This window comes from Ischnura elegans, chromosome 8, assembly GCF_921293095.1.
Source record: "Ischnura elegans chromosome 8, ioIscEleg1.1, whole genome shotgun sequence".
NCBI lineage: Eukaryota > Metazoa > Arthropoda > Insecta > Odonata > Coenagrionidae > Ischnura > Ischnura elegans.
In genome coordinates this window covers 89,345,066-89,456,158 of record NC_060253.1, presented here as the reverse complement: position 1 = coordinate 89,456,158, position 111,093 = coordinate 89,345,066, and the positions used below count along the sequence as shown (strand labels likewise).

At 36.7% G+C, this 111,093-nt stretch overlaps 3 protein-coding genes across 3 annotated transcripts; all 3 read left to right on the top strand.

The window, feature by feature from the left end:
• The first annotated feature begins 32,371 nt into the window (after nucleotides 1–32,371).
• LOC124164452 lies at nucleotides 32,372–75,411 on the top strand. Its single transcript, XM_046541777.1, has 3 exons — nucleotides 32,372–35,160; nucleotides 74,494–74,601; nucleotides 75,402–75,411. The coding sequence occupies exons 1-3, from the start codon at nucleotides 32,372–32,374 to the stop codon at nucleotides 75,409–75,411; spliced, it is 2,907 nt and encodes a 968-aa protein (XP_046397733.1).
• On the top strand, nucleotides 74,524–76,929 carry LOC124163670 (eclosion hormone-like). Its single transcript, XM_046540730.1, has 3 exons — nucleotides 74,524–74,601; nucleotides 75,402–75,499; nucleotides 76,385–76,929. Exons 2-3 carry the CDS (start codon nucleotides 75,461–75,463, stop codon nucleotides 76,613–76,615), a joined length of 270 nt encoding a protein of 89 aa, XP_046396686.1. The 5' UTR covers nucleotides 74,524–74,601; nucleotides 75,402–75,460; the 3' UTR covers nucleotides 76,616–76,929.
• Nucleotides 76,930–96,683: 19,754 nt separating this feature from the next.
• LOC124163665 (eclosion hormone-like) lies at nucleotides 96,684–110,218 on the top strand. The gene is made up of 3 exons (XM_046540726.1): nucleotides 96,684–96,733; nucleotides 99,871–99,961; nucleotides 109,687–110,218. Exons 2-3 carry the CDS (start codon nucleotides 99,920–99,922, stop codon nucleotides 109,930–109,932), a joined length of 288 nt encoding a protein of 95 aa, XP_046396682.1. The 5' UTR covers nucleotides 96,684–96,733; nucleotides 99,871–99,919; the 3' UTR covers nucleotides 109,933–110,218.
• The last annotated feature ends 875 nt before the right edge of the window (nucleotides 110,219–111,093 follow it).

Genomic DNA, 111,093 nt, shown 5'->3' with positions numbered 1-111,093 from the left:
TAGTTATACTAGAGTTGAAATACATTTTGTGGAAAATTGGACCAGTTATTCTATACCTATGAAATTTTCCTTACGTTTTTCCTCGAGTTTCCTTCTTCAAGTGGATACTTTCCTGCGTGCATTATTGTACAGGAAAAAAATTAACGCATAGCACATTGGCGTCTGCATGCGGACTGCTCAGGAACAACTTGAATAAGTTTCGTGAATCTGAACATATTTCAAATTTTTTTCTACTCTATGTTCTCATACAATCGGGAATATCCAAACTTCAATCTCCTCTTACCAGACAAGTTCATCACATACGCAGTAGTAAGACAAGACGTAAAAGACCTACTACGACTTCTTCCTCAACTTTTTCGAAATATACTTTCGCCTATCTCACCTAAAATCAGTAGGTGATACAGAAAAAAACTAAAGGTATCTTGTGCTAACTTTACTTTTATCGTAATAAAAATTAAACAAGCTACGTTCAAAGTTTAAGAAAGTTTTATATAAACCCACTATACACGTATAAAATACAATACCATCTTACGATATAAAAAGTTACAAATGTGGTTCTGCAATATTCGGCAATGCGGGCGGCCCCGCAAGGGGGGGGGGGCGCCCCCATCTGCATCCGCCACTGCCTAAAATGAAGTTTACATTCGTCGGGATAACTGTGAACACAAACGACATTTTGTACAGGAAAACTGCTTTGGAACACAAAAGTTTCGGTGGTTTAGTGGGTATAGTAAGTATCATGCTACGGAACAGAGGTTCTACGTATCAAATCGTAGTGACGATGATTGGATGCTACACTCACAATGAGGATATTTTTCTGGTCTGTGAAACTTTGCCAAACCTAGTATGAGGTCCAGAGAATGTCGCATGGCTATTGAATTCTTAAGAACCTCTTCATTTGTAAATTTAGCTCCCAACAGATCAGAAAAATGTCCGAATTGTATGTCCAGCACCCAATCATCCCTTACAGCTCATCCACACATCCTGTTCCCTCCGTTAAACATCTGTGTACGAAGTAAGCCATTTCTATTCCTATCCCACTATAGAACAATTATTCATCTGAATCTTTCACCATCCCTTTGCCCTACGATTTCTTTTGTTGACCAAGTGGCACCTGTTTCATTATCTTAAGTCAGCCCTCATCTCTATCTTTATAGACTCTTTCCTTATGTTCTGGTATCCGTGTTAGTTTCACCCTGCGCTTGGGCGTGATCGTCTGTCGTAGTCTTCCCTCCGGGGCACGCCAGATGACCGTAGATATAAAAAAATGAACCGATGCTGCTCTCACTGGTAAGGATATCTGATAGGACAATTAAAACATATGGTGGGCAGAAAGCATTTTCCCTTTTCGACCGATGTCCAGATCGAGTTGGAATAGAAAAAATAGAACCATTCCAAGTGACCATTAGCCCCAGGCGGTCACCTCAGTTCCGTCAGAGGATAAGGTGCAACCTGTATCGTTATTAGACATGCGATACCCGTAACTCTTTCGTGAGCCCTTTCTACATTCGTCCCTCCTCCTCCTATGCGTTTCCGTTGCTCAGCTATCTCTTGTGCTGCTCCACCTCGGGACAGGCATGTGAGTAATGGACTTGTATCGCAGTGCCTCCGGGTACCACTGGTGGAGTGCGTCAGGCGTTATCTCGAAAGTCCGCAGTCCCTTCCTGAGACAACGGTGGTACTCAAGGCTGAGATAACACTATTGCCGTGGTTACTCTTTTTCTATCACAGGCATTTGGCTCAGTATTTTCTCATTTGTAAAATTTAATTTGAGATTCAGGTAAATTTTGACCCATTATAACCAGTGACGTCATGGCAAAATTAGCAGTGCCGGAACGCACTTTCCTTAACTTTTTATAAGTGAAATATTATTCTGTGTTTTTTTATTACAAGTTATTTTATTAAATAAATTTTTGTTTTGGTTATTAATGTATTCATTAAAAATTTCGAGGCAGCAAAATTGATGATAGTGTTATTTGACTATTATGTCTTTTGTTGAACATTGCCGGAACGACGTTCCGGCACCATGACACCCCTGATTATAACCCAACGTCAACCCCTGATTATAACCCAAGCAACACTATCATCAATGTTGCTCCTAAGTAACATAAAAAATGTACATATTTTCGGCTATATTCAGGAAAGAATAAAACTACGTGTGATTTCGAGCTGCAAAGTTAAATTGCGAAATGTGTAGCTGCCATAATAATTACGATGGAGTCGAAAATTTTCATATTTTTCAAATGAGAAGTCTTGAAATTTAATTTAACCTAGAAGCAGCTCAGATTAAGAAAGGGCTAACAAAGGTATACCGTTTTGCTATATATATATCCCATGAACATTTCAAGATGATAACTCTAAATTAGATCGAATGAAATGTAACGCACTTTATTATTCCACATAAATTTAATACTATATGAGCAAGGTTTCGACGCGCGACAAGTCGTCATATTAAGACGTTACCAGATGATGACTTGCCACATCGAAACTTAAGTCGTGCAGTTTTAAATTTATGTGGTATTGTAACGTTTTTTTACATTTTATTATGTTAAGTCGATTCCATGAAGTCACTCCAGTCACAACGAATTATATGAAATTACGCTATTCAATTGTTTTTTCAACACAATTTGTTTAAAACTGCATGCGTTTTGTTGTATTTTGCAACTCTCTTTTCCTTTTTACCAAAGTCTGCTCTTGCTTCATCGATTACCGAAAATTCCACTTAGAAGGCTATTTAATAATAATAATAATATTTATTCCACTTATTCAATTAATTGTGAATTTCAAATAATAATTATGAATTTTAAAATGCATACATGCAATAAATAAATTAGTTATGCAGAATATAGGTACCTCTTAGGTACACCTGAATAGTGGTTACCATCATTTCTTAAAGCAATGGCAGGTGCTGATTTATAAACATTTAAAAAAAGCATCTTAGGAGACAATTAATTTTGATAATGAAATATGTATGTGCTGTACAGGATCGGAATGGAGAAAAGAAAATTCTAGAATAACATGAATAGCGAGTTGATTGTCGCTTGAATTCATCAAGCGGGTTTGGGAGGGGGGTGGGAACATATTTTTGCCACGTGTGTTCGAGCATTGGGTCCACAAGTTGCTAAAAAAAGCGAAAAAATACTATTGAGAGTAATATTGTCACAATGCAACGTAACTAAACGAGGTAGCGTAAACGAACATAGGTGCTCAACAGGTGTGAAACTACGATATGTTGACAGCGTTGTCGAGTTGGTGGTCAGCAATTATATATAAATTATTTTTCCAAATTAGGTTGAAATTAACAGAGCAAAAGGTCTCACTAGTTAAGTTCATTTTATTAATCACAAATGATATAGCTATAAAGCTTTACTGTATTTCCAAAGAAAGTATTTAAATTCTTCCGATACCCAAGAGTCAATATAACAACCATTCTTCATATCACAGGATTATTCCATTTTTAGTAAAATTCATGCATTGTACAGCTATTTTGATTGATTTAGCATTACTTTTAATTTTTATGGATGACAAATTTAGCGAATGTAACTCGTTTTTATCGAGTTTATCTAACTAATGAAAGCAGTATTTCGAAGCGCCGGTTCCTCCTTAATGGAGTAAAATATGAAATTAATGTCGGATGAACTTGTGAAGTATAGCCGATTTTTCGTATTTTAGCCCTTAACCTAGGATTGTAGCTCCTCCCTTTCTGATTATGAGAGTTTCAACCCAACAAACTTAAACAAATTAAAACAGCATTTTGTTTTTAAATAAATGGACTGAATACAGTTTCTTCTCCTGACCTTCCTTATTATTACAACAATGTAGTGTTTATGATCTTGGAGTATAGGTCATGATTTAAATTAAATACACAATTGGCCAACGTTTCTGAGATTTATTCTCCTTCCTCAGGGCTCTTAATTATAATGAATGTTTACAAAGAAAATAAAGAAAATAAATTAATTAAGTGGTTACAAAAATTTTGAATATTTTGAGGAACATGATATTCAATGGACATGGACTAGATTTTTTGGTCGATTTTTTGGTGTGGTTGCCATAGCGACAAATTGATATTTAGTATTTTTTATTACTGTTTGAATGCTCTCAATTGTGTATTAACGTCCCTATAATAGCTGCGATTTGATTCACTGATTGTGTGATTGATACAAATTAGTAGCCAAACTGGTGATGGGTGTGGCTAAATGGAATATTGGACGAAAAAGTAAAAAAAAATTCATCGGGAGGAAAAATCTGAAATCTTAAAAAAGTCGATTACTTTTCGAGATATATCGACTTGAATTAACATGGGAGCCTTATGGGACTAAAACTTTTTCGCTTTTTTAATGTATTTTTAAATATGTGAGGAACATGAGATTCCCTTGGTATAAACTAGATTTTTTGGTTGATTTTTTGGTGTGGTTGTCAATGCGACGAATTAATATTTAGTATTTTTTATGATTTTTTGAAAGTGCCCCATGCTTTTCTTATGGCACTAAGTTAGGATTTTTTTTGACCAACTTGCAATCATCACAGGACAAATTCCTTGAAACGCAAGATACTAGATTTTTTGGTTGATTTTTTGGCTATCTCGAAATTTTCATATGTCGAAACAATTCCGAGGAATAAACGATTTCGACTTTCCATTGTAGAGGTGGTCGAATTTTCAATCTTGGATTTCGGCGTTGAGACATGTGCCATATGAAAATTTGGAATCTTTAAGAAAAACCGTTAGAGGGTTCTCCGAACCCTCACGTTTGAGCTTACTTTCGCCGTAACCCTCTTGGTTAATTCATAATTAAATTCCGAAAAATGTCCTGCAAGCGAAAAATCATTGTCGCCATTTTTTTGTGGAGCATGCAATCTTGAATATCTTAGCAACCGTTTAAGCTAGAGGAATGAAATTTTCAGAGTAATAATATTATTAAAATGGTCAACTTTTGCAATGATGACCATTCCGCTCGATCGATTTATGTGCGAGTTATATCGATACGAATCTCCTTGGATACGCTTTAATCGCTAATAACTTTTTTATTAATCAAGTTTTGAACATGAATGTCTTACAAAATACGACTGAAAATGTCATTCATCCGACAAAAGTTAAATCAGGCGAATCGATTGATTAGACTCGAAGTAATGATCGATACAAGGTTGTATTCGATTGAGCCATTTTTTGGGCTTATTTACATAGTTACGGAGATAAAAATTTTAACAATATGTAAGGAAAAAAATGAATTATGCGCACACATAAATTATTTAGATGAATTATGTTTCCTAATGAAGGTACATCGATTTGAATTTATATCTTTTTGTATTAGGCCCCCGTAAGAAATACACGCATCCCGTCCAATTACGTCACCAATATAAGAACATAGGCTAAATTTTGAAAGCGGGGATATTAGAGAAGGCAGGGATAAGGGAGTGACCATAGAAGGGATATCAATAGGATTGCGGATTTTACAGTACAGATGTCAGCAGTGTCTAAAGTACGATTCGATTAGTATAGCAAATACAAATTGGCATAACTTGATAAGTGTGTACGTTGGACCAATGAAACTTGGTAAACAGGTACATCTTGGTATTCCTCATGATACTCTATGGTAGTATGTTTTGTATTCAGTCTCACGTTCGATATATATCGAATCTACTTTTTCTTAAAATATATCGAATTGCTATAACATGTAGGATTTAACATTCAAGGACATAGTTTACTAGGGATTAAATAGTAGATACCCATAGACTGGATTTAAAACCAATAGCATTGCGGATTTTACAGTACAGATGTCAGTATGATCGAAAAATCGATTCGATTATTATAGCAAATACGTAAATGGGCATAACTTCCATAGATTTACCGTTGGATCAATGAAATTTGGTGATTGGGTACATATTGGTATTCCTCACGACGCCCAGTGAAAATTTTTTTGTTTTGTACGTAGTCTCACATTCGATATATATCGAATCTACTTTTTCTTCAAATGTATCGAATTGCTATAACATGTAGGATTTCACATCCAAGGACATAATTTACTAGGGATTAAATAGTAGATACCCATTGACTGGATTTTAAACCAATAGCTTTGCGGATTTTACAGTACAGATGTCAGTATGATCGAAAAATCGATTCGATTATTATAGCAAATACGTAAATGAGCATAACTTCCATAGATTTCCCGTTGGATCAATGAAATTTGGTGATTGGGTACATATTGGTATTCCTCACGATGCCCAATGAAAATTTATTTTGTACGTAGTCTCACATTCGATATATATCGAATCTACTTTTTCTTAAAATGTATCGAATTGCTATAACATGTAGGTTTTTACGTCCAAGGACATAGTTTACTAGGGATTAAATAGTTGATACCCATTGACTGGATTTTAAACCAATAGCCTTGCGGATTTTACAGTACAGATGTCAGTATGATCGAAAAATCGATTCGATTATTATAGCAAATACGTAAATGGGCATAACTTCCATAGATTTACCGTTGGATCAATGAAATTCGGTGATTGGGTACATATTGGTATTCCTTACGATGCCCAATGAAAATCTGTTTTGTGCGTAGTCTCACATTCGATATATATCGTATCACTTTTTCTTCAAATGTATCGAATTGCTATAACATGTAGGATTTTACATCCAAGGACATAGTTTACTAGGGATTAAATAGTAGATACCCATTGACTGGATTTTAAACCAATAGCCTTGCGGATTTTACAGTACAGATGTCAGTATGATCGAAAAATCGATTCGATTATTATAGCAAATACGTAAATGGGCATTACTTCAATAGATTTACCGTTGGATCAATGAAATTTGGTGATTGGGTACATATTGGTATTCCTCACGATGCCCAATGAAAATTTGTTTTGTACGTAGTCTCACATTCGATATATATCGAATCTACTTTTTCTTAAAATGTATCGAATTGCTATAACATGTAGGATTTTACATCCAAGGACATAGTTTACTAGGGATTAAATAGTTGATACCCATTGACTGGATTTTAAACCAATAGCCTTGCGGATTTTACAGTACAGATGTCAGTATGATCGAAAAATCGATTCGATTATTATAGCAAATACGTAAATGGGCATAACTTCAATATATTTACCGTTGGATCAATGAAATTTGGTGAATGGGTACATATTGGTATTCCTCACAATGCCCAATGAAAATTTGTTCTGTACGTAGTCTCACATTCGATATATATCGAATATACTTTTTCTTAAAATATATCGAATTGCTATAACATGTAGGATTTTACATCCAAGGACATAGTTAACTAAGGATTAAATAGTAGATACCCATAGACTGTATTTTAAACCTTTAGGATTGCGGACTTTACCGTACAGATGTAAGTATGATCGAAAAATCGATTCGATTATTATAGCAAATACGTAAATGGGCATAACTTCAATATATTTACCGTTGGATCAATGAAATTTGGTGAATGGGTACATATTGGTATTTCTCACAATGCCCAATGAAAATTTGTTCTGTACGTAGTCTCACATTCGATATATATCGAATCTACTTTTTCTTAAAGTATATCGAATTGCTATAACATGTAGGATTTTACATCCACAGGCATAGTTGACCAGGTATTAATTAGTAGACACCCATAGACTGAAAATTAAACCAATGGGATTGCAGGCTTTACCGTACAGATGTCAGTATGATCGAAAAATCGATTCGATTATTATAGCATATACACAAATTGGTATAACTTCAATATATTTACCGTTGGACCAATGAAATTTGGCGAATGTGCACATCTTGGTAATCCTCACACTGCCCAACAGAAATATGCTTTGTATGTTGTCTAACGTGCGATATATATATAATATGCTTTTTCTTCAAATATATCGAACCGCTTTAACATATAGGATTTTACATCCAAGGGCATAGTTGGCCAGGTATTGTATAGTAGATACACATACTGAAAATTAAACCAATAGCATTGCGGATTTTACAGTACAGATGGCAGTGTAATCGCAAGATCGATTCGATTATTCTATCAAATACGCTAATTTGCAAAACTTGATTAGTTTATACGTTGGACCAATGAAATTTGGCAAATGGGTACATCTTGGTATTCCTCACAATGCCCCAATGAAACATTTTTTGTGTATAGTCTCACGTTCGGTATTAATCGAATCTACTTTTTCTTAAAATATATCGTATTGCTATAACATATAGGATTTTACATCCAAGGACATAGTTGACCAATATAATTATGTGGAAGATAGCCATAGACTGTAAGTTAAATCAATAGCATTGCGGATTCAACAATACAAATGCCAGTATAATCGAAGAATGGATTCGATTATTATAACAAATACATAACATTGGCAGAAGTTGAATAGTGTATCCGTTGGACCAATTAAATTTGGTGCTTGGTACATCTTGGTATTCCTCACAATTCCCAAAGGTAATATGTTTTGCATGTAGTCTCACGATTGATGCATATCGAATATGCTTTTTCTTAAAATATATCGATTCGTTATAACATAGGATTTTGCGTGCACGTACATAATCGACCAGGAATTTAAGTGTTGATGATCAAAGATTGGAAGGCAAATCAATCGGATTGCGTATTTTCAATGCACGTGTCAGTATACTTGATAATTCGATACGATTATGATAGCAAATATGCCAAATCTTTTTTGCAAAATGGAATATCTTGAGAATAACTATTTTTTAAGACCAAAGAAATTAGAGGAATCGTTACAATTCAGTATTTTACAAACTGCATTATGGACATTCGTTTTGCAAGTGGAATATCATTATATATTTATCTAAAGAATCTGCGTTGTATTTTCAAGAGTGGCTTATCACAATGCTTATGGACTTTAACAGTTGAAAAATAACCACATAATCAACACTCTCTTGAAATTTTTAAAACCTTATTCCGATTATGTATCAATGGTTAACTTAATGGATCAAAGAATCAATTATCCGTCAAATAAAATCATATTGAAAATAACAAATATTTCTAACAGTGAAAAATTTAGTTCCTTACCCTTTCAAAAAACGGCGGGGAAATTTTTTAATATTAAACCACTTATGGGCACATGACTCGGAAACATGTGACACAACTATGTTTCCACCCCCCTAATTACCCGCTTGATGAATTCAAGCGCCCAATCGACTCGTTGGATATATTAAAGCTGCAAATTCATTGATGACTTATTGATTGACACAAATTCACAGCCCAAACTACCGGGCCGATCGAGATGAAATTTTCGGTGGTAAAACTAAAAAAAAATTCATCGGGAGGAAAAATCTCAAAATTCTGAAAAGTGCGATACATTTCGATATATATCGAGTTGAATTAACATGGTAGCCTTATGGGACTAAAACTCTTTCCTTAATATCGTCGCGAATAAAAGTCCAAGAGACATCTTCTCCCATTGACTTAAACTAGATTTTTTGGTCGATTTTTTGATAATTTGCTTTTTCGTGTATCTCTTTCGATCACTGTCGAAATAATTTTTAAAAATCGACAATGCTTTTCTTATGGACCAACTGTGGAATTTTTTTTGACCCACTTGCAAAAGTTGTTGGTCGTTCGCCGCCTAATACGTTGTTTCTAATTTTTAGCCTGATTTTTTGGCTATCTCGGAATTTTTGTATGTCGAATAGATTCCGAGTTATTAGCATTATCGAAATAACATTGTCGAGATAGGACGATCGATGAATATCGATTTGAGAGCTGGCGCTTCAAAATTAGGCTATTCAGCTCAAAAAAGCATGCCTACAAACGTACCTTCGGTACGTCCAGGTTTTCATTTTTATTTAGATTTCCTAATATTTAACGAGTTATTTCATTCCGAATTTTTCCCAAATTATTTTCTTGAGCCCGCGGCAATCGCCGCCATTCCTCCGCGCCAAGCGGGCGGTGGTCGGTCTCCGGAAGAAATACACGCATTTCCCTATCCCATTCATGTATTTAGGCGGGTGAAATTTGCGGAGGGCTGACAGGACTATACCCAGTAAAGCCTCACGGCATAACTTTTTAAAGTATTGATTTTTTCATTACGAAACCAGTATCGCATAGGCGACACTCATTTGTTATGTATACGGATTTTGCATTGACATGGGCCCATGCTTTAGAAGGTGACTTTGCTGCTATGGTGAAACGGAAATGCGCATAACTTCCAAAGTTTTTAACCTAAGCCTATGAAATTTGGCGAAACGGTACATCATTGTATTGTGCATTTGACCATATAAAATGTAGTCCAGTACTGGTCATAACTTTCGATATATATCGAAACTACTTTTTCTTGGATTTTATCGAATGGTAATAACTTATTGGAATACTCATCTCCGGGGATAGTTGTGCCGGCATAACATGTGAACCGACCAACCAATGGAAAAAAAACAAATGACATGCGTATTTCCAAGAACCTATGTCAGTATAATCGAATTATTCGATTCGATTATTTTAACTAAAATGAATATTGAGATAACTTGACAAGTTTTTGTGGTAGATGAATGAAATTTGGTAAATTGGTACATATTGGTATTCCTCATAATGCATGGGGGAAATATGTTTTGCATGTAGTCCCATATTCGATATATATCGAATCTGCGTTTTCTTAAAATATATCGAATTGCTATAACACATACGATTCGGCATCCACGGGCATATGTGCGATGGTAACACATAGTGGATAACAATAGAATGAGTTTCGAATCAATATCTATGAGCATTTTGCCGTACAGATGTCAGTGTAATCGAATGTTCGATTCGATTATAATAAGAAATAGGAATATGGACATAACTTGAGTGATATTTCACGTAGATGAATGAAATTTGGTAAATGGGTACATATTGGTATTTGGCATAATGCACAGGGGATATACGTTTTGTATGTCGTCTCACATTCGATATATATCGAATCTGCGTTTTCTTAAAATATATCGAATTGCAATACTACGTAAAAATTAAGCATCCAAGGGCAAAGTTGTGATGGTAATAGATTGTGGATGACCAAAGAATGAAATTCGAAACCATAGCTATGAGCATTTTGCCGTACAGATGTCAGTGCAATCGAACGTTCGATTCGATTATAATAAGAAATAGGAATATTGACATAACTTGGGAAGTATTTGAGGTAGATGAATGAAATTTGGTAAATGGGTAGATATTGGAATTTGGCATCATGCACAGGGGATATACGTTTTGCATTTTGTCTCGCATTCGATATATATCGAATCTGCGTTTTCTTAAAATATATCGAATTGCTATAACACATACGATTTGGCATCCACGGGCATATGCGCGATGGTAATAGATAATGGATGACCATAGATTGAATTTCGAATCAATAGCTTTGAGCATTTTGCCGCACATATGTCAGTGTAATCGAACGTTCGATTCGATTATAATAAGAAATAGGAATATTGACATAACTTGAGAAGTGTTTGAGGTAGATGAATGAAATTTGGTAAATGGGTACATATTGGTATTTGGCATAATGAACAGGGGATATACGTTTTGTATGTCGTCTCACAATCGATATATATCGAACCTGCGTTTTCTTCAAATGTATCGAATTGCTATACTACGTAAAAATTAAGCATCCACAGGCATAGTTGTGATTGAAATAGATAGTGGATCACCATAGAATGAAATTCGAAGAAATAAATATGAGAATTTTACCATACAGATGTCATTATAATCGAAGTTCGATTCGATTATTATATGAAATACGAATATTGACATAACTTGAGAATTATTTGAGATACTTGAATGAAATTTGGTGAATGGGTACATATTGGTATTCCTCATAACGCACCGGGGAAATACGTTTTAAATGTCGTCTCACATTCGATATATATCGAATCCGCTTTTCATTAAAATATATCGAATTGCTATATCACATAGTATTTAGCATCCACGGGCATAGTTGTGATGGTAATAGATATTTGATGACAATAGAACGCAACTTTAATCAATAGCAATGAGTATTTCACTGTACCGATGTCATTATAATCGTAAGTTCGATTCGATTAATATCGCAAATACGAATATTGATATAACTTGATAAGCATTTCAGGTAGATCAAAGAAATTTGGTAAATGGGTACATATTGGTATTTCTCATTATGCCAAGGGGAAATACGTTTTGTATGTAGCCTCACATTCGATATATATCGAATCTTCGTTTCCTTAAAATGTATCGATTTGCTATACCACGTAGGTTTTGGCATCCACGGGCATAGTTGAGAAGGTGAGAGATAGTGGATGACCATAGAATGAATATTAATCAATATCTCTGAGCATTTTACTTTTAGTATGTAAGTATATTCGAAATACCGATTCGATTATTTTAACAAATACGAATATTGACATAACTTGAAAAGTATTTGAGGTAGATGAATGAAATTTGGTAAATGAGTAAATATTGGTGTTCTTCAAAATGCATATAGGACATATGTTTTGTATTTAGTCTCTCATTCGATATATATCGAAAATGCGATTACTTAAGGTGTATCACTTTGCTTTACAACATAATATTTTGTATCCACGGGCATATTCGAGAAGGTTTATAGATAATGGATGAATAGAATGAATTTGAATGGATATTTTGACGAAAGTATGAATAGATTTGTGTATTTTTCACTGCAGATGTCACTTTATTCATAAGTTCGATTCGATTATTGTAGCAAATATGCAAATTGACATATCTTTATAACTATTTCAGTTAGAGGTATGAAATTTCGTGTGTGAGTACATATTAGTATTCCACTTGCTGTCAAATAGAAATTAATGAAGACTATGGGCTAAGTTCCAAGTAATATCAAATATGAGTTTTCATAAAATTAATCGACTGGCTTTACCTTTGACATGGTGAATTTCTCCAACTTTTCAACAACTTATGGACCCAAGACACAACTACTTATGACACAACGATACACACTATACCCTTCACTAACACGCTTGAAGAATTCAAGCGATAAAATACTCGTTAACGTCCCTATAATAGCTGCGATTTGATTCACTGATTGTGTGATTGATACAAATTAGTAGCCAAACTGGTGATATGTGTGGGTATATGGAATATTGGACGTAAAAGTAAAAAAAAATTCATCGGGAGGAAAAATCTGAAATCTTTAAAAAGTCGATTTGTTCTCGAGATATATCGACTTGAATTAACATGGGAGCCTTAAGGGACTAAAATTGTTTAGGTTTTTTTCGGTATTTATAAATGCGTCAGGAACATGAGATTCCCTGGACAAAAACTAGATTTTTCGGTTGATTTTTCAATGTGGTTGTCATTTCGATAAAATGATATTTAGTATTTTTTATGATTTTTTGAAAGTGCCCCATGCTTTTCTTATGGCACTACGTTAGGATTTTTTTTGACCAACTTGCAATCATCGCAGGACAAATTCCTTGAAACGCAAGATACTAGATTTTTTGGTTGATTTTTTGGCTATCTCGGAATTTTCATATGTCGAAACAATTCCGAGGAATAAACGATTTCGACTTTCCATTGTAGAGGTGGTCGAATTTTCAATCTTGGATTTCGGCGTTGAGACATGTGCCATGTGAAAATTTGGAATCTCCAAGAAAAACCGTTAGAGGGTTCTCCGAACCCTCACGTTTGAGCTTACTTTCGCCGTATCCCTCTTGGTTAATTAATAATTAAATTCCGAAAAATGTCCTGCAAGCGAAAAATCATTGTCGCCATTTTTTTGTGGAACATACAACCTTGAATATCTTAGCAACCATTTCAGCTACATGAATGAAATTTTTAGGGTAATACTTTTATCAAAATGGTCAACTTTTGCAATGATGACCATTTCGCTCGATCGATTCATGTGCGAGTTATATCGATACCAATCTCCTTGGTTACGCTAAAATCGCTAATAACTTTTTTCTAAATCAAGGCATGAATGTGAAAGTCATATATAATACTACTGTTATTATCTTTTCTTCGACAAAAGTTAAATCAAGCGAATCGAGCGATTACAGTCGAAGTTATGATCGATAAAAGGTTGCATTCGATTGAGCCATTTTTTGGGCTTATTTACATAGTTACGGAAATAAAAATTTTAACAATATGTAGGGAAAAAAATGAATTATGCGCACACTAAATTATTTAGATGAATTACGTTTCCTAATGAAGATACATCGATTTGAATTTATATCTTTTTGTATTAGGCCCCCGTAAGAAATACACGCATCCCGTCTGTCTACGTCACCAATATAAGAACATAGGCTAAATTTTGAAAGCGGGGATATTAGAGAAGGCAGGGATAAGGGAGTGACCATAGAAGGGATATCAATAGGATTGCGAACTTTACAGTACAGATGTCAGCAGTGTCTAATGTACGATTCGATTAGTATAGCAAATACGCAAATTGGCATAACTTTATAAGTATATACGTTGGACCAATGAAACATGGTAAACAGGTACATCTTGGTATTCCTCACGATACTCTATGGTAGTATGTTTTGTATTCAGTCTCACGTTCGATATATATCGAATCTACTTTTTCTTAAAATATGTCGAATTGCTATAACATATAGGATTTTACATCTAGGGACATAGTTGACCAGGAATTTTAAAGAAGTTACCCATACACTGGATGTTAAACCAATAGCATTGCGGATTTTACAGTACAGATGTCAGTATGATCGAAAAATCGATTCAATTAATATAGCAAATACACAAATTGGTATAACTTGAAAAGTATACCCGGTGGACCAATGAAATTTGGCAAATATGCACATCTTGGTATTCTTCACAATGCCCTACAGAAATATGTTTTGTATGTTGTCTAACGTGCGATATATATCGAATATGCTTTTTCTTCAAAAATATCGAACTGCTATAACAAATAGGATATTACATCCAAGGGCATGGTTGACCAGGTTTTATATAGTAGATACCCATTGACAGAAAGTTAAACCAATAGCATTGCGGATTTTACAGTACAGATGTCAGTAGGATCGAAAAATCGATTCGATTATTATAGCAAATACGTAAATTGGCATAACTTCAATACTATTACCGCTGGACCAATGAAATTTCGTGAATGGGTGCATTTTGCTATTCCTCACAATGCCCAATGGAAATATGTTTTGTATGTAGTCACACGTTCGATATATATCGAATATACTTTTTCTTAAAAGATATCGAATTGCTATAACATATAGGATTTTACATCTAGGGACATAGTTGACCAGGAATTTAAAAAAAGTTACCCATACACTGGATTTTAAACCAATAGCATTGCGGATTTTACGGTACAGATGTCAGTATGATCGAAAAATCGATTCAATTATTATAGCAAATACACAAATTAATATAACTTGAAAAGTATAAACGTTGGACAAATGAAATTTGGCGATTGGTCACATCTTGGTATTCCTTACGATGCCCAACAGAAATATGTTTTGTATGCAGTCTAACGTGCGATATATATCGAATATGCTTTTTCTTCAAATATATCGAACTGCTATAACAAATAGGATTTTGCATCCAAGGGCATAGTTGACCAGGTATTATATAGTAGATACCCATAGACTTTAAGTTAAACCAATAGCATTTCGGATTTTACAGTACAGATGTCAGTATGATCGAAAAATTGATTCGATTATTGTAGCAAATACGTAAATTGGCATAACTTCAATACTATGTCCGCTGGACCAATGAAATTTCGTGAATGGGTATATCCTGGTATTCCTCACAATGCCTAATGGAAATATTTTTTGTATATAGTCTCACGTTCGATATATATCGAATCTACTTTTTCTTAAAAGATATCGAATTGCTATAACATATAGGATTTTACATCCAAGGATATAGTTGACCAGGAATCATATAGAAAATACCCGTAGACTGGAAGTTAAACCAATAGTATTGCGGATTTTAAAGTACAGATGTCAGTATAATCGAAAGATCGATACGATAATTATAGCAAATACGCAAATTGGCATAACTTGATTGCTATATAAATGGACCAAAGAAATTTTGGGAATGGGTATATCATGGAATTTCTCACAATGCCCAATAGATATATGTTTTGTATATGGTCTCACATGCGATATATATCGAATCTTCATTTTCCAAATTATATCGATTTGCCTTAACATTTAGGATTTTACATCCACAGGCATTGTTGACGAGGAATTATAGAGTAGATGACTATTAACTGGAATTATAATATACAGCGTTGCGGATTTTACAGTGCAGATGGCATTTTAATCGAAAGATCGAATCGATTATTGTAGCAAATATGCAAATTGGCATAATTTGAATAGTATATGCGTTGGACCAATGAAATTTGGTGAATGGGTACACATTGGTATTCCTCACAATGCCCAATGGGAACATTGTTTGTATGTATTGCTTCATTCGATATATATCGAATCTGCTTTTTCTTAAAATATATGGAATTGTTATAACACATCGGAATTTACATCAATGGGCAAACTTGACAAGGAATTATATGTTAAATGGCCATGGACCGGAATTAAAATCAAAAGCATTGCGAATTTTACATTACAGATGCAGTATAATCGAATGATCGAATCGATTATTATAGAAAATACGCAAATTGGTATAACCTGATTCGTATATCCTTTGGACCAATGAAATTTGGTGAATGTGTACATCCTGGTATTCTTCACAAAGCCCAACGGAAATATGTTTTGCATGCAGTGTCTCATTAGATATATATCGATTCAGCGTTTTCTTAAAATATATCGAATGGCTATAACATGCAGGATTTTACATCCTCGGGCGTATTTGAACATGAAATATAGGGTAGATGACCAGAAGGGAAGATAAATCAATAGGATTGCGAGATTTTCATTTCACGTTTCAGTATACTTGATGATTCGATATGATTATGGTAGCAAATATGCAAATTTTCGTATCTGTCGAACTATTCATGCTAAACAAAAGAAATTTTATGAATGTTTATTAAAGCATTGTTCATGCTGCACCAATTAAATATATTTGCTTTCCAAGCACCCATTCGACACATATCGAATCTACGTTTTTGTAAAATATATCGAACTGCTATTACTTACCGAATATAACATCAACGGGGACAGTTGAACATTCTTCCGTTCTTTCTCCAATTCAAGTTTCATAACCGTATTAATATATTTATTGTAATCAATGCGTTTTGTTGTTATAAATCTTCCTTAGATATAAAAAAATGACAGCATTGAGAGACATACATCGTCAGAGAAATCCGTATATTACTTCATTATTCGAGATATATTTATTCGGATAATCATTTCATTAGTCTCCGTTCGTTTCTTTTTTAATAATGATGTATTTAATTTCATTAAGTCTTCTGTATTCAAACGTTAAAAATCAAAAATGGAGGTGATACAATATTAGGGTAAGAACTAAAATAAGAAAAATCGGCTACATTTCTTAAGTTCATCTATCGTACACTATATATTTTTCTACGTTGCGTATATCATTCATATCAAAACGGTTTCCCGAAGCATTGATCACCGTGGCTACTAAGAAGGTCTTAAGTATTGTTGACAGTGAATGAACGTATTGCCCGCATATTTCACTCATTTAAACGATATTTGGGGTGTTTCTTTTGCTTTTTGAACCACTTATGGGCACATGACTCGGAAACATGTGACACAACTATGTTCCCACCCCCCTAATTACCCGCTTGATGAATTCAAGCGCCCAATCGACTCGTTGGATATATTAAAGCTGCATTCGGATTGATGACTTATTGATTGATACAAATTCACAGCCCAAACTACCGGGTCGATCGAGTTGAAATTTTCGGTGGTAAAATTAAAAAAAAATTCATCGAGAGGAAAAATCTCAAAATTCCGAAAAGTGCGATACTTTTCGATATATATCGACTTGAATTAACATGGCAGCCTTATGGGACTAAAACTATTTCCTTAATTACGCCATAACTAGGCGTCTCAGGGTAATCGTCTCCCCTTGACGTAAACAAGATTTTTTGGTCGATTTTTTGATACCTTAGATTTTCGTATATCTCTTTCGATCATTGTCGAAATAATTTTAAAAAATCGACAATGCTTTTCTTATGGACCAACTTTGGAATTTTTTTTTACCCACTTGCAAAAATAGTACGTCGTTCGCCGCCTAATACGTTGATTCTTATTTTTTACCTGATTATTTGGCTTTATCGGAACTAACGTATGTCGAATAGATTCCGAGTTATTAGCATTATCGAAATAACATTGTCGAGATAGGACGATCGATAAATATCGATTTGAGAGCTGGCGCTTCAAAATTAGGCTATTCAGCTCAAAAAAGCATGCCTACAAACGTACCTTCGGTACGTCCAGGTTTTCATTTTTATTTAGATTTCGTAATATTTAACGAGTAATTTCATTCCGAATTTTTCCCAAATTATTTTCTTGAGCCCGCGGCAATCGCCGCCATTTCTCTCCGCCAAACGGGCGGTGGTCGGTGCCCGTAAGATATACACGCATTTCCCTATCTCATACGTGCATTTACAAGGGTGAAATTTGAAGACGGCTAACATAGGACTATTCCCAGTAAAGCCTCACCTCCTAACATTTTAAGTATTGATTTTTTCATTACGTAAACGGTATCGCATATGCAACAGTCATTTGTTATGTATACGGATTTCCCATTGACATTGGCCATAGGCTTAGAAGGTGACTTCTACTGCAATGGTGAAACGGAAATGAGCATACCTTCTAAAGTATTTCTTCTAGGCCTATGAAATTTGCCCAGTAGGTACATCATTGTATTCCTAATATGCATATATAAAAATTTATCCACTAATGGCCATTACTTTCGATATATATCGAAACTACGTTTTCTTTAATTCTATCGAATGTTAATAACTTATTGGAATACTCATCTACGAAGGAAATTAGTGCCAGCATTACATGTAAAAACGACCAACCAATTGAAAAAAAACAGATGACATGGATATTTCAGAGTACTGGTGTCAGTAATATCGAATTTTCGATTCGATTATTATAACTAAAATGAATATTGAGATAACTTTTTAAGTATTTGCGATAGATGAATGAAATTTGGTAAATTGGTACATATTGGTATTGCTCATAATTCAATGAGGAAAATTGTTTTGTATGTAGTCCCTTATTCGATATATATCGAATCTGCGTTTTCTTAAAATATATCGAATTCCTATAACACATACGATTCGGCATCCACGGGCATATGTGCGATGGTAATAGATAGTGGATGACCATAGAATGATTTTCGAATCAATAGCTATGAGCATTTTGCCGTACAGATTTCAGTGTTATCGAACGTTCGATTCGATTATAATAAGAAATAGGAATATTGACATAACTTGGGATGTATTTGAGGTAGATGAATGAAATTTGGTAAATGGGTAGATATTGGAATTAGGCATCATGCACAGGGGATATACGTTTTGCATTTTGTCTCGCATTCGATATATATCGAATCTACGTTTTCTTAAAATATATCGAATTGCTATAACACATACGATTTGGCATCCACGGGCATATGCGCGATGGTCATAGATAATGGATGACCATAGATTGAATTTCGAATCAATAGCTTTGAGCATTTTGCCGCACATATGTCAGTGTAATCGAACGTTCGATTCGATTATAATAAGAAATAGGAATATTGACATAACTTGAGAAGTGTTTGAGGTAGATGAATGAAATTTGGTAAATGGGTATATATGGTATATTTGGTATGGGTATATTTGGTATGGGTATATAAATGGAAACAAATTGGTATTTGGCATAATGAACAGGGGATATACGTTTTGTATGTCGTCTCACAATCGATATATATCGAACCTGCGTTTTCTTCAAATGTATCGAATTGCTATACTACGTAAAAATTAAGCATCAACGGGCATAGTTGTGATTGAAATAGATTGTGGATCACCATAGAATGAAATTCGAAGAAATGATATGAGAATTTTACCATACAGATGTCATTATAATCGAAGTTCGATTCGATTATTATATGAAATACGAATATAGACATAACTTGAGAATTTTTTGAGATACATGAATGAAATTTGGTGAATGGGTACATATTGGTATTCCTCATAACGCACAGGGGAAAAACGTTTCGTATGTCCTCTCAAATTCGATATATATCGAATCCGCTTTTCATTAAAATATATCGATTGCTATATCACATAGTATTTAGCATCCACGGGCAAAGTTTTGATGGTAATAGATATTTGATGACCATAGAACGCAACTTTAATCAATAGCAATGAGTATTTCACTGTACCGATGTCAGTATAATCGTAAGTTCGATTCGATTAATATCGCAAATACAAATATTGATATAACTTGATAAGTATTTCAGGTAGATCAAAGAACTTTGGTAAATGGGTACATATTGGTATTTCTTATTATGCCAAGGGGAAATACGTTTTGTATGTAGCCTCACATTCGATATATATCGAATCTTCGTTTCCTTAAAATGTATCGATTTGCTATACCACGTAGGTTTTGGCATCCACGGGCATAGTTGAGAAGGTGAGAGATAGTGGATGACCATAGAATGAATATTAATCAATATTTCTGAGCATTTTACTTTTAGTATGCAAGTATATTCGAAATATCGATTCGATAATTATAAAAAATACGAATATTGACATAACTTGAAAAGTATTTGAGGTAGATGAATGAAATTTGGTAAATGAGTAATTATTGGTATTCTTCAAAATGCACATAGGACAAATGTTTTGTATTTAGTCTCTCATTCGATATATATCGAAAATGCGATTACTTAAGGTGCATCACATTGCTTTACAACATAATATTTTGTATCCACGGGCATATTTGAGAATGTTTATAGATAATGGATGAATAGAATGAATTTGTATGGATATTTTGATGAAAGTATGAATAGATTTGTATATTTTTCAATACAGATGTCACTTTATTCATAAGTTCGATTCGATTATTGTAGCAAATATGCAATTTGACATATCTTAATAACTATTTCAGTTAGAGGTATGAAATTTCGTGTGTGAGTACATATTAGTATTCCACTTGCTGTCAAATAGAAATTAATAAAGACAATGGGCTAAGTTCCGAATAATATCAAATGAGAGTGTTCTTAAAATTAATCGAACGGCTTTACCTTTGACATGGTGAATTTTTCGAACTTTTCAACAACTTATGGACCCAAGACCAAAACTCTTATGACACCACCATATCTCCTTACCCACCACGACACGCTTGAAGAATTCAAGCATTATATACTCGTTGGATATATTAAAGCTGCATTCGGATTGATGACTTATTGATTGATACAAATTCACAGCCCAAACTACCGGGCCGATCGAGTTGAAATTTTCGGTGGTGAAATTAAAAAAAATTTCATCGGGAGGAAAAATCTCAAAATTCCGAAAAGTGCGATATTTTTCGATATATATCGAGTTGAATTAACATGGCAGCCTTATGGGACTAAAACTTTTTCCGTAATATCGTCGTAAATAAGTGTCTCTGGGCAATTTTCTCCCTTGGGCGTAAACTAGATTTTTAGGTTGATTTTTTGGATCCTCGATCATTCGCACAAATCTATCGATCGTTAAGGAATGAATTTTTAAAAATCGACAATGCTTTTCTTATGGGCAAACTTTGGAATTTTTTTTGACCCACTTGCAAAAGTAGTTGGACGTTCGCCGCCTAATACATTTTTTCTAATTTTTAGCCTGATTTTTCGGCTATCTCAAAAATTTCAAACGTCGATTACATTCCGAGTTATTAGCATTATCGAAATAACATGGTCGAGATAGGACAATCGAAAAATTTCGATTTGAGAGCTGGCGAACGAAAATTAAGCTATCTAGCTCGCGAAGTTGTTGGCACAAGCCTAACTATTCGTTAGACTTTGGGTTTTCTTTTTTAATTAGGTTTCGTAATAGTAAATGATTTTTTTCATTTTGAAATTTTCCCAAATTATTTTTTTTAGCCCGCGGCAATCGCCGCCATTCCTCCCCGCCAAACGGGCGGTGGTCGATGCCCGTAAGATATACACGCATTTCCCTATCTCATTCATGTATTTAGGCGGGTGAAATTTGCGGAGGGCTATCATAGGACTATACCCAGTAAAGCCTCACGGCATAAATTTTTAAAGTATTGATTTTTTCATTACGTACCAGTATCGCATAGGCGACACTCATTTGTTATGTATACGAATTTTGCATTGACATGGGCCCTTGCTTTAGTAGGTGACTTTGATGCTATGGTGAAACGGAAATGCGAATAACTTCCAAAGTAATTCACCTAAGCCTATGAAATTTGGCGAAACGGTACATCATTGTATTGTGCATTTGACCATATAAAATGTAGTCCAGTACTGGCCATTACTTTCGATATATATCGAAACTACGTTTTCTTGGATTTTATCGAAAGCTAATAACTTATTGGAATACTCATCTCCGGGGATAGTTGTGCCGGCATAACATGTGAACCGACCAACCAATGGAAAAAAAAATAAATGACATGCGTATTTCCGAGAACCTATGTCAGTATAATCGAATTATTCGATTCGATTATTTTAACTAAAATGAATATTGAGATAACTTGACAAGTATTTGTGGTAGATGAATGAAATTTGGTAAATTGGTACATATTGGTATTCCTCATAATGCAATGGGGAAATATGTTTTGCATGTAGTCCCATTTTCGATATATATCGAATCTGCGTTTTCTTTAAATATATCGAATTGCTATAACACATACGATTCGGCACTCAGGGGTATATGTGCGATGGTAGTAGATAGTGGATGACCATAGAATGAATATCGAATCAATAGCTATGAGCATTTTGCCGTACATATGTCAGAATAATCGAACGTTCGATTCGATTATGGTAAGAAATAGGAATATTGATATAACTTGAGAAGTATTTCAGGTAGATGAATGAAATTTGGTAAATAGGCACAGATTGGTATTTGGCATAATACACAGGGGATATACGTTTTGTATGTCGACTCACATTCGATATATATCGAATCTGCGTTTTCTTCAAATGTATCGAATTGCTATACTACGTAAAATTAAGCATCCACGGGCATAGTTGTGATAGTAATAGATAGTGGATGACCATAGAATGAAATTCGATTCAATAGCTATGAGATTTTTACCATATAGATGTCAGTATAATCGAAGTTCAATTCGATTATAATACGAAATACGAGTTTTGACATAACTTGAGAAGTATTTCAGGTAGATGAATGAAATTTGGTAAATAGGTACATATTGGTATTTGACATAATGCACAGGGGACAAACGTTTTGTATGTCGTTTCATATTCGATATATATCGAATTCGCGTTTTCTTCAAATGTATCGAATTGCTATACCATGAAACATTAAGCATCCACGGGCATAGTTGCTATGGTATTAGAAAGTGAATGACCATAGAATGAATTTTGAATCCATAGCTACGAGATTTTTGCCGTACAGATGTCAGTGTAATCGAAAGTTCGATTCGATTATTTTATGAAATACGAATATTATTATAACTTGAGAGGTATTTGATGTAGATGAAAGAAATTTGGTTAATGGGTACATATTGGTAGTCCACATAACGAGCAGCGGAAATACGTTTGTTATGTCGTCTCACATTCGATATATATCGAATCTGCGTTTTCTTCAAAGGTATCGAATTGAATTACCACGTAAACATTAAGCATCCACGGGCATAGTTTTTATGGTAATAGATAGTGGATGACCATAGAATAAAATTCGATACAATAGCTATGAGATTTTTACCATGCAGATGTCAGTATAATCGAAAGTTCGATTCGATTATTATCTGAAATACGAATATTGACATAACTTGAGAAGTATTTGAAGTAGATGAATGGAATTTGATAAATGGGTACATATTGGTATTCCACATAACGGGAAGGGGAAATATGTTTTGTATGTTATCTCAAATTCGATATATATCGAATCCTCTTTTCCTTTAAATATATCGAAAACCTATATCACATAGAATTTAGAATCCACGAGCAAAGTTGTGATGATAATAGATATTTGATGATCATAGAAGGAAACTCTTATCAATAGCGATGAGTATTCCACTGTTTAGATGTCAGTATAATCGTAAGTTTGATTCGATTTTACGGGTAATACGTATATTAATATAACTTGATAAGTATTTCAGGTAGATCAAAGAAATTTGGTAAATGGGTACATATTGGTGTTCCTCTTAATGCACATATGAAAAATGTTTTGTATGTAATCTCTCATTCGACATATATCGAATCTGCGCTTCCTTAAAATGTATCGAATTGCTATAACACGTAGAATTTAGCAGCCACGAGCATAGTTTAGAAGGTTATAGATAGTGGATGGATAGAATGAATAGAAATGAGTAACATACTGAAAATATGAAATCATTTGCCTATTTTTTATACACAGATGTAACTTTACTCATAAGTTCGATTGCATTACTGTAGCTAATAATCAAATTGACATATCTTCAAAACTATTTCAGTTAGAACAATGATATTTGTAGTGTGGGTACGTGTTGGTATACCACTTACTTCCCAATAGAAAACAATGAAGGTAATGGGCTAACTGTCGATATATATTGATTATGCGTTTTCATAATTTATGTCGAATTACTTCAACTTGACATGGTGGAATTTTCGAACATTTTAACAACTTATGGACCCCGGACTAAGCTTCTTGTGACACAACACTATCTCCACACCTTTCACTAACACGCTTGAAGAAATCAAGCGCCAAGGGACTAAAACTATTTCCTTAATTATGACATAACTAGGCGTCTCGGAGTAATCAATTCATACTGACGTAAACTAGATTTTTTGGTCAATTTTTTGATACCTTAAATTTTTGCGTATTTTTCTCGATCAATGTCGAAATAATTTTTAAAAATCGACAATGCTTTTCTTATGGACCAACTTTGGAATTTTTTTTGACCCACATGCAAAAGTAGTTGGACGTTCGCCGCCTAATACATTGTTTTTAATTTTTAGCCTGATTTTTTGGCTATCTCGGAATTTTCGTATGTCGAATATATTCCGAGTTATTAGCATTATCGAAATAACATGGTCAAGATAGGACAATCGAAAAATTTCGATTTGAGAGCTGGCGAACGAAAATTAGGCTATCTAGCTCGCAAAGTTGTTGGCATAAGCCTACCTACTCGGTAGACTTTGGGTTTTCTTTTTTAATTCGGTTTCGTAATAGTAAATGAATTTTTTCATTTTGAAATTTATCCAAATTATTTTTTTTAGCCCCCGGCAATCGCCGCCATTCCTCCCCGCCAAACAAGCGGTGGTCGGTCCCCGGAAGAAATGCACGTATTTCCCTATCCCATTCATGTATTTAGGCGGGTGAAATTTGCGGAGGGCTAACATAGGACTATTCCCAGTAAAGCCTCACCGCCTAACTTTTTAAGTATTGATTTTTTTATTACGTAATAGGTATCGCATATGCAACAGTCATTTGTTTTCTATACGGATTTCCCATTGGCATTGGCCATAGGCTTAGAAGGTGAATTTACCGCAATGCTGTAACGGAAATGAGCATAACTTCCAAAGTATCACACTTAGGCCTATGAATTTTGGCGAATAGGTACATCATTGTATTTTTAATATGACCCTTTAATATTTAGTCCATTAAAGTCCATCAATTTCGATAAATATCGAAACTATGTTTTCTTGAATTTTATCGATTGCCGCTAACTTATTGGAATACTCTTCTCCGGGGATAGTTGTGCCTGCATAACATGTGAAACGACCAACCAATGGGAAAAAAGCAAATGACATGCGTATTTCATAGCACCGATGTCAGTATAATCGAAAGTTCGCTTGGATTATTTTACCGAATATGTAATTTGGCATATCTTTATAAGTATTTCCGTTGGAGCAATGAAATTTTGTGAATGGGTTAATGTTGATATTCCTTATAATTCCCTATACAAATATGTTTTGCACGTAGTCCCATATTCGATATATATCGAATCTGCCTTTTCTTAAAATATATTGGTGACTTATTCATTGATACAAATTCACAGCCCTAACTACCGGGCCGATCGAGATGAAATTTTCTGTGGTGAAATTAAAAAAAAAATTCATCGCGTGGAAAAATCTCAAAATTCGAAAAAGTGCGATACTTTTCGATATATATCGACTTGAATTAACATGGCAGCTTTACGGGACTAAAACTTTTTCCTTAATTACGCCGTAATTAGGCATCTTAGGGTTATCATCTCCCACTGACGTAAACTAGATTTTTTGAATGATTTTTTGGTGTCTCAACCATTCTACGATCTCTCTCGATGTTTGTCGAAATTATTTTTTTATCGATAGTGCTTTTCTTATGGGCCAACTTTGAAATTTTTTTGACCCGCTTTTTACGGTAGTAGGACGATCTCCGCGTAATATGTTGTCTCCAATTTTTAGTCTGATTTTTCGACTACCTCGGAATTTTCGTGTGTCGATTACATTCCGAGTTATTAGCATTATCGAAATAACATGGTAAAGATAGGACAATGGATAAATATCGAGCGCCATCCGCTTCCGCAAATGTGGAGGTAAATCAACAAACAACGGAAAAACAGATATAGTCATCGTGTATGCAATAATTCCAACTGAAGTTGGACTGTTTTCTGTTAATTTGTAGTCATCAACATAAGCGTTTATGATTTTTTCGCTGCTGTTAAAAAACTTTACCTGTTGGCGTTATTATCGTAGCTTCATGCTACCGGTGGCACGCATTTCCTTTTATTAGGTACGTTTTCATTATGAATGTGTATCAATTTACAGCGATGTTAATACAAAATTGCATTAGCTTACTTAGCTCGGATTGATTTCCTGAGAATCCATTTCATACTTCCGTTTGCACTCATAACGTATTAGCCTCTCCTTCTATTATGATAGGTACGGAGCGTTTTACTTACCATTTCCGGCAAATTAAAACCAATCGTATATATATTGTTTCCCAAGGTAAATATTCCATTACATAGTGGATAAAATGCCATGTTCTTTACATGATCTCTGCTAATATTATTGTATATAATCACGTACAATGACTGGTGAATATGTTACAATAAGAAGTGCTAATGACAATCGCTTAACTCTTAAACGGATTTCATGAAGAAAAGAAAATATATAGGTTGGTGTTGCATTCGATACAAATATTGATACCATGTATTAAAGACTTATTTTGTGGTTCGCACACGGGCCGGCTGCATTCCGTCGAAATAATTTTCTCACACTGTTGCCAACGACCAACGCATGGTGGCGATATTGTTTTAAGATCTCCTCAACTCGGGGTTCGGTATTTGAGTTTGCATTGCCCGCAGGTGGTCCGTCCAAAGACGGGAGAATATGGAGGGGGAGAGTGTTCCTCTCTCCGGCGGGCGGTGGAGTGGGGGAGAAATGGATGTGGCTTATTGGGCAGCGGGCATTGAGAGGGGGGAGAAGCGGGAGGAGGGAGGGAGAGTCGATGGTAGGAGTGGGGAGAAGGGACCTGGCTTTCCGGCGCTGACACGCGTTGACGCGATGGGAGGGGAAATAGCGGGATTGATATTGAGAAGGAGGGTGAGAAGAGGACAGCTGCATTAGCAGGGACGGACCAGAATTCGTTGCGCGCGTGGGGGCCAGGCATTTGAAAGCCGTGGAAACGGTCGTGTGAACCCTTTTACGCTTACCTGTTGAGACACGTGTTCTCATTATAACAGCCTGGATTCCCATAGTTGATGGACGTGATTAACGTTTTCTGTCAGCTTTTTTCCTGTGAGAGTTATAATACCTTGTGGTTGTTCTACAAATACGTGCTATCATCTTCAAGACTATTATCTTATTTCGCCCTTTGAGAAGTTGTGGTTTTATTTAATAATTAGTGTCTTTTGCAAACGGGATTAATTTTGCTGCGCGTGGTCCCGCTACGAAATTCAACATGGCATCACAACAACCTGGGCCAAGCGGTAAGTCGAGCTTTCTTTCTATAATTTTTCGATGTTATAATTTATTTGCCGATGCTATAAATATTTCTATTGTTGATTGTTTGTCAAATATATAAATATTTGCAAGCGCTACGAGGGAATTTTAGTGCCGCGCACAGGCGATATATTATTCCGTGCGGTTTTGACCAACGAAGATGAATGTTTAGAGAGAAATTTAATGAACATATTTTAAGCCTAAGTTTTCGTGACGAGTTAGCGACTGCTTAAGATTTAAACTTCGTTGTGACGGTAAATTAAAGTGTTACATCAAGGGGATGCGTCGTGTGACTTATGTTATTCGTGTATTTATATTAATTACTCACAAATCCGTGTTCATTGGAATTCCGTCATCATTTTTTGGTTCGTTTTGTGTGGCGTTTCATGTAAAAGTCCGTTACGTCTTCGTTTGTTTAACGGCACACATATTGTGTTTTCAGTCTTTATAAGTATACTTCATGCCAAGAATGTTTTGCATGATTTGTTTGCATTTACAGACACCCATACAAAATGCATGAATCAATGAATACGAAGTGTTACTAAGATAATTAACAATGGAAATGTTATCGTGGAGTGGAATTTTTTTATTATGAACGCATTGCGAATTTTGGTGTTAGTTATTTAGACTTCAAATCAGTGGCGGATACAGATGGGGGGCGAAGGGGGCGCGCGCCCCCCCTTTGCGGGGCCACCCGTATTGCCAAACATAGCAGAACCATAATTTTAACTTTTTTATATCATAAGATGGCATTGTCTTGAATGTGTGTTAAATCACTTTAGTTAAAATTTCTGAAGCTCTGCATGTGACTTGATTATTTTTTATTGCGATAGAAGTAAATGTAACTCAAGATGTCTTTTGCGCCCCCCCCTTGAATTTTCTCTGTATCCGCCACTGCTTCAAATACGAAGCTCTTTCTTCAAATCAGTTGCTACTTCCTCAAATCAGGTAACACTGCAGAACGTCCGCTGCCCCGTCGTAGCCAGGGGGTGTGGGGGTGCGCCCCCCTTCCCCGCCTCCCCCGGAAATATGAAAGTACAATCATTTTCCTTCATAAGAGAAAACAAAACATTGTCAAATCATGAATTTAAAAAAATATTTATGCAACAAATTAAGTATTTTCGAATATAAAAAGTGTTAAAATTAGTTTAAAGCCATTACATTGTACCCTGTTTTTAAAAAAATTTCCCCCGTGGATTTGGACCCCCCCCCACAACGAAATTCTTGGCTACGCCATTGACTCCGGCCGGGGTTGCCAGCCCACCGTCAGGCCCGACGAACGAAGGGTTGTCGTGAAAATAATTGATTGAATTATTCTGTCAAAGTTGACAATTGAAACTTATTTCTCACTATTGTTCAATTCGCACCGAGACACTGCGATTGATAGATACTCCAGACGACGGTATTGCCGACTCCTTACGTGTTTATACTGAAGATAGCGCAAAGCTATAACCATTGTTCACGCGTAATATTCTGATTTTGAGGCAATACTAATATTTGAGCATTTTTAACCATGAAAAATTGATCATGAATGACTATCTGAGTCGGTTTCATTAACTTATGCTACCTTTTTTAATGTATGTTACTAAGCTTTACGTCAGGTCTTGGAACCGAAGCGCCATGTTTTAAATAATTTCAATTTAATAAATCAATCTTAAAAATCGCATATATTATATTTAGACTTCAAATACCAAGCTCTTTCTTCAAATCAGTTGCTATTTCCTCAAATCAGGTAACACTGCGGGACGTCCGCTGCCCCTTCGTATCCAGGGGGTGCGGGGGTGCGCCCCCCTTCCCCGCCTCCCCCGGAAATATGAAAGTACAATCATTTTCCTTCATAAGAGAAAACAAAACATTGTAAAATCATGTATTTAAAAAATATTTATTTAAAATATTAAGTATTTTCGAATACAAAAAGTGTAAAAATTAGTTTAAAGCCATTACATTGTACACTGTTTTAAAAAAAATTCCCCCCGTGGATTTGGACTCCCCCCAACGAAATTCTTGGCTACGCCATTGACTCCGGCCGGGGTTGCCAGCCCGCCGTCAGGCCCGACGAACGAAGGGTTGTCGTGAGAATAATTGATTTAATTATTCTGTCAAAGTTGACAATTGAAACTTATTTCTCACTATTGTTCAATTCGCACCGAGACACTGCGATTGATAGGTACTCCAGACGACGGTATTGCCGACTCCTCACGTGTTTATATTGAAGGTAGCGCAAAGCTATAACCATTGTTCACGCGTAATATTCTCTTTATGAGGCAATAATTATATTTGAGCATTTTTAACCATGAAAAATTGATAATGAATGACTATCTGAGTCGGTTTCATTAACTTATGCTATCTTTTTTAATATATGTTACTACGCTTTACGTCAGGTCACGGAACCGAAGCGCCATGTTTTAATTAATTTCAATGTAATAAATCAAGCTTAAATATCGCATATATTATATTTAGACTTCAAATTCTAAGCTCTTTCTTCAAATCAGTTCCTACTTCCTCAAATCAGGTAACACTGCGGGACGTCCGCTTCCCCGTCGTAGCCAGGGGGTGCGGGGGTGCGCCCCCCATCCCCGCCTCCCCCGGAAATATGAAAGTACAATCATTTTCCTTCATAAGAGAAAACAAAACATTGTAAAATCATGAATTTAAAAAAATATTTATGAAACAAATTAAGTATTTTCGAATATAAAAAGTGTTAAAATTACTTTAAAGCCATTACATTGTACCCTGTTTTAAAAAAATTTCACCCGTGGATTTGGACCCCCCCCACAACGAAATTCTTGGCTACGCCATTGACTCCGGCCGGGGTTGCCAGCCCGCCGTCAGGCCCGACGAACGAAGGGTTGTCGTGAGAATAATTGATTTAATTATTCTGTCAAAGTTGACAGTTGAAACTTATTTCTCTCTATTATTCAATTCGCACCGAGACACTGCGATTGACAGATACTCCAGACGACGGTATTGCCGACTCCCTTCATTTTTATACTGATGGTAGCGCAAAGCTATAACCTTTGTTCACGCGTTATATTCTGTTTTTGAGGCAATGATAATATTTGACCATTTTTAACCATGAAAAATTGATAATGAATGATTATCTGAGTCGGTGTATTAACTTATGCTATCTTTTTTAATGTGTGATACTACGCTTTACGTCAAGTCACGGAACCGAAGCGCCATGTTTTAATTAATTTCAATGTAATAAATCAATCTTAAAAATCGCATTTATTATATTTAGACATCAAATACCAAGCTCTTTTTTCACATCAGTTGCTATTTCCTCAAATCAGGTATCAGACCAGTACATACTACCCGGTACTATGATTCCACTTCGTCGGATTCTGATGGCTCTTCCGTCGCTGATTTTGAGCCCTTGACGTCAGGTAATTTTTCTCATTCAATATTGTTAGTAGTTATATTTAATGTCTTTTCATTTGACATAATATTATTTTATGCCCGAAAAATATTATTTTTCAACACATGATCATTTTCATGCTCAGTTTTTACAATATTTATTTCCCAGAAATATGCCTATTTCTCTTTTCCATTTATTATGTTACGTACTTAATCCCTAAATAAAGTATGCATAGAATAATATATTTTTAATTTCGTTTTAAGGTGTCCCTCCAAAAAAGCGTGGTAGGCCGTGCAAACGGAAGAGAGGTAGGCCGAAAACTTCCAGTCTCACTCGCTCACAACAAAGCAATGTAGCATCTAAGAAGTATGCCTCTAATAACCCCGTTCCACATCGAGAGGCTGTTAAGCGACATAGGGCACAGCATCCAGAAATCCAAAGGGCAGCGTCACAGCGATATCAGGCGGCCAATCCGGAGGTTCATAGACAGGCCGAGCAGCGTTACGTAGAGGCAAACCCTGATGCTCGCACTGAGGCCTCTCAGCGATATAATGTAGCTAACCCTGAAATACACCGGGAGGCCAACAACCGTTTTTACAGGAATGTGAACACCCGTGTCCGCAACTTAATACGAGGGTATGCCGGTCCAGCGTTGTCACACGTATTGTGCCTAGGAAATCTTCCTGGCGAAGCTCTAGAGCATATACCATCCCTCGGACTGCAAGTTGAGTCCTTAAGGTCAGAAATGATTTTCCGTTGTCCGTCCTGTAGGGCCGCACTCTTCCTTGAGGAATCTAAAAGGGCTAAATGGTGCTGTGGGGGCGGGGATTACGTAGTGAATGCTTTACCACAACTTGAGGCTCCTTTTTATTCCGATAATTATTTTCTTAAAAACGCGCGGGCTTTCAACAACTTTTTTGCTTTTTCCGCTTTGGGGGTTAGTGGTAAATTTCAAAATCCCGACGCAGGTGTTGCCTTTGTAAAGATTCAGGGTAGGATTTACCACCGCGTATTCGATTTGAGCTGGAAAGGGGAGAAAAATAATATGGCGTTATACGTAGAGGACCCGCAGGAGCGACTCAGGTTGGCGAGGGAAATAGAATTGAGGCAGGACGTGGTCAATGACGTCATGGAATACCTAGGTCAGGTCAACCGCCTAATTGCAGACCTGCGGAATCTAAATAATCATGTCTCCGAGTCGGCGCACTTGGTTTTTAAACAGACCTCAAGGAGGACCGATGGACCGATAATTGGAGATGCACCCGCGACGAATGAGATAGCTGGCATCTTGAGCACAAATTTCGAGTATCATCCGCATCAGGTCGTTGTATGGAAAAAAGGAGAGGCGAAACCCCATCAGGTACATTATTTGAGTGAGACGTACGAGGCGTTGCAGTATCCTCTTATATTCCCACATGCGTCATCCGGATGGTCACCCGACCTGCGCGATCGTACGGGTAATAAAATAACTCAGGTTAAATATTATAGGAAACTTCTCCTCTCAGAGCCAAGATTCACGTTTTTGCGTCGGCTTTCTCAGGAGTATTTCGTAGACATGTGGTGCCGCGCAGAAGAGGCGCGTCTGCAATACGTTAAGCATAATCAGCGTAACATTTTGAGAATCGCCTCGAGACAGGAGCTGGACGAGTCAATTGCCGCTGAGGGAGACATTGTGCCAGGGAAGGTGTACCTGCCGTCGACGTTCACCAACAGTCCGCGCTACATGCAGATACGTTATCTTGATGCAATGGCGCTGGTTTCGAGGAAAGGGAAACCCAGTTTTTTTCTTACCGTTACCTGTAATCCGTCCTGGGTCGAAATTAAAAATAGCCTAAACCCGGGTGAGAATGCCGTGGATCGGCCAGATTTATGCGTGAGAGTGTTTCAGGAGAAGCTTCGTAAACTTCTCAATGGCATTAGGAACGGCGTTATTTTCGGGGAGCTAATTTACATTCTTTACGTGATAGAGTTTCAGAAGCGTGGCCTTCCCCACGCACACATCGCTTTTCGAGTCGCCGGAGGAGGCCCCACGCAATCAGATGAGATAGATTCTTTTGTTAGGGCCACCATTCCACCGAGAGAGGAGGCGAATGGCCGACTTCACACGTTGGTCCTTCAGAACATGGTACACGGACCATGCGGCATTAATAACCCGAATGCACCGTGCATGGACAGGGAAACCGGGAAATGCTCGAAGCGGTACCCACGGTCGGCAAACGAAGTCACTCACGCCGACCGGAGAGGGTTCATTCTTTACCGTAGACCTTGCGATAGGACCGTCGAGATGGGAAGGAACCGGGTCGTCACGGATGAGTGGATCGTTCCTTACAATCCTGCCGTTCTCCTCCTAATGGAATGCCACTGTAACCTCGAAGTGGCCACGAGTCAAAGAGTAGTCAAGTATTTGTTTAAATATATTAACAAGGGACCGGACCGCGCGAGAGTAGCGATCGTAGAGGACCAGACGATGGACGAAGTTGAAAACTACGCCAACCTCCGATACATCAGTGCCTGCGAGGCCTTATGGCGTATATTAGAATATGACGTCAGTTGCCGGGAACCGACCGTGTTAAATTTACCAATCCATCTCCCTCAGCAGGATAACGTTATATTCCGCCCAGGACAGGAGAGGGAGGCGCTTCAGAGGAGCAAATCCAAGTTGACGTTGTATTTGAATAGGCCGGAAGATCCAGAATTCACGCCGTTGACGTTAATAGATTTTTACGAACAGTACGTAGTGGATACGACCGCTAAGCCAGGGAGCATTCCTTTCGACGATGGTAATCATTTTATTCATAAGCGACAGCGTGGGAGCAACGTAGCTCGACTTAGGTGGCTCTCCCCCACGCTGGGGGAATTGTTTTTTCTGAGAATGCTCCTGGCGCGATTCCCGTGTAGGAGTTACGAGGAGTTGCGCACCGTAGACGCCGTTACCTACGGATCTTTTCAAGAAGCGGCAATGGCAAGAGGGTTGCTCGACGAACTAGACGAATACGGACACGCGCTAGAAGAGGCTGCGACTTTTAAGACGGGAAGAGCCCTGCGACAACTCTTCTTCGCCGTAATTATGTTTGGTGCTCCCGCAGCCGTTCTTTGGGAAAGATTCAAGGGCCCCCTGAGCGAGGACTACACGGGACGTTTAGACGAAAGAGCGGCCTATCATCACGCCCTATGCGATATAGATCACATGCTTCGTCCTCACGGAAGATGTTTGAGGGACATGGGTCTTCCTGAGGTCGAAGACGTAACTACGGAAGTCGGTCGAGAAGAGGTACGATGGAATCCCGAGGACGCCGCCAGGGCAGTTGAGGAGTGGCGTCCCAAGCTGACCGAGGAACAGCTTAGCGTTGTCGACGCCGTAATCACCGCCGTTAGGAATGGTCAGATGAGGGATAGAGTATTTTTTATTGACGGGCCAAGCGGGACGGGGAAAACCGTGGTTTTAAATCACCTGACGGCTAGGATGCGTGCAGAGGGCGCCATCGTGTTATGTACAGCCTCAACGGGAATAGCTGCTTTGAATCACCAAGGGGGTATCACCGCGCATTCAATGTTTCAATTACCGCTAGACACGGACGACCCGAATGCACCGTGCGGCATTACCGGAGGGAGCCAGAGGGCCGATCTCATACGTAGGGCTTCGCTAATCATTTGGGATGAGGCGCCCATGTCACACAAAAACACAATAAACATTCTCGACCGATCATTGAGGGATATTTGTCAGGTGGAAGCGGCGTTCGGGGGGAAAGTTGTAGTGCTAGCCGGCGATTTCAGACAAATACCGCCTATTATTCCTGATGGGTCAAAGGCCGACATAATCGACGCTTCCCTTAAGTCATCCGTATTATGGCCTATGATTATTAAGAAAAAACTCCGTTCCATTCTTCGCTCTCGAGACGATCGTGCGTACTCGAAGTTCGTTCTTGCTGTCGGGGAAGATAGAGTCCCAACCGTAGCCATGGGGGAATATCTAACTATTCCTCTCGGTAGTATTTCATTCACAACATCATTGCAGGAGCTTATAGATTTCGTGTATCCCGCTGATGTTTTAAGTAATCCAGCCCTATGCTGTAACCGCGCCATTCTGTCGGGGACTAATCATAACATCTCGGAAATAAATAGATTCGTATTGGACATGATACCGGGAGAAATTGTTCGCCTGTGCAGCGCCGATAGCACACCACCGTGCGCGGGGGCGGTGGATAACACATTAATACATACCGACGTTCTCAACGCTATAAGTCACTCGGGTGTCCCTGATCACATTTTAGAGTTGAAGGTTGGCTGCGTGGCCATATTGATTAGAAACATCAGCTTCGAAGATCGTTTAGTTAACGGGACGAAAGTTATCGTAGAAAAAATATCCCGGCGATTCATTGAAGCTAGAATTCCGAATGCGACAGACACTGTAATGATCCCTAGAATACCTTTTAAATTTGCCGTTTCAAATTCAGGGATAGAAATGATCCGTAAACAATTTCCTTTAAAAGTGGCGTACGGAGTCACTATAAATAAGTCTCAAGGCCAGACCCTGGAAAAAGTAGGCGTCGATTTGAGGAGTGATGTATTTTCTCACGGTCAGTTGTACGTTGCTCTAGGCCGCGTTAGATCAGTGAACGACGTGAAAGTCTTAGTAACCGAAAACAGAGTAAGTAATGACAGGGCCCACACAATTAATATCGTTATGAAAGAACTATTAGATACATGAACACGATCGTTACGTTTGTCCGGGAAAAACATGTAATTTTTGAAAAAGTTCACTCAAATAGAAACAAAACAGCGACGCTAACATTTTATGGTCACGGTGACTATTTCCTCGCGTAATTCACGGTTTAAAAATGCTTTTAACAGAAATAATATAGAATTCAAGTAATCGGGAACCGGTGTCCAATGAAGGCGTCGCAGTAAATGAATGCCAATGAAAATTTATTCATTCCTGGCAAAGACCAAAGTAGCATTGTTTTCTCCCATGGGAAATAGTATATAGCCTTGGGAAGGTCTCGAAGAGCAGAAGACAGAAGTAAAAATTTTTGTTATTGAAGAAAGAACATTGAAAGAGTGCCCTCATTTTGCCCGCATCATCCTCGAAGATTTAGTACGAGAAAAAGAAGACCATCCACCTGCGTATTCACTATCCGAATCCATAAACATGCGCTTCGCTGAGTTGTGTAGGATTGCTACGAGAAGTACGAGAATGCCTTCCATGTCTACGCTTTGAGGTGCTTAGGGTGACCTTATCCTCGCTCGAAAGAGTTGGTCACCAAGAAGATTGTAGAGTAGGGACATGTGAAGGCCGAGTACTGGCCATAGGGATAGGGTTTGTGGTGACCCTACTTGCCTTCCATATTAATCGTTCTATATTTTACGGAGACCCATTAGGACGCTGTGAACGGCTGGTCTCCGGCGTAGGGGGGAGAAGGCACCACGGGTGTTTCCACCGCAGAGAGAGAGAGGTATCCAAGAAGATTGAAGACTAGGGAAATGGGGGGGATTAGTTTCGTAATTCGTAGGTAGAAACAGTAGTCGTTTTAATTTTAAAAAATACAAAAACCCAAAAAAATGAAAAAACTAAAATACAAAAATAGTATATTAATATTTTAGTATTGCATGTTGTTTGATCAAAATGAACTTTGTTTTTCCATCACATTATTTCATTATTTCCGTATAACTTCGAAAACTTCGAAGTTCCGCATGACTGGAGGTCATTTTTTTTAACACACTATGAAGAAATAGTGATTAATGCATGTTATGGAAAACAGAAACCAAAATCAAAATTATATTCAAACCGGTATTATGGAAAATTAATAATTGTAGAGTAGAAAATATATTAGTACACCATATGATGTATGTCGACTCTCTAATAAGAAGCACCTAGCATGATATATTATTGCATGGGCTCCAAGAGGAGATTCTTTGGAGTACGGTGTTATTAATTTTATTTACATTATATCAACTTACTTATCCCCGGTACGACTTAAGTAATATGATTTTGACATTAACTGAAATGCGTGGAAGTTCCGCATTGCTGGTGGGGAATGCATATTTATTCAGAGCAAGAATGATTATTATTTTATGCATGTAATAAAAAAGGAAAAAAATTAAAATTTCTTGCACAGGACTGTGGAGTTGTGTTATCATGTGGATGAGTAAAGAATTCTGCTGCAATATTTGATTGTATCTATCTTATCATGAATGTTAATCAGCAAAGTATTTTTAGGGTAATTGGGCCTGTCTCGAAGGCCTCTTAATTATGGTGGCAGTAGGGCGTCAATGATTGGGGATCCTGTCAGTTGGTGAAACAGAAGGGGTCCGCAATCATTGGCGCGATGGACCGGCCATCGGTATTCATATTCATTTGTTTGAATGCTGGAAACGGGTTCCTAACGAGCTGTTTGTGGTACCTCACGGGTCAGCATGGAAAACCACAGTTAACCGAAAGAATTTCTAATGAAGAAGCAGGATCAATCTAAACAATTTTAAATTTATTGGTACTACCGGTTTCGCTGGTACCAATATATTTAAAATTGTGAAAATTGCTCCTTCTCCTTCATTGTGTTCCGTTTCCACTCCATTTTGCCTAATACTTAAGATTATATTCGAAAGATATTCTGTCTAAAAAAACCGAACTCGATCGTAGTACATAGAATCTGGAAGCTATATAATGTATTCAGGTCTTACTATTTTTGCCATTTCTCACATGAGATAGTTCTACTTGAAACACATCCTTAAATATATTCGTGTCCGAACTCCCATAAACAATGAATTACTACGAAATGGAGCCTTTCAACATTTTCAGCGTGTCATGCGATACACATTCACCTTTTTCTACCCGTTTCGGTGACTTTTTATGAGAATACTTGAATGGCTTATGGACTCAATACTAGATCTCATATGACACTACCATGTCCAAATACCCTTTACACACCTGCTTGATATATTCAAGCATTATCGACTCGTTAACGTCCCTATAATAGCTGCAAACTAATTCACTGATTGTGTGATTGATACAAATTAGTAGCCCAAACTGTGATATGTGTGGGTATATGGAATATTGGACGTAAAAATAAAAAAAAATTCATCGGGAGGAAAAATCTGAAAAGTTGAAAAAGTCGATTAGTTTTCGAGATATATCGACTTGAATTAACATGAGAGCCTTATGGGACTAAAACTTTTTCGCTTTTTTAATGTATTTTTAAATATGTGAGGAACATGAGATTCCCTTGAAGTAAACTAGATTTTTTGGTTGATTTTTTGGTGTGGTTGTCAATGCGATGAATTAATATTTAGTATTTTTTATGATTTTTTGAAAGTGCCCCATGCTTTTCTTATGGCACTACGTTAGGATTTTTTTTGACCAACTTGCAATCATCACAGGACAAATTCCTTGAAACGCAAGATACTAGATTTTTTGGTTGATTTTTTGGCTATCTCGAAATTTTCATATATCGAAACAATTCCGAGGAATAAACGATTTCGACTTTCCATTGTAGAGGTGGTCGAATTTTCAATCTTGGATTTCGGCGTTGAGACATGTGCCATATGAAAATTTGGAATCTTTAAGAAAAACCGTTAGAGGGTTCTCCGAACCCTCACGTTTGAGCTTACTTTCGCCGTAACCCTCTTGGTTAATTCATAATTAAATTCCGAAAAATGTCCTGCAAGCGAAAAATCATTGTCGCCATTTTTTTGTGGAGCATGCAATCTTGAATATCTTAGCAACCGTTTAAGCTAGAGGAATGAAATTTTCAGAGTAATAATATTATTAAAATAGTCAACTTTTGCAATGATGACCATTCCGCTCGATCGATTCATGTGCGAGTTATATCGATACGAATCTCCTTGGATACGCTTTAATCGCTAATAACTTTTTTATTAATCAAGTGTTGAACATGAATGTCTTACAAAATACGACTGAAAATGTCATTCATCCGACAAAAGTTAAATCAGGCGAATCAATTGATTAGACTCGAAGTTATGATCGATACAAGGTTGTATTCGATTGAGCCATTTTTTGGGCTTATTTACATAGTTACGGAGATAAAAATTTTAACAATATGTAAGGAAAAAAATGAATTATGCGCACACATAAATTATTTAGATGAATTATGTTTCCTAATGAAGATACATCGATTTGAATTTATATCTTTTTGTATTAGGCCCCCGTAAGAAATACACGCATCCCGTCCAATTACGTCACCAATATAAGAACATAGGCTAAATTTTGAAAGCGGGGATATTAGAGAAGGCAGGGATAAGGGAGTGACCATAGAAGGGATATCAATAGGATTGCGGATTTTACAGTACAGATGTCAGCAGTGTCTAAAGTACGATTCGATTAGTATAGCAAATACGCAAATTGGCATAACTTGATAAGTGTGTACGTTGGACCAATGAAACTTGGTAAACAGGTACATCTTGGTATTCCTCATGATACTCTATGGTAGTATGTTTTGTATTCAGTCTCACGTTCGATATATATCGAATCTACTTTTTCTTAAAATATATCGAATTGCTATAACATGTAGGATTTAACATTCAAGGACATAGTTTACTAGGGATTGAATAGTAGATACCCATAGACTGGATTTAAAACCAATAGCATTGCGGATTTTACAGTACAGATGTCAGTATGATCGAAAAATCGATACGATTATTATAGCAAATACGTAAATGGGCATAACATCCATAGATTTACCGTTGGATCAATGAAATTTGGTGATTGGGTACATATTGGTATTCCTCACGATGCCCAATGAAAATTTGTTTTGTACGTAGTCTCACATTCGATATATATCGAATCTACTTTTTCTTAAAATGTATCGAATTGCTATAACATGTAGGATTTTACATCCAAGGACATAATTTACTAGGGATTAAATAGTAGATACCCATTGACTGGATTTTAAACCAATAGCTTTGCGGATTTTACAGTACAGATGTCAGTATGATCGAAAAATCGATTCGATTATTATAGCAAATACGTAAATGAGCATAACTTCCATAGATTTACCGTTGGATCAATGAAATTTGGTGATTGGGTACATATTGGTATTCCTTACGATGCCCAATGAAAATTTATTTTGTAAGTAGTCTCACATTCGATATATATCGAATCTACTTTATCTTAAAATATATCGAATTGCTATAACATGTAGGATTTTACATCCAAGGACATAGTTGACTAAGGATTAAATAGTAGATACCCATTGACTGGATTTAAAACCAATAGCCTTGCGGATTTTACAGTACAGATGTAAGTATGATCGAAAAATCGATTCGATTATTTTAAAGCAAATACGTAAATGGGCATAACTTCAATAGATTTACCGTTGGATCAATGAAATTTGGTGAATGGGTACATATTGGTATTCCTCACAATGCCCAATGAAAATTTGTTCTGTACGTAGTCTCACATTCGATATATATCGAATCTCCTTTTTCTTAAAGTATATCGAATTGCTATAACATGTAGGATTTTACATCCACAGGCATAGTTGACCAGGTATTAAATAGTAGATACCCATAGACTGAAAATTAAACCAATGGGATTCCGGAATTAACCGTACAGATGTCAGTATGATCGAAAAATCGATTCGATTATTATAGCATATACACAAATTGGTATAACTTGAAAAGTATATCCGTTGGACCAATGAAATTTGGCGAATGTGCACATCTTGGTAATCATCACACTGCCCAACAGAAATATGCTTTGTATGTTGTCTAACGTGCGATATATATCGAAAATGCTTTTTCTTCTAATATATCGAACCGCTATAACATATAGGATTTTACTTCCAAGGGCATAGTTGGCCAGGTATTGTATAGTAGACACACAGACTGAAAATTAAACCAATAGCCATGCGGATTTTACAGTACAGATGGCAGTGTAATCGCAAGATCGATTCGATTATTCTATCAAATACGCAAATTTGCAAAACTTGATTAGTTTATACGTTGGTCCAATGAAATTTGGCAAATGGGTACATCTTGGTATTCCTCACAATGCCCAAATGAAACATATTTTGTGTATAGTCTCACGTTCGGTATTAATCGAATCTACTTTTTCTTAAAATATATCGTATTGCTATAACATATAGGATTTTACATCCAAGGACATAGTTGACCAATATAATTATGTGGAAGATAGCCATAGACTGTAAGTTAAATCAATAGCATTGCGGATTCAACGATACAAATGCCAGTATAATCGAAGAATGGATTCGATTATTATAACAAATACATAACATTGGCACAAGTTGAATAGTATATCCGTTGGACCAATTAAATTTGGTGCTTGGTACATCTTGGTATTCCTCACAATTCCCAAAGGTAATATGTTTTGCATGTAGTCTCACGATTGATGCATATCGAATATGCTTTTTCTTAAAATATATCGAATCGTTATAACATAGGATTTTGCATGCACGTACATAGTCGACCAGGAATTTTAGTGTTGATGATCAAAGATTGGAATAAATCAATCGGATTGCGTATTTTCAATGCACGTGTCAGTATACTTAATAATTCGATACGATTATGATATAAAATATGCCAAATCTTTTTTTCAAAATGGAATATCTTGAGAATAACTATTTTTTAAGACCAAAGAAATTAGAGGAATCGTTACAATTCAGTATTTTACAAACTGCATTATGGATATTCGTTTTGCAAGTGGAATATCTTTATATATTTATCTAAAGAATCTGCGTTGTATTTTCAAGAGTGGCTTATCACAATGCTTATGAACTTTAACAGTGGAAAAATAACCACATAATCAACACTCTCTTGAAATTTTTAAAACCTTATTCCCATTATGTGTCAATGGTTAACTTAATGGATCAAAGAACCAATTATCCGTCAAATAAAATCACATTGAAAATAACAATTATTTCTAACAGTGAAAAATTTAGTTCCTTACCCTTTCAAAAAACGGCGGGGAAATTTTTGAATATTAAACCACTTATGGGCACATGACTCGAAAATATGTGACACAACTATGTTTCCACCCCCCCTAATTACCCGCTTGATGAATTCAAGCGCCCAATCGACTCGTTATATATTTAAAGCTGGAAATTCATTAAAATTGCGTGATTGACCATAATTAGCAGCCCAAACTACCGGGCCGATCGAGCTGAGTTTTATTGTGGTAAAACTAAAAAAATATTCATCGGGAGAAAAAATCTGAAAATGCCAAAAAGTGCGATACTTTTCGAGATATATCGATCTACTTTAACATGGGCTCTTATGGAAAAAAAATAAATTCGCGATATGACCCACTTTAAATCGCCGCACGCGGACGAGATCCAAATGGGAAACATTAGTTTTTTGGCCGATTTTTTTGGCATGGGTTAGAAGCTTCCAAGTCGAGCCGATTTCGAGATATCGATTTACACGCGACCTTATGTGATTTCGATTTGAGAGCTGGCGAACGAAACTTAAGCTATGTAGCTCGCGAAGTTGTTGGCACAAGCCTAACTATTCGTTAGACTTTGGGTTTTCTTTTTTAATTAGGTATCGTAATAGTTAATGACTTATTTCATTTTGAAATTTTCCCAAATTATTTTTTTGGCTTCCCGGCGATCGCCGCCATTCCTCCCCGCCAAACGGCAAGTGGTCGGACTCGGTAAGAAAAACTCGCATCGCCTTATAGGAGGGAGCATGGCAGTAGACATTGGGAACTTGCATTGGGTATGTATACGGAGATTCTTAACCAAAGACCACGGTCCATTTTTCGAAATGCGTTTTTCTATTGTTTCCAAATTAATATCTGCTATCTCATGAATATGGATATGCATATGAATACAGGATGGGTAGGACCATTGGCTCTTAGGGTCCCCTATGCCGCCATTGAAAATAGCAAATGAACATAACTCTGTTGGTGTTTAGGATAGACAAATGAAAGTTGGCAAAACGGTACATCTTGGTATTCTCCATACAGCAATGTTTAAATGACTACTGTTGGTGAGTTAACTTTCGATATATATCGAATCTACGTTTTCTTGAATATTATCGAAGGCTAATAACTTTTTGGATTATCCATCGCTTGAGATGGTTGTGCCAGCATAACATGAAGAATGACATACTAATGGAATATAACCCAATAGAAATGCGTATTTCAGAGTACCGGTGTCAGTTTAATCGAATGTTCGATTCGATTATTTTACCAAATACGTAAATTGGAATAACTTGGTAAGTATGTTTGTTAGGCCAACGAAATTTGGTAAACTGATGCATCTTGGTATTACTCACAACCTGTTGTGTAAATATGTTTGCTATGTAGTCACACAATCGATATATATCGAATCTGCGTTTTCTTAAAATATATCGAATTGCTATAATACATAGGATTTAACATCTACGGGCAAAGTTGAGAAGGAATATTATTGTGTATGACCATAGAAGGTAATTTGAATAAGTACCTTTGCGCATTTTACTCAACAGGTGTCAGTATAATCGAGAGTTCGATTCGATTATTATAGGAAATACGAATATTTGTATAACTTAATAAGTAATACTGTTAGACCAATGAAATTTAGTGAATTGATACATCTTGGTATTACACATAATGCATTGTGTAAATATGTTTACTATGTAGTCTTATATTCGATATATATCGAATCTGCGTTTTCTTAAAATATATCGAATTGCTATAATACATAGGATTTAACATCTACGGGCAAAGTTGAGGAGGAATATTATAGCGTAAGACCACAGAAGGTTAATTAAATCAGTAGCATTGCGCATTTTACTGTACAGGTGTCAGTATAATCGAAAATTCGATTCGATTATTATAGCAAATACGAATATTGGTATAACTTAATAAGTATTACAGTTATACCAATGAAATTTAGTGAATTGATACATATTGGTATTACACATAATGCATTGTGTAAATATGTTTACTATGTTGTCTCATATTCGATATATATCGAATCTGCGTTTTCTTAAAATATATCGAATTGCTATAATACGAGGGATGTAACATCCACGGGCAAAGTTTAGGGAGAATATTACAGTGTAAGACCACAGAAGGTTATTTGAATCAGTAGCCTAGCGCATTTTACTGTACAGGTGTCGGTATTATCGAAATTTCGATTCGATTATTATACCAAATAAGTAAATTGGCAATTCTTGACATGTATTTATCGTAAACCAACCAAATTTGGTAAATAAGTACATTTTAGTATTCCTCATGATGTACTTTGAGAATAGGTACTGTATGTAGTCTAAAATTTGATATATATCGAATCTGCTTTTTCTTAAAATACATCGAATTGCTAAATCACATAGGATTTAACACCCACGGGGAGAGTTGAGTAGGAAATATGTAGTCGATGAGCAAAGAATTGAATTTTTAACACTAGCAATGCACATTTCACTTTACAGGTGTAAGTTTAATCGAAAGTTCGATTCGATTATTATACCAAATAAGTATATTGGCATAACTTGATAAGTATTTTTGTTACAGCAACGAAATTTGGTAAATGAGTACATCTTGGTATTCCTCATGATGTACAGTGAGAATACGTACGGTATGTAGTCTCACATTCGATATATATCGAATCTGCGTTTTCTAAATATATATCGAATTGATATACCACATAGGATTTAACATCCACGGGGAAAGTTGAGTAGGAAATATGTAGTGGATGACTAGAGAATCAAATTTGAATGAATATAATTGCGCATTTCACTTTACAGGTGTCAATTTAATCGAAAGTTCGGTTCGATTATTATACCAAATAAGTAAATTGGCATAACTTGATAAGTATTTTCGTTACACCAACGAAATTCGGTAAATGAGTACATCTTGGTAATCCTCTTGACGTACATTGAGAATAGTTACTGTATGTAGTTTCACATTCGATATATATCGAATCTGCGTTTTCTTAAAATATATCGAATTGCTATAACACATAGGATTTAATACCTACGGGCAAAGTTGAGGCTGGATTTTGTTGTGGATGACAATAGAATTAATTCTGAATGATTTCAATTGCGAATTTTATCTTACAAGCGTCCGCATAATCGAAATTCCGATTCGATTATTATAAGAAATACGAATATTGACATAACTTGATAAGCATTTTAGGTATATGAATTAAATTTGGTTAATGGGTATATGTTGGTAGTCCCCATAACGCACGGGGGAAATATGCTTCTTATGAAGTCTCACATTCGATATATATCGTTTATGCGTTTCCGTAAAATATATCGAATTGCAATACCACATAGAATTTAGCAACAACCGGCATAGTTGATACGGTAATAGATAGTGTACGACCATAAAATGAAATTCTAATCAATAGTTATAAGCATTTTACTGTACAGCTGTCAGAATAATCGAATGTTCGATTCGACTATTATAACAAATACGAATGTTGACATAACTTGATACGTATTTGAGGTAGATGAATGAAATTTGGTAAATAAGTACACATTGTCATTTCTCATAATGCACAGGGAAAATATGTTTTGTATGTTGTTTCACATTCGATATATATCGAATCTGCGTTTCCTTAAAATATATCGAATTGCTATAGCACATAGAATTTAAAATCCATGGGCATACCTGATAAGGTAATAGATAGTGGATGACCATAGAATGAAACTCTAATCAATAGCTATGAGCATTTTACTGTAAAGATGTCAGTATAATCGAAAGTTCAATTCGATTATTGTAACAAATACGAATATTGACATAACTTGATATATGTGTTTGAGGTAGGTGAATGAAATTTGGTAAATGGGTACATATTGGTATTCCTCATAATGCACGCGGTAAATATGTTGTCTATGAAGTCTCACATACGATAAATATCGAAACTGCGTTTCCTTAAAATATATCGAATTGCTATACCACATCATCACCATCGAAGGGCATAGTTGATAAAGTAATAGATATTGGATCAATAGAATGAACAGAAATGGATAACATTATAAAAACATGAATAGAATTGCGTATTTTTCAATACAGATGTCACTTTATTCATTTGATTCCATTATTGTAGCAATATTCAAATATATATATATTTTCATAACTATATCAGTTAGACCAATAAAATTTGGTATGTGAATACATATTAGTATTCCACGTACTGTTCAATAGAAATCAATGCAGAGGATGGGCTATCTTTCGATAAATATCGAATCTGCGCTATCATAAAATATATCGAATTGCTTTGACATTACGTGGTGGAATTTTAGAACTTTTCAAAAACGTATGGACAAGAGACTCGAAACCACGTGACACAATTATGTTTTCTCTACCCTCTCCAACCCGCTTGAAGAATTCAAGCACCCATCCACTCGTTTAATTTAAATCATGACCTATACTCCAAGATCATAAACACTATATACACTACATTGTTGTAAATGGACTGAGAGCAATTAATACCAATACCCAGCCGCTCAAGTTAATTTCGAAGACATAATCCAAAATAGCGAGGATCGATTATGTGCTATCACCTTTCAAGTGAAAGAATACGACGCCCACGTTTTGTCCCCAAAAATCCAGCATTCGCATATTCCTTGAGGTATATTTATAAAAATTCGACAATTCATACACATCTTCATCTATACATAACTATAAGGCAAGAGATGGCTACATGAACGCGGAATAACGTGAAAGATAGCTATCACCTGGTCTGAAATTAATTCTCACAAACAGCCATAAAATTAGCTATTCTAAAACCTGTCCTTTTTTCTGAGGCGAGAGATGGCAAAAGGAACGCGAAATATCGAGACGCATAAATATCACCAGACACGTAAGTTATTTTCATTGACATTAAAAATAAAGTTATCTATTCTAAAACATGTGTTTAATTGTGCCGGTATAGATGGCACAACGAACGCAAATCAGCGTTGGACGGTTTTCACAACCAGACGCGCAAGATATTTTCATAATCATTATCTATTCATAGCATATTGTCTTTGCCAGGAATATTTAATTTTTGGCTTTGGCTTTCATTTATTGTGACGCCTTACGCGACATTCATAAACATCGATTCCCGATTACTGAAGTCCCATACGATTCCCGTGTAAAACATTGTTAAATAATCAATTACGTGACAATGGTAATATTAACCAATCTTAAACAAAGATGAATAATTTTATCTAAGGAACACGTGTATGAATAATAAATTTCAGCAATGAAAACACAAAAGGATTAACAAAATTGAAATTATCAAGATTATACAACAATTTCTCAAAATTATCACTCTTGGGATATAAGCCATTTTTTTACTTATCCAAAAACAATGCCATAGACTTTTGACTCAATATTTCAACTAGGAAGGAACAGAATAATTTCAGTGAGCAAAAAATTGTATGTTTGTAAAATCTTCAATTTTGGGCTCAGCTATATTTTATCAAGAACTTCTGAACGCACTGACATGACGTTTCATACAATGAAGGAATTGACTCTTAAAATGCATACCCCTGAGAAGAACTTTATAATAATTAATGCATTATCGCTAAAAATTGTTTCTTAAGTAATTGTCGATATTTTTTATATTCAAGGCTAACAGAAAATGTAAAAACACTGTCGGAACAGCATTCATTTATGCACATTGCACAGTTGACAAGCCTTGTCTTGTAGTAGATGACGGCTCTGTGGGCCGAAACGCGTCGTACGCACGAAATAACTGTGTAAAAGTGCAGCTACCTTTTCTTTTAATGTGTACAACTTCCATTACACCACGCCTGCATCATTGAACTTGTTATTGATACCTTCCACGATATCAAGCCCAAATCCGTCCTTCGAATCCGCATCCGTCGATTTTCATTCATCAGATCTTACGCCTGGAGTATGCTTCTATATGACAGAGAGAAGAGGACGACAGTAGCGTTAGAGAAATCCAGGATGGAAGTATTGGAAATGTGTCACAGCAGAGGAGTTATGAAAATTATATGAATCGACCGAGTGAGCAATAATAAAGTCTGGGAAGTGAAGCCCAATGAAAAGTAGAAGAGGGAACAACTTAGTCGTCCAGACGCTGAGGCATAACCAGATGAAATCAATCCCCTGGGGACAAAAGATGGCAATGGTGGATGATGGATGGAAAAGTAACCTTCGGGGTCCGGGAAATTTTTTGAAAAATGACATGCCTGAAAATACATTTTACGTCATTTTGGCACTAAAAATTTAGCTTAAGCGGATGCAGTTGTTATATGTCAAAACTAGACGATAGTTTTAACTGTTTTTTATTTCTTTGAGGCTTTGGGGGGATGTCCTCTCACCCCCCGAATAGTTAAGCCACTGCCTCCCCGGATGAACACGTGTTATCCAACTGCTAAAATGGCGTGGAGGACTAATTAATTTTGCAGTGAGGTTGCATACATAAAGAAATAATATTTCCACGCGTGTGTCGCTGCAGGGAGGCGAGAACCGGCCAACTTCATTGAAATTTATCTCGAAAAAAAACGAAGAGGTACAAATCAGTGCATGATTCTCCTCTTTACAAAATATACTAGACTGAATACTCCAATTTAACTCCGCGTGAAAATATCTTTGGAGCCACAAGCGACGATAGTTAAATTTATCACCGCTAAATTTAGCGAAAAATGTCAAATAAATCTCTAATTATTAAAATAAAGAGCAATTGTAAGTATAATTATAGCTGAATAAAATGAATATGATTAGTTTTAAATATAGTAATAATTAATAAATTTAATTTAAATAATTAAAATTGACTGGAACCTGATGATATCCTTCGTTTGAAGAACAAACTTAGAAACACTTCTTGAAAATCAAACGTTTAAGATTTCATTATTTTTTGTTCTAATTTGACGGTTGCATCAATTTAATAGCATTTCTGTAAAAAGAAATAAACTTCAATTTTGGAACACTTGGATATTCTCAAATTTGGATCATTCATTCCCGGCTTTAAATAAAAAAGTTGAAAATTGAGTGTTTGGCCAGTTTTTTTTTAACTTCAGCCGTAGCCTACGTTACATACATCTAAGCGTCTGGGGGGGCACGTAACCCCAGGCCCCCCTAAATCCGCTTATGGAGGTGGCCTTCGTTATCCTAACAAAAAGTTTGTAAAATGTTCTATTCGGGCAATACTGTATCTGCTTCGCCAGATACTTGCAGAGCAATTACTGACATTCATTTTACATAAGACTTGGGAAGGAATTTGCTTGTAAGCAGTGGAAAAATTCGGTATTACTTCGTGTAATATTACAAAAGTTTTCGAGGCCACTTCTGTACAACTTTGCTAAAAAAAGAAACGGACGCTCTAAAAGGTCTAACGTTAAGGAAAATACCTGAAATTTTGAAGACATTTTTCCGATAAAAATACCAAAAATAAGTGGCAAAATTAAATAAACATGTTGACATTCAGCATAATCACGAAAAGAGAATTAATTTTGAAATAAATAGTTTCTATTTCAAACGTTCGCCATTCATTCCTATACGAATTTTGTTCTCAAAACAGCGCACCTATCGGCGACAATTGGAGCTAACTCCAGACATGCTCGTTCTGCTCGTGAACAGCTCACGTTGTACGGCCTTATGAATAACGTAGGCTACGCTTAAGCCAACTGTGATCTGCGACACCTGCCCCCAGGCCAGAAGTGCCCTCGGAGAGCCCTTGAGGCTACCCAAATTATGTAGTAACCATTCAACAGACGCACTAATTCGAGTCGTCAGCCATCGTCAGTCGCTCGGAAGAGTAACCTGCCATTTTTCACGGGGGAGACTCCAATTTTGGTAGTCCAAAGGGTAATGCTAGACGGACTCAGTGGCCCTATAACTAAATAAAAAAAGGGTCTGTGCTGAGGGGTTTTAAACTTCTCACCCCACTTCCACCGTCCTAATCGCCCCGGGACATCTTCCCCAAGGGGTGGATAATGACCCATTTCTCTCACGGCGTCTGCCCTGGGGCTGTTGTTCCCAGATGAGGATAACTTTGCATCTCTTCACGTCCTTGAAACTTCCGGCTACCCCAGGTACAGGGAAAATAGAAGCCCGGCGAGTATTTTAGGGGGATCAAGAAGTCATCCTCTCGAAGATCAAAGGGTCTGGGATCTAATTTTCCGGAGCAACTGAGAGCTAATCAAGAGCTTGCATAGGTCATTGTTATAAGACGATTTCACTAGCTTTCCACTGCCGACTCTGATCACGCACTCTTTCTACCCGAAGGATCCTTTGTTATTCATGCATCAGTGTAATTACTTGATTTATTATTAATATTCAATCCTTAGTTGCGGAGCGAAATAAGTCTCCTAAGACTCAAAAATTATGGTTGCTATTATCGACAATGTAATACTTCACTAGAGTTATCATCACATAAATTTAATTTAAGATGGATATCAATATTATCAGTTATTCTGTCATAAATAAGGGGATATGTTTGTTTGCTCCGCAATACCTTCATCACTGAGGACGTTACTGTGTCCCCAAAGTATAAGAAAACTTGCTTCACTGCCATTGCGTTGGTGATAGGCTACTTCATTGGCTAGCATCTTAAGTATTCATTTCTTGAGGACTACATCGTATGGAACAGCGGGTCTTTTTCATAATAACGCATTATCCCTCAATGGATTTGTGATTAGCAAGTACAGTGCCCTGTAAGAATGTCTCTGTTCATTTGAGAAGCACGGTGATCGATATTTATTAATACAGTGTACCTGGTTGCAGCTTCCTCCTTTTATTTTTCCTATTTATGTATGTACCGAATCAGTAGTTGAAAATCACATGATCCCTTGATGTATTCGAAAAGAATCGCAACAATGTTCCCGCAGCATTTTGTACCAACTCCACTTGTGTTCTCTGTATTTTTTACAGCCTCCGTATCATCCGCAAAAACATACTATCTTAAAACATGTCCTATACTATCGAATTAAGCTACTGGCGTGTAAATTTTATGCAGGAAGGAGGGATCAATTCCTTTCTCTGGACCGCCTTCCTTGGCATATAAGCAGTGCGCAGCTTCACGACATGTTCCATGGGCCCTCACTCGATTATTGGGGGGGAACAAAGGCTTCCCCTGGATTTGAATCCAGAGCTGCTTTGCATCCCGTCATTCTTCTCACTACTCAACGAGACTACCAATCAAAGATAGTTAGGAAAATAAAAAATCCAAATCCTTTAATTGATCTCTTGCTTACTAATGAAGTCATCAGCGGAAATAATATCTAAATGAAGTTGACTTCCGTCACATAATGCAGTCTTTTCCATCAACCATAGTTGTTAAATAGAATTTCCATTCCCTCGCATCTCAGGAAAAGAAGTTCTCACCAAATTCGATTTCTAAAGATATCAACAAATATTCTAATAGATAGCGGGATGTGTGACTTACTTGCAAGACTAATTCATGAGAGAGCTATTGGTTATACGACCAATTTCCATTTTTCGCTAAAATATATTTCGCAATCCATCATTGGAGCCTATGAAGTTTAATTAATTCTGGTGAAGCGATCGACTTTAATTCACCTCATTAAGCTCACTAGGATACACCCAAAATGAAACTGATAAGCTGAAACTTTTCTTTAAAAATGTGCACGCAAAATGATTCCGAAGTAATGTGTGCCGCACAAATCAAAAGTAAATCCTATACAATTCTATGACTAAATTATAACGGTACAGGTGATATTAAGGTGGTTGGTCCAAGATACAAAGTTTGTCATTTTCATGAAATTTATAAATATGATTCACTAATTATACCTTTTCTCTTGTGAAAATTCCCGGTTATATGCACCAATGATGAAGTCTACACGGTAAAATATCATATGACCTGATAGGATGATGAACAATGATCGGGATGGAAGTAAATGATATTAACATATCGAATTTCAACCTCGACGTACCAGCACCCACGAGAACGACTACGAATAAAGTAATATTTTATACAATGCTTTGAAAAAACGGTTTATTACAAGTGTTTCTTTCCTACCTGATGGCTGCTGGATACCTCCGCGAAAGCGTGCGGCCAGCATCTGGCCTTCCGAATTGACATACGACGGCAGATGTTACCCACTGTAAGCTCTTCATTTCGATAGCGATTCGGTGAAAACCCTCGACAATGACCAGTGGAGGGCAGTAAAATGTATCTCCAAACCAATATTTTTCCACGGTTTTCACGGATAACAATCAAGTGACAACGGCGGCAAGGGTAGGAGCCATAATTCTCGCATGCAGGTGTTGAGGCGTGACCCCATTCCGAAAAGTACAGGATATATAAGGAAGCTCCAAATCAACATCCGAAACTGAGGCAGCAAAGTTCTTCCAGTTGTAGTAAACCTGGGATATAACAGATGATAATAATAATAATCTTAAGCGACAAAAAATATTTTAAACCTTATTTAAGAAGCTAATTTGAGTATTTTCTATTTTATAAAGTTTTTATAAACTCACTTTGTTGTTTGTCATCTTATCCCGGTCAAATATTGCAACCTAATTTTAACCCACTTTCCAATTACCTATTTTCAGGACAACTCAGAACCAGATGATAATGCCATATTCTAACACTTTTACTGTGATTTAAACTGAATCTCGATTGTAATTCAGAATTTAATATTGTGTATTGAGGTTTGTCCAAAAAATGGCCACCAAAATCCGATGGCGGCGCAGCGATCATTTATACTTGCGAGGTTTATTTATACGAACGAAAATGAAATAGTCATAACAACAAATTTGTTTACATTGAAAGTTCATCGAAAAATTGATTGAAGAAAAATCTACTCGTTCACGATAAAAACGTTGTTTTTTATAAAAACTTATTTTTATTTCGTGTTATTCTTCATTATCGCCAATGTTTCAGCTTTTGTAGTCCATCAATATCAATATCGCGATGAATTATAAATGGCGTTCTGTGAAATAATGTGAATTGAAACTAAGGTCTTTCTGTGATGATGTATACATGTCTTTCAGCAGTTAGGAGATTTTTTTCATCAACAAAACGTTTATTTCTATTTTATGACGAGAAATATTTTTATTAAGGCGATAGAAATAAAAGGAAACAAAAAGGTAATTGAAAGCTGGGTAACATTGCCAATCACCGTCGGGTTTGAAATCCATTACAAAAAGATGGGAGAAATTTGCAGCATCCAGGCTGCCTAAGGCTATTTTTTCGTTCATTTCAGAGGCAATTTGTAATTGAGATACAGCTCATGTGAGATAAACATGTAGCACTTAATCACTCCAAATTAATCAAGAAAATTAGCATTTCATTGGCTCTGACGAGCACTAAATATTTTACACAGAAATGCGAACGAAAAAATCATGACCACATTATTAGAAATATGAGAATAATAATAAACAAAACGGTTACAAAAGGGGCATTGATGCAAGGGCGTACCCAGGATCAAAACTGGGGGGCAAGCCGTGGGATTTATGAGATTATATCCTTGAAAAAATATTTTTATTTTAGTTACATATCATATACTAATACATATAATTTTTCGTGGGTTTAAAGAAAACTTGTTGAATACTTTCGTTTCAATTCAGTACTGATTTTGATTATAGACTTTTGCGATTTTTGCTTCTAGGATGGTGGGGCAGCTGCCCCCCCCCCCCCCCCCCCTTGGCCCCTCGCTTGGTACACCCATGCATTGATGTATGAATCGCGAACTGCAGAAAGGCATAATGTCCAAGTTGGACGATTTTTCTTTTTTCTTCTTTAAATTGTTGCTACACGGAAAAAAGGATTTGATTAAAACTATCAAACTGGTTTATTTTATCGAAGTTATGATTAATTTTACGAAGGTGCTTGCTTGTTTGGTAAAAATTATCAAACTCTACATTTTTATGCAAATTTGGTTTGATAGAATTACTAAGAGTTTCGTAATCTATCGAACGGACTGTCGTACATCTTTTGTTTATGCCAATACAGATTTGCAGTTGAAAGATTCTTAAACAGGCCTTACATAAAAGATACGTTCGTAGAAATGATTTTGTTTTCATTATTTCTGATGGAGATAGCGTTTTAATTTGTTTACGTTCATTTTTCTGTTTACTTCTGCTTTAAATTGCAATGTTATCTGTAAGCTGATACATCAAAGACAAGGATTGAATAGCGTATCATCATGGATATTAAAGCTATGTAAGCATTAAAACTTTAATGGTATTCCTGAGGTATAATCATTCGCGATCATGTTGAATAACATGTGATAAAAGTCGTCATACTAGACCCAATCCATGCTAAGGATATCACCCAGCACGTTAAAGTCATCTCTACATCGATTTAAAAAGCCTGAAAATAAAGTTTTCTTGCGCATCTGCACTAATTATTGATAAGGATTACCTCCGTAATGCAATTGTGTGCTTCAAGTTTTCCTATTAAGCTCACAAAGGGAAACTGTAGTCACTCCTTATTCACATTTCAAAACAAATTTTGATTATTTACAATAATAGTATATTACGACGTTTGTGTAACCTTTTGTTGTGGCAACCGAGTTAGCCTAGGCATTCGAGTACTTTTCTACTACGCGGGGGCCGTACGATCAATGTTTCATGCAGGCGAATTTATTCTCCATTTTTTCTATTTCTTCTGCAGAAACTTACATCATACTCTTACTTTTATGATTTTTAATCAGAACAATGTTTTTCTGGGTGGAAAATCTTTCATATGTGCACGCTACGTCGGTTTTATTATCCTTTTAATTCTGGTAGTTTTTATCGAACTGCTGTGGCCAGTTCGGTAACAAATACCAAACCAGTTTTATAGAAGTCATCAAACTGGTTTGGTAATTGTTACTGATTTTTTCAATGTGCCATATGAACCGAAAAGTTTGATAAATTTTATCAGAGTTCGATAGTTCTAACTAAACTTTTTTTCCGTGTAAGTGCAAGACTCAACGTTTCCTACTAAAAGGAAACATGTAATGGAAACATATGGTCGGTGTTATTAGAATGACATTTTTCCTTTTAGTAAGGAATGTTTAGTCTTGCGCCTAACGACAAATTTAATAAAAAAAGATAAATCGTCCAACTTGGACATGATCCCTTTCTGCAGTTAGCGATTCATATTGATATTAGGCATAAAACGTAGCAGTGAAGTCGGTCAAAACTAGAATATTTGTTTAGTTTTTACCAATTTAATGACTCACCTTCTTAACAATATTAAAAACGATTTAATGGTCAAAACACATTAAAAATATTAAAATCATTTCATTCAAGCTAAACCCAACTCGAGTTGAGTCACAGTTGAGTCGTTAACAAACACGTCATTACTATGTATGTAAAGAAATCTCCGATCAATAGTTGACTATCGGTAATGGCCGTGTTCCTGTCGACGAATCGAGCGGATTGATTTCATTTCCTCCAAACTTTGCAATTTCGTATCATCGGAAGATGAGCTGAACAACAAAAAGTACCCGAATATGGTTGATAACCACAAAAATCACAAAGTGAGCGAGCAATTTTGACGGCTAAGAACGAGGATCTGGATGATTTAAACATCGTAATTCGGAATCAAATCGTTAGCACTCTGTATTCACTCAAATCTATTGACTGCGTAACAAACGAGGTCCAAGTCACCAACTATCCATCTGAATTTTTTAAACCTCTTGGATGTGCCTGGCTTACGGTAGTCATGATACTTCGAAATCTAAACCAACCAAAACTCTGCAATGGAACGCCTTTGGTGGTAAATAAAACTTATAATCAATGTGATTCACGCGATTATACTCAAAGGGAAGTTCAAAGATGAGGAAGTTCTCATTCCGAGGATTTCCATGATCTTAACCAAATGCCCTTTGAGTTCGAACGAATTCAATTTCGAATCAAAGTTGCATTAGAGACAAGGCGGGTGCCTGAGGTCTGAAACTAGAAAAACCATGTTTTTCTCAATAACAATTACATGTGGTATGAAGACTTACACACAATTCAGACTTCACTCAAGATAATATCTCCGAATGTCTAGAGTAGACCGGGGCACGTTTACGCAGTTCACTTTTCCGAATTTTTCTCATGGCAATTCATGTAAAATATGGTGACGTTCTGTAATTTTTCCAGCATCCATTTGAAAATGCTTTGTCATTATTGGTAATAGTGGTACTTGTAGGTTCAAATGATCTGCTCTTACGGTATCGCAAAGCTGAAAAAAATTACGCCATCCTCACTGTACGATCTCGCCTCCTTAACGACGATTTCATGACTTCCTCCCGACTTTCTCACGGCGAAGCGGGAGGGAGAGAGGAATGGGCTGGAACCAACAGAACGTCCGACATGCCTAGCGAGCGGCGAGGCATTTTTTTTATTATTCGGCTACGAGGGTGACCATCCCGTAACGGACTCATTTGATACCCCATTCATGGCGGCCACCGCCGCGGGGAAACGCAAAAGCTTTCGGTTCTTTTGTGACGAGCCATCTCCATTGTGTGCGCGGGCCTTACGTCGTCTTTTTTGGTTCCCCGCAACGAAAATAGATGGCGTACAAACTTATAGCAGGGCCACCACCGAGAGAATGCGAGACGAAGTTTTAAGTGGTGGTGAAGGGAGGCAGGAAGGTGTAGCGGTTGGTGTAGAGAAAGGGATGAGTCCCAACGGTCCAGATGGAGAAGGACACAAAGGCCCGTCTGATGATGTGAATGATGGATAAGAGTAAGATGAGGGACGGAGGAGAGGGGTAAGAAAAAAGCAGAGGAGATGGATAAGCGTGTATACCCAGTTTAAATTTTAATGTTGTTATTGTTACTTCGGCAAATTTTTGAAAATAAAAAACTTGCGCAAAATGTTGATTATCAGTCAAATAAATATTAAACATAATCACAATTGTAAATCTTTATGTCATTTTATTCTACAATAAAAATTAAGGTCATAAAAATATTAAAAAATATTATATCATAAAAAAAATTATAAATCTTACTTGCAGTTATTGCTTAGTTAAATAAGACAAACTTCGTTAAAATTACATGCTGTTTACAGTATGACGCAAAACAATCCTTATTTTTTCATATATTTATTTATATAGAGGGTCAAAAACAAGAAAAACTGCATTTTTGCAACTTTTATCAGCGTGTTCTATGGGGATTTTTTGATTGCCAGTTGGAGGATTCTGGACAATAAAGCCGCGTACCGTGTGGCATCGAGAGACATAATTAATTTAGACAAATGGAAGGCAGCTGTTCAATAATATGACAAGCCTTTTCGGCACGAAGTCTGTAGCTCGTGGCTTTTATTTGAATATGGGGTTTGTTTAAAACCGATGCCTTTTTTCTTTACCACCCGTATTCAACATAGCTCATAAATGCTTCTAAAATATTCTGTCTTTTAATTCCAAAGCTTTTTATTTCGGGAGTTCCAAATTTTTTCGTACCAGTATGATTAGTTTTAAAAATTATAGACCCTAATAAAGTTCATCTACGTTGATACTACAGAACAACTACGTATTATAGAGCTACGTCGTAGATATAAGGCAATTTTTTAAGATTAGAAGACTCATGCAAAAGTTGCATCGTTCGATGTGTATTTGATTTTACACAAATGACATAAATTTCATAAAATTATGCAACGTAAAATTATGCCACAATATTTCATTGAAAACAGTAAAAATGTATACAAATTGATATTCATTGTGTTATTAATATTATGATGCTTCAGATACAATAAGTCAATATCCAAAATCAGTCTTCATCACTATCTTCATTATTTTAAACCTAAATTTCTTTCCTTTCAAATATACAAGTAAACTTTTCGTCCAAGTTGAGAATTTTTGGCAAATATATCTTATATATGTGAGATAATAAACTATAGCGGCAACATGAGAGGACCATCCACACGTTCGCATTGCATTTTGACATTCACAAAAGTGGCAATTCATGAGGAGTATAATCAATCCATTGGGAATATTTTTTTATTAGATATATAGCGATATTGGACTCGGATTTTGTTCTAATGAGGCTTATATATCAAGCTTTAGAATATGAAGATGAGTTAAATCGTTTCATTTCTCATTATATCACAGAGAAAGCTTGGCTACTGAGGTTGAATTGGGGAGATGGGCTAGGGCTTTAATTTTAGACGAAGTTATAAGTTTTTCTGAAAGACAGAAACAGCCTCATAATATATTTCAAGGGCAAATGTTTAATGATGTCTTTAAAGTGAGAAAGTCAGCCATAAGCTACAAGTGGAATGATAAATAATATAAAAATATAAAAATTATATTTTTATAAAAACCACGTTTTGTTGAAAAGAAGAAAGTTGCTGCCCACGACCCCTTAAATGATTATTTAAGGAGTCGTGGGCAGCTAATATAATATTTATCTGGCTGTAAAATTAGAAATATTTTTTTAGAATTTCTATTATTTTAAATCAACCCGAGAAACAAAGAGCTAATGCAACATTTTCATCATGAGCCATCAACATCGGAATGGATATTCCGTAAAAAAAACATCATGCGCTGTAATTGCTATGTTAAAATTAATAATATCATATTGGCCTTGAAGCGCTGATCTGATAAAATATTATCATTAAACTGTTCACTTCGCCAGCCTACCTTGTCCTGATCTCCTGAAATTGACGTCTTAACACACTGTATTATTATGCTTCTCCTCATTTTCTCTTCACATTATTTCATTTCACTGTATTTTTACAATTCAGCTATTTTACCCATTTATTTCTGGACTCATTTAATTCCCATTATTTTAGATCGAAAAGAGATCTCAAGAAGTAATTCAACAGTTTCATCATGAGCCGTCAAGAGTTTCATAATGGATTGTAATTAAACTGTACATCTAGTCGACCTATCTTGTCTAATGTCTTGATATTGATGTCTTAACACACTGTACTTTTATGCAGTTCATCGCTTTCTCGATTCTTTAAAATCTTTTCATCTCTAAATTCAATTTGTTAACTTCTTCCTTCGATTAGAAATAGTTTTGTAGCAAACGTTTGTTTATTCATTTGTTGAAGGGAATGAGACGGCAGAAGTTATGTACGATGTCGAAAATTTAACGTAGCAATGTACAAACTTCAGATTAAGTCATAAAAGGAATAGTATATCGCAGTTTTTCTTATACTTGAAGATGAACAACATAAAAAATATACAGGTACTTTAAGCTTTACAAACAGATACTTTATTGCACCTAATGTGATTACAGCGCCTCCATTGTATTTTAGTAGCCATTTTTAGAAATCCACATTTAATTTTCATTCCTAAATATCATCGGGGTACTCTTCCAATCGTGATAAAAATGAAATAGACTTGCATTATCATCCAGTTCTGAGTTAGTTAAAAAAAATCAACTTGGTCATGGCCATGTTCAAATTAGATTGAGTTGAATTATTCTCTACACACAGCGAGATACTTGGATCCTTCGGCTAAGTATTTCGTATACCACTACAACTGAGTAAATTTCAGCCACGTGTACAAATAAAGAGTGCTCATGCTTCTAGTTGCTTCAAAACTTTCGCACATATATATGCATGTGAATGTCAAAAAGAGTTAGTGCTTATCAAAATTGAGTAAACGGCTGCGGAACAGATACCCTAGAAATTCTGCTTGTTTTTCCTCTTTTATTGAAAATAACTTCTTCACTGAGAAACGCCATTATTTCATCTGTTGATGCTTGGATTAAAATATGCAGATCTCTATGTATAAAAACGAAGATGGGTAGAGTAGAACGGACGCATTGATGTCAACTTCTGCTAATACCAAGAAATACGGATTAAAAAGTAATTTATGGCAAAGATGTGTCAAGGTGATATTGCAAGACATTGCTCAATAACAGCAAGAAACGCGTTGATTTATGGTAGTAAGCATGCAGTCAGATTTCGAGCGGACAGAAAATGATGACAAATGAGGTCTTGCCTCCGCACTGACGGACCTACTGGAAAAAGGCCCTTGAGCCTATAATGCTCAGACAAAAAATACGATACATTCAATACGAAAATAATTTATGAAAAGATTATTTAGAGTAATTTTATAATACCGTGCTCATACCCTCCATGCGATGCACGTAACTGAATGCAATTACAAAACTAAGGTATCCCAAACCGAAGTAATAATAATATAGAGTACATATTTTAACAAGAAAACACGAACACCGTGTAGCAATTCACCTTGACGACGGGATAAAACAATGAGAGTAAAATAATGATAAAAAACAATTAAATAAAGAGGTAGGTAGTCATGCAATGAAATTAATGGCGTTCGGTCGCACGCGTCGTCACTTACGATTTTTCGTCCTGAATACAAATCAACTGTGTTTATAATTTGCGTTAAAGTAGTTGGAGCGGCATTGGCTAAAGTCAAATGATGTACTCGAGCTACCTACTATTTACTCAAAAGAGTAGCCAAAAAAAATTTAAACAAAAGAAACGACTTGGCCCCCCAACCCCCATAAACGCCTCCCGTAATTAATGGATGCCCCCTCATCCAGTCAATAGAATCTATGCAAAGGTTGCCCTAGTGCATCACCTACCTTCACCAAGTGTTATACTGCTCTCTTTCCTTCTTCTCTACAGATAGCACCAGCCGAAAATCAAGGTATATGAAGAGCGGCACCAATAACGGAATTGTGCAGTGAAAGGGAGCGAGTTGGTTGAAACGTTAACCTTTACTACACAAATGAAATAAGCAAAAATTATGGACACAATTAGAGGTACTCACTCACGATCACTCATGAAAACTACTACACAGATTTCGCCTAAATTACGGAAATGTATTTAATTTCCCGGCTTTTACATACGTCTTATATACATACATATCTTTTGTTTATAAATAATATATTTATCTAGGATTTACAACTAAGAGTGAATATTTTGTCAAGTTCTGTCGTCAAGAGTTAATTTTGTAAAGGTTCGAAGCAGTGTTGGAACTAGTGGAGTTGACAACTGTAAATGCCTTTTAAAATCACTTTTGGCATTTCCATTGTACTCAGGTGCAAAATTGCACTCATATTTCACTCCCAAATATGTTTTCTTTTGGCGTAAATATGGGGGGGATGAGGGGATAAACCCCCTACCCTCCAAAGCCTCAGACAAATAAAAAAATAATTTAAAACTATTGTCTAGTTTTGACTTGTAATAACTGAATCTGCATAAAGTTAAATTTTAAGCGCCAAAATGATGTAAATGTATTTCCAAGCATGTGGTTTTTAAAAAATTTCCCGGAACCCCTGTTGCCTATCATGCCACCCCAGGCCATCCCATCCCCCCCAAAGCATATGCCTAGTTACGCCACAGTGTGGAATAATGGCACGTGTCTCGCTCTCGTGAGAGATTATCCAGAACAATAATATCTATAATTTGTGTTTATGATGTCAATATACCAATAATTCGTGTTAATTAGATTTGTGTATTAGAGGTAAACATTTCAACACACTCACTTTCACTGCGCAACCCATTATTGGCGCCGCTCTTCAAATACCTTGATTGAGCTGGTGCTACCTGTAGATAAGAAGGAGAGAGAGCAGGATCAGATTCGATGATGGCAGGTGATGTAATTGCCATTGACTGAATAACGAGTGACGAATAAATACATTTGGATCCATCACGCCAAAAGTAACCATTGCGCTAAAAATCCAGCCATACAAAAATTTAGTCGGAAAAGCCAGGGGACTTAAGTCAGGGGAAACGCTCTCTGCAAGGCGTCATTTCAAGATAGAGCAACCGAGAAATTTGCATTCGACTGAGATTCTTCTCTTATACTAATCACTGAGCACCAACCTTCGCGTGTGTTAAAATGAATAGGTGAGGGTTGATAAGGTGAGGACGACAAGGGGATTTCAATGGAGCTGTTTTGGGTGCAAATTCAGGTCATTTATTGCAAAAATTCGGCTCACACTCCAACAGCGGATCGCTTGCTGTGCCCCGCTACGCTACCCACTGGCAATGTGACCGACAACGACATCTCTCCGTGAACGGCCAAACGCGCGCGGCAAACGTAGAATCGAGCGAAAGAGAGCGAGGGGAAACGATTTCATCCATCCCCACCATATATCCCCCGCCCTCCCTCGCCTAAGGCGGCCAAAACCCTTTGAAGAACCGCCTCGGACCCCGCTCCCCTCAGCAAACTCCCTCAAGCGGCTGCTACAGCGCTAGTGTCATCTGGCGGGAGGCGGTTCCCGCTCTTTTACCTAAAGTCTAATGGGGTATTTATGTCTCGGCAGAATGTCCCCGTCCACTGGGTCAACTGCGAGAGCATACATATAAATGGGACGGATCGGTTGACTGCAAATAGGGTGTGTATGCACTTATCTCCGTGAAGGTTAATAGAACGGGAAGGGATTCTCCAAGCTTGAAAGTTCAGGGTTTTTTTTCAGGGGCAAGATATGGAGCCAAAAACTTTTTTATTCAAAACACTGAGATAGCCAGGAGGATCAGAGAGTACACGAGGCAACAATGAGTGACGCGTACACGAATTAGCAGCAGCAAAAAGGGCACCCTTAATATACTTCTTATAGAGGGAAGAACCCTGACTCGTTTCTACCCAACATTCGTCTTTGTTTTCCTAGGGGGAGGTTACAGATGACTTTGCTGGTGGATACAAGTTCCGACAATCATCACCCACTTACAATTAGTCATATCTGTTCTAGGTCTCTATGGGAATAGAACCAAATAGTCCAGCAAATGAAGCATTTTGGCTTGCAATTTTTTCAAACTGAATCGATTTTCTTGAAAGTTTCACAATAAGTAGGGAATATACCAACGATCAAAATCTATATCATGCCATAAGGCGATTTTACCCTGTGTTAATTATGTTTTTTGACCATAGGAATCGATAGAAAATTAAATTTTAAGAATAAAATGATCTGTCCTTTTCTCGCGTCAAATTAATATTTTTCGAGTTATTTGCGATTGAAAGTAACGGTTTTTTTTAAGAAAGCATCAACGATTTTAATAGATTATTGGCAAATAACTTGAAAGGTATTCATTTTACCCGGAAATTGTCAACTACAAAACTGTAGCTTGTAAAAAATTAAATAAAAATCTTATTTTATATTTCCTATATGACCAATTCGGACAAGGCTACAACTTGTTGATGGTTATCTTTTGTTTGTCAAACGCTAAATTTGAAAGATTCAACACCAAATAGCGGGAAAACTGTATTTTTTGAGGTAAACTTATGTAATCTGTTTAAAAGTATTTTTTTAAACTTTGTTATAATGAGAAAAAAATTATAATGAAATTTGAGCGAGTTATGATTAAATTAAGATCAGTCCCTACTTTTTTCTACGAAAAAATTAACGAAAACAACTAACTTCATTACACAACTAAATAACTTCATTTTAGTATTGTTAATAGATCCTAGAAGTTTGGTTAATTTACAATAATCAATTTAGAAAAAAATTGGAGGTAAAAGTGAAAAGCCATATTCTACAATTTCGTCAAAAATGCTCTTTTTTCATAATAACTCCAAAATAACTGGAGATATGAAAAAAATGCAAGAGTTATGAATTGTAGCTTCTTTACTTTCAAATATTTTGGTTTGTTAAAAGTTTCTGTACAATCACTATTTGGCGAGATATTGATGTTTAAAACCTCTATTTTCAAGGAAGCACCACATTATTTAAACCCTTTAAACCCCTCCCCTTTCAAAATTAAGGATTTGAAAGAAATTTAATTCACATAACCTCGTAGTCCTTAAAAAAATCCCTACAAAATACTATTTAAGTAAACTTTCTATAATGAAAAATAAAGGAGCTACTTATGTTTGAAATACCAATCAAATTGATATTCGAAAAATTCTAAAACCAAAATTCAGAGCATAACATTCCTCATAACCAGTATATACTGTGTGCTTCACGTTCGAAGCTAACGATACAATCAAATTTACTACAAAATAAACACACATACCCATAAGATGTAAGTATACATACACATATGTGAGTATACATATATGTGTATATACATATATGTGTGCTCTCGCTCGCATGTGACCTGTGTGCATGCATGTGGTGGGAAGACTGGAAGCCATACAGTCTTCGTTTGATAGTGTTTCATGTAATTTCTACATAAATATACATTTATTTGTTTACGTTCCCATGACGAAGTTTTAAATTTGACGAAGTTAAAAATTTTTTGAAGGGGGTATGATTAGTATAACCACAAATTTTATGCAAATCGATTCAGCTTGAAATTTCTTTTTTTACATTAACCCCCAATAAGGGTTGATTATTAAGGGTTGAAATACTCTAAAATTATTTTTTAAACATATAATCTAATTATAGAACTAATTTAAACTAAATTTTATCCGTAGTTAGCTTTAAAATATAATTTTATAAGTTTTATCATTTAGGGGTAGTTTTTACCCCTAAAAAATAAAAAGCGCCCTTCGGCATAATATGGATTTTGAGGTTGGGGGTATGATTAGTCTAACCCCAAATTTTTATGCAAATCGATTAAGTTTGAAAATATTGTAAGGTTTTGTTTGCACTTTTATGAGCTTCAGTTCCTGGACTAAAAAGCAATGTCAACGGAGGGAGAAAAAAATGCACAAACCACTATATTATGGAGATCGTTTTCATTTTGCATTCGATTTACGCGGCGTATCTCCGGTTGAAGATAAAAATGTTTTTCTTTTAATCCCTTGATTGATGCGCTTATCAGTAGAGCGCGGAAAAAATATCTTAAGAATTTTTTTCAGTGGGACTTCTGTTCCTTTAAATATGATTCTTCTCCAATATCATCCAATGAAAATGTTTTTAATTTCTTTTGTAAGACTTTTCGGGACCTTTCCCTAATAAAAAAGACTTTTCAGGGACATGTTATTCAATCGTCATGGCTAAGTTAATTTTAGATGTGAAGGTTACATCTATTCAACACACAACTTACTTGCTGTGCCAATATCTCCCTGTTAAAATTGCCATAGGCGTGATCGTTGGCAACATCCCAAAGAAATGACGAAGAAAAATAACAAAGGAAAAATTTGAATGGACTCCACATAACTCCACCCCGGCTTACGAGCGGCTTTGCCGGTTTCCCATGTCTCCGGTGGATGCCAGGCCACAAAGTCATTTCGGAATATTACAGTTGTCCTGTAATACGTTCTCCAAGCGCTCGTAACCAACTTAATTTTCACGCTTTCTCGCTGAATATTGAAGGCAGTTATTTTTTACTCTGAACATTCGCTGTGTGTTCAAATCACACAGGTCGGATTTTGTAATTATCCAACTAGCCTGGCAGGTAAGGAAATATTTAGGAGTACTTTTCAAGAAAACTGACCCGAACTTCTACAATTACCTGAATTTACGCCTAAAACATCATGAGTGAAATCTCTCTTAGGACTTGTCAGGCCTCCGTCAGTCTGTAGAGGGTCCATCTATAAATGAGGCCCTTAAGAAAGTGTTTGAAAATTTTATGAGCCTCTTTTCATAAAAAAAGTTTTTACTGAAACAATAATTGCGTTTACCTCAGCGTTAGGTTCTATCTTCAACGATATAAGATGCAAAAAACTCTTTAACGTCTTAGAAATTGCCCACAAATTTATCTCATTTTTTAGGGACAAAATTTCTGAATTCAAGTCCCCTGACTTTTTAGGAACAAAATCTTATATCCCCAGACTCTTTCACTTTCTCCTTTGGACCATAATATAGGTAAAATTTTATAAGGGTAAAAGTCAGTATCATACATAATATTAATCAAGAATAACACAATGAGTCAATCTCTTGACCTCAATTTTTAACGTTCATAAGTATCTTGGAGTGTATGTCTCTAAGGATTAAATGCAAATTTTTTGTCAACGTTTCGGCATATTTTCATACCTTCATCAGGGTTTATTTGCTGTGAATATGATTTATTTCAACAAAAATATTATATCATCATCATCATCAGTGGTTAACAATCCTAAGATTGGTTTGACGCAGCCACTGGCGGATACAGAGAAAATTCAAGGGGGGGGGGCGCAAAAGACATCTTGAGTTACCTTTACTTTTATCGCAATAAAAAATAATCAAGTCACATGCAGAGCTTCAGAAATTTTAACTAAAGTGATTTAACACGCATTCAAGACAATGCCATCTTATGATATAAAAAAGTTAAAATTATGGTTCTGCTATGTTTGGCAATACGGGTGGCCCCGCAAAGGGGGGGCGCGCGCCCCCTGCGCCCCCCATCTGTATCCGCCACTGGACGCAGCTCTCCAATTAATTCCTCCATCAGCCAATCTTTTCACACCAACTTATTTCTTCTCTTTCACATCTTTCTTTACCTGTTCCATACATTTTGCTCGAGTTCTTCCGTGGCCTTTGCCTTTCACAACCCTGCCTTTTGTGGTATGAAGACGGCTGCCCGGCACAAAAGAAATAGGTATTCCTAATATCAACAGGACATGGTATACTTGTTTTATAGCCCCATTTATGGCATCAAAGCATTCCATCATAAGATCAAAAGGCCACGGACAAAGCCACTCGTCACATAATCGGGGAGAAACAATTTCTCCAATTACCCAAAAAATCCTGCCGCTAATTTAAAAATTTTAGTGAATTTTTCTCAGCACAAGGTAATGAATGTACTTTATCAGAAAGCTAATGGCCTCTTGCAGAGCCCCACGAAAGCGATAACGATAGGAGAAAATGATACTTTTGGAGTGGGTTGCGTAACTAGAAACGCTTACATATCGATTGAACTTCAAAGGGGTAGGAAGTTTAGAAATCGCAACAATGATTTTTTCTTCTAAGTTACTAAACTGATTTCCCATTATTAACGGGAGTCCATCGGATGTCCCAAGAAAGATAAAATTTTCGGTGTCTTTGAATGTTTTGGCCAGAGAATGGGTGTTATTCACAAATAAGGATTTGTAGCACATCCGTCTTCTCTTCATACAACATGAGATGCAAATATTTATCAACTTAGTCATGCCTCATGGGCTTCCTTTACAGAAAAAGGGAGATTTGCAGAAATTAGTTGTTAGTGCCACCAAAAAATTGAATTTTCAGCCATTGACAATAGACAACGTGTAAGTACTACCTATATTTGAGCAGTATAACATGCAAAACAAATGGTAAATAAAAACCCCATTTGACAAAAATATTTACCAAAAGCCATGATTACGAAGAAAAATCAGCATTTATAGCGTAACACATTAAATATTTTGTACAATTGCTATATCGGACAAAAATGTTCCATCCGCTGTTACAAGTGAATCTATTATTTTATTTCAAGAACAATCACCTAAATCATCACGTTTTTGATCCGTAATGAGAGTTGATGATAATTAATTATGAGACACTATGTCCCATCATTACAGCTTATTTCTTTGGTTTGAACGGATACATTTTAAAATCAGGCTAGAGTAAATAAGCTAAAACTGATTTTTTAAATTCTGTTTTGGGCCTTTTATCATAAGGAATAAAAATGTAATGCGTTTTAGAAACTTACAATGAGGTGAAGTTACTAAAAATGTACATAAATTTTTGTTTTAAAAATTTCATTGGGAAGTTAGCAATGAGGAAACCCTTAAAATGTTGTTACAAGCCTCGAAAATCTCAATATTTCAAAGTCATACGTAAGACATTGGCAATTAAATGTAAGCCCGCAAATTTTAGCGTAACCTCTCACCTACGGACATTGACAGTGGATACGAAACCCTAGGGCGGGCTCGCTGGTTACTCTTCTAAGGGCAGGGTCTGGAAGCATTAGCTTATCACCTCTGCACCTCAGAAGGGGAAGGACTGGAGGGAAAAAAGGAAGGAGGCGCCTCCGCGGTGGGAGTCCGACGACGCCTCCTGGGACGGTATAGGAAAGGAAGGGAGGGGAAGAGGAATCCCGCACCGTCACAGAGGCGGGCGGGTCCCACCATTAGCGAAACCAGGCAACAGCCATTGCTATTCTAACAATTTTGGAGGATTATCCTATGAGGGAGAATAATCCAACGATCAAATCGCTAGAATACGGACATTGACAGTCCTAGAAAATATGTCTTTGATCGGCATCCGTAAGTTTGAGGTGACCCTTAGATAACTTCATTTTCACGGTTAATTTTAACACGCCAATATTATACTGCTATAATTTAAGGCAGATAAAAGAGATCCTTTTTCCAATACTTAAAATTAGTTGGCCACATTATGGGGCATTATGGTCTGATGAAAACAATCGTAGAAGGACAGGGAAGAAGGGCAGGGGACGGCCCCTAATTAGTTAATGAAGATGTAAAAGGGAAGAAATACGTTATTATGAAAATGCTAGCGTATAGGAGAGAGGAATTGAGAGCTGCGTCTAACCAATCTTAGGATTGTTGGCTTATGATGATGATGATCACTTCTGAATAATTCAACATAAATTTGAATAAAAAAAATATCTTAATGCATTTACTCACTGATTGGCTGCATATGGATCCTCATTACCCTATTCCTCGAGGGCAGCGATTCACTTACGCGCTTCTTAACTAGGCCTTCTTCGTAGATGTGTCCCGCTACCCTGAGGTGCACTTTCGTCTGGGATTGGCATTTCCAAGAATGAATTTCAAGGATAAGTTTTCGCTCATCGCCCTGCATGTACATGGAATTGCATACTGTCATAGGTGTCCGTGAACTGAGGATTCACTCTATTTCATTGAAAATGGCACGGCAAATTACTTGTTTTTTCGCCTTTCCCCAATAAAGAATTCTTCCTAATAGGGTGGTTTCCTATTATTTTTTTATTGCCTAAATCGAAAGATTATTACTCCTGGAGTACGTATTTCACGCATTTTTTTATATGACGATATCTATTTTTCGCGATTAAATGAAAAGTGAAAATTTTCAAGCGCGCGAAAACGCGACGGGTAAGTATGAATGCCGGGAAAAACTCCGCGTGACGTCGTTCTGTTTCCCGCTGCCGCAAGTGAGGTGACCTTGGGGCGAGGTTCTGAGCGCTGATACGACGCAGGATGCTATCAGGTAGCCGAGTACCATGCTAGCTGGTAGCGCTTGGCTTAAATAAGGATTATTAATACCTTATCAAACGAAGAAAACTTTCCGACCTTAGCCAGTTTTAATAGGTGATTATTAAGACATGTTTCCCTGAGCTCTGTGCCTCACGCATGCATTGGTAACCTCAGACGATGTAAAACTCCTATCCTCTCGTGTAGAAACTAGGTCCCTGTGACGTCACGTGGAGTGGCATCGCATAGGTGCGAATCTGGACTTTTTCAAATGAGGATAAAATTGACCCTTGACATTCGTCTAAACCGGTATTTCTAAAACCAAATAATTTGTATATTATGAATACACTAATGGTGGGTAACGAATCGCAATCAATACCTTTCGTTTTCTTTGATGAAGTAAACTACCCTATTGCAAAATGTAAGCATCTTTGCTATACACATCATCGGTAATTCCAAAAAAGGGGATGTTAAGTGCGAAGAGACTGTTCGCTGCAAAAGCTTTCTTTAAAATATTCCTTCATCAACTGTTTCATCTACTAACTACCTTAAATATTTCATCATATTCAATTTTCCCCTCTGCTTTTCTAGCTACAGCCATCTGCTATTAAACGAACTTGTGAGACGTTGCCTCTCAGGATTTGTCATTAAATTGTTTACGACGAATGAAATGCACTGCTTACGGGATAGGTAACGGACATGCAACACCAGGCACAGAAGGAAATGGTCTACGTCCGATATCGGAATTTCAAGAAACTAGGAATTCTTACTTTTACAGTCAGCGTTCCATGGATTACCATTAAGAATAAAAACTTTGTTTGCAATTTTTATGTAACAAAAACCTCTTTTGGTGTAAGTTGTAGAAATTTATCGACATACCTTCTACTTTCTCCGTCGTTGTAACTAAGATGCATACAAATTTTTAAATTATATAAACTACTAATTTGGCAATATGTGAAAGATAAACATCATGTTAACGTACAGTTATTATGGTGAGTATTTACAACAGAAAAGTCTGTTTCATTGATAAAAAAGGATACCCCTAGAGAGAGTGTTAAAAATAACGGACAATTACTATAAGGTTATCAAGTGGCGAATCACAAAATAAATACTATTTTTTAATCTAGTAGAAGTAGTAGTAGCTTGTCAAATATTTTTAATAAAGTTATGCATGTTGAAAAAAGAAATGTAACTTTACAGGCCACTAGTTCCATACAAACGTACTTAAGTCTGTCGATTATTTGCAATGATGATTCCGTGATAACCAATACAATATGTGATAACCAATACAATATATAGTTATATATATATATATAGTTATAGTTAATATATAGTTTATACTGCGATTTATAGAAGCAAAACTTTGCATTAGAGGTTACCTCTTTCAGAAGTTATCCTTTTTAGATATTTCACCAAAATTAGAATTTAAAAAATAGTGAATTACGGGTTTTTCTTTCACCCAGTTCAACCACAAATACCGAAGTCTCAAGGCTCTTTTTTACATAAATTAAATTTGAGTCACCAACTCTACCATGAAAATATTTTAAGACTTTTGAGAGAGTTTTGCAAGACATTTTTTTAAATTCGATTTCTAAGGCGACTTTTTTGGCAAAATTGAGTTTTATACACCACACTAGTTCCATGCACTACTTATCACTGCATCATTGTTTTCCATGGCTAAAATTTCAAATTTGCTGCAAAGCTTTCCTATTCCCGGTCAAACCCGTCCTCTTTCCTTTCATTTCACATGTCACACACACCTGAACGATGCATTTAAAATGTTCATACAGCACTTGCTTCCATTTATCCGGTCGCTCTGTACATCTCTATTCAACTTGCCGGCCTCGGTGGCGCCGGGGTAACGTTCTCGCCTGCCAATCAAGAGGTCGCGGGTTCGAGTCCCGCCTGGGTAGGTTTCCCCGGTCCAGGGCATGGTCGTTTGTGTACGTTTACTTGTTACATTTGTTGAACACCCCGGTGAAAAATGGCCATTAAGAGCTGTATCCGGTGGTTTGAGAATTTAAAAAAAAATAAAAATAAAATAAACTAAGACCGATGCAAAAATGAACACTGCTCATTGAACAGCCACATTTGGTGCGCTTCCTTCAGTGTTCTATTGACATTTACTCCATTAAAATTCCTTTGTCAACACGTCATTACACTGTTAACTGTATCATTGACTATTTAAGTATCAAACTTTACCACTGCGGTCTTCTTCTATTGTTAAGACTTCAATTATACACCTCATGCACGTATCCATAAACAAATCTTAATAAGAACAAAATGATCATACTACATTGTTGTTTGTTAAAGTCCCCCGCTGTAAAGGAATTAATTGCGATTTTTTCGGGGTGGAGAAGATAAATAAGCAAATTTCAGTAAATTTTAATTCTCAATAAAGGCTAAACAGGTAGATAGGTATGTATTTGAAATTAGTAAGAGAGGACCCCTTGCCAAAAATTCTCTTATAAGCCACAGTTACCCGTTGAAATCCAATTTTTAGTAAGAAAAATAGCTTTACAGTCGTCAAAAGTAGTGGTTTACCAAAGGTCTAGATATAAGAGAATTCTCCCACCACCTACGTTATGCCTACACTACATAGCAAACGTATTTCCTTGCTGGTAATTATCATTATAGAAAATATCCTGCCTCCTGCAACTCATACATAGTATTCTAATCTTTATCCTCTTACGCGTAAGCATCAACTGAAAAGGACTCGAAGTGGGCACATGGAAATTCATGAATCTTATATACATTTTTATAAATCAGTCAGTCAGTCAGGACCTCTTGCTTCATATATGAGTTACAAAAATGAAGGTATATTTCTTAATGACGCATAACACAATCGAGCACTGAAAAGAATACGATTCACGTGACTGTTGGGGCCGGTTTAATATTTTCAGGTAAGCATTGGCTTTCGTGCCAAATGTCGCAAACACAGCGACAGTTAATTGACGGTAGATTTATTTTTTATTATTTCAAAAATATCGGCGATTTAAACTAATCAGGATAATTCGGCCACTACGATTTTCAAACTCTGCAAAATTCTAAATACATCTTATGAAACCGGCCGAAAACGTATTTCTATATAGGATAACTATCATACTTACATTTTGTTTACATTTTCAGGATCCTAGAAAAATAAGATGAATTTTATACGTGGACATTAACTGCAAACCATCAACGGGAGCAGGTACGATAAAGAAATATCCCATGCATGATCAATTTCATGTGATCAATTACCAAATTTTCGTTCATATTACTAAAAGTTCACCTCTTAGGAGGAGTTTCCATTTATCAATGTGCATACATTACGGCCAGGATGCGTATGTTAATAATCTCAAAAGACTCAGTCCTGTAATAATAAAAAAGGGGGAATACTAACAACATAATATTTGATATTTTCAGGTACTTCAAAAAAGTCACGAACAAAATGAAAAATTTTTGCTAGGTTTTTAAAGGATTGATCTGAATTCGGAAACCAAGAAAGTTAATTCGGATCCAAATAATAGGCATACCAAATTATGCAAAGAGGAGGGGATAGTTTCAAACATTGAAATAGACTACATATAGCATCTGTTAATGGGTATTATGGAACAAAAATTCTAATATCTCTTCATTGCATTCATTCAATTACTCGTAGTCAGCGCCTGAGAAAGATTTTAACACCATGTAACTATTCCAAACAAATATTTCCGTCTCTCAGTGGGCTGAAGAAGTATAAATGCACAACATCTGGCTCCTGATAAGGGGGATTCGCAGCGATTGAACTGAATACCACAAATTTCAAAGTACTTAAATTGTTTTTTGCCAGAGGTGGAAATATCCCGAGTGGATGTGACAAATATAAATATAATTTAAGGACTGAGTCATGTATAGTAGCAAACAGACCCAAGTTAACTTTATATAAACGATGTTTTCTTTATATGGGGCCAAAGATATATAATTTACTGCCCGCTAGAATTAAAAAAAATAAAACCTCAAATGTAATGCTAAGACTTGCTAAAGACTGGCTCTTCTCTCAAGAAATAGTTGAAAATTTATTTTGATGTTATTTATCGAAAACACTCATGTATAATTACTGCATTTTATGTTTATTAGCATACATTTTGTATTTGATGGTGGCTCAATTCTGGTCCTAAGACCTTGGAGACCACCTAAAGCTTCTTCTCTTGTTTTTTTTTGTATAAAGATGTAACAACAAAATGTAAGAGTAATAAATTATTATTATTTCATAATTATCTGAAATATCTGTGCACCAGTTCTCAAAGGTAGCACCTAAGCTGATGTAAAATATAATTCTTTCTCCTTGAAACTGAAATAAAAATAAAAATGGAATTTTTCTCACACTAATTTATTCACACAGACAAAGATACGAGTTCATAATTTCAGTAATAAAAATTTCATGATTTCCTAGGCCTGGTAAAAAGCAGTGGTCCGCTTAGTTATAATTTATGGGGATAAGTACAATTTACAGATTTTTTCCTCCTTATTACCATGAAATGTACTGCAAGAACTCAGAGCAAATTGTTTCACCTTTACATCGGCCGAAGAGAAACACATAAACACAGAAAGTTTAGATTGGTGCAAATATATTTCATTATACTCTTATATTTTCAACTCGAGGAATAAATACCTAAGCAAGATCTCAAGACAGCTAATGAAGTAATTCGACCACAATTTTTAGGTAAGTAAAAGAAATTTTAGAGCCTGTTAGATGTGGTCAATAAAAACTATGATAGGATTCGATATCAACTGCCAAACGGATTGACTTTTTATAAAATATGATTTCTTAATGTGTGGCAGCCAAGTTGAAATTTTAGACCTGAAATAGCATGTTGGATCCCGACATTAGGAAAAGGGTTAATCAGAAAAACAGCAAATAGGAAACAAAATAGATCCTCTGGTACCATATCATAGAACGGTACCGCGGAAAAATCTAATATCCAACGAAGAGGAGTACATAAAACATAATTGTGGATAGGTGCTACTGAACTGAATCCAAAACAAAATGCCATAGAGGAAATATTATGAAATAGCAGAAGGAAAATATATTTGAAGATATACAGTAGTGAATACAATATGGTCTGCCTGTAATGCTACCTTCATTTTTTCCCATTTTCGATGATAATAAGCTGGTAAATATATTCCGTAAATTATCATACTACGTAAAATACCTACGCCATTAAAAAAGGTCTAAATTACATTACTTACCTTAAGTGGAAGTGTGTCTAATTCAGATGGCTATGGATAAAAGGCCGCCGGATATCGGAAATGGATCAGATTGGACGACAGACTCCCCGCTGTATCGTAGGAAAAGCTTCCGTCACTAGGGTAATTAGATCTGCGGAGTCCATTTGAGTGCCGAAACAACACTGACAAACTAACCTAATTCACTATCTTCCATTTCCAGTGATGGACCAGGGGCAAAATCACTGGGATACGGTGATGTATATATACTGGGTCCAGTAGAATGTCCAATCACTCAGGTCCACAGCCCAGCAGAAGAAAGATCCTTTAGGTGAGTGAAGCATCTGCTCCTGTATTTCTCTTCTCGTATTGGTAATTCTCCTATCGCCAATCGCAAGGTTTTCTCTTTTCCTTGTTTCATATCTGACCAGGGTCTAGAGCTTTTAAAGTCAAATCGGCTTCATATTCTTGAGAGAAGCAGCGAAAAATCTCAGACAAAAGTTGTACTGCATTCCTATCATTCAATTCCGAGGTTCGTAAGTTTAAAATTGCTTTCCATTGAGCATTTGTAGTTGTACAGGGTATTAAGAATGTTCTTCATGAAGTCAGGCGATAGGTGATCTTTAATAACCACATAAAATCTATATAAAAAACGAGATAAGCAAAGTATAATAAATAGTAGACCCCAATAAAAACCATTTATAAATCATATGCCCTCATAGGCGATACCAATACGCTCCTACTTGAGGCTTACATTGAATTGTTACTCACTTTATAATTAAAGATATTAGGAGATGATATTTTACCGTCGTTAACACCGCTATGTGGTAAGTAAAATAGCTGTTAGAACTAATTCTCGCTCCATTCGACGAAGGAGTAAAAAATAGTAGTCATTACTCCTCATCTTCACAAAAATTACTTACAAATTTTGGGTGATCATTCCGTTAGCTTCCATTAAGAGCACAATCATATCTGAGAGTCCTATAAAATGCCAATTGTTGGCCTGAAATCCAAATTACCTTTACAATTCAATTGCCATTCCAATGCGAGCGGTACTAAGCTGCAATCCATCATCAGCGGACTGCTTGAAATTTTATCTTTGTAGTAATAACGTTTCTATTCATTCCGCAGGCCCTCCTAAAGAACAGTCAGATCTGCATCCTACCAATACCATCACTATCACCGCTAAAATGCATTCCCAGGCTCTTTTCTCATCAAAAATGATCAAGGTAAGTCATCATCAACCTAGAGTTGGGTTCAAATCTATTCAGATCCGCATGACTCATCTAAAAAAGATAAAATTTATCTACAAATGTTATTTCTAGCTTATTTGCAACATAATATTGTTTCCATTGCATTTTTAGTCAAAACCAAGTGTCTCTAGAGTAACAAGGCCATAAAAACCGTGATTTTTAAAATGAAAGTGAGAAATTTATATTCGTCAAATATTTCTCTGACTATCGTTGATGAAAGAGAAACCATTTGGTGTAATAGTAATTTAATGGATTAAGTATTTCGTACTATACTGATAGATGATAATGAATGAGCCAAGTTACTCGGGAAACTATTTAATTTTAATTTTCCCGTATACTAACCTACCCTTGCCAATCCACCTTCAATGGCAAATTGGGCATAGTCAATAACAGGGCCGGAACTAGGAGTCTTGTCAGTGGGGCAAAGACCAGTTTGCTGCCGACCCTTGCTGATTAACCCTTGCTCCCTCCCTAGCCCTCCCGCACCCCTAAAATCGAATATATCCGTTTGCAATTTTCTTTAGATGCGGTAGTTGAAATTACACACCGTATGTTTTCTATTTAAGAAGTTTTATTAATATCATCGTTTAGTAATTTATAAATTAATAATTAATGCTATAAAAATGAATTAGAAAATCATGTATAACTTAATAATTATTGTTGAATAATTTAATTGGACATATTAAATAACTTTTTTTCAAATGAACCTATCATATTTTGCCGCCCCCTGAAATCTGCCTCCGGGGCTTGTGCCGCCCTGCCCCTGAGCCTTGTCTCGGGTTTTCTTAACACCCCACCAACAAACTGGCGATTGACGCTCTGACAGTTCCTAATTACGAGTTCTTCTTTGTTCCAAAACAGCTGTTCTTTGTCCTGGCCACCGTGCTCCTCCTCGCCGGCTCGCAGCACGAAGCTGAGGCTTCGGACGTCCTGGCCGTCTGCGTGAGGAACTGCGCCCAATGCAAGAAGATGTACGGCGAGTACTTCGAGGGAAAGCTGTGCGCCGAGGCCTGCCTCAAGTTCAAGGGCGAGCTGGTTCCCGAGTGCACCGACATGGCCTCCATTGCTCCCTTCCTCAACAACCTTGTCTAGGTTTCCCGCCAATTCCAAGGAAGGCTTTTCCCGCCTTTTTCAATTCCAAGGAGCAAGCAAGCAAAGGCTTTTCTGCGGTGATAGAGCGAGGTCACCGCCCATTCTTCTACTCCGACAGTGTCCACGAAGTTCCTTTCACCTCTACCCAATTTGACGAAATGTAGCCAAAATCAAAAATATTTTCCAGAAAATGTAACCACTTCCTTTCATGATATCTTCAACTGTTTCTTGATGGCTCATGACATGACAGATTCCTGTATCGTATTGTAAAATTATTGAAATTTTGAGTGATTAAATTTTTTCTCGGCAACTTATTTTTGAGTACTCCAATTATTTTTTTCCTTATTTAAAGAGATTATTGGCTCTGAATATCGAACAAGAAGAAGAGGCATCATACAATTGCCTCTTCACGACAACCAACGCGACGAAAACCCGGAGATATCCAGCAATCCAGAGCGCCACGGAAGACTACGAGCTAACGTCATTCAGATATTTGGAGATGACGGACAAAATCAGTTTATTTTGTCTTATTTTTATGAAGGTTATTTCCTATACAAAATTTTCTCTGTTACAATAACTCCGGAGCATGGCGAGAAAACGTCCATGCATAATACTATATCAAAATAAGAGAGACCGCCCAAAATTTAAACAAAACAAATTTTACACACTTCCTTTTTGGCATGAGGATAAGTGGATTGACCTCATATTTTACTGAAGCCTGCTTGGTGAAAATCCTTACCTGCATGAAATAACGACACTTAAATTCAATAGTACTTCCAAAGTTAAAACATAGAGGAGAAAATATATTCCAAATTATGATTCTGAATCAATCATGATTTACAGTGGTACACTACCTTTTCTCCCAATGTGTAAACCAGCCACACTTCATATACACATAAGAAGGGAGTGATAGGACTCCTTTTCCCCCTAAAATGAGTCCATTAAGAAATGAAGAAAATAAATATATAACTTGGTACCGTAATATGATTAATCTTAATGATTATGGCGAGGGGGCATGGCTAAGGCATGCAGTGATAATAAGTCATACTGGTGGGAAAAGTCATTTATTTAAAATATTAAACACCATGAGAACACCCTATAAAAATTACTTAATATATTCCCTTTTTCTTGCGCCCTCTTTCCAATGACTGCATATATTCGCCACTGCAAATGTGAATGGATTAAAGACGTGAGAATCCCTCCATTAGTAAGCCAAGGGCCACCAAGCATTTCAGCCCAAGGCCTCGCGCTGAAATGCCTTTAGAACCGAAGTTCGCATTAACTAATCAAACAGCAGTTTGCGAACCATCACATCGTCCAAAGTCCCAAGTAGGTTTTGCGATGTAGTGTACAGTCAAAAAATATAACGGATTCTATTTAGTATACTCTATTTAATAATAGTGAATAGTATCAATAATCAGCAGATACTAACAATTTACATAACGATGGAAAACCCAACTCTAAGGGCCGGTTTTATAATGTCTGGTTAAACTGGAGTTTAAGCTAAGCGTCGGTTAAGTCCCAAAATTCTGTTTTATAATCGATGGTTAAGTCAAATCTGAGCGTTAAAGTGGTAGTCAAGCTAAACCATGGATTTCCCTTGGGTAAAAGGTTAACGTGAAGTTTAAATTGTTGAAAATGGCGGATGTTTTGAAATGCTGAAGTACCCTACGATAATATACGGAAGAAATAATCGACCAAGCGCAGCATCCTCCGTTTTTATCCGTATCTACGATATCAGCAATCAATTTCCAATATTTTTAGCACCATACTAGCAATTTAATAAGTGAAATATTTCCATAAGACCGGTGATATATCCGGAACGGACCACTGTTTTCATGCTATTCGACGTATTCTACGGTATAGGCTACGAAATCCTTACAAACATCTCAAGTTTGATAATAATCACCATCCAATAAATAATATTGTCTATTCTATGGACTGCAGTCGGAGATCGTGTGCCAAACCCCTGAAAATGTTGAAGTTATGCAATATTTATGCCGGTGTAGGAGTTTGTTATGATTTGTGCCAGCCAAGTGAGTTGATGAAAAATATTAGAATTACATATCGGAGAAAAAGAAGGAGGTGTAACAGGAGTGTAGGTATAGAAATCTGTTATTACCTGGTTTTGCTGACTTCATCAACGAATTTAAAATGTGTCGGTGTTTACAAAGACAGTTTGAATTAGAAGAACAGCCAAGTTTCGTATTTGGCAATCGAAAGAGAGAAAAAGATCGTACTTACTGATTGCATTCTGATTTACTAGCATTTGATGTCACTATAGAATTTATAATAAATTGTGAGGATATATGTTATGAGGTGAAAGTATTTTCGTATTTCCTTTTCCAAAATATATGTTTGTCAAAGTACTACAACAAAAATTGTAGGTAAGTCCATTAACAATATCTGGTGTACGGCTTGGTATTTCTTGGAGATAAATATGTAGGAATAAGTGAGGCAAGTGAAAGATTGCGTGAAAAAGAAAGGATTTTGCACGTTTCGTACGTAATGTATACAAGATACTGTTTGAGTTTTCTTTGGAAGCTGAGAAAGGCACATTGATGCAACCAATACAGCTCGTTTGGGTAAAAAAGTAAGAATGACTGATTTGCTCATAAGATGGTATGACATATTAATGAATTTGTTAGGCAAATGAGCCTTTAGAGTGTGGAAGTTTACTAATTATTGTACTTTTTGTGACTAAGTAATGACCTCTCATTATTTTGATAGAAAAAGATTTGGAAAGGCACCGTAAGCAAGAGAAGTCTTCTCGTCTCTGAGTGTTCTAATGTGTAGCCTTCAACGGAAAAAATTGCGACTTTATTGCCTAAGTGCTGTTCGTAGCCAAACACAGGTTATGTACTATTAAAACCTCCTAGCAAATTATCTACCATCAAAAGTAGCTTCAGAGCTATAGAATCAGTGGTGCATCTACCATCAAAAGTTGTTTCAGAGCCATAGAATCAGTGGTGCCCATCTAGAACCTCATGTTAAAATATAAGAGTGCCAATTTGGTTACCAATACTTATCTTATTTCAGGTTTGAATATTTTAATATAGTGAAAGTTAACAATTCGATACCTTATCCTGAAAATGTTTGGTTTTATTCCACACATTTGAGTCTTAATTCAAGGAGAGAATTTGGACCCTTGCACCTGAAGACTCATGGAACATCAAAGCCAGATTAATCAAAGAAATATTATTTTAAGGTTCTTAAGCATTGCCTGCTAAGGGAATATATTTATTGAGGTTCTCAAGCATTGTCTGCTAAGGGAATGTTTGAAACAATCAGAGTCAGTTGTATTTCTTACAACATTGAGCCAGCTGGGCTACTCTTGCTTGCTATTGGGGAAAGCTGTTGTCTGTGTACATATGTATTTGCTCATGAGGTTGAATTTACAGGAAATGACTGCGTTCACCACCATTCCATTCGTTATTTTCCATGCTTATCAGTGACCACTGAAATTTTTTCATCGATAAGCTCTTTCAAAGTATCTTGTATGATGTTGGACTAGTTGGAAGTTCTTCATATTAGTAAAATTAGACATTGCAGTATTTCCACTGAGTTTTATTATAATAAAATCAGTGGAAATATTGCAATGTCTAATTTTACTAATAACTCTTTCAAAGCCTTAAGTGGGATCCTTGGTATGGTTTCTTCATAAAATATTAACCCTTATTACTAATTGTCGACGTTTAACTAACTAATATGTTTAATAAGTCTTCAAAGGATAAGTGAGGACATATTCCTATAACAGCCAATTTACATCACATATCTGGTACACTCATTAGTTTCTTGGGAGTTCAATCCCATGCGTAGCTTTTATTAATTTTTTCGTGCTCCATCCATTGAACTGTCACTAATGAGTACATACGTTCAAAAAATCAATTAGGTATAATATCATCAACACTTATAATCATGCATGACTAGATATCTCATTCCAATACTTACTGTTAGAAGTGATCTACTCATTAAGGTTGACGTAGTTCTTTGTAACATACATGGTTATTCCATTTATTCCAGAACCATTGTCTCCCTGCCCTTGCTTGTTACTCAAAATCCTTACCTTAATCACTGTTGTCAGCATTTCAAGCTTGATATACACTTCATCTACATCATTTATATCTAATTCATCTCCTGCAAAAATTCCCTCACCTCACTTAACAGGTCTAGCAATTCCTACTTCCTTTTCCTCTGTCAATATTATCTATACATTCCTGTATACCTCTATTCTTATCCTCCTTCTGGGTCAAAAATACCAGTTCCATGGCAAACCTTACTCCATGTATCTTAACCAGACTTCTATTTGCACTTTGGTATTATGATTTTCCCTTTAATTCTCCTCTTTTTATTTATTCCAAGGATTATCTCTGTCTCATCTATCTCGCTCCAATCTGCATCACTAGAGATATATTTTAACATGCATAGCTGCAACGTATGTAATGAGAAACAGTCTATGAGAATGTTCATGTCACAAAGGCAAATTTCTTAATAGATTTATGAAAGTGGAGTGGATGCAAGGGAAATTGCTTCTATAATCACTTCATAAATATAACATGGTATGATAAAATTCTGTGGGGAAGTGGTATTATTGCATTTATGATAATGGAAGCACATACGTTAATTATAAGTGAGTGATGTCAGTGTGGTGATTTAGAGATTACTTGGTACAGCATTCAAAAGGATATCCCCCAGAAGTAGGTAGTAAAAAAATAACTTAATAACTTACTGTGGCGCCATGTAACAACATAATTCCATTGAAAACCCATATCCCAAAAAGACAGTTGCAATGAAGGAGTCATCATGATGGAATCCTTATGCTTTGCATTTGATACAAATAAATTCTTTAAATGCTATATAAATAACAGTATATTTGTACAGTGACGGATGCATGGGGGGGGGGGGCTAAGGAGGGTTTCCAATTTGCTCCCCTTGGGTATCATCCACTTTACACTAGATAGAATGGTGGTTTATTTCCAACCTCCACTACAGCTGGAATTTTAACCTCACCTAGCCCAACCCCCTTGTCCCTATCCTGGATCCACTATGTACTGTCTTTGTATAATTTAGTACTCTGCTAAATATTTAAAACATGTTCAATGAAAGCTTCATATTTTGTGGGCTGAGAATAAAAGAAAATATCTATCACATGTATAGTATAGTATTCATAAACACCACTGAGAGTTGAAATTTAATGATTTCATTCTGATTAGATATGTTTTTTGACAGATTTTTTATAAATTGAACCCAGCAACTTTAATATCTTTGCACCCCATCTCTTTTCCTTATATCTTAAATCCAATACAAGCCTTTGCTGTTGATTAGATATGAAGTTAGTTATGTTAGCACTTAAAACTTATTCTTACACAAGGTTTGCAAAAATAGTATTAACATAAAGAATAGATCCCCCATCCCAAGCTATGAGCCAAAAAGAGTTGCAATATTTGTTACAGATGCATATTTTTATAACAACATGCAGCCTACTTGTAAAGTATGAAAGGTTTGCTGCAAACTGTACATTTATTTAATAATTGGATAGCAGGAGCCCTTGAAGTAACTGTGGTAGGGTTATGCATAAGTTATTCAAACTTTATTCATTCTTCTCTAATTATAATTTTTGACTGTGAAGCTATGTTCATAATCAGTGATTTCTGAACATCAATTCAATTTAAAATGGCAATGAATACATTCTCAATGGCATTACCATAAAGACTCACAGTCATCCCTATTACAATATCAACTACACTATTGACAGCCAGTATCAAAATATGTTTCACTTTATACTTCAATGGTAAGGGCTACTTGGTGTCATGCAATAGATTTTGGTATCTCTAATGAAGAAATTTAAACTTAGTTCTGTCCCTTATTGAAAATTTATTTGCCAGAGATTATGGATTTCATGAAACATATTGCTTCTTAACAGTATATGTATATATATAATCATAAAAAAGATGAGATAATTTAAAGTTATGAAATATCTGCTGCTAGCTGACAATTATATGGCTCAATTCTTTTCGTGTCTGTAACACGAGTGGCACATGGCTGAATATACCTCCTCATTGTGAAAATTTTAATAAAACTGAAAATGCTCTATAAAAACACAAAAATCATCAAAGGAATTACCATGAATTGATCATAACAATGACATCATTGTGACAGGAGCCTCGTTATCGTTTTGATGAACACTGATGAATTTTTCTATAAGACGGTGGTTGGTTATAAAGTCTGTTATTTAAATTATAGCCATGGTGAGTACTTTGAAAACGGGAAAGGCTTTGATTATTCACAACTAACAAGTTGTCCCTAATTCCGTAGGGAACGCAGAGATTATGATAAATTAGCGTAGGGGCCATACTAACGCTTAGAAGATATATCTTACTGCAAAAGTATGATTAAAATTTATCGTCATTATGATTACATTGTAGCCTCAAAATGTTCGTAAAATCGCTCTGGTGGCCTACTCAATAGAAAACCATTTCGATTGGTTTAACGATACAAATGAGAATCTTCGTTCTCGTTTAATAAGCACAAACAAGGTTAATTTACCACTATTTCTTGCAAAGGGACTCCACCTTGATTCAATCCATTAACAAATAGTAATTCATTATACAATTAACACTTGTACTTGCCAAATATTCACAAATCGAGGCGAGTATTTTTATTTTAACGACACACTGATGATTGACCATAAGATCGTCAACGATTAAAACCGAAAATATTGGCGTCATCTTCGTTTTCAAAGCTAACCATCACTTCAAAACAAACGTAAACAATTCTTTCACCACTCTCCAACTCGATTTTTTTTCAATTTTGACTTTCGTCTGTTTCACTTTTCGCGATCAATTGTTGGTATGAGAATTACAGTAGCTGCGCTTTCCTCTCGTTAAAGTTCCCATCAGCCAACCGGCGGTAGGATTTGCTTTATAAAACACAACCTCTCGTTAAACTCCACGTTACCGTAATCTCCACGTCAACTTAACGTGAGGTTTAACCAGACATTATAAAACCGGCCCTAAATGATATTAATCCAAATCGTATTTATTGCAAACACTAAATATAACCTTACATGCGTCCAACGTTTTTCGTTTTGGTCGTAATGATTGCCATAAAGTATGTCACCATGTGAGTAACAATTCATATCGAGACTCGGATATGGAGAGAGAGAAATTTATTTTCTTCTTTTTAGTTGGCCAGAAAAACTTTGTCTTTAAATTTTTAATTTATAATATTATTTAGTGGTTTCTGTCACGCGCAACAAATTTTAATTCATACGTGACGTTCTCTGGCAATGCTGGCATCACGGAAGCCTTTCATCGGACGTAACGTTGCCCGGTCTGCTTGAGTATTTAGAACTTACCCCCTTTGTTGAACTATTAATTAGGTTAGTAATTCATAGGTAATCTATTATCAATTTTTTTGAATTTGTTTGAATCAAAATCATCTGTTACAATTCTTCAGTCAAAAAATCTTCTCTAACGGTGAAAAAGAATTAGGCATGATATATTGCTGATGTAATTTAAACGTGGAAAAGCTGATGCAGCTTCATTGTAAATTTGTGAGAATTGATTGTGAATTTTTACGAATTACTACGCTTTCTATGGTATCATTTTCTGTAGTACGGTGATCGGTGAAGACCTTAGATGCCGGTTGGATGAAGTGAGGTAAGGTACCAGGGGGACCTATTGCGATACAAATATGGACGCTTGTATTTAGGTGATCGGGTCGGAATCGATAACTTTTCATCGATTTATTGAGAATGAGGGAAAATTTCGTATGTATTTGGTTGATGTATTCATTATATTGCAGAGAAAATGAATTTTTCATACTTCTGCTACCTTTTCGTAACTGCTTACACATTCCAATTGACATATTCTAAAAGCAGCGGCATTTGGAATGGTATTTCTATTTCCTTTAATGATTATTGAACGCGGTTTTTTTTGCTTTATAGATGTGGTTTTTTGTGGTTGCTCTTTTATTAATATTCATATTCCTAGGGTTAGCGTGAATATCTTTTACGCTCGGCTATTCGTCTTTATATTTTCATAAGTACTAATGCGCTCATTTCCAATGGAATAGATACCATCATAAGTAGGTCAGATGTCGTCATAATTAATTTTCTAACTGATTGACATTACATCTTCAATTGCTTTTGTCGATATCGTCCAAATTTTTTGCAGGACTTGTCCAACGATAACGATGTTTATACTGTGTATGTTATTAAAATAAAGGCAGCAAACGAAGTGAAGTACCTGGAAGTTACGATAACTTCGAATCTCTCGTGGGGAACACATGTAAGGAATATTTGCGGCATAGCCCTGAAGAAATTAGGATTCGTCAAGCGCATTGTGGGAAGATTATCGAATGCGAAAGTAAAAATAAAAGTGCTATTTCGCACTCGTCCGACCGCACATTGAATATGCAGCGAGCGTATGGGATCCGGTGCAGAAAGACTTAATCCGTGAACTGAATAAAGTACAACGGAAGGTTTCGCGGTTCGTCAAAAACTGCTATGGGCGTACAAACAGCGTTACCCAGATTTTAAGCGAATTAGGCTGGGAGCCGTCGGAGACTCGGAGGCTGCACGCTAGACTTAGATTGCTTGATTAATTGAGAATAGATATCTTTAAGAGAGACACGGAGAACATAATATTAGAGCCGCACTATATTTCAAGGTCCGACAGATGTTCTAGATGTAGCCTAATCTCATTTAGTCACGTTTTCAAAGTGAGTAAGACATTTTACGCATACAAAGTATTCGTGTAATGAGTTCACTTTTTACACTTATTTTTTACAATTATCCCTTAGACGAAATTACCGTATAAATAAAAAAATGCAAAGACTCGGTATAAAGACTACTTTTATCTGCCCCCAATAAATCACCCTGTATGCTACTACTTCAACGAATAGGATTTTCACATCAAATCCTATATAAGCTATCTATGAACTGCAACTTTATCTGACCATCTCTCAATGTACTTAAATGCATGAAATTAACATTTAATTTCCCTCTCAATTCAATACAACGACCTTCAGTATCCAAAATAGCATCACTACATTGAAATTTTGTAGCACATTTTATCCCATACATATTCTACACTTGGATAAGCACACAAATAAATTCGATGTCGCGAAGATTTTAACGGACGTGAAATTTATTCGCAGCATGAAGTTAATAAACAATTTGTACGCTTAGTGTATGCGTACCAACAATACTTAATGAAATTTTCAGAATCTACTATATTTGTGTTATTCTTATTCCGGAAGTTGTAATATATAAGGTTTAGAGATTTTGGCAACATATACCTACCAGTTTCCTCATTATTAACCTCAGTGGAACTAATCCCTTCAATCTCCTTGGAATTCATTGTATATTTCCATGGATTACACATTTTACTTTACTTTTTATAGAACTAATCCCTTCAATCTCCATGGAATTCATTGTATATCTCCATGGATTGCATATTTTCCTGAGCTGCTCGATATTTCCACCAATTTCTCCAACTTCTCTGCAAATAATCTCGCTAAAAAATCATAGCAGTGACTTATCCTTCTCCATCCAGCTGTCTTTTCGCCAATATATTTAAAAATATACCTCCCTAACGAGGATTTCAATACTCTGAGGCCTCACCAAGGTCTAGTGTTTGTTTTACGTTCCTCTTGCTACTAAAAAATATTTATTGCGTCGAGAGTGCAATAAAATTCCTTCTCTTGACAAGGAAACGGGTGTCATTCTTTCAAAACCTTCTATCGAGCGCACGGGGGTCACGAAATATTCGGAAATCTCCTTGGAAGTACAGGCACTTCTTTCAAGGTTAGCAAGACCCGGAGTAAAGCTACAACTATTTCCGGGAGAAGACTCCAAAAATAACTTTAAAAGACACTGATGTATCGCGGAAGGAAAACGAAATGTTATGAAAAAGCGAAGGTCTCGCTTATTAACCAAATGTTTCAATTAGTGCCAGTTAGACTGAGTAATTACTGATTACTTTATTGCTGCAAAGAATGCAATGTTTGTTTAAGGCAAGATAACAGGGTATGAATTGGGAATTTCTCCTTCACACATTCCTTAAAAGATCAAAGGTAAGCATCAATTACGGAGCATTAAAATTGGCCCCATGGAATATCGTGAAGTCCACAGGTATTTCTTTCGTCTCAACCGTTGCCGATGAAAAACAAGCACTGAAATCTAATTCGAACCCTTAATAACCCCATTGAAATATCTCTATAACAAACAATAGTTTTCCTCTCCCCCTCCCACCCCCAAATAATTTTTTTAAATTATCCAAAAGTATGTAATAATTTTCCCCAAGTTCATGGCACTTAAGTTGGCGGACGACTACTCACTTTTCAATGCTTTATTTGCCATTGTTTGGCGAGGTACTCAGAGAGAAGAGGATAAGCGCAGTGACAGGGAAGAGATTCGCCTACTATAAATTTAGATGGCACTTACGTCGGTAGATAATTTTTGCCGCCAAATTCAAATCACTAAAACACGACCTCCCTTTCCATTCCATTATTTAAAGTCTATTTTCTTCAGCTCAAAATTCCCGCAAAATTGTAGGGCCCAAAATAACTGATTCTCAGGAACGAATGGGTAGTTTCATAGTATTTTTATTTGGAGGAAAGAGCCACCAAGGCCTCAGGCCAGTAGGCTATTGGTTATCTTAGGTTATTGCACATAAATTAAAATCAAATATAAAAATTAAAAAAATAATATTTATTGTCAACTAGTACATTATTTATGAGAATAACAAAACTTAGCCGAACAGTTCAGCGCTATAATTTTTTTTCATGGTGAAGTTCTGAAGAATGATTCTTGAACTCCTGGATAAAGAAAGAATAGAAAGAAACAAAATTAGAGTACATCAATTACAATGTTTCAGAAATTAAAGGAAAATTACACCTCCCTACGAAAAGCACAAGATAGTTATGAGAAATGGTAGGACTTAATGACTTTCAAAAAAATTAGCTATGACTGAATTTGTCATAACTGCCAATGAGTATTGCATTCACAAATGAAAAAACGACTTCGTTTTCTTCCATTAATTTATTTTGACGGTACGACATGTTTCGACCTTGAGCGGTCATTTACGAGTACAAAGTCGTACCGTCAAAATAAATTAGTGGAAGAAAACGAAGTCGTTTTTTCATTTGTGAACTTCAACTTCCACAAAGTTGAGCCTGACACCATTGAGAGTATTGCATTGTCAAACATAATTTTTAGACAATATCCACAAAATCAGTTCTATAAGACAAAAATGGCAGCATAGATAATGCGATAATTCAAAACTTTTAAAAGAACTTGAAATACAGCTCAGTAATTTCTTAGAAGAAAATTCTCTGAGACTGTGGAAAAGAGTATTTCAGTATCAGGTTACAATTACAGAATGATTCACTTGACACCAAAACACAAAAATGCATAAAGTTAACTTCACTAACAACACAATTTTGATATGTAAGTTAAAAATAAAGGTATTAATTAAAAATGATTTAAATAAAATTAGGTTTTCTACCAATTACCAATAAGTTTGCATTGGAGACTACAGAACGACACTGAGAACCTCTATCATAAATCCATAAATCAGATCCTTTTCAGGATTTAAGGGACATTTCATTAAAAATCAAGGTGCAAACATTGTCCTCATCCTTGAAATTTATGACAATTTCCCTTGGTTGATTTAAAACCTCAGCATTCACTCTGGTGTTGAAAGGGATATAATTTAAAAGAGGAAGAAGGGTATTTTTGGAGGGCAATGGAAATAGGCTCCGTAAGTGCCTGTATGGCACGAGTCCCTACTTCGGCAGTTACAAGGCAACAAAATTTTGAACCCAAAGACTACCGCCTTCCTTTGGGCTGCTTCTGAGCCTCATTCGCAACTGATGTTATGAGGGGAAAAGCATCAGCTGAAAAAGCTGCCTTCGTACCCTCCATAACCTTCTGCTGAGCTCCTGAATGCTCTGCTTATAATTTCTTCTCACTACCTTCTTCAATCTTTTAACCTACTTCCTCTTCTTGCAAAATTATCAAATGATACAACTTCGCCACTAAATCAGAAAAATTTTGCCATACACTTGAGCAATCACTTTTACAGTGCTTCAAATAGTGCATACTAGAGGAAACTTTATTTTCGAGAACTCACTTCTATTTATAAGTTCTACTTATTTTCACTCACTGTTACAAATTCGTTTGCCAAGAATAATGTATGATATCTTCAATATAGCATTTTAATTACTTTTGGGTAAACCTTCTCATGCGACTTTATCCATATCAGCATGCACATACCAATTTCATACCGAAAACAGTAATTCTAATACATAGTAACTTCAAACCACTGGCTATGGATATTTGCAAGACCATATACAAGCATAAAATTAATGTGACAAACGAAGGATGGAAGTTAGCTAAGCATAGTAAAAATCATGCATTCCTTTTTCATAATCCCTGGAATTTAATAATAATCGCTTCAAGGAAATGAACTTCATTTGGATTAATCATTTTTAAGAGTCTCATACTTACTCCACGAGAAAGATATGTCATTATCATTTGAAATGAAATAAACTAACATGTCACTTTTCTTCTAAAGAGTTGCATTAAGTTACCCAAATTTAAATATCAAACAATGACGTTCATGAGAAAAGTATTTCACAACACATGACAGCAGATACAATAAAAAATGAAAGTGATTTACCTGGCTACTGTACGAGGAAAACAGAAAAACCCACAACCCTTGGAAGGGCAGTCCTTAACTGCGCAAGAGTCATGCATTTCTTGCGATACCTACTCCAAATTTTGACGATCTATTACGATGCTATAAACGCTGGCAACCGCCGAAATTATTCGATTTCGCTACAAAACTCCGAAACAAAAAAAGCACTGTTCACATGAGAGGACACGGATGTCACCTTCATTTGTTTTTCAGATAAGACTTCACCAAAACATACAAATCATTAGAAGGAGACTTTTAGTTATCATAAGGAATAGCGAAATTGCGTTAATTTGAAAGTTATGACAGAATTGTACATTTTTATAGCTACAAATATTAGATTTAACAACAACTATAATAATAGGTGTCGCAAATGCTTGCGGAAATTTTTCCCCTATCCTGTTGAACTGCCATGCCATTTACGAAGATACTTTCTGACGTAACATACGACACTAATAGCTGTCTTCCAAATTGCCATCTTTAAGGGAAAAATGACGTCTCAGAGCCAAAATCTGCGAGATTTAAGACTTGTATCCCCACGCAGTCGCGAATACATATGGGGGCCGCAGGGGGCGCCCCCCCCCCCTCTCGCAGGGCCTCCTGCATTGCCTAACATAGCAGAACCGCAATTGTAACTTTTTTATATCAGAAGATGGCATTAACTAGCATATGTGTATAATCAGCTTCAATGAAATTTTCTCAAACTTTGCATGCGACTTATTTTTCATCCCGTTAAAAGTTCTCAAGAAATATTTTGCGCCCTCCCCTTCATTTTTTTTCTGTTACCCATACCGAGCCCATACTGCCCATATACCATGGAAGTTTTACTTACTTTTGAAACTAATTATGCGTATAAATTGTATGCAAATCGTAGGAGTATTATTAGGCAATCAAAAGATTATTGACCAAATTGCCTGCATAATAAGACGCATAGGTCAAACACTAAAACGACGGAGTGAGCCAGTGAAATTTGTTCCTTCAGTCTACTCTCTAGTTTTGTTAAATTAATTTGCCTTTCCCTGAATTTTCATACACTTTAAAGATATTTAGTTTAGTGCAGTCAGGTATTCGCCGAGAGAATGTCTTCAGGAAATAAATGATATTTTGCCAAGAAAGACGGAACTCCATTGCCAAAATTTTAAAACATTACCGTTAAATCTATGTTGGTGTGTTTTCGTGAGTGGGAAAAGTGCCTTCCTCCTTCCGATAGACTCTACCTTAGTAGATAGCTGAAAACGGTGGTCAGAAAAACCACTGCAATTTGCAACTCATGATTTTTTTCAATGCATCCACGTAGGAAAAGGCAAACAAATTTCCAGGAATCAAAGGTTCAATACCCGAGAAAATTTCCGCATATCTCTTCCTACGAATTCATTCATCAGCATTGTGTCCTTGAAATTTCGGAAGCTGTGAGTCGTTATAACGGCTTCAACCCCACCCTGACCTTGGTGTATACCTACGTATCCAAGCATATGATTTCAAAGCATCGTTTTCCTCAAGAAATATGGCAATACTTAGTTCCAGCGACAGCTGATGATCACGCAAAAAGTTTACCAAGAAGTGCTGCCGGCAAGCTAGACATGAAGTTTTTCGAAATCGGGGACTTAGCTCATTGCAGTACGGAAAGAGCACGGATAATGCGGAAGGTATCAGTGGTAAGCAAGTTGGAATATCACGCACTAGAATTCTCGGAAAAAACTTAGGAACAAACTAATAAGATTATATTCGTTCAGATAAATCCTTCTTTCTTAATCGGGATTCGAATCCGTATCTCCCAATTGGTAGTCAGGAATACCACCAGAAACCTTAAGTCATCATATTGCGGAGCATTTTTCTAATGGGGTTTGATTCCACAAATAAATTAATAATTACAATGCAAATCTCAGCATTGTCAATGCTAACATATCAATACAGATTTCGTCTTGGACCAGAAGTAATAGCATAGGAGAACTATTACAGCAAGCGTGACTGTAAGGATACACCACAGCGACCGCTTAAATCTTTATCATATTTTTAACTACAATTAAATTCTCTCATATTCCAACAGAGAATTATTGGCTATGTATGAAGAGAAAAAAGCATGTACAGGTAAAGGGAAAGGTAATTTGGGTAGATTACAAAGCTTTAGCCGATAAATTATTTTAATTCTTTTTGCGTTTCTGCCGGATGCAACGAAACTGTGTTTATAAGGCTGGTTAAAGTCAAATATAGTTCCTCAGGAAAATCATAAGAACAGGAATTCCCATATTTTGTAAACTCCCATTTGTTCTCTATTTTGTTAACAGTATCATGTAATAACTGGCTAAATTACGGAAGTATCATTCTGTGCATGAGAAATAAGTGGCTACAAAAATAGGAAATATCAATTTTTGCGAAGAAAATTGGATTGGATCGTTAGAGGCTGTTTGGGTTTTCCGCCGGGCAAGTTTTCTCGTAACGACCAACGTTTCGGTTCCAGAGTAATGGGCCATCCTCAGATCATCTTATTCAGATCAGAAACGTCGGCTGTTGCGATAGAACCACTAACATAGAAGCCCGAATAGCCTTTATTGATGCCGGGAAAACATCAGAATATAGGTACTCCAAGTGGACTGGTTGTTTCTTTAAATAAATATACTTCGTGACGTGGTTAAGTAATAGAAGAACTGGCCAGCTGTGCTGGTGAAATCAAACCGGCAGGATAGATGTCAAGATTCGAATTTCCAACGAAATAAATGATCGTAAACCTAATAAATGGTATGGTATGTTATTTGGAGGAGGCGACCGATAGCTGAGCTCATTTGCGCCATGAGGGAAGGGTAGGTAAGGAAGAGTGGCGAGAAACCCGGCGTCGGAATTAGCCTGCTCTTAACGACAGGCGCCAAAGGGACCTCGGCTTAACGTCCCATCCGACGGACGGAGTGTTGCGCTTGAAATTTTCTCCACACTACATTCGAGCAGGGATCGGGCAGTCTGAAAATTCTCTACCAGGGTCGAAATTTGAACCCTAGCCCACGGGGTGGGAAGCCGACACTCTAGCCACCAAACCAACCCGACCCCCCAACTTTATAAATACTTTTTTGAGAGGATAGTAACTAAATAAATGTAAAAGCATGCTTAAAATGCAGTGGCGTAGGAAGTTTACTCCAATGATTCCATACAAAATTACGACAGAAGAATGCTGTTTAATACTAGGGCCTATAGCACGAAAACGAAATTCGCGTTAAGGAATAGGTTAATCGCTTTAGAAACGCATGTTCGCTTGGAATAGTTACTTCAGAATTATAATCTACAAATAAACTCGAAGAGAAAGTTTATATTTGAATTAAGTGGCGGGAGCCGCAAGGAAGACACCGATCATAAAATTAAATTGGCAAGGGTTTTACTTTAGGTGTCCTGAGTAAATTGAAATAGCAGATGCAAAGCAACCGTTCAAGGGCTACCTAAAAGATACCGACGCAAGCTCGATTTTTTTTCTACTAGCCTTATTCTAAAAATTTTTGAACTATCTTTGCGAGGTAAACCATAACTGAGACTACTCATGCAACTCCGATACGCCATTAATGCGGTACTATCCTGATATTATCCGTCACTAGGACCTAGTATCAATCGATCAATCACTTTGGCATCCACGAGCCACCGCGCGAGCTTAACTTTATAGTTCCAACAATATTTCCTTAATCTGACCAAAAAACTAGAGTTTCGCCTTATGAATTAAAAGTTGAATCGGTGATTAAATTACCCAGCAAAAATCTTCAAATTACTCCAATTCAATGAGACTACATTATTATAACTCCGCACAAGTGGCGTTACTTTGGGGGTTGAGGGGATACATCCCCCCCACCCCCCAAAAGCTTCAGAAAAAAAATATTATTCAAAACCATTGCCTAGTTTTGACACATAAAATCGCATCTGCTGAAAGTTAAAGAAAATTTATTAATATCATGGCGGTGAAACGAGTCAGCGAATACCGACCGGTGACTAACCCTCAGAACCCCCGTTGCTTGGGGGGTGGTCATACCCCCGCTTCTAGCAAATCTTGTTGGAACCCGCATCACACTAATTACGAGGAATATATTTGATTAATGGCATCAATAATTATAAAGCCAGTGCACGTAGTGCATACGTTGGTAAATGAAAACTTTAAAACCACAAATGCATGTGCACACAAAGATCTAAAATTCCTTTAAATTCTTGATTATCCCGGTTTATCTGAGGCTCCGTACTCTTTCATGGCATGCAAAAAATATCATTTATGGGCTTTTGCGACATTAAAATAAGCGAGAAATTTAGTTTATTCATGCAATCCATTGGAAATTACAATAACAATGAGACGGAGGGAAAATCCTAATTAATGCTATAGCCTATATAATAACATGAAGACTGAGAAAAAACAACAAAATATCACAGTGCTCTTCTTGAGTTTACTGAACAACTTTGACGAGAAAATGTACCGATAGCAAGTGGCGCATGTACCACATCATGAAATAGTTGTATTGTGTAACTCACAATTTATTTGAATGGAGGTGCTTGTTACGCCTGAATTTGTGCCTATATAAGGAAGGCAGAAGTTCAAATTATTTTATATCACATTTATGGGTTATATATTTTGTCGTAGCACCTTAACGTGTCGACCATTTTTCCAATTAAAAATCCACGCCTATGGGCAAGAGCGTAAAGCTTTATCTTACAAATGGCTTAGATGGAAAGTAATTATTAATTATAAGTATATTCATCATAAAAACCATATTTAAGGTATAGAATTTATCTTATTTATGATTCTACTTTCAATATTTCCCTGTTCTTTGATTGGAGAACTTCTTTCCCGCCTAAGGTACAATTTCATCCCACTTCCCTGTGAAAAGTTATTCCTAACCAAGGGAATATGATACTAAGCGATTTTTGCTTTTTTTGATTTCTTCATTGCGTTTCATAATTTTTGCTCGAGGCATGTTCCTCTTGTCATGATTTTTCCGGTAAGCTTTTGCATGAAAAATGAAATATAAAATAATATCTCGTGGTAAGAAAACATTTTGCTCACTACCACCGGATAACTAGATTTCGCTGTGATAATGGTCGTGAATACTTGTCCAACGAGGTGAAGAAATTTTTTAAGAGCAGGGGATACAGTTTAAGTTCACGATGAGATATTCCCCTCAACAAAATGGTCATTCGGAATGTATGAATAAAACTCTCATTGAAAAAGCTCGTTGTTTGATACTTCAATACTGTAATCGGATTGTTTTTGTTGGACTGGCTCCAACTCACCAAAATAAGAAGCAAAATTAAGTTCGTGAAATCATTAAGAAATAGGCTACTCTGTACTCAGTAAGATTGAATTTTCGCTCATTTATTTAAAAAAGGAACCACCGCCAACGCACGAGGAGTGATACAGGGGTGTTGCGAAGTGTTGTTATTTTTTATTTTCTTGGTATACTTAATTTCCATTTTTGGGGGCTATATTTTCTTTACATGTTTTTTGTATCTGTTTTGCATATTTTTGTTTTTACACTCAAACAGTTAGTTTAAATTTTAAAAAAAGAGGAAAGTATGTGAGCAGGACAGGCCAAATTTAAAAAATTAAAATTTGGGATTATTTGTTAACGAGTGAGTCGGCAATTCTAAAGCGAGACGAAAGCCTAATAAGGGTGTCAAATTCCAAGTCTTTGTTTATTTTTATGTTATGCATGAAAGTATTCTCTGTATTTATAAAAGAGAATGTCTGTTTGCCTCTCCGCAATGCATTTCCATACAGCTGCACGGATTGCAACCAAAGTTAGTACATGGGAGCATCTCATGCTCTCAAAGCACGTAGTGCTACTTGCAGTACGCGTTCTTTGCCTCGTTTTCGCATTACCGATTGTTACGTCACGTGCCGGGTAGGCACACTTCTTGACACGCTCAAAGGAAAACATAACTCGTGGGATCTTACACTTAAATATTAATTCTCTTGATGCAAACCAAGGTGCTGGGGAATACGGAAATCATTTTTTTCCATTGTGGGTAAACTCTTGTCGGGATTCCCATCGGATTAAATTATCCATATCATTCAACGTTTCAAGCTCCGACTCGGGGCTCATCCTCAGGGCTGTTGAACCTATTTAACTTGGTAGGAATCTTGAGAAGAGTTCACCCACATTATTCGCCGGGAAAGCATCAAATCATTTTTTTTTCTATTTTTTGCCGTTACATATGTGTACCATACTATCATAATACCTGTTTTATTCCTTTGCCTTAAAACCCTGCCATGCGACTATGAATTCCAAGTTTACCAATTCTGTTGGTAATTTATTTCCCGAGCAACTCCGGGTGGCCTGCTAGTGAGGAATAAAAATTGTAGATTTTATGGACTTCAGGATCAAAAAGAACTTCCTACCGATTACAGTATTGAAGTATCAAACAACGAGCTTTTTCAATGAGAGTTTTATTCATACATTCCGAATGACCATTTTGTTGAGGGGAATATCTCATCGTGAACTCAAATTGTATTCCTTGCTCTTCGAAAAATTTCTTCAACTCGTTTGACAAGTACTCACGACCATTATCACAGTGAAATTAAATTATTTTCAAGTTGAAATGGCTGTCAGCAATACATTGTATAAGTTGAGATTTACATTTCCGATCTTGTTTTTCCAACTCAGGCAATTTTATTTCCTTTGCGGTACGTTCCGAATCTTTCTCTCCATCCACAAATTTTACTCGGTTAACATAATATTCTTCCACAAAAGATAGTAATTCCAGCTCCCCCAATAGCGTTTCCATCATAAATTTCCAATTTCTGAAGTTTGTTCCATCGAACAGTGGGATCCGATATTTTTCAGCTTCTGTCATCTTCAACATATAGATTCCTTTTCCGTTTTCAAAATGAACCTGGACCCGTAACCTGTAGAATTTATGGACTTCAGGATGAAAAAACTTCCACTGTGATTCAGGTTTTTTCTTTCTAGACTGAATAAAAACGGAAAGCACAATACCTGAATCGCAGTGGAAGTTTTTTCATCCTGAATTCCATAAATTCTAAAAAAATTATTATTTTTACTGCAAAAAAAGAAACACCGACAATAGTAAAACGATGTGATAGTCATTTGTTCCTACGTCTCTTTCCTAATACGATCAAATCCGCCGATTCGTCGAGGGGAGTAGAAAGGAATCGGACTGAACCCCCAAAGAGATTCAATTAGTCGGGAGAACTTCCGACTCCGTCCTCTCGGCAGACTCCCGGTCTGAGTGTCACGGAAAATCGAATGCGAGGGTGCGCACTCAATGCCAATGGTGTCAAAAAACCCTTTCCTCCCCACCCCCTCATCCTCCTCCGTGGTCCAACAGCCACCGCCCCTTCTGATGGTCCTCCAAACGTATAAAATCGGAGGTTCTCCACGATCCGCTCACAGCACTCCAGCGTCATCGGCAGCCAAAGGAAGGAATCCCAGCCAAGGTGAGTCCCAGACATCACACGATAGCAAACCGTGCGGCTATCAACATGGTATTCAACATTAACATTTTCAATAATTCAAAGCATAAACGGATTTAGGGAGAGGGCAAGGGGGTACGTGCAGCCATAAACTCAAGTATAGAACTTGCCATAATTGAAATCTCAACTGGGTTTTGCACCAGTAAAGCCTCATTCGTGAGCGGGAATTTCTATTGAAATAATTAACACAAGACACTTTGTTGATGCAGTAAATGAAAAAAATTATTGTACCATGAAATTCCCTCCCTTATGGAAGAGAAAAAGTATTGTGATACTTTCTATGATATTAATGTCAAATGGTCAAGTTCTGCGCCAGTAAAGGTTCATATTCGAGAGGGGACTTGCATTGAAACCATTATTACAGAGACACATGAGTCCTATGCACCCCCCCCCCACCCCAGATGCTAAACAAATAGATAAGATTTTTTATACTGTTATCATTGCGCTCGTTTTGTTTTGTGTATTACGGAACCTCAATTATTTAAGCCTTGAGCCCAAGTCAATAAGATAGATTTGACGGCCATTGGTTAATCGCTAGTCAGCGCTCGAAAAAAAGGATCGCCCAAGTGGTAAAGGAGCTCGAAAACTATCGTTATTATATATGTAACTTGTTAAAATTTTCATATTAATAACCATCAAATTAAAAAAAGAGATTATTTCTATCATAATTGGTGTGTGTTGTTTTTAATCTCAAATATGTAAAGACTGTTCGCCTATGAGTCCCTTTTACCTCACCCCCAAGAAAAAATCTTGGATCCGCACTTGATTGCAAGTATCCAAAGACTTCAATTCAAAGTTAATATGTAAAGGAGACAAACTGTTGCATGGATTGGGAATGCATGACGCTGCTGGGTTCACCATCACAAGCGGTTCATTCCGAGTGTTAGGCCACAAGATCGGAACTTGCTGAGTTTGAAATTTTTCATTCCGATGACGAGATGATTCCTCGTAGTAAGTCGTCGAAATGAAATATTTGAAACTCAGCATATTCTAGTCGCAGAATCAACTTCTCGTATTGACAACCGATCGGAATAATTCCCCTTTGTGTCAAGCACACCCTTAATGGGACAGTACTTTTTTAACCATTGTAAAAGCAGTGAATCTCAGTAATAATGGTTTCAATGGAAGTCCCCTCACGCAAATGAACCTTTTCTGGCGAAAAACCTGACCATTTGAAATTTCTATCATAGCAAGTATCACAATACTGTTACTTTACTTTTAAGACTTGACTAATTTTAATACTTTGCTACACAATACTTTTGCTTTAGGGGAAGTTTTAAGCAAAATATTTTTGATATAAATTTTTCCGTTTTTTTAAGCACGTAGTGTTTTCATTACTGCTTAAATAATATTTTTTCCGTAGTGCTTTTCTGACCTAAAAGCTCACTATATACGGTCATCTATTGTATACACCCTGGTGTATCTTCACCGATTGTGATCAGAACTTTTTAAACATAAGATACGATATCCGCTTTTCTTTAAATCCTTCATGGAGCAAAATCGACTTTAAAAGCGATTTGATAGCGATAGTCCGAAGGCAGAGATATTCTATGCATCCTATCTGGGAAATTTATTTTTGTCTGATATAAAAAATGAAAAATATTTTATCATCATTGCGAATGCTCAAAATTAGTAAATCATGGTTTCTTGAAAATAAAATAATTACGAGTTTGTGAAAACGCAAAGACGAAAGCTGAGAATTTTCGGAACTAACCATGGGTAATGCTAACTGACAGTCATTTTTAAGCAATATTTTTATTTCACTTCTCAATCGATTTTATCAATCATTACATTGAGTTATTGTTACTATATTAAAAACTGCTAGCTATCCTTTGTAAATAATGACCACTTTTTTAAGATATCCCTACACTGTGACTTCTTTGCTCATCCGAGATTCGAAATCTACCTGGCGTGTTTTCGTGCAGCGGTAGGAAGTTCCTGTTCAGAGCAGGGTTTACATTTAGGGAGGATGGGTCTTGCCTGAACGTAATACCGATCAAAAATAGTGATCTACTTTTCGTAAGTTTACGAGGACTGAACCTCACGAAAAATCCTGGAATGCCGATAGTAGTTATACGTCAGATACCGTTAATCTCTTATTAGTCCACCGTAAATCGATTTCTTCCTTGGGAAGTGATTATCCCATTATAACCCAATGATGCTTAACATCATAAATGTACACATTTTCAGCCCTATTCAGGAAATATTTAAACTACGTTTTCTAGTGTGCTGTAAATTTTAATTGCGAATTACGTAGCGGCCACAATAATAACGATTGAGTATGTAATTTTCACATTTTTAAAATGAGAAATCTTGAAATTTAATGTCTCCCAGAAGTAGCTCTGGGTCAGAAAAGGTTAATATTACAATTCACTTAAAGTAAATGGACATGAGTCCACTTTCTTGCTTCAGCAATCGGAAAAAAATCAGTATTAAATTTGCACGGGGGTAATAACGAATCAGACGTGTACCACGCTCCCTTTGAACACCAAGAAAGCGATGAGGTAAATCAGCGGTACCCAATCGGTGATACGAGTCTAAACATTATCGGTATCATGCTGGGAATTATCGGTAATGGCGGACGCCAGGAAATATTTATACATATTATATGGGGAATTTTAAACAAAGTTTCCATTTAAAAATTATTTCTAACTAAAAGTTTCACCTACCCGTGGTGAAATCATGTAATAACATGTGCAAGTTACATTTTTGGGGGCACAATATTAGTTATATACATATAGGAGGGTACGGAAGGTAAAAAAAAAAGGTTGCGAACCGCTGAGGTAGACAGAAATTTTTCAACCAAAACCGCGGAGGGACGAAATATTGCGATGCAAAGTGGGAAGAAATGGAAAAATTCGCGAGAAGAGGCGGAAGGCATATGGGGAGGAAATCATTTTGATGAAAGACAGTCCTTGAGGCGCTCCAGGAACTTAATGTCACGTCTCAAGGGGAAAGCCGGTAGGGGCAAGACGCCTGCTGCCGCGCGGCTCAACTCGGGAGATTTCGATCCCAAGACATTCACTCCATCGGACTCACCGGGAATTGCTCGCTGGCTACATGTGGCGGACAATGAAACGCGGCTCTCTTTGTTTTCGCAGGCCCAAAGGACCACATCTGCAAGAGGACGAGTACGGATACCCCGCAACCATGAGCTCCACCAAATCAACCATCAGCATGGAGAGGACACTGGTAAGAACATTAATTTTTCTATCCCTAACTTTGAAACCTAAAATTGCACCCATTGAGGATGGATAGAAACGTTTTCCCCAATCTCTGCATCACCGGACCTTGATCGCAGCGCCAAGAAGATCCTATCACATAACATGCTTTCGTATACTTGTCAGGGTCATTTCTGTCACCGGGATTTTCCCTAACTTCCGTCAACGCGCCAGGGTCAAGGTTTCAAATGCGTTTGTGTATTTTTCCTAGAATTTGCCGTTTTTTATGAATGCCGTTGCCGTGTTTTAAATAAAATGAGTATTCTCTTTAAAGGCGTCCAATATAATAAGGCCAATTTACATTAGCGTCTCAGTTTGATCGGATGTACTTATTTCTAATTATTTATTTTTCATTAATTTCCGGGAATTTCATAACTTGACAAAAACTAGCGGCATATTCATTGATTTTTTCCCGACTATATTTTTTAGAGGAAATCCACTCTCCGCAATTATCACATTTGGTGCGCTTCCCCAACTTATACCGTTATCTCCAAAACCTTTCCTGTCTCACGTTTGAGAATTCAATTGAACCCGCCATTCTTATCGTAATGTCGACTGACGCAACACCAAACTGCGGTTGCATAGTGGTTCAGTTATCCTATCCCTATTTACTCTTGGGGGCGTAATTAAGATGTGGAATAGAATATGGTGGCATTATGTTGTTTTTGCCGAGGGAATGTTGTACAGAGAGAACTAATCTTTAATCTACAGTAATTACGTTCGTTTTGAGCAAGTTTCGCGATGCTGAGCGCAAGTGGAGCTCACTCGCTACAGAGAAAACTTTCGCGAGGCTGCGTATTACAAAATCGAGATCCGGAATCTGATTTTTTTTTCTTTAGCGGAGATCTGATCTGATTTATCGAGTCCTGCTGATACGAATCAATTTCAATGCCAGTAGCACGGACATCTTTATCTACATAATACCCTGCTAGTCACTTCCAGGGTGTTGGCAGGTGGTGATCAATCACCAGCATTCAGCAAGCAAGAGGATTCCCACGTGCACACTACACGGTCAAAAAATGTTACGCATACTAACAAATTATACCTCCACATTCAAGCAAAGGCAAAACTAGCCGGCTACTCATGAAGAGAATCTCCCCATTTTCCCCATTAAGCTAGACTATCCAAAACATGCTATTAGAAATACTGGTAAAATTCAGAAACATCCATTAAGGAATACATAAGTTATTAGGCTACACTACGAGTCAACTAACCTATTTGTCAGTCCTAACGCTGCCTTTATAGTCTCTTATCGATCGTGGACAAAACGGCATTCTGAATCTATCTGTTCTACAGTCTAACTCTCGGGTATGTGTCCATAACCTCGTAAAGAAACCTTATTGTTGAAATGAGCCCTTAGCCACCAACAAATCCTTTTCAGTACATATTTTTCCCTTGTTGAGCATCTTCTTGCGAAGTCAAAACTTCAGGATCAATGGTTGTCTTCAGCCCCTCTTGCTTTTTATTTAAAGAAATTATCTAAGGCCTTGATTACTCCTCTATCATCAGACCGCTATTCTACAAGAGTAGCATTCCTCCCTCTGCACTTCCAATAAATCTATGAAACTCGATCAACATAAGAATTTCAACCCCACCCACACTCACAGTCAGAGCTTCAATCTGAAGGCCGATTAGAAAGGGTGAGGGGATAGCTTAGTCAAGACTAACCCCTAGGGGTATGGATTCCACTAATCCGAACCAGTGGGTGGTTCCTTTCCCTTATTTAACTCGTCCCCCGAGGATTTTGTTGAGGGCTGTCCAAAGGGGGATTTTCATCGGGATCATTTGGTCAGCAGCCAAATGCTCTACACACTGTTGTAGCCGCCAGTATCGATATCATTAAGTACTACGGTGAAAACATAGGTCTAAGAATGAGACTGTAGCTCATCTCCTTATATAGTTCTACTGTATAGATACCTTTTTCTCAACTTATGCGCAAACAAACTCTACAAATGAGGCACCAAAATGCGCAGAATTTATCAGAGAACATGCGACGGCATATCTTACTTTCTAAATATTGCTATTGTTTCCTAAAATTGGTTTTAAAAAATAGCCCTTGATATTTCTCTTAGGGGATGAGGCGATCCGCCACCTTGACGTCACGCACTTGCTCCATGGTGCAGAGCAAACCTTTGTTTCAGGATATTTAATTGATACCAATTTAGTTTCAGATACATATTATTATATTTTTTGCGATATAACGCGCTTTCAACATATTATTTCAAGTTAACACAGAAAGGTCTTGGACTCAACACGTACTCAGTCTATGGCGAACCATTTTCTGTCTCTCTTTCTCTGGCACCCTCTTTTCTTTGTTTTCGTGTCTTGGTTATGGTGGAATGTTCAAGAGGTAAACTCTGACCTCAATTTGTACGTGAACATTCCAAATAAGTTTGTACATACGACCCTGCCTATTTTTTCTACATTTTAAAATTAGAAACGCGCCTATCCCTCTGTGGACCTGCATTGAAAAGAGCGGGGGAAGTCCGCTGGGAGCGGGCGCATCGCGCTCGTAATTCTTTGATCATAAATTTTGCACGTAAACTTGACTGACGTTAAATTACATCGTATCTCATCTTTAGTTCTTCTACATCATTCGCAATTTACGAACAACTTCGTTTAGTTACATAAATTGCGTTTATTGTTCATAAACCATTCCATGGAATTCACAAGAGACTGCGTGATTCACGTTGCTCAAATATGACACTTAAATCTTTCTACCCCCTCACTCTTCATAGGTACTCTAATTTCATGGTCCGTCGATATATCCTGTTTCCACAGCGTAACACATGCCTGCGGTTGGTTGCCTTTCCCAATATTTCCTTGCTTATTTTACCAAAATAACTTCCTTCCATATTCAATTTTCTGATATTTCTAGGTGTTTGAATTTCCTAAGAAAATTCAAAATTCAAAACTTCATATCCTATTGCACTCACCAACAAACCACCTTCTAAATGAGAAAATTCTTTACAAACCCTAAATACCTAAAAATCACACTGATAAAAATTCCAAAAACTTACCATTTTTCACTATCTACTTCCCTGGCATGCATTCATTGGATATAATTATTAAGATTCCTCTTCTTTATTAAAATCTACTGGAAACATATTTACTAATTCCCCATCCTTAGTCTTCCGACGGCCACCAAACCGCTTTCTAGATTCACAACCCGAACCAAAACTTGACCTACCCCATGCCGATGACCCCGTTGCAAAACTTGTGTGATCCTCATAAACCAATCACTGCTAAAATATTTCTTGCTATTCCGCTTCCTTTTACTCCATGCCCCACCTGCACCACTACTACTGTAATCTACATAATATAGTGCAATTCTTGCCCCGTCTTTTATATCGGTTTAACAACCACTTCACTCAACCTCCGGGTTAACAACCATCCTGCCTACAGCAATCCTCCCTCCCCATCTGCCTGGCTTCCTGTCTCCACCCACGCCTTGTCCAACAATATGGATTTTGATTAATGTTTCAGCCTAGAAATACTTGACTCCCTCCTACCCTCCTCCCGCCTCACCGCTAGAATATAAATTATATTCCAAATTTAAAACTCAAAAATTTCATACCTATCATATTCATAAATGTATACAATTAGAACAAAAACCTTATATTCCAGCATATAAGGCAACTTGTTAATCCAGGAAAATCTCCTCGAAATTCAGGGGTCGTCTATTACGCCGAGTCTGGTCTCATAGAAATGTTTTATAAACTTTCCGGCTGGACTAAAGAATCTACGGTCGCCGTATAAAGTGTAGGAAGCCCAAAAACTGCTGCACCTGTATCTACGCTGTATGCAAAGGCCGTGCGAAAGCAGCCAGGGCGGTGATGTTCAAGTAATAATTAATTAAAAGCAGTACAGTAAGCATAGCTCAAAATCTTTATTTCAGCTGGAAAGGTCGTTTTATGAGCCAGAATATATATTTTACGTATACAGCAAAGTAAATTTAGTCTACATGAGTATTTAGTTCATAAAAAGGCTGAACTTACGTTCAATCAGTTCTTATGTATTTTATGACTGAATTAAGTATACAATGCACTTTAAATTTACACTATAAAAATTAATTGCTTTAATAGCTGTCAGCATGGGACAAATATTACAAAAACGTTATTCATTTCAGCAGCAATAAGGGGTTCTTCACGGCTCCAGATTTTCATAACAATCTAGTTTCAGAACAATAGCTACGCCCCCGATTATTTCAAATAGAGATCACGCATGTAGTAAAGACAGCTGCAGTTATTCTCATCCATATGTCGTCAATGTCATCGCCATTTACGAACTTCCAAATTACAATTACGTAACGAAAAATTTAACTGATTTCTAACTTCACGTTTCACGGCCATACGTACTCGACTAGGCGATGACGCATGTAGTCGGAGCCTATGTAATGAAAGATGAAATTTCTCGCGGGAAAAATTATTTCTATGCGAGGAATGAAATCTATTAAATTACGTTAGAAACCACACACTGCACTCCAATTGCATTAAATAACGCCTGCGAAAATAGAGAATGACGCTTACTTTACCCTTTCCACAAACCAGCCAAGGCCTCCATAGTCTTTCGTAAATAAAACAATCTTACCATGATATTAGACTGCGTACTAGTGATAATGATTTTACAGATGATAGTGATATCCTTTGCTATTCAGTGTTATACTGACAAATTAAATAGTCTTGATTGATTCAAAATATAAATGTAAGGCAATATCATGTTTTGAGCTGGATATAAAAATTTGTTCTTGGTTTCGTTTCTTAAATTCGTAGGTAAGATCAGGAACTCGCTTCTTTGAATGGTACTCAAAAATCAATAATGGGTACTTCCACCTCAAATCAACAAACGCTTGAACATTAGGGTCTCAGACTTCGATGAAAAATTCTGTATCGGTTGGCATAGAGGCTATGTAAAGTGTTGAGTTAATCCCAGAACGGAAATTTTTCTGAGGTTTCCCGATCTATGCTTGGGTGAGATCTAAGGTTTCCGCGGCGCTTCTTCATATTAGCCTCGACTTTCGGGCGTTCCTCCGCGTTGAGTTGTCCATAGGGGACGACAGTTCCTCCAGCCATCCTGCTGGCGTCCACAGGTCAGAAGTGACTTCTTGGCGACTCAACGCGGAGGAACGCCCGAAAACCGAGACTAACTATGCTTGGGTGCTTTGCAGAGAGAACTTCCAGGAAGTCACACTCTCCGTCTAGCTGCGGTACCCTAGGGATTTCTATTAAGGCCGTTTTACACGGGGCACGGAATTGCGCAGGTTAGACCTGCATTCGTTTCTAAAATGGCGTGGAATTGCGCGAACGCATGAACGAAATTAGAACAGGGGCTATTTTGCCGTCTCGCATCCACGCATTCTCGCATGTGTTCTAGCAATTCACCGCTTTACACGACGCAATTTTGATTGCGCCTTCGCACGTACGTCAGATTGCGCAATTCCGTGTATCGTGTAATACCGCCTTTACCCTATGGAAGTTGCCTGCCCACAAAAAGGGAGTCAAACAGTGGCAAGCCGCAATGAATTCCTGTCTCCCTACTGCAGTGGTTCTTTGCAAAACTCAACCACCAACAAACAACAGACAACCACCAACAAACAACAGACAACCACCAACAAACATCATGACAGACAACAGCGCTACAACGATAGGCGACAAGGCAACGACCGATAGTGCAGCAGAGTCAACCTGACTGTATAACAGGCAGGTTAGCACTACCGTTATACCTATTTAATTTGGTGTCAGGTTCGACTTCACCGCGGAACCAATGTGAGCTAATTAAAACTCGCTTTTAACACGAGCGGCGACTTGGATAGGAGCGGGTACCAATTGGATGCCATTGACTCGCAATTTTGGCACAGCAAGGAGAATGGGGGTCAACTTCTTTTGATGGTCTTTCAGCGACATCAGAGCAAGTTTTCACCTAAAATAATGCTTAACTATTTACCCAATGAAGTCAATTTACGAAATAACTTACAGCAATTAACTTCAGACAAAAAGAAACCGTACGTAGGCCATTGACAATTAAATTTCACCTTTTGTAATATATATTCAACCATCGTAAAATTAATTCAAAATTCCATTCACTACTTTCCTAACTACATGTCCGAGATTCCTTTCTTATAACGCTAAATGAAATCGAAAACAGAATTCTATAAAAAGGTAGACTCCATTATGTATTATGTACCTAAAACTTTTTAGGGTACGTCAGTAATATTCTACGAAATAATTTGAAATTTCCAATAGTCAAAATATTGAATGAGACATTTCTCTACCTCTGACTTAGGTTCTCATGTCTGGACTGCCTAATTATTTAGCGACTTGATTTCAGCATAATATACGGCTAGGATGAAACCAAAATCTCAAATCCATTACCAATTAAGTTATAATGCTTTGGGAGATGTTTAAACAGGAAAAACGGAAATATAAGTACTCGTAACCCTAATCACCGGGAGGAAAATTAATCTCCTTCAGCACGCATATTGGGGCTTATTACGTAAGTCATAACTCCGGAGCTATGGAGCTATAAGAGTTATGATGGCTGCCATAGCTCAATTTGCGATTACAGTAGTCAAAATAACTCCGATAGGAGTTGCGAACTGGAGCTATCTCGGGGCTGGAATAACGCAGGCTTCTGACCCGTCCTTATGGTAACTCCAGCCCGATTTCCTTCGCTTCTCCACTGTCATTTGTTGATTTCTGTCGTCGGAAGGTCGGAATCTGAAGGATTTGGCAATGGATGGACCAATAAACATATTTGGGGAAGGATGATGAGGGTGTTTGCGGAGTATGAAAGAATAAGGAGGCATCTGACATTAGAAATGAGACGAATTAGGGGTTCCCACTATCCGAACGAATTATATGAAGACCATTTTCGAATGTTTTTCAGAGTGTATAAAGACATTTTTCAATATCTCTGCCGATCTCTGGGACCCACACTAAGGAAACGCAGAATATCTGGACTAAACGTGGAAAAACAGATAAATATTTTTAAAGAACTTTCATGATACCACTATGGGCGTGTGTAATGTTGAATCTTCTTATTCTGCGTCTGAGATATTCCGCGCTTCCTTCCTTACTGCGTGTAGTGTGGGTCCCAGAGACCGGTAGAGATATTGAAAAATGTTTTTCGACACTCTGGAAAACATTCGGAAATGGTCTTCATCTAATTCGATCGGATTGTGGGAACCCCTTATTCGTCTCCTTTCTAATGTCAGATGCCTCCTTCTTCTTACATACTCCGTAAACACCCTCATTATCCTTCCCCATTATATGTTTATTGGTCGATCCATTGCCAAATCCTTCAGATTCCGTCGGCAGACATCAACAAATGACAGTAGAGAAGCGAAGGAAATCGGGCTGGAGTTCTCATTTTTATTTTCATTATTGGTATTAAAAAAATGTGTCGGTGTGTGTGCAATTATATATCCGTTCTGTGTAGGCATCTGTCAATCTCACTAGCACATTTTTGTTAATTGTCTATGAAATATTAAGGTTTATCACCCCACATTTTATTCATTGTTGCCTCCCCGTTTATTCCTTGGAATACGCCAAGGGCAAAGCTTCTGTGGTCACTCATAACATTAGTGAGCACCACGCACTGATTCCTGCTCATTTTCTCCGACCTTTGCCGGTATCTAAAATTGTATTCATTGCCATAATATAAACATGGGAAGAGAATAGGTTTGCATTCGACGATAAATGAATGACTGTATACAATGGATGACATATAACTGTATATGAATAAGCTTTAACGTATAAACATTTCGACAATGTGGTTTATATTAATTATTTCACGTTAACTTACGAAATACAAGTTTGGGACTCCATTCCGAAATTCACGTTAAACCCGTCTGCTCAGAAACATTTACTATCGGATACCTAAGCTCCTATTGGTTGACTCATTTCTGGAGATTTGCTTTCCGAATTTTCCATAGCCACTGTAGCTCCGCATTCTTTCGGAGACTTCTCGTAACTCCTGCCGGTACGTAATAGGGTTGGAGCTACAAATCAAAACAAATCCGGGCGGAGTTACAGATAGCTCTAGCTCCGAGTAAAAGTTACGTAATAGGCCCCATTAAGTGCGTCGCGACGGGGAAGACTTTTGACATTGATTCATTTTGTGAAGAATCAGCTCTGCTTGGGACCGCGACTTAGTCCCGATTCGATCGAATTTCTAAATATTTTGCGCATAATTAATGATTGATAAAAATAGCAACGACGGCAAAATCAACTCTTCACTATTCGTGGCCTAACAGAAAAGTGTATTTTTCACATTTTAGCGGAACAAGTGGGTATTAATTTTTTTCCATTTCTTAACCATCAAATATGAATTATCGTCGGTCCAGATTTAGCATAGCCTAAGATTTTAGACGTTCCTTCGGCTTTTGATAGTGAGCCATCGCAGAAGAAATAAAATTTAGTTACTAATGCTATTCTTAATTTCTATTTTGAGCAGCCGTGTATTTATTTAACTTTGCTATCAGGTAGACTAGCACCATGCATTTCACCTGTGAGTTGAAATAAACATAACACTAAGGATGATAAAAATATAAACACCCAGCTAGCTTACACCGGAAACTTCCGGCGAAAAACTAAAGGCAACACCAGATACTTTACAGCCGAGAGAATTTTCAGAGACCTAGAGAGTCTAAAAATGGTTTCTTTATCGATATCAGTCCATTATACCAGTTTCCAGGGTGAAAGAAACGTTCACATATACCCTAACACTCCCTCATGTACTATCTCCAAACTTATACTACCTTATACACCGGGTTACTCACTGCACTTATTGTGGACAACAGATTTTCTTGTCTTACCAACCACACTTCTATCCCAAAATAGTGAAGAGAAAATTGATGGTCGCCCGCAACAAAGAATCAGCCGGCAACACGAAGAATATAAATTCTGAAAGAGCTTCACTTTGGTCTTATACTTAAAGGAGATTGCGAGGAAAATTAGCGTCGATAAATCGATTGAAACTATTAGAAAGCTTTTTAAAATGAGCTAACTCCAAGCTGGAAAATTTTCCCTCAAAGCAGTGCCGGATACATATGGGGGACATAGGATCCCCCTTGCGGGGCCGCCCGCATTGCCTAACATTGCAGAACCGCAATTGTAACTTTTTTATAACATAAAATGGCATTGCCTTGTATATACATGTCATCATTCTAAACAAAACTGTCTTAAACTTTGCATGTGACTTAGTTATTTTTCATTACCGCAAAAGTAAAGGTAGCTCAAGATATCTTTTGCAAGCCCCCCTCTGGAGTTTCTTCTGTGTCCTCTACTGCATCAAATGCTACGAATAAAATATCTACATGCTGATCAGAAACTAACATTAAAGTTATCCTGCATCATAGGTCAACAAATAGTAATACGTAGGGAAGCCAATAGTGGACCCACCATGTTGGCTTCCACTGCGATTTATCAACCAACTGACCACCATAAGGCCCAATTAAGCCCTTTCTTGGTCTCTGTCGGCTACTTGAGAGGTGCAATAAACTAAATAGGCAACAATAAATTTTTATTAATGAGCTCTTTATGCCATATGCATACATTTGGGTAACTGAGCCCAATTCCTTCCTTACGCTATCTCACTCTACTAAGTAAGATTTTTATTGGGGATGTCCAACAACTTTAGCCATTTATGGACAAACAAAAGAATTTCTCACCATCTTTTCCCGTTCTTCCACTACAGGTCCTGCTATCCTTTGTAGTGATGGCCATGTCCCTTGTGTTAGCTTTTGCTCCAGCAGCAATGGCATCACCTACTGGGGATCTCCTAGCCGTCTGCCTGAGGAACTGTGCACAGTGCAAGAAGATGTTCGGCAAGTACTTTGAAGGGCAGCTCTGTGCAGAGGCATGTGTGCAGTTCAAGGGTCAGCTAGTTCCTGAATGCACTGACAGGGAGTCGATTGCACCCTACTTGAGCAACCTTGTGTGAGATATTAGCAACGCTGCAAGCACGGACTGACAACTGAACTCAACGCAGGACAGCACCTATGGGCATTACGAAGATGAAAAGCAATCTGATTCAAGCATTCTGTGATTTTTTCCAGTATTTGCGTGGATTGGTGTATCTTTAGGATGTGTAACTACCAAAGAGTGCACTCATTCCTATGCCATTCTAATTATCGGTTGGCTTTGAGTGTCATCAATTGTTTTTATGTCGCATATCATTTGTTGAAACTTTGATTGAGGTTAGCCAATAAAATATAATTATTTAAATACAACTTCAACGTGTATTAATTATTAAACCATGAGCAAAGTACCAAGTAGAGAAACAGGGAATTTTGATAAAAAGAATAGAATAAGGCAATATAAATTTATGCAAATGATAAAGAAAACCTCATTTTGAAATCCAGCTAAAATAGATCTCCATTGTAAGTACTCATTTGGTGTATATATTTAATTGATTGGTGATCGGCGATTTTTTGTATTACTTGGTGCCAGGGCCGGCCTTAGGGGGGCGACTGCGCTTTGGGGGGCCCCGCGTTCGTGAAAAAAAAATTAAAATATACGATAGTTTTGAATCAAGGTATCATAACGGCGTAATAGGGTAGTTTCCTTCATCAAAGAAAACGAAAGGCATTGATTGCGATTCGTTACCCACCATTAGTGTATTCATAATACAATAATTATTTGGTTTTTGAAATACCGGTTTAGACGAATGGCAAGGGTCAAATTTTATCCTCATTTGAAAAAGGCCAGATTGGCGCCCATGCGATTCCACTCCGCATGACGTCACAGGGACCTATAGTTTCTACACGAGAGGATAGGAGTTATACATCGTCTGAGGTTACCAATGCATGCATGAGGCACAGAGCTCAGGGAAACATGTCTTAATAATCACCTATTAAAACTGGCTAAGTTCGGAAAGTTTTCTTCGTTTGATAAGGTATTAATAAACCTTTTTTAAGCCAAGCGCTACCATTCAGCAAGGTACTCAGCTATCCGCTAGCATCCTGCGACGTATCAGCGCTAAGCCTCGCCTCAAGGTCACCTCACCGGGCGGGAGGGGGAACCAGAAATACGACGTACGGAGATATTTCCCGGCATTCATACTTAAGCGTCGCGTTTTCGCGCGCTTGAAAATTTTCACTTT

Excerpts from the sequence above, each read along its gene's own strand:
- LOC124164452 (XM_046541777.1), top strand. The coding sequence starts at position 32,372 with ATGGCGTTATACGTAGAGGACCCGCAGGAGCGACTCAGGTTGGCGAGG. Across the intron at positions 35,161-74,493 it reads ATAATCGACGCTTCCCTTAA|TGATGGACCAGGGGCAAAAT; the intron begins GTCATCCGTATT and ends TTCCATTTCCAG.
- LOC124163670 (XM_046540730.1), top strand. The coding sequence starts at position 75,461 with ATGCATTCCCAGGCTCTTTTCTCATCAAAAATGATCAAG. Across the intron at positions 75,500-76,384 it reads TCTCATCAAAAATGATCAAG|CTGTTCTTTGTCCTGGCCAC; the intron begins GTAAGTCATCAT and ends GTTCCAAAACAG.
- LOC124163665 (XM_046540726.1), top strand. The coding sequence starts at position 99,920 with ATGAGCTCCACCAAATCAACCATCAGCATGGAGAGGACACTG. Across the intron at positions 99,962-109,686 it reads TCAGCATGGAGAGGACACTG|GTCCTGCTATCCTTTGTAGT; the intron begins GTAAGAACATTA and ends CTTCCACTACAG.